Source organism: Hyla sarda, chromosome 10, assembly GCF_029499605.1.
Source record: "Hyla sarda isolate aHylSar1 chromosome 10, aHylSar1.hap1, whole genome shotgun sequence".
Taxonomy (NCBI): domain Eukaryota; kingdom Metazoa; phylum Chordata; class Amphibia; order Anura; family Hylidae; genus Hyla; species Hyla sarda.
In genome coordinates this window covers 103711575-103848153 of record NC_079198.1, presented here as the reverse complement: position 1 = coordinate 103848153, position 136579 = coordinate 103711575, and the positions used below count along the sequence as shown (strand labels likewise).

Here is a 136579-nt window from a genome sequence, read left to right as displayed (position 1 = left end):
CTAAAGGGGTTATCCAGCCTTGATTCAGACAATAGTGTAGTACGGAGGCTGCGGCACTCTCTTGAATGCCTTCGTCCTCTCGAACAGATGATCGATCCAATATGGATGCCCTTTTTTGAGGATTAGCCATCTGTTTTATAAGGCTAGATAATACCTTTTAAAGGGGTACTCCACTGGAAAATATATATATTTTTAAATCAACTGGTGCCAGAAAGTTAAACAGTTTTGTAAATTGCTTCTATTTAAAAAATCTTAATGCTTCCAGTACTTATCAGCTGCTGTATATTCCACAGGATTTGAATTTCCTTTGTCTGACCACAGTGCTCTCTGCTGACACCTCTGTCCATGTAAGGAACTGTCCATAGCAGGATAGGTTTTCTATGGTGAATTGCTCCTGCTCTGGACAGTTCCTAAAATGAACAGAGGTGTCAGCAGAGAGCAATGTGATCAGACAGAAAGGAAATTAAAAAAGAAAAGAAACTTCCTGTGGATCATAACAGCAGCTGATAAGTACTGGAAGGATTAAGATTTTTTTTTAATAGAAGTAATTTACAAATCTGTTTAACTTTCTGGCTACAGTTGATTTAGAAAAAAATATATACAAAAAAACTGTTTTCCAGTGGAGTACCCCTTTAAATATGAATGCTAGGTATCCTTTTCTGTAAGGTTGTTAAATTCCGGGTGGAAACAAATACTGGCGGAATCTCCGCAGTGCGGTTGGGCCCTAAAAGTACAGGGCAACTACTACATTGCTTATACTTATAGGTGACTTTTTTCAGGTGGACACACTCCAGAACTTACAATTGAAATTGTCCTATAAGAAGAACAGATAAAGGGACTGGTGTAAAGTAATACAGAATTATTACTATTCATGGTGACCAATCAGATCCTGCCTTTAATTATAGGGTGGTCACTTATACTGTAGATATTTTGACTCTGATTGGTTGCCCGGGCTCCTCCATTGTTCTTATTTGCACTAGTTTGTATTAATAATCTTTAGCGTTTTATGTGTCACATTATTGTCCTTATGAATTACAATTTGTTTATCGCCAAAGCTTTAACAGAACCCTAATGTCCAAACTGTGATTAATGGCTGTATGATGTAATGGGATATATATGCAGACATTTTTATACAATCTGTATGTTTTTAATAAAATTGCTGTTGTATTGCATGAGTTATATTGTCTGTATTTGTATCATCCAAAAATACTTTTGTCTAATATAATTATTTTTTTTCCTTATTAGTTCATTTATAAGTGTACCTGTCAAAATATGTTTTTTTTCCCCTTATTAGTTAATTTATTAGTATACCGGTCAATATCAGATATCCTGTGTGTGTGTATACGTGGGGAATAGCATTATTTCTGGCCACTATATTACCAGTTTTATCTCTGATTCAGCACCCTGATCTTCTGGATACAGCCTAGTCTCCATGATGTCCCTACAGCAGCACAGAAGGGATATTCCAGATCCCCGATCTCATCCCAGGACCGTCCCCTAGAATAAATACTAAGTAAACAATTAATTGCTGGGACGGGCCAGTGACCCTATAAAGGTACTCAGCACCCAAACCTCATTGTGTTTTTTTCCAGTCTGCCATGTCACAGGATCGTCCGTTCCACAGGACTAGCCTTGCGGGGTCCTGGCTACATTGGTCTAGCCTTTGCGGGGTCTCTGCCCTCTATCTACGTGGTATGTATGTAATGATACCGGTGCGGGGGCCCGGTTATGTCTAAACTTACTGTGCTGTTATCCGGAGCGGGGTCCGGTGTATATCTTGTATCTGCCTATCTGGTGCGGGGTCCCAGTGTATGGCTTATTGTTATGTTAAGGCCGGTGCGGGGTCCCGGTGTATTGTATTTTTCCTGGTGAGCCACAGTGGGGTCCGGCATGTTCAGGAAAGACGCTTTGTGCCGTCCTTGCTGGTGCGCAGTCCCGGCATAAGATTCGCCTACTTCTTCTTATTATTGTGCAGATAGTTGCCAGCAGCTTACGTACCTCCGCGGCCTCGTAGCTTGCTTCTATTACTGTGCGCCATGGTGTCTGTTCGGTGCTTACCTCTTCTGTCCTCACGCTTGCCGGCCAGGCTGCTCTCCGTCTGAAAGCATGGGCCATGCGCGCGGCCTCCAGCTGTTGTTGTAGTAGCTGGGCGCGCTCCGGTTCTGATTACTGTCGATCACGGGGCCGGAGCGTTGTGATGTCAAGGCTCCGCCCCGTGTGATGTCGCGCTCCGCCCCCTCAATGCAAGCCTATGGGAGGGGGCGTGACAGCTGTATGGAGGGGGCGGACATCACAACTCTCCAGCCCCGTGATCGACAGTAATCAGACCTGGAGCGAACATGTTCCGGGGACTGATTTTAACGGGGTGCGGCGTGCAAGATCACGGGGGTCCCCAGCGGCGGGACCCTTGCAATCAGGCATCTTATCCCCTATCCTTTGGATAGGGGATAAGATGTCTAAGCGCCGGAGTACCCCTTTAAGCATACTAGGAAGCATAATGTATCTTCTGTTTCTGCTAGTTCTTCTAGTCCTGCCCATACTAGAAAAAGGAAAAGGAGAGCTGTGGTAGAAACCGTGTCCGGTTCCTCTGCTTCCAAATCTTCTTCTACAGGACCTTCAAGGAGGGAAAGAAGGAAGCATCATGAGAGGCAATTGTCTTCCTCTTCAGGGTCTTCCTCCTCTTCAGGTTCATCCACTGAGTCTGAGATTATTTCTGAAGATTTTTATCTCTTTAAGAAGGAGGCTGCAGAGGGATTAATAAAGAAAGTCAAGCGTTGTGTTGAGCCTGGCAGACATGAGCGTTCCAGCCAGAATAAAGTGCTTTTTATTTATTTTTTCAAAAGAAAGAAATCGAGGGTTCTTCCCGGCCAACATGTCCTTTAAAAGCATTATGGACAAAGAAAGGAAGATACCCGATAAACGCCTAGATCTTGGATCAAGATTTAGGATGATGTATAGGTTGGATCCTTCAGCTTCTGAATCCTGGGATCAGCCTGTAGACCCTGTGAAATATTATGATAAATAGCATTTTTCGATATTATGAATATATGTATCAAAGTTATGGTAACCAAGTGTTGAAATAACGTGTTCACCAGTTTTCAAAGGATATCATAGCTATAGATAGACAACATGACACACTATATACTATTTCAGTATATATGTAGCAGGAGAATAGTCACGTAGTCACGTCAAGACTTCAGAGAAGAACCATATATGTAAGGTTAGTAGTATCCAATCAGATAACAATCTGGCAATGACATAATGCATACACCCATGAGATATATATATATTCAGCCAACCCACTAGGAGGAGATATATACTTTTCATAAGCTATATACAGAGGCGGCTCTAGACTTTTTGAGGCCTTAGGCGAAAATAAATCTGAGGCCTCCCAAGCGCGATAAAAAGAAGAAAAAAAAAGTCAGGAGGCGATATTAAAATTAACTGTATGAATTGCATATTTTAAGGCAAACTTTAATATATATCATAACCTCGCTATTCACAGCTTATTAACGGCTGTATACTACAGAGGATTTTTTTTTCTTTTTGGATTTCTGTTCTGTCACGACCACTGTGCTCTCTGCTGACACCTATGTCCATTTTAGGAAATGTCCAGTGCAGCATATGTTTGCTATGGGGAATTTCTCCTGCTCTGGACAGTTCCTGACATAGACAGAGGTGTCATTAGAGAGCACTGTGGTCATGACAGAAGAGAAATCCAAAAAGAAAAGAATTTCCTCTGTAGTATACAGCTGCTAATAAGTACTGGAAGGATTAAGATTTTTTTTAATAGAAGTAATTTACAAATCTGTTTAAACTTTCTGGCACCGGTTGATTAAAAAAAAAAAAAAAAAATGCCATCATATAGTGAGCGGTGAAAGGCAGGTAAAAAATAATAACTGGTCCATTTATAAGCCACACACTTTACCTTTTTTGCCCCCTGCTTGGGTGAGGCTGAGGCCTCTTAGATTTATTAAAGAAATAGCACAGCAGCACAGAGTATTTCTGGAGGGAACTGTGGTGACTCAGACTGTCTGAAATACTTTGTGCTGCTGGGAAGCCTACTCCATCTTCTACCTGCCTTTCACCGCCCCCTACATGACGGCACAGTCAGAGATATAAGTTATTTTTCACATATAACTCATAAGTCAGACTGTGCCATCATGTAGGGAGCGGTGAGAGGCAGGTAGAAGATACATACAACTATACAATTTGGGTGTCGCGGGCAATTAAAACATTTTTTATTTAATGTGACAGGCAGCGGACAGCGGGCCCTTTTCCCGGCCGGGCCTTTGGATTATGGCCGAATGGACCGGCCGGTCAGTCTGCCCCTGGGCTGAACAATTAAAAATGTTGATCGGGAAAGGCTGCTGACATATTTTTAATGACAGCAGCCTGCAGCTCTCTAATTACACCAGGGGTCTCAAACCCAAATTATCTGGAGGTAGCAGCTGGGTGAGGCTGGGCCGCATGCGTCCCTTACATATAATGCCCCCATCATGCGCCCCTCATCATCCACCAGCAACCCCCCCCCCATTCCCCCTACCCCCGTGTGGTAATAGCACGAGCTGACGGATGATGGGGGTGCTATTTCTGTGGGTTTCCCACATTAGGTAGCATTGTAGTCCCCCCCCCCCCCCCCCCAGACTCGCACACACACACACAGAGACAGATAAACAGAGACAGACAGACACCCACACATGCACACACACATAGACACACTTACCTGTCCTGCGCTGCGCTTCTCCTTTCCGCCGGCGGCCTGACGAGTGACGTCACTGACGTCCTCCTGTGCGGGTCTGCGGAGGGACGTCACATGCGCAACGTCCCTTATCAGACTCGGGCCGGCCAACCGGAGACTGGGAGGAGGAGGGCGGGGGTAAGTGAAGCCTTCCGGCATTTAGCACTGCTTGTCTGAAGCAGGGCTAAAATCTTTCAATTTTGCACCTAAAAATCCATATGATGACTTAATTTTTGTGCCAACAATTCTACTTTATAATGACATCAGTCATTTTACCCAAAAATCTACGGCGAAACAGAAAAAAAAAATGATTGTGCGACAAAATTGAAGAAAAAACCCCATTTTGTAACTTTTGATGGCTTCTGTTTCTACACAGTATATTCTTTGGTAAAAATGACACCTTATCTTTATTCTGTAGGTCCATACGATTAAAATGATACCCTACTTATATAGGTTTGATTTTGTCGTACTTCTGGAAAAAATCATAACTACATGCAGGAAAATTTATACATTTAAAATTGTTATCTTCTGACCCCTATAACTTTTTTTTATTTTACTGCGTATGGGGCGGTATGAGGGCTCATTTTGTTGCGCCGTGATCTGAAGTTTTTAGCGGTACCATTTATGTATTGATCAGACTTTTTGATCATTTTTTCATGATATAAAAATTGGCCAAAAATACGCTATTTTGGACTTTGTAATTTTTTTGTGTGTACTCCATTGACCGTGCGGTTTAATTAACTATATATTTTTATAATTCAGACATTTCCAAACGCGGCAATAAAACTTATTTTTACTTACACACTTTTTTTTTTATGGGAAAAGGGGGGTGATTCAAACTTTTATTAGGGAAGGGGTTAAATGATCTTTATTAACTTTTTGTTTTTTGATGTGTTATAGTCCCCTCTAGTGGCTATAATACTGAACTAACTGATCTTTTACATTGATCAATGGTATCTCCTAGGATAACATTGATCGATGATTCTGCTGCCTGACTGCTCATGCCTGGATCTCAGGTACTGAGCAGTCATTCAGCGATCGGCGAGGCAGGTAAGGACCCTCCTTGTGTCTGCCAGCTGTTCGGGATGCCGCAATTTCGCCGCGGCGGTCCTGAACAGCCCACTGAGCTAACTGGCAGTACTTTCACTTTAGACGCGGCGATCAACTTTGAACGCCGCGTCTAATGGGTTAATAGCTCGCTGCACCGCAATCAGTGCCGCGCGCTAATAGCCATGTGTCCCGGCCGAGCCCGACCCGCTATGAAGCGGGGCCATGCATTGTAGAAAGGGAGCGGACTCAGGACGTACAGGTATGCCCTGAGTCCTTAAGTGGTTAAAAGGTCTTCAAGATGGATACAGCACATTTCAAGATGTAGTACTAAGGAAGAAATCCCAGCTGGTGAGACAAATTTATGGACATGCCTACATAACCTTCTTTCATAATTTACTTATGCTAAGGACTGTCTTTACATGAAGATTTCTTGTTTTATGTACTGTCTGCCATGATGTCAAGAAGATTACACTAAATGTCTGTTTTTTTTCATACAAATAAGAACTCACTTTCTCTGGGTTATATTTTAGCGTTCCGGTTATATTTACCAGACCCTGCGGTGGCAAAATTATCCCAAAAATCTTTTTTTTTTTCCAGCAGACTAATCGGCCCTTTTAAGGCAGACTAATCAGCCCTTCTATGGATAGAAAGGCTGACACTTTTCTCAAGAGAACCCACATTAATCTGGCCTCCCTCAGCTAGGCAGCACTATCATCTGTACCTGTGTCCAGGGCTCTTAGGCAATGGCTAAGTAATCTGTCTCAAGACATACAGTCTGGAGTATCCAGGCAAGATTTTACTCGACAGCTGACATCTCTTAAATCCACAGCTGATTATCTGTGTAACTTTTCTCTCAATGTGCTCAAGGTGGCGGCAAAAACTATGGCAGTAGCAAATTCTACTCGTCGTTCTCTATGGTTGTACACTGCCCTTTGAACCTGGCAAACTGATTGGGAAGTGACTGGTTAAGGTTCTGAAGCAAAATGAGAAAGATAAAGAACTCTTGTTCCTTCAGCCCTTTCAGAAAGCATTCAGAAGCTTTTGAACTCAGAAGAACAGAGGGGGTGGTGGCAGAAGCCAGTTTCAAGAGAAGGAGAAAAAATACCAGCCAAATATCAGGACAAATGTAAAAAGAAGCACTCCAGTCCTGCCAATCCCAAAACTGAATTCTGATGCCAGGTGCAAAGGTCCGGTTGGGGCAAGATTGTTGAGATTTTTTTCCAGAATCGCAGATGGTAACCGCCGATCCCTGGGTTCTACATATTATTCGAGAAGGATATGGCCTAGAGTTTCTGCATCAGCCAAGAAGCTGCTTTCTTCTCGATTAAGATCGAGATCACAGACTTCGGCCGTTCCTGGCAGAATTTATTTAAAAGGGGTCTCTAGAACCAGTACCCCTCAAGGAAGAATTTTTAGTAGTTTACTCACATCTTTCCCATCCCCAAGCCGGACCAGAAGTGGCGTCTTATTATAGATCCGAGATACATCAACGGGTATTTGAAGAAGATCCCATTCAAGAGGGACAATATAAGATCACTGTACAGCATTGTTAGACCTGAAGATTTGATGGTGTGTCTCGACTTGAAAGATGCCTACCTCCATGTTCCCATCATGAAGGAAGACAGGTAGTTTTTGCGAGTGGCTGTACAAGGGAAACATCAGATCCACCATTATTAATTCAGAGATCTTCTGTTTGGATTATCTCCCGCCCCCCGGGATCTTTACAGAACTAGTCATTGTCCTAGTGGTAGCACTTAGTCTCCAAGAAATAAAGGTTGTGCCATACTTGGACGATTGGCAGATCATAGCCAGTGATGTGGACACCTTGAGAATCCATCTTCAAGTTTGTCTTCAGCTGCTACAAAAAGTTGGGTTCCTAGTGAATTTCCAGAAGTCCAAGCTGGTTCCTACTGCTCGTCTCCAATTTCTGGGACTCCTTGTGGATCTTCAAAAGATGGAGATTTACTTGCCGGAAGAAAAGATTGTACGCATAAAAGACAAGATCAGCAGGCTTCAGGGTTCACCAAAGATCTCAATCAGAGAGGCCATGAGTATCCTAGGGTTGTTAATAGCCACTATAGAGGCAGTTCCATGGGCAAAGGACCATTTCAGGAGTTTCCAACACGAGATTCTGAAACCTTGGAACAAGAAGTTGGCCTCTCTAAACTATTTCACGACGGTGTCTTCAATTGTCCGCCGAGATCTGTTATGGTGGACAATCGGTTTAAATCTGGATCAAGGGAAAAAGTTTGTCAGCGATCAAGTAATCATCACTATGGATACTTCTGCCACAGACTGGGGTGCCCATCTCAAGGAATACTGGATCCAAGGTTCCTGGTCGTCAGAGAGGAGATCAAAATCCTCCAATTTTCGGGAGTTAAAAGCCATCCAGCTAGCCCTGCTGCACTTTGAGTCCTTTGTCTTCAGGAAATCTGTTCTGCTGCAAACCAACAGGGGCCTATTTATATAAACAAGCAGGGGGCACTCTGTGTTCTACCCTAGAAAATTTGTGTGCCCAGATCATGTCCTGGGCAGAACAAGTGGTGACAGACCTGAAGGCCATCCACATCAAGGGAGTTTTGAGCAGTCAAGCAGATCTTCTAAGTCGTCAAACTCTGCTCTCCTACGAATGGTCCTTCAACATGAAGTATCTCAGGCCATTGTTTGTCGAATGGGGGTTTCCGCAAATAGACTTGATGGCAACCAAAGAGAACCGCAGGTTTAAGAAATTCGGATCCCTGAATGTGTGGGAGCAGCCGGAAGTCCTGGACGCTTTCTCCATCCCTTGGGACAAGAGGTTTGTCTACTTGTTTCCTCCACTGCCTGTCCTACCCAGGGTCCTGAGCAAGATCCTGAGGGAAGAACCTACAATCCTCCTAATAACCCTGTTCTGGCCACACAGAGTGTGGTTCCTTGTTGTCCTACAACTGGCAGAAGGGAGATTCTTCAAATTTCCAGCAGCGCCGGATCTTCTGCTCCAGAAGGAATTTCTACATCCTCAACCAGCCAGACTACTCCTAACTGCCTGGTTTCTGAAAGGGAAAGATTGATTGGCCTAGGATTATCCAACGAGGTTGTCAATACACTGTTATCCTCCAGAAGGCCGTCTACAAACTTTGTATACTCAAGGATGTGGAAGAAGTTCCTGAGCTGGCTGACTCAGTCTAAGCTTGAGTTTTTAGTAGAAGCCATTCTAAAGTTTCTCTAAGAAGGGTATAATAAAGGACTTAAAGCTAATACCCTAAGAGTGCACATGACTGCAATTAATGCTATGTCAGATGAGAAATTTGCTAATCACCTAATTATTTCCAGATTTTTTTAAGGCATTAAAGGGGTTCTCCGGTGCTTAGACATCTTATCCCCTATCCAAAGGATAGGGGATAAGATGCCTGATCGCGGGAGTCCCGCCACTGGGGACCCCCGTGATCTTGCACGCGGCACCCAGTTTGTAATCAGTCTGATTACCGGCGACCACAGGGCCGGCGGAGTGTGACGTCACGCTCCGCCCCTCAATGCAAGCCTAAGGGAGGGGGCGTGATAGCTGTCACGCCCCCTCCGATAGGCTTGCCTTGAGGGGCAGAGCGTGACGTCACACGGAGGCGGAGGCGTGACGTCACACGCCGCCGGCCCTGTGGTCGCCGGTAATCAGACCCGGAGCAAACACGCTCCGGGGACTGATTACAAATGGGGTGCCGCGTGCAAGATCATGGGGGTCCCCAGCGGCAGGACTCCCGCGATCAGGCATCTTATCCCCTATCCTTTGGATAGGGGATAAGATGTCTAAGCACTGGAGTACCCCTTTAAAGAAATTGAGACCAGTCGTATGACCTCCAGTGGCTTCATGGGATTTAACTAAATGTCCTAAATGCCCTCACGGAAGCTCCATTTGAACCCATTGTGGAAGTTAATTTAAAGTGGCTATCCATGAAACTTCTCTTTCTCATTGCAGTCACCTCAGCTAAAAGAGGAGAGTTGCAAGCACTCTCCTCCAGGGAACCATTTCTCAAGATTCTTCCGGAAACTGTAAGGCTCAGAACTGTTCCTTAATTTTTACCCAAAGTATCATCTGCGGTAAATATTAATACTTTATTATTTCTCTCCTTCTGACAGGGGGTGGGGGAGGGGGTAACTATGTGCCAGATTATTAATTTGTCTATTGTATTCTTTTGTGTGTGAAATTTGTAATAATAATAAAAATCTATTTAAAATAAAAAAAATATTAAGACTTTTTCTTCCGGTTTTCTTTCCCAATCCGGTATCAGAACAGAAAACGTTTAATCGCTTGGATGTTAAACGTGCTCTGTCTTGTTATTTAGACCGTGTCCAACAGTTTTGTAAAGAACAAAATCTGTTTATTCTTCCAGCAGGAGCCAGAATGGGCTACAAGGCTTCTAAAGACACACTTGCCGGATGGATCTGCTCTACCATAGTGGAAGCTTACCAGAAATACGGAAAGGAACCACCTAATTTCTTGAGAGCCCATTCAACGAGATCCGCATCCACTTCATGGAAATTTCCTTGTTGGAAATTTGCAACGCTGCTTCTTGGTCTTCATCTACTTTCGCCAGGCATTGCAGACTGGATTTTCAAACCCAGCCTTTAGCACCGGAGTGTTGTCTGCTGTTGGCAAGAGTTAACCCCCCTTTTGTTATCTATGTTAGATCTCTTCTGTGCTGCTATAGGGACGATGAGGAAAGTCGGTATTTGCTTACTGTAATTCTTCTTTCCTCGAGTCCCGAAGGCTCCCAATAAAGTTGTGTTTGGCATTATTTCGGTCTATTTTATTACACAATGAGGTTCGGGTGCGGAGTACCTTTATAGGGCCACTGGCCTGTCCCAGCAATCGGGGATCTGGAATACCCCTTCTGTGCTGCCTTCGGGACACAGGGAAAGAATAATTACGGTAAGTCAATACCGACTATACACTGCACACACAGAAGATAGGATCCTGCCCTCCTATGTCTCTGAAGCACACCCTCAGAAGCATGGAGGACATTATAGAGCAGTGTAGCGTGAAAATCTAGCACTGAGGTAAGATATAACACATGAGCATTCTGCAGCTTTATGTCTCTGCAACCACTGCCCCCCTCCTCTCTTAATAGACCTCAATGGGCAGCATGTAACCTTATACCTTGAGCTGATCTGCCTGGAGCTGATGAAGGGGGGGGGGGGAGGAGGTCAGGAGTTGGATAAGTGAAGAAAGAGGTATTTTTCTCTGATAAGAAATACTAAAAAGTGTCTTATAGTTGCTTGTAGGAATGGATTTAGCAATGTCTGTTGTCATAGGCGTGCGCACGGGGTGTGCCCAGGCACACCCTAATCAAGCCCTGGGAGGCATCCAAGGCCACCATGAGAAGCCTGCAGAGGACCCCCCCGTCACATTCGGGACATCCCTGTGTCCCGAAAGATCTTTTCGGGACACAAGGATGTCCCGGTTACCTTTCTACAGCGGCCCCCGTTGTTAACTTTCAAAACACAGGGGCCGCCGGGAAGTAGCGCACGCAGGGACATCATTGACGTCCCGTGCGTGCGCCCATAGCAACAGAGGAGTGGAGATTCAAGGAAGAGGATGCGCGCGCCGGCCGGAATGGTAAGTGACCAACACAAGCTGGTGTGGGGGAAACTATGTGGGGGAAACTATACTGCACCTAATGTGGGGGAAACTATACTGCACCTAATGTGGGGAGCTATACTGCACCTAATGTGGGGGAACTATACTGCACCAAATGTGGGGGAACTATACTGCACCAAATGTGGGGGAACTATACTGCACCTAATGTGGGGGAACTATACTGCACCTAATGTGGGGAAACTGTGCTGCACCTAATGTGGAAAGATATACTGCACCTAATGTGGGGAACTATACTGCACCTAATGTGGGGAAACTGTGCTGCACCTAATGTGGAAAGATATACTGCACCTAATGTGGGGAACTATACTGCACCTAATGTGGGGGAACTGTACAGCACCTAATGTGGGGAGCTATACTGCACCTAATGTGGGGGAGCTATACTGCACCTAATGTTGGGGAACTGTACTGCACCTAATGTTGGGGAACTGTACTGCACCTAATGTGGGGAAACTATACTGCATCTAATGTGGGGAAACTATACTGCACATAATGTGGGGAACTGTACTACACCTAATGTGGGGGAATTGTACTGCACTTAATGTGGGGGAACTGTACTGGTGCAGTACAGTTCCCCCACATTAGGTGCAGTACAGTTCCCCCGCATTAGGTGTAGTACAGTTCCCCCACATTAGGTGGCACCTAATGAACTGAACTGCACCTAATGTGGGGGAACTGTACTGCCAACCTAATGTGGGGGAACTGTACTGCCAACCTAATGTGGGGGAACTGTACTGCTAACCTAATGTGGGGGAACTGTACTGCCAACCTAATGTGGGGGAACTGTACTGCACCTAATGTTGGGGAACTGTACTGCACCTAATGTGGGGAAACTATACTGCACCTAATGTGGGGAAACTATACTGCACCTAATGTGGGGAACTGTACTACACCTAATGTGGGGGAATTGTACTGCACTTAATGTGGGGGAACTGTACTGGTGCAGTACAGTTCCCCCACATTAGGTGCAGTACAGTTCCCCCGCATTAGGTGTAGTACAGTTCCCCTTCATTAGGTGTAGTACAGTTCCCCCACATTAGGTGGCACCTAATGAACTGAACTGCACCTAATGTGGGGGAACTGTACTGCCAACCTAATGTGGGGGAACTGTACTGCCAACCTAATGTGGGGGAACTGTACTGCTAACCTAATGTGGGGGAACTGTACTGCCAACCTAATGTGGGGGAACTGTACTGCCAACCTAATGTGCGGGGACTTATACTGCCAACCTAATGTGGTGGGACTATACTGCACCTAATGTGGCGGGACTATACTGCACCTAATGTGGGGGAACTATACTAACTGTGTGTATGTGTGCATATATATATATATATATATATATATATATATATATATATATATATATATATGCATGCACGCGGCGTGAGTTTGTGCTTTAGTGTGCACACCCTAATGCAATAGGCTGCGCACGCCTATGTCTGTTGTAAGGTTAGTGACTATCAACCAACTAACATGACTTTTTACTATAGTTAAAAAGGGTGTTATGGCTACTTTTTATAACCTAGTTCAAAATATCTGCTTGCAGTCACTTTATAGGAAATTGATTCAGCTGTTTGTCAGGTCACTTGTCTCTATTGATCAATGCCTTCAGCTGTTGCAAAACTACAACTCACAGCATGCCCGGACAGCCTTTGGCTGTCCGGGCATGCTGGGAGTTGCAGTTTTGCAACCACTTAAGGCGATCTGGTTGGGATAAACTGCTATAGATCTCAAGTGCTGTGAAAAACATGTCTTTTTATACTGTTAATACACTGCAGGGGAGATTTTTTAAACTGTTCCCGTCATAATTTTTGCTTTAAAAAGGCACGTTGTTGCGCATTTTTTTGTAATTTGCGCATTTATTTTGCGCCTTTTGGTATATGCCATTTAAGCAAAAATGTGAGAAGCTGAATTCCATTTTGACTTAGGCCGTGGAAGATATTTACTATATGCGTCTTTTTAATTTAGGCGCAACAATTTGGTGCATATCCTTCAAAGAATGCGCAGATCTAGACCATGGGTGGAAGCAACCTTTCCAAAACATCGCCAAAACCATCATACACAGTTTAGTGCATTGATATGCTGGAATTACCCTAGGTTTGTGTGTGGGTGTTTTTTTTTTATTTACATTATCTCTATTTTTTTTCCCATTAAACTAATTAACATTTTTAACAAAATTTATGATGTACAGATATACATGTTCAAATTTGGAAATTAAACAATAAACTTACAAATGAGCCCAGACTGTTCATATTTTAACTTGAATATCATTTAATATTGTCCCATTCTTGCATTTCCTATTTTACTGTAATGTGTATTTTAGATTTTTTTACTCTTGCTTGGTTGTTTAAAAATTCAAAAAAGGGTTTATATTCTCTGTTAGAGATGAGCGAACTTACAGTAAATTTGATTCGTCACGAACTTCTCGGCTCGGCAGTTGATGGCTTTTCCTGCATAAATTAGTTCAGCTTTCCGGTGCTCCGGTGGGCTGGAAAAGGTGGATACAGTCCTAGGAGACTCTTTCCTAGGACTGTATCCACCTTTTCCAGCCCACCGGAGCACCTGAAAGCTGAACTAATTTATGCAGGAAAAGTCATCAACTGCCGAGCCGAGAAGTTCGTGACTAATCAAATTTACTGTAAGTTCGTTCATCTCTATAAGCAAAGTTCATTAACCCCTTTTACTCTTTAAATGTGCTATTTAACCTTTGTAAAATACAAAGTCAATTTTTAAATTAGATACCGATTCAATTTTTGTTTTACCGCATAGAAAAATGACCAAAATAACATACAGAAAGGTTAGCTAAACAACATAGTTGATTGCGTATACAAGTCAAATGAATATATTTGTCAATTTATTAATTTGGTTGACTTTAGCTTCCCTTACTCAATTTTTAATAATCATGTAAAAATGCAAATCGAAAGTAAAAATGTTTTGTTTTATTTAAAATAGAAAATTGTTCAAAAGTTTGATTTTATTTAACATTTAAACAAATATTGTTAAAATAAAACAACCAAATAATAGGGATTTAGAATTATAAAATAATTAATTTATCTCGAAGAGTAATGTGCAAAGCTGTTTGCTCCGTCGAAGCTGACTGTGTCACTGTGCAAGACAAACTGGTTTTGGTGGATTCCTGCGCGTCCCGAGGGTTAAAAAAAAAAAAAAAAAAAAAAGTGCGCAATATTTATCAAGTCCGTGCGCCTTTTTGATACATTTTGAGCAAGGATGTCAAAAACAATGCAGAAAAAAGGTCAGAAAAAGTGGCTTCTCAAAGACAATATTGATAAATCTCCCCCTGTAAGTCCAGTATGTTCCCACAGCCCATTGTGTATAGGAGCAGCTATTGGGAAACACAAGCGGCGGAACCTGCTGTATGCAATAGCGACTGTAGCAATTGTAAAATCCTCCTTCATACGCCGCTCCCTTATGATGATGTGCGGTCAGGTTCTGCATAACATTTCCTTCTTCTTGAATGTTCTTCCTCATTTTATTGTTATTCCTCTTTACACTCCCTCAATTAGGGAAATGGGGCAATATCTATCACTTCCCTGTATTAAGTTGTTGTACAGCGATCCCCACCGGAGGTATATTACAATCCAATCATCTAAGTAGTTTATAGCTCAGGACACCTCTGACCCCTCCTTTTGCTGCTCTGAAGACCCTAAAAAAGGGAGCAGGTAGTGTCCAGACTACACATGGTTTGTTAGTAATCAGTAACCATGAAGGTACATGAGTCTGCATAGGAACTGTATACATAAAATCGTCCATTTTCCTTTCATGAAAACATAACTCCAGTCACGCTCTGGTGACATTTATTTAAAGGGGAACTCAGGTACTTAATGTATCCCCTGTTCACAGAATTGGGGATACATTCCTGATGATGGGGGGGATTTGGTCTGATCACTGGGACTTCTGCGATCTCCTACTGGCGCCCCAGCTCTCCCCATGCAACCACCGCTCTGTGCACAAAGTTGTGTTGACCCCCACATGGGGCAGTTTCCCACCCCACCCCACCCCCTCCATGGGAGAGCCGGAGATACAGCACTCATATCTTGGGGTCTTCCATAGAGATGCATGGAGGGGGCATGTAGACCACGGCTCCGTGCATGGGGAGAGCTGGTGTGCCCGGCGCGAGATAGAGGGGAGTCCCAGCGGTCAGACACTTACCCCCTATTCTTTGAATAGGGGGTAAGTTGTTAAAAGGAGTATTGCAGTGAAATATAACTTATTCTCTATACAAAGAATATGGTATAAGGTATACATTGGAGGGGGGTCTGATCACTGGGACCCCCTGCAATCTCCTGAACGGGGCCCTGGCCATCTTCCAGAAGCAGCCGTTCTGCCCCCCACAGAAAGCTGCGGCCGACACCCCCCCCCTCCATGTGTCTCTATGGGATACATGGAGGGGTCGTGTTGGCAGCCGCTCCGTGCGTGGGTCGGCACCCCCCCTTCCAGCAGGCTGACAGGGCCCCATTCAGGAGGTCCCAGTGGTCGGACCCCCCACAAACTATACCTTATCCTCAATCTTTTGGATAGGGGATAAGTTATGTTTCACTACAGAACTCCTTTAAAAGGAAATCTCCATTATTAAAAAACTTATCCCCTATCCTAAGGATAGTGGATACAGTAAAGGTAAAGATTTGGGGGGGGGGGGGGGTCCGACCACTGGGACCTCCTGAATGGGGCTCTGGCAGCTACTGGAAGGGGGTGTGCTGACCCACCCCCGTGATTTCCCATACGGGACCCTGCGGGAAGGGAGCGTGTCGACCACCGCAGGAAGCAGCGGCTGACACACCCCCTCAATACAACTCTATGGGAATCTCCTGCTCTGCCATAGCCCTGTATTGAGGGGGTGTGTCAACACGCGCTATCTGGCCGGAGAGACAGGGCCCCTTACTGGAGATCGTGGGGGGTTCCTAGCGGTCTGACCCCCCCCCACCATATGAAACTTATCCCCAATCCTTAGGATTGGGGATACATTTTTCAATACTGGACTACTCCTTTTAAGGTCCGGAATCCCCCTTTAAATCTTCACTGCACCTTTGCAGCTGGAAACTACAGCAGTCAGAATACGGATTTGGTGAAAGGATATCCTATGCCAGTCTGTGGGACTTTCGCCAAACCCGTATCCCGATCGCTGTAGTCTCGGCCGAGCCTTATGCTACAAAATGTACCAGCAAACATTTAAAGGGGTATTCCAGGCAAAAACTTTTTTTTGTATATCAACTGGCTCCGGAAAGTTAAACAGATTTGTAAATTACTTCTATTAAAAAACCTTAATCCTTCCAATAGTTATTAGCTTCTGAAGTTTTCTGTCTAACTGCTCAATGATGATGTCACGTCCCGGGAGCTGTGCATGATGGGAGAATATCCCCATAGGAGCTGGACAGCTCCCGGGACGTGAGTCATCAGAAAGCAGTTGGACAGAAAACAGCAACTCAACTTCAGAAGCTAATAACTACTGGAAGGATTAAGATTTTTTAATAGAAGTAATTTACAAATCTCTTTAAACTTTCCGGAGCCAGTTGATCTATAAAAAAAAAAGTTTTTGCCTGGATATCCCCTTTAAACAGATATTCAGCCGCCAGAGCGTCACTGGAGTTGCGCTTTAAAGGGTCAAATGTGCCATATTTTGCTGCTGCGTATTTTCCTACCCACCGAAGTCAATGGGAAGCAAAATCAGCCGCATATTTTGTGACACATTGACTTCAATGGGTAGGAAAATACGCAGCAAAACACAACACGTGTGACCCTACCCGGTGGCTACTTGAAAAGCTAAATTTACTTATTGAATTAAGAAGCCCTGAAGTGGTCAAAATCAGAAAATCTATTCTACATTATACAAAGGTCTTTATCGGAAATGTATCAATGTTGGTGTGGGTGACTTTCTACAGGTCACACACACCTATAATTTGCGCCTTAATAAGAGTTTCTGAACAGACTTGTTTCTAGCTGTTGCAAAACTACAACACCCAGCATGCCCGGACAGCCATAGGCTGTCCGGGCATGCTGGGAGTTGTAGTTTTGCAACAGCTGGAGGAACCCTGGTTGGGAAACACTCACCTAAATGTAAAAAGGTACTTTCCTCAAAAGCACTTACAATTACAGCATATTTTAAAGCGCTATTTATTTATTTTTTTGTGCAATATAAGTTTTTACAAAATTTGCACCTAACTATTTTTTATCTAAAACTTTGTATGAACTCGGAATTCCGGAACTGGTATCTCTCCTGGGCCATAATTGGTCTTTTTCACTTGACACTGTAGTTGGACCCATGGATAAAAGGTTTTCAATCATTCTAAATAGAATCTACAAGAGAAATTGCGCAGCAAAAAAACTTCACAAATTTATGCAAATAGGATATGGAAGAATACAATAGATTCCATTGCAGACAGAACTGGTTCGGGAACAAAGAGGAACAAACAAAAATGAACATTGCAACAAGTAAAACTGTAGATTGTGTCAAATGCTACAAAACATAAGAAAAGAATAAGTAAAACAGCTGCAGGATTCGATCCGTGGGAAAACCTTGTCACAGAATTTACAACATTAATGACTGTAGGTCAGTGGCCTCCAAACTGTGAGCCTCCAGTTGTTGCAAAACTACAACTCCCAGTATGTATGTATATATATATATATATATATATATATATATATATATATATATATACATATATACACACACACACACATATACATACACTGGGAGTTGGAAGTTTTGCATATTATATATATATATATATATATATATATATATATATATATATATATACACACACATATACACACACACAGGGTGGGCCATTTATATGGATACACCATAATAAAATGGGAATGGTTGGTGATATTAACTTCCTGTTTGTGGCACATTAGTATATGTGAGGGGGGGAAACTTTACAAAATGGGTGGTGACCATGGGGGCCATTTTGAATCCAACTTTTGTTTTTTCAATAGGAAGAGGGTCATGTGACACATCAAACTCATTGGGAATTTCACAAGAAAAACAATGATGTGCTTGGTTTTAATGTAACTTTATTCTTTCATGAGTTATTTACAAGTTTCTGACCACTTATAAAATGTGTTCAATGTGCTGCCCATTGTGTTGGATTGACAATGTAACCCTCTTCTCCCACTCTTCACACACTGATAGCAACACCGCAGGAGGAATGCTAGCACAGGCTTCCAGTATCCGTATACACTGCTATATACTACTATATACACCGCAGGAGAAATGCTAGCACAGGCTTCCAGTATCCGTATACACTGCTATATACTACTATATACACCGCAGGAGAAATGCTAGCACAGGCTTCCAGTATCTGTATACACTGCTATATACTACTATATACACCGCAGGGGAAATGCTAGCACAGGCTTCCAGTATCCGTATACACTGCTATATACTACTATATACACCGCAGGAGAAATGCTAGCACAGGCTTCCAGTATCCATATACACTGCTATATACTACTATATACACCGCAGGAGAAATGCTAGCACAGGCTTCCAGTATCCGTATACACTGCTATATACTACTATATACACCGCAGGAGAAATTCTAGCACAGGCTTCCAGTATTCGTAGTTTCAGGTGCTGCACATCTCGTATCTTCACAACATAGACAATTGCCTTCAGATGACCCCAAAGATAAAAGTCTAAGGGGGTCAGATCGGGAGACCTTGGGGGCCATTCAACTGGCCCACGACGACCAATCCACTTTCCAGGAAACAGGTCCGAGCATTCCTAGATGAACAAACACCCATAATGTGGTGGTCACCATCTTGCTATGGGTGTCAGGTCCGAACATTCCTAGATGAACAGTTTCCGGGAAAGTGGATTGGTCGTCGTGGGCCAGTTGAATGTTTTTTCAGTTTTTTCCTCCTTACCTTTTAAAAATCATAACCCTTTCAGTTTTGCACCTAAGAATCCATATGATGGCTTATTGTTCTACTTTGTAATGACATCAGTCATTTTACCCAAAAATCTACACCGAAACGGAAAAAAAATAATTGTGCAACAAAATTTAAGAAAAAACACCATTTTGTAAATTTTGGGGGCTTCCGTTTCTACGCAGTAAATTTTTTTGGTAAAAATGACACCTTATCTTTATTCTGTAGGTCCATACGATTAAAATGATACCCTACTTATATAGGTTTGATTTTGTCATACTTTTGGAAAAAAATCATAACTCTGTAGGGACTCATTAGGGATATAGGTTGAACATGATGGACTCTGGTCTTTTTTCAACCTTATAAACTATATTACTACATGCACGAAAATTAATACATTTAAAATGGTCATCTTCTGACCCCCATAACTTTATTTTTCCGTGTACAGGGCGGTATGAGTGCTAATTTTTTGCACCATGATCTGAAGTTTTTATCGGTACCATTTTTGTATTGATCAGACTTTTTGATCACTTTTTATTCCTTTTTTTTATGGTATGAAAAGTGACCAAAAATACTCTATTTTGGACTTTGGAATTCCATGACCGTGCGGTTTAATTTACGATATATTTTTATAGTTTGGACATTTACACATGTGGCGATACCATATATGTTTATTTTTATTATGGTTATATATTTTTTTATGGAATTTGGGAAAAGGGGGGTGATTTAAACTTTTAATAAGGAAGGAGTTTGTGTGTGTGTGTTTTTAAACTTTTTTACATTTTTTTTTTTTCTTTCAAATTTTAGTCCCCTTATGGGACTTTTAGGAGGAATTATTTGATTCCTCATACAGATCAATGGGATTACATACAATCCCATTGATCTGTGTTCTCTGTCATTCTGAGCACCGGAGCCCCCGCAGCAGAAGAGGTAAGCCCTCAGGCTACCTCAGCAGTGGATCGCCCTCCTGCGATCGCGCTGCGGGGGGGGGGGGGGGGTTTGGGATCATTACGATCCACCCCACTGGACCACCAGGGTCAGGATACAGGCATCTTTAGGTGCCGCTGTCAACTTTGGGGTTAATAGCTGGCCGCGGCGATCACCGCATGTATGCTATTAACGCCGGCCCCCAGCTACAGGAATCCGCTGGGGGCCGTCCGGTATGACGCAGGATCGAGTCGAGGACGAGCATAGATGTCCATGGTTGTTATCAGGTTAAATGAACTGGTTCCAGAAAGTTAAACAGATTTGTAAATTACTTCTATAAAAAAATATTTATCCTTCCAGTACTTATTAGCATCTGTATGCTACAGAGGAAATTCTTTGCTTTTTGAATTTTTTTTTTTGTCTTGTCCACAATGCTCTCTGCTGACACCTCTGTCCGTATCAGGAACTGTCCAGAGCAGCATATGTTTGCTATTGCTCTGGACAGTTCCTGAAACTTGCATCTGGTGTCAGCACTGAGAGCACTGTGGACAAGACAAAAAACAAATTAAAAAAGAAAATAATTTCCTCTGTAGCATACAGCTACTAATAAGTACTGGAAGGATAAAGATTTTTTAATAGAAGTAGTTTACAAATCTGTAAAACTTTCTGGATCCAGTTTATTTTATTTTATTTTTAAGTTCTTCACTGGAGTACACATGGATTAGCTTGACTATGAAAAAAGAAAAAAACTGCATTGTATCCATCTGAAAAATGAGCAAGATGATGTAGATTAAGAGAGTTTTCAACAAAATGAATGGTTGAATTTCAACTGTGGATTTTGTAGATTCTACTGCAGAAACGGTATTAAAGGGGTACTCCGGTGGAAAACTTTTTTTTTTTTTTTTTTTTAATCAACTGGTGCAAGAACAGATTTGTAAATTACTTCTATTAACACAGTGCTCTCTGCTGACATCGCTGTCCATTTTAGGAACTGTCCAGAGCAGCATATGTTTGCTATGGGGATTTTCTCCTACTCTGGACAGTTCTTATAATGGACAGAGATGTCAGCAGAAAGCACTGTGATCACGATTCAGCAGAGAGCTCTGTGTTCCAAAAAGAAAACCCATTTCCTCAGTAGGATTCAGCAGCTAATAAGTACTGGAAGGATTAAGATTTTTTAATAGAAGTAATTTACAAATCTGTTTAACTTTCTGGAGCCAGTTGATTTAAAAAAAAATATATATAATTAATTAATTTAAAAAAAAAGTTTTCCACTGGAGTTTCCCTTTAAATGAGAGCAGCCCTGAAATCTGCATGTATTATTCTTCATTATACTGTGTTGTATCTGTGGCAAATATTCAGTGCAAAATGTGTATATGTGAGCACAGCAAAATATACTTTACCTTCCTTAGTGGATTCAGAAGGAGAGAGAGTATAAAAGATAAAACTAAGTAACCGTACAGAGTTGTCAGAGTATCTGTTGCAGAGTTGGGTGATGAAAAAGTCTATTTGATCATTTATAAGTACAAAAATTATAATATAAATGCACTAGATAGAAATCGGCTACACGTACCCTCCATTTTCTGCACAATGCTTAAAGGAGAACTTCGGGAAAAATGTACATTACCCCCAGGAGAGAGCCGGGTCCTGTCCTGGAGATGGCAGGGGGTCCCAGCGGGCAGCTACTTATCCCCAATCCTTCCTGCTGAATCCGCTTGGAAATACATGGAGGCAGCAGAATGTTCGCCCAGATTTCTTTCCGCCCAGTGAATGGGCCATAGGGGGCTTCCACACAGGACAGACATTATGTAAACCGCAGTAAATTTGCACTAAATAATGCAGACATGGAGATTCGAAATCTGTTTTCATGTGTATTTTTTCCTGCTGCATGTAAAAGAGATTTCTTGGGCTACGTTCACACAACGGAATTTCCCAAGCTCGGAAATTCCACTGCAGGAATATAACCTCCGTCTGAATGGGTTTTCTGTTGACCATTCCTGCTTAGGAAAATTTCTAGATTCCGGCCCTGCCAATAGAACGAACATGGCCATTTAATGGAAACCTCTGCAGACTGCATTGGCATAGGCGGTGATTATGCTTTCCTAGCGTCCGATGCACTTTGAATACCCACGGGCATATTCTATAGTGTGGACGTAACTTTAAAGACTCATTCACAAAGCTGGTAATAGGATAGGCTACACATTGTTCACATGCAAATCTGCAGCATATCCATCCAGTGTGAAAACACTCTTAAAAAGGAGGACTCGAGTGGCACAGGACAATAAATACTTTATTTGTGAAGCAGGGACAACGCGTTTCAGCATCCACTGATGCCTTCCTCAGGTCCAATTACAGTTCCCAGTTCTAGTAGTTGCTAAGTTCTGGGTTGCTGGAGTGGAGTCCTGTGTGTGCAGCCTTGCAGTCTCAAGACGGCAAGGCTGCACACACAGGACTCCATTCCAGCAACCCAGAACTTAGCAACTACTAGAACTGGGAACTGTAATTGGACCTGAGGAAGGCATCAGTGGATGCCGAAACACGTTGTCCCTGCTTCACCAATAAAGTATTTATTGTCCTGTGCCACTCGAGTACTCCTTTGCTGACTACACAGTGGGCAGCGCCTCACCAAAACCGTTTTTTTCCATTTTATTTTATTCCGCCACAAAAACTGGACACCATTTTGGTAATCCAGTACCGGTAAGAGAGCATCAGCCTATCACCCCGAAGCGCAGCACAGCTCAACTACTTTACAAGGTTGGTATATCACCCAGGTGTGGTGTAGGGTACACACTGGTTAGTATACCTCATCAGGGAGCGCCCCCTGTTTTCTACCAAGCAACTCTTAAAAAGGGGTATTCAAGCCCCTAATAAAAGTACCCCCTTTTCACAGGATATGGGATTCATGCCTGACCTCTGGGTCCTCTCAAGTTCTCTATAACAGGGACCTGACTCTCCTTGCTAAATGGAACAGCGGGTACATGCTTCAAATCCTTGTGTGTGGGAATACCAGAGTACAATGTTCAGGTGTCTCCGCTGCTTCCATAGACAATTAATCAAGCGTGTGCTGACCCCCACTCCATTTAACACAGAAAAATTAACACAAATAAACTTTATATAATTTAGATAATACCATTTTATATGTATATTTTCAATATACATTGGTGTAGATTTTTGGGTAAAAAGATGCTTTCCATGCATAGAAACATAGAATGTGTCGGCAGATAAGAACTAGAGATGAGCAAACTTACAGTAAATTTGATTCGTCACAAACTTCTCGGCTCGGCAGTTACAGACTTTATCCTGCATAAATTAGTTCAGCTTTCAGGTTCTCCCGTGGGCTGGAAAAGGTGGATACAATCCTAGGAGAGTCTTTCCTAGGACTGTATCCACCTTTTCCAGCCCACAGGAGCACCGGAAAGCTGAACTAATTTATGCAGGATAAGTCATCAACTGCCGAGCCGAGAAGTTCGTGAGGAATGGAATTTACTGTAAGTTCGCTCATCTCTAATAAGAACCATTTGGCCCATCTAGTCTGCCCAATAATCTGAATCCTATCAATAAACTAGGATTCAGCTATTGGTTCCAAATGGACCATTGTTTGTTGAAACCATCGTATGTTGAGGGATCCGTGCAATGTAAAGTATAGGACAGTGGTCTACAACCTACGGACCTCCAGATGTTGCAAAACTACAACACCCAGCATGCCCGGACAGCCAACGGCTGTCCGGGCATGCTGGGAGTTGTAGTTTTGCAACATCTGGAAGTCCGCAGGTTGAAGACCACTGGTATAGGAAGTTATACTCACGTGTCCCCGCCGCTCCGGACCGTCACCACTCGTCACCGCTGCCCTGGATGTCGCCTTCCATCTCTGTCACCACGTCCCCGGGGTGTCCCTGATTCTCCAGTGAGGCCTCTGCTTCCCCGGCATCCTCGCTCTCCGTCACCGCCATCACGTCGCTACATACGCCGCTCCTATTGGATGACGGGACGGCGTGCGCAGCGATGTGATGATGACGATGGAGAGCGCCGACGATGCAGGGGACCCCAAAGAGGACGCGCCGGAGCCCCGAGGACAGGTAAGTGATCGTCAGCGGACCACACGGGGCACCGTAAACGGCTATCCGGTGGCAGCTGAAGCAGTCTGCGCTGCCGGATAGCCGTTTATGCGATGGCCCCGACATACAAAAGCATCGTATGTTGATGCTGCCTTCAACATGCGATGGCCTCTGAGAGGCCATCGTATGTTGAAATGATCGTAGGGGGTCACTATATATTACAAATATACATATGTTATAATCTACATTATATAAGAAGTTTCTCCTAATGACAGGTACACTTTAAACTTCTGCCAGGAGACGGAGCCAGCAACATCCAGTACGTAATCTAAGGGGGGAATTTATCAGGGTTATTTGCAGTGTATTTCGCTTTGAACTGTTGGGGGGGGGGGTTGTAAGATGTATGTACAATATGTAAATCACAGATTCCACAAAATAGGCTCCGAAGATGTAAGAACAAATATATTTTTTATAGTATTTTTTCTGGTATGGGACAATTAATTATAAAATGTAAACAACTCTACATAACCACATGACCGCCGGCCTCCATAGTGTATACGGTGCAGGCCACAAGTGGTTATCTCATTTATTGTTTGAAGTTTCATTAATAAGAAACACAAATATAAACTTCTTTCTTAAAATCTTAAGAGAGAATGATAGTTTAGATAAATAAAGGAAGCTGGTTGTTGATTTTAACCAGTACTTGGTAGCTGGTGGCTTTAAAAAAAAAAAAAAGAAAAAAAAAAAAGCAGAAAAAAGAAAAAGCACTTTTGTCTGGTTTGGTCTATTATAGTCCATGACCGGGGCAGGTAATAGAAGAAAAAAAAAAAAAGATCAGAGTCATTGGAAAGCGGTGCGGCCCAGGGTTTGAGTCTCTGAGATCCGGCCATCACTAGTACTCCTCTTCCTCGTCACCTGTGAAATGGTTCTGTTTCTTTCGGACGTTCCAATGTAAACACTCGGCCAGGCTGTCAAACCAGTCATTCACCGGGTCTCGGAAACAGATGGAAGGGACTGGGTAACAAGAGGTAGTGATGCTGATACTGCAACAACAAAAAGGTAGGTAAGATGGTGTTTAGCAACAAGATAAAAAAAAGAAGAGGAGATTATCAGCACCAAACCCCATGCACTATGCCTGCAGAAGCTTGTCTGTACAGTACAGCTAGAATGGATATCAAAACTGTAATCTACATACACACTGCTTCCCACAGGTCCCCTACATGTGACCGCTGCAGATAATTGTCGGACGTAAGGCTGCATTCACACTGCGGTTGGAGCGTACGGCTGCCGGATCCGGCTGGGGGAGGGGAAAACCGTATGCTCCCGTACTCCAGCTGGACCGGTGCCAAACTCCACTGACTTTAATGAGCCGGCTGGAGTCAAATATTGACTTCGGTTGGTTCATTTTTGCCCCATTTCCAGTTTTGTGACCGGATCTAAAACCCTCGTTTACTGCGGTTTTAGGTCCGGTCACAAAACCAGATACGGACCAGAAACGAGTCGACCGGAGTCTCTGTTTAACTCCGGTTGGCTCATTAAAGTCAATGGAGTTTGGCGCCGGTCCGGCTGGGGTACGAGAGCGCATGGTTTTCCCCTCCCCCAGCCGGATCCGGCAGCCGTACGCTCCAACAGCAGTGTGAATGCAGCCTAACAGTGACTGACTGACTGCTGCGGTCACATGTTTGCATCCAGGGGGCTCAGGTAGAGAGGTATCTGCTGCTCCTGTTTCAAAGCTTTCCAGATCCTGACAGTTTTTGTACTTTCTGGTCTATGTGACTGCCACAGTAGGTCATCTCGGAATTGTGTTGCTAAGTAAAAGCATGTCAGAGGTATTACCATTTAAAAAGACAGGACAGATTTAAAAAATTGGGCCCGGTCATTAAGGGGTTAAAATAAAAATGTATAATCTTCTAGAGATACACATTGCAGGGAAAACCACAGCAGAGGACCTTTATTACAACAGGGATTTCCAGTTTATTTACTTGTTATAATAAAATATATATATATTAGGGATCGACCGATTATCGGTATGGCCGATATTATCGGCCGATAATCACGATTTTGGGCATTATCGGTATCGGCAATTATCTTGCCGATAAGCCGATAATGCCCCGCCCCCCGCACCGCCCCCACCGCACCGCGACCGCCACCCCCTCGACCCACCGCACCGCGTCGCACCCCCCACCGTGATGCTAGGCGGTATACCGGAATGGATTTTTTCCCATACCGCTATACCGGTCGGGCCCCTCCCCCACCCTCCGAGTCAATAAAAAAAAATTAAACTTACCCGTATTGGGGGTGGTCCAGGCCATCCATCCTTCCTGTAGTGTCCGGGGGCGTTCCGGGTGGAGGGTGGTCCGGGCTGTCCTTCTTCTCCCACGGTCTTCTTCTCCACTCCGGGCAGGCTCCGGCCTAGTACGCTGCATAGACGCCGCTACGCCGTGACGTCAGGTGCGTTGCTGCGCACGGGCGTCACTGCGCAGCAACGTCTATGCAGCGTACTAGGCCGGAGCCTGCCCGGAGTGGAGAAGATGACCGCCGGAGAAGAAGGACAGCCCGGACCGGACCACCCTCCACCCGGAACGCCCCCGGACACTACAGGAACGATGGATGGATGGCCCGGAGCACCCTGGCAGGTAGGGGGAGCGAAGCGGGCGGCGGCGGCGGTCTATGGCCCCACAAAAGCCACTGCAGATCATTGATTTAAAGCGCCTGCTTTAAATCAATGATCTGCAGCGGTGTCGCAGGGGGTTAAATAGCCGATAACTTATACCGGAATATCGGTATAAGTTATCGGCTATCTGCCCTAACCTCCACCGATTATCGGTATCGTTATCGTCCCTAAAAAAACTATATCGGTCGATCCCTAATATATATATATATATATATATATATATATATATATATATATATAATTTTCATACATGTAGTTTTCAGTTTTGTCTTTTAGGATCCATACAAGGATTTCCCAACCAGTGTGTCTCCAGCTGTTGCAATAATAAAACTCCCAGCATGCCCGGACACCATACTGGTTTGGGCAACACCATGTGCTGCTTTACCCCCTTACCTGTCGCCATGGCAGATCTCCTGTCTCTTCCTCCCATCAAACGAGACCCAAGCTGTGTTTCTTGCATCAGGAGAAAGCATTATCTGCGGGGGGAGACAAAACCAAAATATATGCAACTCATAAGAAAAACTACAGTAAAAGAAGCATTCTGGATGCAGCTGCGCTGGCATATAACAAATGTAAAAAACCCTGAAAACACTGGACCTTTGTATATTGAAAATTCACATATCATAATTAAAATGAGTGTTCCCAACTTTCTCTTAGGTCCCCCAATTCCTGGTCCCTGCATCCAGGTAGACATGGATAGATGTGCATTCAGACATTTAAAGGGGTACTCAACTCCCCAGCATTCAAAACATTTAGTTCCGAACGCTGGGAGCGGGCTTCGGGGGTTGCCCCACCCCCTTAATGTAAGTGTATGGGAGAGGGGGGGGGGGGTCGGCCGCTGGGGAGTGGAGTACCCCTTTAAATGGACTGTCATTAAAAAAAATTTACGTATATGATACAGCAGATAAAATAAATAAAATTTGTAATTTACTCCCTGTAAAAATAATTGCTATGGGCAACTCAAACTTTTCCTCTGGACAGGTTTTGATAAATCTCCCCAAATGTATTTTTATGTCACTTTCACTGCCTTATAAATCTGACCACTAGGGGGTCTCCCTTCTGGTCCAGACTGCATTCTGTCAGCTCCAAAGCACAGACTTTGGTCTCCTGGCAGGAGACCAAACTCAGGAAGTGCGGTCTGGCCATAGGCAGTGAATAGCGTTCACTCTCCCTGCTTCATACACAGGCAAAAATTATTTTAATGACAATATTGCTTTATTGTCTACACATGACCTGTGTCTTATGAACATTTTCACCTCTAGAGGGAGCAATTCCTATAACAATTCCACATTAGCACATATGCAGTGCCCTGGTTTACCAGTGTATGTGTAATGAGTAAAACGTGTGTATATATAATATATCACACTACATTTCAAGTCTACATTGCTTAAAAAGCAGTTGTCTTGCCTGCATGTCATCAATGCCCAAATCGCTGAAGGTCTGACCATGGCGGCCTATATCAATTACCGGAATAGATCCAGCATGAGAAAAGTGCACATAAAAGAGTATTCACAAAAAGCAGACAAAGTGTTCGGCACAGCTATCAGTCCTTGCTGACCTGTTCACACCTGGCGTTGGTGTGGAAATTCGTGCTGACCCCGGGTGCTCAGCCTGGACAGGGTGCAAATCCAAAACATCAAGAAAAATTAAAGGAGTACTCCGGTGAAAAACTATTTTTTTTTTTTTTTTTTTTATGAACTGGTGGCAGCAAGTTAAACAGACTTGTAAATTACTTCTATTAAAAAATCTTAATCCTTCCAGTACTTATTAGCTGCTGAATACTACAGAGAAAATTATTTTCTCTTGGGAACACAGTGTTCTCTGCTGACATCACGACCACAGTGCTCTCTGCTGACATCTCTGTCCATTTTAGGAACTGTCCAGAGCAGCATATGTTTGCTATGGGGATTTTCTCCTACTCTGGACAGTTCTTAAAATGGACAGAGGTGTCAGCAGAGAGTACTGTGCTCATGATGTCAGCAGAGAGCACTGTGCTCGTGATTCAGCGGAGAGCTCTGTGTTTCCAAAAGAAAATAATTTCCTCTGTAGTATTCAGCAGCTAATAAGTACTGGAAGGATTAATATTTTTTAATAGAAGTAATTTACAAGTCTGTTTAACTTTCTGACACCAGTTGATTTAAAGTTTTTCACCAGAGTACCCCTTTAAATGGAAGGCGGCACTCACCGGGTTTGTAGCAGCAAACCTTCTTTATTTCATTCATAAATGGTGCAGTGTCAGGCATTAAAATCAGGGAAACAGGAACGCCGGATCCCCCAGCGGAGTCGTGATGTCACAATACTCCGGACCCGTAGTTGTGAGGCTTCAGACTCTGAGCCTCCGGTGATGGCGTGCAGCTCACACAGGTGGGTGCTGCATGAGAGATTATGGGGGGTCCCCAGCGGCGGGACCCCCGCGATTAGACATCTTATCCTCTACCCTTTGGATAGGGTATAAGAGGTCTTAGGGCCGGAGTACCCCTTTTAGGTCAGTGGAGCAATGACTTTACTAGTTAGTAGCTTTGTGTGAACAAAATTTTAAGTAGTTTTTGAGAAGTTTTTAAAAAGATTATTTTTTTTTTCATTATTGACCTAATAACTCAAACTTTCTCTATGCAAAAAGAAAAAGTATTCATTTTTTATAACTAATATCTAAAATGGCACAAAATTCATAAACTTTTACTTACGAATAAATCTTATTTCAAACAGAAAAAAATAATAATAAATAATCATTATAATAATAAATAATAAAAAATATTATAATAAATAATAATTATAATAATAAATAATAATTATTATAATAAATAAATATATATATATCTTCGTTTTAAGAAAATATTCTTCATTGTTTTGGGTTATAAGATTTGTAAATCACCGCCGCCTATGGCAGTTCTCCAAGATTAATTCTTATTGGATTAAGCCTCCACCCCAAACTAGAGCATTTCAGCTTGAACCAGCTTGATTTGCTGGCATTACTCCGTATGGCATTTAGTGTGAATGGATTAATAACAAATACACACTGTAATGAAGAGTAGATGGGAACCTGCCCAAAGAAACTCACAACAAGCTACGGAAAGAGGCAATACTATGTATATTGGAGGGACCTACCTTTAACTCCACCCCAGCAGGAACTACGATTGGTCGGAAGGACAGAGAATGGGGACAGATTGGGGTGATCATAATGGCTGGTACATTTGGATGGATCATGGAGGCTCCAGCTGCAGCTGCATAGGCCGTACTGCCAGTTGGGGTGGACACAATGACTCCTGGGTGGGAGGAATAAAGTCTTGGGTTAATATACAGTATATAAAGTTTATTACATAAAATCTTCAACCTTAGATTAACATAAGGAGGAATCAATCAATTATTTTGCTGAAAGGCTTGTAGTAATCCCCAGAGGGCAGCGCAGGGGGAAACCACCTAATGACTAACGGTTCAGGCAGCATGAAAGTGACGACAAGTTTATTTATGACCAGACCAGTATAGGGAAGAGAGCAACACGTTTATACTAGAGGGAGACAGCTACCCTGTGTGTATGGCTGACTTGGGTAAATAGCCATCATTAGAAGTATTACCATCTCCTTGAACTGTAGTGATGAGATGTCCATCTAGGAAGATGTCTAGGTTGGATAGATAAGAAGAAGGTCCTCTGTCTACCACCACTTCATTCAGGACCTGCAATACCAAGGAAAGACAAGTTTAAAAAAAAAAAAAACATTTTAATATGGCAACAGCAAAAAAAAATAACTAAAAAATAAATAAATATATTTTTTTTAATAAATATATAGTGATCCCTCAACATACAATAGTATTGAAACCAGACTCAACATGCAATGCTACAGACAGTCCAGATCTGTGAAACGTGTCACAATTGGAGGAACTGACCAATCAGAATGGGCATTTTACTTGTAAATAACCTGTATTACTGAAGTGCATGCACTGACTGGCTGTCTGGTAGCGCCCCCTACAGTACAGGGAGGAACTACAAGTTCTGTACTACTCCTTACCTGTGCCAGGGTTAGTTGCTCCTTTGGACACCAAGTAAGGGGGGCTCCATTTGGGACACTGTGTGTACTGTATAGGACCCTGAAGAAGCTCCTGTCCTTTACATAAACCATTGTTTCCCAACCAGGGTGCCTCCAGCTGTTGCAAAACTACAACTCCCAGCATGCCCGGACAGCCAACGGCTGTCCGGGCATGCTGGGAGTTGTAGTTTTGCAACAGCTGGAGGCACCCTGGTTGGGAAACACTGACATATAAAGTAAGAAAAAGCTACTGGGAGCTGTAATCACTGTCTATGTAAGGACTTGCTTTATCTATATTAGTCATCTATTTATTTTTCTTTAATCCTCACTTTTTCCTATTTTTGGATGACATTTCGGGGGCTTCAGAACCAATTATCAGGTTTCCATAGAGTTAAGGTCTCAACATACAATGGTCGTCCTGGAACCAATTAATATTGTAACTTGAGGGACCACTATATTAATATATATATATATATATATATATATATATTTTTTTTTTTTATAATAAATAATATTTATAAATAATAAAAAATATTTATAAATAATTAATAAATAATATTAATAATAAATAATATGTATTCATAATAATAATAAAGAATATATATAAGCAGTGATACTGTAGTAACAATATATTATGAACAAAACTACGTCAATTACATTTTGAGATTCCATGAATTCTTTAAACAAAAAGGTAGAGATATCTACAATTACCACAGCAAAGGCAAAAAGCACTGATTCTCCCAGCAGAGAGAGTTATAAAAGAAAAGGTTATAAAGATGCATTACAGGTAAAATCTACTACACGGTGATCATGAACACGACCATCATCCTCAGGATAGACCATCAACAGGCCGGATCCAAGCACACACTATATGCAATTCTATTCTCTGCTGCCAAGCTGAGTGCTATAGAGAATTCCCAGAAGTCCCACAGACTTGCAATATAAATCTATAGGACTTTCAGCAATTCCGTATGGATGGAGTTTCCAGAAGTCTGTGCTTGGATTCTGCTCAAATGATAGGTACCCTTTAAAGGGGTTATCCAGGAAAAAAACATTTTTTTTATATAGATCAACTGGCTCCAGAAAGTTAAACAGATTTGTAAATTACTTCTATTAAAAAAAACTTAATCCTTTCAGTACTTATGAGCTTCTGAAGTTAAGGTTGTTCTTTTCTGCCTAAGTGATCTCTGATGACACGTGTCTCGGGAAATGCCCAGTTTAGAAGAGGTTTGCTACGGGGATTTGCTTCTAAACTGGGCGTTTCCCGAGACACGTGTCATCAGAGAGCACTTAGGCAGAAAAGAACAATCTTAACTTCAGAAGCTCATAAGTACTGAAAGGATTAAGATGTTTTAATAGAAGTAATTTACAAATCTGTTTAACTTTCTGAAGCCAGTTCATATATATATATATATATATATATATATATATATATATATAAAAAAGTTTTTTCCTGGAATACCCCTTTAAGTAACTACTGCTAAAATAGCCCACCTGATACTTTGTTTGCTTGACATGTTCCTTCTCTTGCTGGTTGACAATGAGACCGTTCTCTTCCATTCCATTCTGTACTATGGTCTTTTTCTCTCTGTGCTCCTTGTGCACCTTCACTTTTAGCCTGCTGCGGAGGACAAGTGCCGCATTACCTGCCCAAAGGCAAGTTTATATTAGATTTTACATTTAGTAACCAAACCAATCACTTTATATTTTAATATATAAATATGTATTTTCTTTGTTGGGCACACATGTTCTGGTTCCCCTGCATCAATCAAGTGAGCTGTCTCTACGCTTTCAGATGTTACGTTGTTCGTAGCAGGACGGCCATAAAGAGTGGGCGCTGCACCTAATAAACAGGGGGTCCCACCCAGGATAAGCTCCCTCTGTTAGGGAAGTCATCCAGAACATAAGATGTGCCCCACTGGAGGTATCATGGTAACATATGAGACTCCATGATGTAAAATTAAATCTAATTAGCAGTAATTGGCACGGATTTCTTTAAGAAGAGCAGACTGGCAGAGGCTTCTTTTTACCCTCTTGTGCTCAGACAAAGGGACATGCCACTTGTGCCCACCCCATTCAGTGGACGGTTCAGACAAAGGGACATGCCACTTGTGCCCACCCCATTCAGCGCGCATTCACTGGACGGTTCAGACACAAAGGCGATACAAGAAATTCACTTGCTGCTGAAGAGCTCTGTTGCCCGGGGTTTGACCTCAGCCATGTTCTTACCTTCTATAACCTGAGTGACTTGAGTCTGGAAGTTGTCAAAGCTAAAGGGGGTGAGAAACCCCAGTGATCCCAAGTGGAAAGCCATGACGGGAGGGACACTGTCCTATAGGAGAGAAAACAAAACATGGAAACCCCTTTAGAAATATGTGCGAGCAAACATTGAAGGACCAGGGATACAACTGAGAGGTCACTGACTAAATGAACAGATCAGAGATTCCTAGACAAACCTCAGAATAAAACAAGAGGGATAGATGTGGTATCCACTCCTTAAAGGGGTACTCCGGTGAAAAGCAATTATCCCCTATTGGAAGGATAGGAGATAAGATGTCTGATCGCGGGGGTCCACGCCGCTGGGGACCCCCTACGATCTCAGGCATGGCACCCCGGTCATCTGTGCATGCAGTGAACTCCGCTTCGTGCTGAATGACTGGCGACTACAGCCACCACGCCCCCTCCCATAGACATGAATGGAGGGGGCATTGTGTGATGTCACAAACACAGAAGCTCCAAGCTTCCGTGTTCCAGACGCCACCGCTGCCGGCCCAGTGGCGGGACCCCCGCGATCAGACATCTTATCCCCTATCCTTTGGATAGGGTATAAGATGTTTTTTGCTGGAGTACCCCTTTAAGAACACGTCTTTAAACATCAAAGCTCCTATGCCGTATTCTTTCAACTGAGAAAATTAAAAGTCAAATTTTCTCCTCCCCTCTTGTGGACCGCACCCCTTATATCTTGGCCTGTGTCTGTATTGCTGCATGTGAATGCAATAGCAGGCAAAATCCACAGACATGAGGGGCACTGTTTGTAGGAATAAAGCAGTCTCCTGAGCATTGCATACACATTAATGTTTGGCTTAGCTGAGCGTTATCTGTGCTCTGAATGGATAAAGAAGAGGTAAGCAGACTCCAGCCACACATCTGGTGCCGGTTTTCTCCCCAAAAAACAAAAAAAGGCCGGGCGGTTAAAAAAAATCAACCCCCAACACTCCCCCCAGAAATGGATATCAAGCTATGGTCTACGGGGAAGGAGGGGGTTAAGTTCATCCTTGAGGGTATCATGCGGGGGCCTTATAAGCCAAGCAATGCTCCACTGGGGGGGGAAAAAATTTGCAAACTAGCGCTACTCCTGGAGGGTGATAAGTCTGCTCTATGGTGCCACCTATTGGAAACAGCAGTCCTGCAATTCAATGGTTAAAAGTGGACCTCTCCCTGAAGACTTACCCAGACGGTATGTTCACACGGTAGGAAAAAGTGCAGCGGAAAACGCGGGGGCGAGCATTCAACATTTTTAAAAGTTCCACCGGGCGCTAGGACCGCTGGGAAATGCGCCGTCTCCTAGATGGCAATGAATTTCCAAGCAAAATCCACAGAAAGAATAGACCTATCTATTCATTGGCCCTCATTTACTATTGCAAACCCGACATGTTTCGTCAGGTTGTGCGTCAGGTTGTGCGCCAGATTCTGTCGCATTGCACCAGAAATTGTGTCTGCGCCAGAATTTGCGCCACAATTGAAAAAAAAAACCCTGACTAGCTCTCCATTTTGGTAAGAAAACCCGAAAAAGGGGCATGGCCGTTTGGGGGGGGGGGCGTGGTCACCGAAAAGGGGCGTTTTCCCGACATTGTCACAAAAATCCAACATATTTACTAAGGTTTTCACAGAAAATGTGGTGGATTTGAGCTGAGGAAAACCAGACAGATCAGAGCATGTGTAAAAAAAAAAAAGGAAAAAGTAGGGAAAGTAGAAAATGTAGAGAAACCTTAGTAAATACCATGGAAAATAAATTGTAGGGAATTAAAACCCACAAAGAAACCTACACAACACTCTTAGTAAATCAGGGCCATTCTGCGGATGCCGGAATCAGGATTTCCGTGGAAATTTCCACCATGTGTACAGTGAAGGAGAATCCCACTGAAATCAATGGGACTTTGCTTTAGCAGAATATCCGTGCGGAATATTCCCCCTAATGAAAATATGCCCCTAGTGCAGTATTATCCAGCCAGTGTGCCTCCAGATGTTGCAAAACTACAACTCCCAACATGCCCGGACAGCCAACGGCTGTCCGGGCATGTTGGGAGTTGTAGTTTTGCAACATCTGGGAGACCCACAGTTTGGGGCCCACTGACATAGGATATAAGTGGGGTCTACATTTGGGGTTTTGAACCTTTTGTTTGTTTTTATATAAGGAGGTATGCTAACAGCATCCCTGTTAAACCAAACCTACTGGGTGGAGGTCCCATTACAAGAACCATAATAGTTGATCACGTTTTGTACAGACAATTAAAACACGTGGCCAGAACTGACCTGGAAAAGTGAGGATGCGTACAGCAAGGTCCCATCTCCTCCGAGGCAAATGATGAAGTCAATCTGGTTGGATATGTCATCAAAATCTGGTAAATGATTAAACGTTCAGATGAGTATTCAGGAAGTCCCTCTGATTCTTTATTATATCAGGGAAGTATATAGCAGAAATGAAGAGCTGGGTGTGGAGGTATATACAATGCACAAAATAGGAGTGTTCTCCGGGGCCTCCACTATGAACCAGTCTAACAAGACATCTGTTTGCCAAATAGAGTAAGAGAGACCAAACCCAAAGAATCACAGCCCAATGTACAGTGCAACTTACACCCTCCTTACAAATATCACTCGTCCGGGGACTCATGAAGTTGTATATATCCCGTTATCTTTCTAGACCCCAGGGATTGTCCACTACAAGTAAAAAGCGTCTGCTGTTCCCCCATAACAGAGCCATGTTTGTCAAGAGGCAGTGTCTTCCATTACAGCTCATTTCCCATTCAAGTTAATGCAGCAGAACTGCAATACCAGACACAGTCCATGGACTGGTGTGGCACTATTTTGGAAGAACAGCAGACCCTTTTTTTCTACCATATACCCCATTTAACCAAAAAGCAAAGTGGACTCATGTTAAGGTTTTTTTTTTTCGTTGTTGTTGTTTCATACTAGTTATGGTGCAAAAACACTTTCTCCATAGGTGTTTATTAAAAATGTTGCTTTGTTTTATTTATGGAGTTTATACTCAGGTCAGTGCCTGTCCATTCTTTATTGGATTGCTATACAGTGACCCACCCGACATACGATAATTTCAACATGCGATGGTCTCTCAGAGGCCATAACATGTTGAAGGCAGCATCAACATACGATGCTTTTGTATGTCGGGGCCATCGCATAAACGGCTATCCGGCAACGCTGACTGCTTTAGCTGCCACCGGATAGCCATTTACGGTGCCCCGTGTGGTCCGCTGACGATCACTTACCTGTCCTCGGGGCTCCGGAGCGTCCTCTTCGGGATCTCCTCCATAGTCGGCGCTCTCCATCGTCGTCATCACGTCGCCGCGCACGCCGTCCCGTCATCCAATAGGAGTGGCGTGCATAGTGACGTGATGACGGAAACGTGAGAGCGACGATCCCGGGCAGCAGAGACGTTTTGGAGCATCGGGGACACCCGTGGTGACAGCGATGGAGGGCGACATCCAGGACAGCGGTGACGGTCCGGAGCGGCAGGGACAGGTGAGTACAACTTCCTATTCTTTACATTGCACGGATCCCTCAACATACGATGGTTTCAACAAACGATAGTTCATTTGGAACGGATTACCATCGTATGTTGAGGGACCACTGTACTTTTATTATACATGGTGTGGAGAGATGCTGGAGCTTTTATTGTCCTAAGGTGTCGGCTGCTGTTCACTGACTTTCACCATATACCCAATTCAGTTGTTTTCTTGTTGAGGTTTTTATACATTCTACTGTGTTCGGTCCATGCAGTCCTGCCTCTCCGGCACATAATCTGATTGTCTGCCATTGTCTTTATATTGAGGTGTGACTTTATCCATGTGCGGAAACTGCTCATGTTTATACATTGAGTGTATGGCTGATGGTTGTTATTTTTTCAATAAAACAAATTAAAAAAAAATAAAAAAATGTTGCTTAGTTTCTTTTCTCCGTCATGTAGGTTTTCACATATAGTTAAAGGAGAGCTGCAGTGTAAGACACTTATCCCCTATACGTAGGATGGGGGATAAGTGTCTGATCGCAGGGGTCTGAACGCTGGGACCTCACGGGATCTCTTGTACGGGGCACTGGCTCTGCTGCAGCCCTCACGTGCAGGAGTCGCCCCAGTGGTCGGACCCTCCCGCGATCAGACACAACCCCTATCTTGCAGATAGGAGATACGTTTCTAACACTGCAGATCTCCTTTAAGCAAAAAATAAAAGCAGCTCAGCTCACCACCCAGTGTGAACATGTTTCCAACTGTAGACGGAGTCCAAGGGGAGGGGATCATCCCTTACAAACAGTGAATAAGAAAGAAAGGGCATCCAGCTCTACCACAAGGTAAGTAATTCACCTAATCTGAATTGTATACCTTGTGGAAGAGCTGGACGCCCTTTCCTTCCTATTCATTCCACATGTAGTGCAAGCTGATGTGTCCTATTCCCAGTAAACTCCCTCAGAGAAGCTGCCTGATTGCTTGGACTCCAACCCTCATTTCTCCTCACCTGAACAATATTCCGCAGAAGAGAAACTAAGCTAATTTTTTAATAAAGACCTATATAGGATTTTTTGTTTTGTTTTGCACATTAATAAAATAATTATTGTAAGTATAAATAAGAAAAGCAGCAATCAAAGTTCACAGCCGTAAAGCACCGTCCGGGTGGGCAGTACTTTTCTACAATCATAGTGGACATTTTTTGAATCACTAAACAGGTGCACGTAAACCATGTTGGAAATACTATTGTAAACTGGAGCAGCAGGTTCTATTACATTATATTTAGGCTCCATCATCATCTCTAAACAAAGCATTATCAAAGTCTATACTAGAGATTGACTTTTGGAGACCAATTGCTATGGCTGCGGGATTTTTAGATTATCCGTTTTAACTCGTCATAGCCCGTTATTAATATCGTACCTTATTGGTGACTGGAGAAGAAAAACGGTACATGCCATATTTTTCTCCGTTATTATTAACTGGTTATGACGGGTTAAAACAGATCACGTAAAAATCCCATAGACTTTAATGAGATTTTGTAATGCCCGTTTAATGGCTGTTTTTTAAGGGTTTACATAACAGAACGTTATAACAGCTCTTTAAAACAGAAGAGCTTTATAGTGTGAAAGCAGCCTATGACATCAGGTCTAGTCGACACCGCATTCCAATGTCTAAAATATGGATATGGGGTTGTGCAAGTTGCAGATAGGTGCATTATATATTAGAATCTACTCAGCCAATATTATTCTATATGATAAAAGGCTATGAGCTCATGTATGTTGCAGATGCTTTCAGGGGACCGCAGAGATTTTTAAAGAACACATAAAAAAATAGGCAGGATCCCTTCCCCTTATAATCTCCTCCTTTATCTTCTTTGAAAAATAAATCAAGAACCTTTCTATATGTAATTTGGAGATCGTTCTCCCTCCTTCCCACTTTTACAATCCTGTGTCTGGCTATAAGGAAACAGGCTGCAGAAGGAGCCTCCCCCCACTGCTTTGTCTGCAATAGAAGACACAATGTTAATCCCTGCCCACAAGGCCAAGCCCCGCCCCCTTAACCCACTGTCAGCTAGAAAAGAAGAGCTTAATCCATGAGCTCCCTGTAGGATTTCTACAGGACAGTTTGTTTTAGGAACATAAAGTACAGTAACCCCCTGACATGCGATGGCCCCGACATATGATCAAATCGACATACGATGGCCTCTCAGAGGCCATCGCATGTCGATGTCAGCATCGACATACGATGCTTTTATATGTCGGGGCCATCGCATTAAGTGCTATACGACAGCGCAAAATGCTTAAGCCGCTGTCGGATAGCAGTTTAAGCATCCCGTTCAGGTTCTCTTACCTATCCCCGCTGCTCCGGGTCCACTTCGCGATCCTCCAGCGTCTTCTGCATCTTCTCCGGGGTCCGGGCCTCGCTTTCCGGCATCGTTATTATATCCTGCGCATGCCGTGCCGATGCAGCAACGTAATAACGTCACCAGAAAGCGAGGCCCGGACACCGGAGAAGATGCGAAAGAAGCCAGAGGATCCCGAAGAAGACGCCGGAGCAGCGGGACAGCATCGGGAGCGGTGAGGATGCGGTCCGGAGCGGCGAGGACAGGTGAGTATTAAATGCACTTTTTACATTGAACGAATCCCTCAACATACGATGGATTCGACAAACGATGGGTCGTTTGGAACGAATTACCATCGTATGTTGAGGGACCACTGTATTGCTGTACACGGACCAACATTGTGGGCAGTATGGTGGCTCAGTGGTTAACACTGTTGACTTGCAGCACTGGGGTCCTAGGTTTAAATCCCATCACGGACAACATGCAATGAGTTTGTATGTTCTCCCTGTGTTCATGTGGGGGTACTCTGGTTTCCTCACACTCTCTGATAGGTGAATTTAGATTGTGTCCCACCAATAGGGACAGAGACCAATTTGCACATTGCTGCGGAATCTACGTGCGCAGTATAAAAAATGATGTATCTGCAGTTTACCTGTATCATTCATTTCTACATTCTGTGCTCTTTTAAAACACAAACTCCCAAACAAGTGCTGTAAATTAAGGCTGGAAATTCACCATTCCAAGATGTGATTCAGTGTTGCAACGGTAACGTGGGTCGGTTCATAGCAGCCACATAAATACATAACCGGATTTCACACAGATCAGGAGATTTGGCAGAGTTTAGTCAACATTCAAGCCAGATATTTATACAGCAACAAGTAAACAGATCTGCAGGTGAATACCTTCTCTAAAGGTGCAAAACTTCTTTTTGACTGGTCCAAAATTGTCATCATTCATGATGGCTGGGTCCTCCAGGACCTTCTTCTCCACATAAACTATCATATTTTTCTCCTAAAAAAAAAAAAGAAGAAAAAAGAAGCAGGAGTTAAAACTGAGCACAGAAACAGACCCTACGGGGCTATATGAGACCTTCACAGACTGGTATTTGCTTAGTGTGAATAGAGGCACAAATATTTGTCTAGCAATTCCAAGAAAATCATCCCCCTGGCTGCAAATATGCCCTTGTACTGTCTAAAAAGTACTACTGCAATAGTACCACCCCCACCAACTGAGAAAAATGCAAAGGGATAGGTATACTTCCTAAAACTACTTTTGACCTGCATACGTCAGATTGGAAAACACTTGTGTGGGTCAAAACATAGAAAAAAATATAAACATAAGTGGAATATAAAGAATATACAACATAAAGAATTCTATGCCATATTATATATATATATATATATATATATATATATATATATATATATATATATAATATATATATATATATAATATATATATATAATATATATATATAATATATATATATATATATATAATATATATATATATATAATATATATATATAATATATATATATATTATATATATATATAAATATATATATATTATATATATATATTATATATATATATATTATATATATAAATATATATATAATATATATATATTATATATATATATATATATATATATATATATATATATATATATATTACACACACACACACCTACACCATTTTTTTTATAGAATGTATTCCTTTATCTTAAATATATATATATTTATTTTATTTTTTTTACACCATGTCCTCCGCGACCACAGTTGCTATTTGTGAAGTGACTTTCTGCTCTAGCTTATAAACCCTGCGGAGAGCAACCTGAGCTGAGCAACAGACTAAGTTAAATTACAGGTTGTATTTCCCTGAAATTTTTCTAGAAAATGAAGTATTTCTCACAGAAAAGGATTGCAGTAACACATGTTTTGCTATACACATGTTTATTCCCTTTGTGTGTATTGGAACTAAACCAAAAAAGGAGGAAGAAAAGCAGATTGGACATAATGTCACCAAACTCCAAAAATGGGCTGGACAAAATGATTGGCACCCTTTCAAAATTGTGGAAAAAGAAGATTGTTTCAAGCATGTGATGCTCCTTTAAACTCACCTGGGGCAAGTAACAGGTGTGGGCAATATAAAAATCACACCTGAAAGCAGATAAAAAGGAGAGAAGTTCACTTATTCTTTGCAGTGTGTGTCTGTGTGTGCCACACTAAGCATGGACAACAGAAAGAGAAGAAGAGAACTGTCTGAGGACTTGAGAACCAAAATTGTGGAAAAATATCAACAATCTCAAGGTTACAAGTCCATCTCCAAAGATCTAGATTTGCCTTTGTCCACAGTGTGCAACATTATCAAGAAGTTTGCAACCCATGGCACTGTAGCCAATCTCCCTGGGTGTGGAAGGAAGAGAAAAATTGATGAAAGGTGTCAACTCAGGATAGTCCGGATGGTGGATAAGCAGCCCCAAACAAGTTCCAAATATATTCAAGCTGTCCTGCAGGCTCAGGGAGCATCAGTGTCAGCGCTAACTATCCGTTGACATTTAAATGAAATGAAATGCTATGGCAGGAGACCCAGGAGGACCCCACTGCTTACACAGAGACATAAAAAGGCAAGACTACATTTTGCCAAAATGAACTTGAGTAAGCCAAAATCCTTCTGGGAAGATGTCTTGTGGACAGATGAGACCAAGACAGACAGCTTTTTGGTAAAGCACATCATTCTACTGTTTACTGAAAACGGAATGAGGCCTACAAAGAAAAGAACACAGTACCTACAGTGAAATATGGTGGAGGATCAACAATGTTTTGGGGCTGTCTTGCTGCCTCTGGCACTGGGGGCCTTTAATGTGTACAAGACATCATGAAATCTGAGGATTACCAACGGATTTTGGGTCGCACTGTACAGCCCAGTGTCAGAAAGCTGGGTTTGCATCCGAGATCTTGGGTCTTCCAGCAGGACAATGACTCCAAACATACGTCAAAAAGCCCCCAGAAATGGATGGCAACAAAGCGCTGGAGAGTCCTGAAGTGGCAGCAATGAGTCCAGATCTAAATCCCATTGATCACCTGTGGAGAGATCTTAAAATTGCTGTTGGGAAAAGGCGCCTTCCAATAAGAGAGACCTGGAGCAGTTTGCAAAGGAAGAGTGGTCCAACATTCCGGCTGAGAGGTGTAAGAAGCTTATTGATGGTTATAGGAAGCGACTGATTTCAGTAATTTTTTTCCCAAAGGGTGTGCAACCAAATATTAAGTTATGGGTGCCAATCATTTTGTCCAGCCCATTTTTGGAGTTAGGTGTGACATTATGTCCAATCTGCTTTTTTTCCTCCCTTTTTTGGTTTAGTTCCAATACACACAAAGGGAATAAACATGTGTATAGCATAACAGGTGGTACTGCAATCCTTTTCTGTGAGAAATACTTCATTTTCTTAAAACATTTCAGGGGTGCCAACATTTACGGCCATGATTGTACAACTCCCAGCATGCCCAGACGGCCAACGGCTGTCTGGGCAGGCTGGGAGTTGTAGTTTTGCAACAGCTGGAGGCACCCTGGTTGGGAAACACTGTTGTAGGTGCTATGTGCAATGACAACCCTCCAGCATCAGTCCCCACTTACCTCCATAAGGAACACACACAGCTCCTTGAAGGGCTGCAGCAGACTGGCATCTCTGACCTTCTTGATCACCAGCACACTTTTAGGCGGCTTGTTCCATGTTAGTAGCTGACTTGCAGGGTCCTGGATATGCCTAAAAATTCAAAATATAGAAAGAAAGGACAATTAGAAATTTGTGAAATATCCCACACTACAAAACCTTTACCATTTGCTTCTCCAGAACCTGCTCAGTAAGACTACGACACATATACCAACACTCCAAGGAACCGAACACTGTAGAAAATTCCATTGTAAGTGGCAAAGCACCTGGAGTGGTCACCGCACAAGGACGTCACTAGTCTTAAGAAGAGGTCGGAGCACTTTGCAGACAGGTAGATGGCAAACATGTTGGTCGGGTAAGTAGTGGCAAAGCCTCGGCACAATATGTGGTCTGCAGTATTGTAGATCTGCTCAGAAGATTACTTTTTCCTAGACACGAGGAGGATATTAGAATGGAAAGGAGCTGCTAATGCAACCGGCAAAAGTGATGTGTGTCTAGGGGCTCATATCGAATCCGTAAAGTGGTCCGTTCACTGGATGACTCCGGGAACCAATCAGGAACAACATGATAATACTGTCGAAATTTAAGACATCAACGTAAAGGCGATGAGGGGTGACGAAGAACCAGAATATGGGATGAGCACTTACCCTTAATGACCTGGAAAGGAGGAGATGTCCTTATTGTGCACTAGATGACATCCAGTAATGGTCGCTCATAGATACTGTCTCTACAGGTATTGTAAATCAGCACTGCCATGGAGTCTGACTGCTAGGACCATCACAGTCCCTAGGAAAAATGGGGCTGCAAAGCCAGGTAAGTGCAACACCCCTTTTGGACTTTGCGCTTTACTCACATCACCGATCTACATTCCGGGGGAGATTTATCAAAACCTGTGCAGAGGAAAAGTTGCCCAGTTGCCCATAGCAACCAATCAGATCGCTTCTTTCATTTCGCAGAGGCCTTGTTAAGAATGAAAGAAGCGATCTGATTGGTTGCTATGGGCAACTGGGCAACTTTTCCTCTGGACGGGTTTTGATAAATCTCCCCCATCTATGTTTTCTAGGAGAGCTGAACAGAAACGAAGGGGCAGCCGTATGAAGGGGTTAAGCCGTACCCCGGACCCCCCCCACCAGTCAAAATGTCTGACATGTCGTTTTTTTTTGTTTTTTTTTACTAATATAATCCATCAGTCCAATTAGGATTTTTCTACCTTTTTTTATTACAGAAGTTTCGGAACCTGGACAGGAAAACGCAGCAGGAGACAGTTTCCTATTTGGTGTCTGGACCAATTCGGCGCCTACAATGACACCCCTTGAAAAACAATGGGATCAGTGCTAGCATCAGGTAAGCTGAGCCCGGATCTGGGGTCTAAAAGTACGAAGACCCCCCTTACATTCTGCTAGGATAGGATCATTTAAAATCGGTGGTCTCCGAACAGTAGACCTCCAGAGGTTGCAAAACTACAACTACCAGCGTGCCTGGACAGCCAACGGCTGTCCGGGCACGCTGGTAGTTGTAGTTTTGCAACATCTGGAGGTCTACGTTTTGGAGATCTTGGATCTACATGTTACGCAAGCTATAAACATAACATCGTCAATTCGAGCTATATCTGCCAAAAAGTCGGCCATTTTTGTCAGGTATGTTTGTCCCCAATAGGACGACAAGCTTAGATCAGTACTCTGCAACTAGAGATGAGCGAACTTACAGTAAATTCGATTCGTCACAAACTTCTCGGCTCGGCAGTTGATGACTTTTCCTGCATAAATTAGTTCAGCTTTCCAGTGCTCCGGTGGGCTGGAAAAGGTGGATACAGTCCTAGGAAAGAGTCTCCTAGGACTGTATCCACCTTTTCCAGCCCACCAAAGCTGAACTAATTTATGCAGGATAAATCCTCAACTGCCGAGCCGAGAAGTTTGTGACGAATCGAATTTACTGTAAGTTCGCTCATCTCTATCTGCAACCTTGGGGCTCTCCAGCTGTTGTAAAACTGCAACTCCCATCATGACATAACAGCTGTGGGCATGTTGGGAGTCATAGTTCCACAACAGCTGGAGAGCCACAGGTGGCAGAACACTGGACTAGATCATTAGGACAACAGCAGCATTAAAGGGGTACTCCGGTGGAAAACACTTTTTTTTTTTTTTTTTAAATCAACTGGTGCCAGAAAGTTAAACAGATTTGTAAATTACTTCTGTTAGAAAATCTTTATCCTTCCAGTACTTATTAGCAGCTGTATGCTACAGAGGAAATTCTTTTTTAAATTTATTTTTTGTCTTGTCCACAGTGCTCTCTGCTGACACCTCTGTCCGTGTCAGGAACTGTCCAGAGCAGCATAGGCTTGCTATGGGGATTTTCTCCTGCTGTGGACAGTTCCCGACACGGACAGAGGTGTCAGAAGAGAGCACTGTGAACAAGACAAAAAAAATTCAAAAAGAATTTCCTCTGTAGCATACAGCTGCTAAAAAGTACTGGAAGGGTAAAGATTTTTTAATAGAAGTAATTTACAAATCTGTTTACCTTTTTGGCACCAGTTGATTGAAAAAAAATAAAAATAAATAAAAAAATTAAAGTTTTCCACCGGAGTACCCCTTTAAAAGTAACGTCCCCATATCATTGTACGTGAAGCATCACAATACAGTTGAGCTATAATCTTACTGCTGTGTCATGCCTGTACAGAATCTTTTATTGTACTCTAGTATTTGGCTTCCTTGTTGGTTTATGGCCGCTATGACTTCACATCTACAAATACATGCCATCGCCGGTATATACACAATCTCTGCTATCTCTCAAGGTCCATGGCAAAAATTAGCTAAATGTTAAAGGGGTATTCCAGGAAAAAAAAAATAATAATTATATCAACTGGCTCCAGAATGTTAAACAGATTTGTAAATTACTTCTATTAAAAAAATCTTAATCCTTCCAATAATTATCAGCTGCTGAAGTTGAGTTGTTCTTTTCTGTCTGGCAACAGTGTTCTCTGCTGACATCTCTGCTTGTCTCGGGAACTGCACAGAGTAGAAGAGGTTTGCTATGGGTATTTGCTTCTACTCTGGACAGGACCCGAGACAGCTGTCATCAGAGAGCACTTAGACAGAAAAGAACAACTCAACTGCAGCAGCTCATAAGTACTGAAAGGATTAAGATTTTTTAATAGAAGTAATTTACAAATCTGTTTATCTTTCTGGAGGCAGTTGATATATATAAAAAAATTTTTTTTTACCTGGATAACCCCTTTAACAAAATTGACTGGCGTATGGTTAAAGTGTACCTTTCGTCAACAAAAACGTTTTATATAAGGTAGATAATATCATTATATGTGTATTTGTAATATACAATGGTTAAAAATTGTGTATATTTTTGGGTGAAAAAAATGCTGTCCCTGCAGCTATTGTCTGTGTGTCTCTCTGAGGAGACCAAATACAGGAAGTGAGGGCGAGACAAGCAGGGATCTGTGCAGACTCCTGGCTTGTCAATCATCCTGATGTATGAGCCAGGAACATGTTATAGAGCCTCAGTGCACACTATCCTGCTTTTTCTTAGTGCACAGAACCCTGCTTGTCCACCCTCACTTCCTGTATTTGGACTCCTCAGAGAGACACACAGGCAATAGCTGCAGGGACAAAAATATACATATCTTTTTAACCAATGTATATTACATATTATATAATGTAGATAATACAATTTTATATATAAGTTTTTGTTGACAACAGGTACACTATAAGGTGTAGGTGTCATTTCCAAATACTTCTAAAGTTTTGTTTGGTGAGGGTCTGGGTGCCAAGACCCCTACTGTTTGCCAAAACAAAGGGGCAGCCGTGTCAAGCAGAGTTCTGTGGCTGTAATCGGGTGTGTTTGGTTCTTGAAGGGGGTCAGCATGTAACATAGTAACATAGTTCATAAGGTTGAAAAAAGACCAGAGTCCATCAAGTTCAACCTGTATCCCTAATGAGTCCCTACTGAGTTTATCCAGAGGAAGGAAAAAAAAAACTCATACAAGAGGTAAAAATTCCTTCCCGACTCAAAATATGGCATCAGAATAGATCTCTGGATCAACCTTCTGTCCCTATAGATCTAGAATCCATAACCTGTAATGTTATTATTCTCCAAAAATGCATCCAGACCCCTTTTAAATTCTTTTACAGAGTTCACCATGATCACTGCTCTTACAGTAAAGAACCCCCATCTGTGCTGGTGTAGAAACCTTCTTTCCTCTAGATGTAGAGGATGCCCCCTTGTTATAGATACAGTCCTGGGTATAAATAGATAATGGGAGAGATCTCTGTACTGTCACCTGATATATTTATACATAGTTATTAGGTCTCCTCTAAGCCTTCTTTTTTCTAAACTAAATAACCCTAATTCTGATAATCTTTCTGGGTACTGTAGTCCTCCCATTCCCCGTATTACTCTGGTTGCCCGTCTTTGAACCCTCCCCAGCTCCACTATATCTTTCTTATACACTGGTGCCCAGTACTGTACACAGTATTCCATGTGTGGTCTGACTAGTGATTTATACAGCGGTAGAATTATTTCCTTGTTGTGGGCATCTATGCCCCTATTGATGGACCCCATGATTTTATTTGCCTTGGCAGCAGCTGCCCCACACTGGTCACTACAGGTAAATATACTGTTAACTAAGACTCCCAAGTCCTTTTCCACATCAGTCGTCCCAAGTGTTCTCCCATTTAATACATAATCCCAGCCCGGATTTTTCCTCCCCATGTGCATTACCTTACATTTATCAGTGTTGAACCTCATCTGCCACTTCCCAGCCCAGACCTCCAACCTATCCAGATCCATTTGTAACAGTGCACTGTCCTCTATAGTGTTATCTACTATGAACAGTGCACTGTCCTCTATAGTGTTGACCGCTTTACAGAGTTTAGTATCAACTGCAAAGATTCCTACTTTACTATTCAACCTCTCTACAAGGTCATTAATAAATAAATTAAATATAACAGGACCCAAGACTGACCCCTGTGGTCCCACTAGTAACAGTCACCCAATCAGAATAAGTACCATTAATAACCAGCCTCTGTTTCCTATCACTGAGCCAGGAGTGCAGCAGGCTTCACGTTGCATGAAAAATTTGCACTGAAGATAAATTTGCCCCCTTAAGGCACATTCACACAGCAGAATATCCGCCTTGAAAGGTTCTGGGCGGACATTCTGTTTGTGCAGTTGGCAACACATCAGTTAGCGCTGGGACCATCTCCGTAGACGGCAATGCATGTTCGAGAGGATTCAGCTAAAAGAATAAACATGGAGGAGAGGAGCCAATCACAGCCACAAGGGTCACAGTATTCAGCTGGGCACTTTTGCCCAGTCATTCCAGCAATCATTATGGGGTTTGCCACCTGGATTTCCACTGTTTGAAACTTTAGATACATTTTAAAGGGGAACTTCATTGCTACACATCTTATCCCCTACACAAAGGATCGGGGTTAAGATGTCCGAACGCGGGGGTCCGGCCGCTGGGACCCTACAATCTCTGTGCAGACTAGCGAATAAAATGTCTAGAAACAGAGTACCCCTTTAAGGGTAGGGTCACATATGCCACATTTTGCTGCCCATTGAATTTAAACCTCTGTTCACACTACATTTGAGGGGTCTGTGTTGGTGTTTGCAGTGTTAAACTATTCCAACCTACTTTGCAGGCATGTCTATAGGACAGTGTTTCCCAACCAGGGTGCCTCCAGCTGTTGCAAAACTACATCTCCCAGCATGGCCAGACAGACTTTGGCTGTCCGGGCATGCTGGGAGTTGTAGTTTTGCAACAGCTGGAGGCACCCTGGTTAGGAAACACTGTCCTGTAGGATATAACAACAGGACTAATGTAGATCAAAAGAGGAACAGGTTAAGCTGGCGTGAGCATCAATACTTTTTAATTCACTATATTGTGAATATACCTAGTTGACCATGCTTTTCAATATAGGGGGTTAAAAGTGTGAACAGTGCTTAATAAAGCTGTTCTTTATAGATCTGAGTGCTGGGAAATCTCACCACATTACCAGACAGCTCTGCCATTCAGGGCACCGGGAAAGCTGGCAGACAATCCATAATGCTTGTTACTCAGCTTTCCCAGTGTAATAGAGGCCTGTTCTGGATATGACATTAAGTATCATTGTCACGGATATTGTTGGTGTAAGACAAAAGGCAGATATGAAGGAGACCTGTATACATAGGATTAAACAGCTGCACTTCATGTCAGCACCAGCAGCGGCTCAGTGTCAGGAGCAGACGCAGAAGCACGCCGCAGTATGGTTGTGATACAACAAACAACTGATATAGAGAGATTTCCAATACAATTTTCTTCAGTAATGGTCTGCCGCCTGCTGCTTCCCAGCTGCTGAAGGAGATCTACCACCTGCTGCTTCCCAGCTGCTGAAGGAGATCTACCGCTTGCACACCTATAACAGTACATGCACTAACATCCATATAATCTGCTCTATACTACAGGAAACTATATAAAGAGTCTTGGGGAGAACATTCTGCAGTTTGCCTGCTGCCCTGCACCCCTGACCCCCAGGGGACCCTATCCTTCATTTCCTTATTTCCCTCACAATGTTAATGTATTTTTTTGTCCTGCAAAAAAAGCTTCTTTGAAATGAATGGTTGTTACCTTGTATGACATATACATACAGAAGTTTACCGCATTTTGGTTAAGCGAAATTATCAATAGGATTCCTAACCAGTACGGTAATTGAAATGTCTTAGACGGACTAGAATAAACTTATATTTTTGAGTAGAGATATGTTTGGCATAAGTTGTGTAATGTCATATAAAACAGGACAGTAACAAGAAAATAAAGATTATGGTGACACACACAAGTTTACACACAAATGTTAGGATCCGTTCACACTATGGTACAAGCTTCCTGCCAACGGCTGTTTGGGCATGCTGGGAGTTGTAGTATTTCAACAGCTGGAGGCACACTGGCATCTACAAAATAGTATTCCCACCCACTATGTTTTCCCTTGCCTGACCACTAAGCTTAATAATTAAATAATATATAATGATGATGATAAAATAATAATAATTAATAATAAATAAATATTTCTATAAAAAATAAAAATAAACACACACACACACACACACACACACACCATTGATAAATTGCCCCCCTAAATCTCAGACTTTTAGGAAAGAAAAAACTTTATAGAACAAACTGAAATTCCCTTGCTGACCCAGTGGAGTGAGAGCAGCTTATAACTCTGCACACACCTGTAGGGCTCTCTCCTCACCCTTACCCTGTAAATCTCAAGTCCTATAATAATCCCATCATAAAAATACTTTAAATTAAGTTACAAAAATATATATAAGTTGTTGTGACCCCAAGGAATCTTCTATCAATAAATAAATCATAGTACACAATGCAAACCATTACATACGCTCAGCTCTGCTACATCTGCAGAACAGAAGGGTGCACCACCGCTGTGTAATGGGACGAGCTGCTCAGAACCGGCTCTTCTGTGCATAAACACACACAATCCCAACAACGTTCTGTCCCGGCAGCGTGCACATCCAGACATGGCAGATAAAACAGCACAATCCACACCAAAAGCAGAGAGCGTAAAACAAAAAATAAATAAATAAAAATAAATAAATCTCATGACGAATCTATGAGAAGAATAGAGAGGAAAAAAAAACACTGAACGGCAAACAACACATACACACAAAAGTATACAAACATTGCTGCCCATCCCTTTTCAGTAGTAGAAATTCTGGTGAAATCAGATGTTCTCTAACAACTGCAGAATAAGCAGAGCCGAGGCAGCGGGGACACATGCTTGGAAAGCTGCCCTGGTATCTGTGTATTCCGTTTCAATTCAACAAAGTTTGCTCACATTTTGTACTTATTCATGCTGATAAAGCACAACCACCCCCACCGTACCCTGAGGCGCAACAGAGGGGGGCGCGGAATGGAGATACTGACCACTGGGAGGTATGCCGGGGAAGGTTTCGAGGCTTCGTGTTGTCAAAAATCTTCATGGTGCCTTGCATAAATCACAGAAGGGGTCGATCTAGAAGCTCCCGGTGATGATGTTATTGGCAGGACGACATCGTAGAAGAGATCGGAATGGATGAATAATAATAGAGAAGCAGGATGGGGGGGGGGTTAGACGTCTTGACGTCTTTTCTGTGCCGATGTCAATTACAGATCAAGTCATTTCTAAGACGGAACTCGATGCGGTCTTCTATCTCGGGGGGCTTAAGTGAAACCAGCTTTCACGTGTTGCTAAATGGTTGCAGCACAGGCAAAGTTTGCTGGGTCTTCTCCGTCCAGAGTTCTGCCATTCCACTTACAAGGCAAGGGATGGGAGGGGGGTATAGGCTGCTCCTTGTGCAAAAAAAATTATTCCTTGGAGAAGTCAATGAGTCTCTGCTCAAAGGTACAAAGTGGCTTCTCACGAAAGCTCAGCAAGTTTATAGGAGGAGGTAGTCAGACAATGCAGGAGGAGGGAGGGGGAGGCGGGAAGGTTTCAGGAGGGCTTGTCCAGGTATTAGAATGGCAGGCAGCCACGGCACGGCCTCTTAAGACATGCTGACATGATTACATAATGCTGATCCTGCCCCATCGGAGGAGGACGGCTTTTTCGATCAGGTGGAGGGGAGGAGATGTACTCACTGTATAAACACATCCTCACTTCCTGGTGTCATCTGTCCGATCAGCCATGGTAATATGAACTCCGTCCTCCATCCCTCACACCTGTAAGGCCTCCTCCGAAGCAACCTGTAACCTATTTCAGGTTAGTTCTGGAGAACTACAACTCCCAGCATATGCTTACAAGCTAGTGAGTCGCAGGCTGCAGGGAACATGCATGTATTTTTCCCATTCATGTTCAGGACCTTGGCAGATGAGCTTACAATCATCTTAAAAGGGGTACTCCCCTGGAAAACTTTTTTTTTTTTCAGTCAACTGGTGCCAGAAAGTTAAACAGATTTGTAAATTACTTAACAAATCTTAAAGGGGTTATCCAGAATTTATATATATAATAATTATAAATTATAAATTATAAATTATAATAATATATAATATATATATATATATATATAAATATATATATATATATATATATATATATATATATATATATATATATATATAAATATATATATATATATATATATATATATATAATAATAAATATATATATATATATAATAATAATAAATATATATATATATATAATAATAATAAATATATATATATATATATATAATAATAATAAATATATATATATATATATATATATATATAATAATAATAAATATATATATATATAATAATATATATAATAATAATAAATATATATATATAATAATATATATATAATAATATATATATATTAATATATATATATATATATATATATATAATAATATATATATAATAATATATATATATAATAATATATATATAATAATATATATATAATAATATATATATATAATAATATATATATAATAATAATATATATATATATATATATATATATATATATATATATAATAATATATATATAATAATATATATATATATAATAATATAATAATATATATATATATATATATATATATATATATATATATATATATATATATATATATATATATAATAATATCTCTCTCTCTCTCTCTCTCTCTCTCTCAACTGGCTCCAGAAAGTTAAACAGATTTGTAAATTACTTCTATTAAAAAATCTTAATCCTTTAAGTACTTATGAGCTTCTGAAGTTAAGGTTGTCCTCTCTGGTGACACCTGTCTCGGGAAACGCCCAGTTTAGAAGCAAATTCCCATAGCAAACCTCTTCTAAAATGGGCGTTTCCCGAGACAGGTGTCATCAGCGAGCACTTAGACCGAAAAGAACAACCTTAACTTCAGAAGCTCATAAGTACTGAAAGGATTAAGATTGGTTAATAGAAGTAATTTACAAATCTGTTTAACTTTCTGGAGCCAGTTGATATATATAAAAAAGTTTTTTCCTGGAATACCCCTTTAATCCTTCCAGTACTTATCAACTGCTGTATAGTCCACAGGAAGTTCTTTTCTTTTTGAATTTCCTTTCAGTCTGACCACAGTGCTCTCTGCTGACACCTCTGTCCATGTCAGGAACTGTCTAGAGTAGGAGCAAATGCCCATAGAAACTAGACCTATCATGCTCTGAACAGTTCCTGAGATGGACAGAGGTGTCAGCAGAGAGCACTGTGGTCAGACAGAAAGGAAATTCAAGAAGAAAAGAACTTCCTGTGGATCATACAGCAGCTGATAAGTACTGGAAGGATTAAGATTTTTTAACAGAAGTAATTTACAAATCTGTGTAACTTTCTGGCACCATTTGATTTATTTAAAAAAAAATAATAATAATAATAATTAATAATAATAATAATTTCCAGTGGAGTACCCCTTTAAGCATAGATGTTTGGAGACCAGCTACAGGGGTGACATCAACTTCTCTTTATTGGAAGTTACTATAAGTCTATGTTCACATGTTGCAATTTCATCACACTACAGCCTAGGCCTCCAGATGTTGCAAAACTACAACTCCCAGCATGCCCGGACAGCCAACGGCTGTCCGGGCATGCTGGGAGTTGAAGTTTTGCAACATCTGGAGGTGTACAGTTTGGAGTCTACTGTACTAAAGTAAAATGTAAAAATGCATTTTGTTTTATATTTAAAAAAAAAAAATATTAGATATATATATATATTTTTTTTTTATTGCTTAAGCAGAAACACAATGTCACAAGCAGTAAACACTGCCTTAGACTGGGTTCATTACATCATTTGTTTTTGTATTTTTATTTTTTTATTCTTTTTAAAAACTTTTTTTTTTTTTTTTTTTTTGGGGGGGGGGGGGGGGGGGGGCATGCATTTATTTTTTTACCACATATTGCTGCAATTTTGCAACGCGCTACTGGCAACCGGTTTTAAAATCTGTCTAGACTACATCGCCAATATCCGTATTGCGAAACGGCAGCTATCTGCTGTAAAAATGCATGCGGCTTTTACAAATGCTAAAAAAATTAAATAAAAAAATAAAAAAGTTAATTAAAATTAAAAAAAAATAAAGTAAGTAATTGGGATACAAATAGAAGTAAAGGAGAAGCTTTCTAGAAGATCCCATTGTTGGGCGTCATGATTCCCACACGTCATTTCTATACTGGTATAACTGAGGATTTTCCCACTGGAATTCCAGGAATGTATGATGTGCGGAAGGAACCATATATTTTACTGAGATCATCATTATGGCGCAATTCTGGATACTTTCATGAGGTTAATCAAAGACACAAGTCCCTCCTGTTTGACCAGTTATACTGCTGTGTTGGTCCAGAAGAAGGCAAAACAGCCCTTTTGATGCAAGGGACAATCTCCACATATTAAAGGGGTACTCCGGTGGAATATATATATATATATATATATATATATATATATATATATATATATATATATTTATTTTTTTTTTAAATCAACTGTTGCCAGAAAGTTAAACAGATTTGTAAATTACTTCTATTAAAAAAATCTTTACCCTTCCAGTACTTTTTAGCAGATGTATGCTTCATAGGAAATTCTTTTCTTTTAGCATTTTTTTTCTGTCTTGTCCACAGTGCTCCCTGCTGACACCTCTGTCCGTGTCAGGAACTGTCCAGAGCAGGAGAAAATCCCCATTGCAAACCTATGCTGCTCTGGACAGTTCCTGATACGGGCATCAGGTGTCAGCAGAGAGCACTGTGGACAAGACAAAAAAGAAATTCAAAAAGAAAAGAATTTCCTCTGTAGCATAAAGCTGCTAAAAAGTACTGGAAGGGTAAAGATTTTTAAATAGAAGTCACTTATAAGTCTGTTTAACTTTCTGGAACCAGTTGATTTAAAAAAAACCAAAAAAAAAAATTAATAAAAAACATTTTCCACCAGAGTACCCCTTTAATGAGGTTATTTAAAAAAAAAATCCTATTAGAGACTGTAATATGGTGGCCGGCCTAAAAGCCCGTCTGTCTCCAGCATCCACCTCAGTTTGTAATACTGTTGTTCAGGAAAGTTTCATGTAGAAGAAATCAATAAATCTCTATAGTCTCACAGCTCTTACAGTAAATAATCCCCTTCCTGGATGATGTAGAAACCTTGTACAGGGGCAATAGTTCCCCCCAAATTATATGGAAATTCAGGAGACGTCATATTCAGTCCACCATATGTTGATGGTGGACTGAAAATAACAAAAAAAATCCAAAAGAAACAAACAAAGATAAAACGACACATACTTACCTACCTCAGTCCTGGCAGCCTCAGCTACTTCCTTCTTCTGAGACAAGTTCTCGCTCAGCCAATCATTGAGGGAGGCTGGACGCAGCTGCACTTAGTGATTGGTTGAGAAGACCTTCACTGCAGAGAGCTCTTCTTGGAAGGAGCCATAGCCGGGGAGGTACCTGATCACATTACAGAGGAAGCCTCAGAGGAGCAAGGTATAAAAGTATGTATTTTTTCTTCTTTTAGGCCGTCTCCAGAAACATATGTTTTTTTTTGTTTGTTTTTTAAAGACCACCTATTATTAAAAGCATGGTATAATAGAGACTGTGCAAACTAAGTAGAAGAAATTAGATACATAATCTGGCATAAAATATAAAAAACAACAACTATATAGACAAATCTAGTGTCCACCAGATGCACTCACCCATCAAAGAAAAATGCACGAGCAGAGGCACCATTGGCCCTGAAATGCGTTGGATAAAAGTGCTTCATGGTTGGAGTGCAAATGTTTACCTGGACAGACTCTTACAGGGGATTTTATACATCAGCTTTGGTTAACAGGGCAGATCGGAGGCACCTTAACAGGTAAAGACACCATAAAAGGCCGAGGACAGGAGCATAGCCAAAAATGACACACCCCTTGTAAGGAAGTGTAAAACATGCCGGCACATCCAGGAAGTAATGCCTCTGGTATTCCGTAATCGCTGAAAAGATTTTATAATATTTGATGTGCGTTAAAATAAGGTCTAAAATAAGCCCATTACCCAGATTATGGGTGGTTACAGGATTACATCATGGCTATTGACACATCACCGCTCATGTTAAAACAAAAAAAGTGCGTCACTGCGAGAAGCTGGGAAAACTATACCGCCAATACATCCACTGTGTAACCTGGACATAAAACTATAAACCTGCCCAATAGTACAGATGCTTTATACACCAAATAAGGCAAATGGATGGATTTCTTTTGCAGGTCATTCCCAGTCGAAAAATAATCTTAAAAAGGGGTTATCCAGGAATAGAAAAACAGAGCTAATTTCTTTCAAAAACAGCTCCACGTCTGTCCCCAGGTTGTGTGTGGTATTACAACTTGGCTCCATTTACTTCAATGGAACTGAGCTGCAGAACCACACCCAACCTGGAGACCAAAGGGAGCTGTTTTTGAAAGAAATTAGCTCTGTTTTTGTATTCCTGGATAACCCCCTTAAAAAGAGGTCTTGCGATCTGGACCAAGGTGTCCCAACCAGTGTGCCTCCAGCTGTTGCAAAACTATCACTCTTAGCATGTCCAGACAGCTGTCCAGGCATGCTGGGAGTTGTAGTCTTGCAACAGCTGGAGGCACCCTTGTTGGAAACACTGATCTTGACAATTATGGCACATCCATGTCTGATAGTTGATTGCTGCCAATGGAGATGGAGCTCACATCTGTCAGACATTTATGACTTACCCTGTGGATAGTCCATAAACGTCCAGATAGGAATACCCCTTTAAATAAACAAAATAATAATGTGTCTTACATATTTGCAACATGAAGGGCGAAATAAAGTATAGTTAGTCCCTAAAATTAAGTTCTACTTTTCCCTGTATATTTAAAAAAATATATAAATTACCGGTAATTAATAATAAAAAAAAAATATATATATAATAAATAATACATAATATAATAATAAATATTAATATAAAAATAATACATTTGGAATTTAGCTATGAGAATAAGGCCACATCTATACACACCAGGCCTAGAGGAGTGATCTACAGACTGTAACCTCTTTCTCTCTCCATTACTGGGGTTTCCCCTCTACTGTCTTACCCAGTGGTCTCCAAACTGTGGACCTCCAGATGTTGAAAAAGCTACAACTCCCATCATGCTGGGAGTTGTAGTTTTGCAACATCTGGAGGTCCACAGTTTGGAGACCACTGGCCTTACCTATAAAATAAAAAAATCAATTTAGTTATATTTATTTATTTATTTTATTTTTTTCAGTTTAAATTTAAAATAATTAACTTGTGATTCCAGATATCATGGCTCAGTGAAAATCTATGCTCTAAAGACCCCCGGTGTGTACTTTGGACATGGAATTATTTGTTGCCTTGTAAAATAAGTGGGAATTGATAGAAGTCACTTAATTTTATTTATTTATTTATTTTTTTTTAAACTACGTGTAAAGTTTCAAGTGTCCAGCAGGGGGCAATGGCGGTAACAGTATATAAAACAAGAGTAACCAGAGCAATAGACAGCATATCATGTTCTATATCAGCATTTCACAACCAGGGTGACTCCAGCTGTTGCAAAAAATAATAATAATAATAATAATAATACAAATCAATAAAAAGGAAAGGGGTCTTTTGCTTTAGACAACCTCTTTTTAACATGAAAGTCAATAGATGATAAGCTGGTCACAGGGTGTCTGCTTGTGGTATTTCTGGTGATCAGCTGGAATTTGGGGAGGAACTAAGCCTGAAGTGTTTAGCTCCTCTGCAGTGCCTCTACTGGTAAAAAGAAGCATTACATGGCTGTCAAGGAAATTAACCCCTTAAGGACCGTGGCTTTTTCCGTTTTTTCATTTTCAATTTTTCCTCCTTAACTTTAAAAAATCATAACTCTAAAATTTTAACCTAAAATTCTATATGATGGCTTATTTTTTGCGTCATGAATTCTACTTTGTAATGACAGTTATTTTACCCAAAAATCTACGGTGAAACGGAAAAAAAAAAATCAATGTTCGACAAAATTGATGAAATAAAACGCTATTTTGTAAGTTTTGGGGGCTTCCATTTTTTACGGCAAAAATGACACCTTATCTTTATTCTGTAGGTCCATACGGTTAAAATGATACCCTACTTATATAGGTTTGATTTTGTATTACTTCAGAAAAAAATCATGACTACATGCAGGAAAATGTATACGTTTAAAATGGACATCTTCTGACCCCTATAATTTTTATTTTTCTGTGTTCAGGGCGCTATGAGGGCTCATTTTTTGCGCCGTCATCTGAAATTTTTAGCGGTACCATTTTTGTTCTGATCAGACTTTTTGATCACTTTTTATTCACTTTTTTGTGGTATACAAAGTGATCAAAAATGCGCTATTTTGGACTTTGGAATTTATTTGCGCCTACGCCATTGAACGTGCGGTTTAAAAAGCGGTATATTTTTATAACTCGGACATTTCCGCACGCGGCAATACCACATGTTTATTTTTATTTACACTGTTTTTTTTTATTTTTTATTCTTGGAAATGCCGGGGGATTCAAACTTTTATTAGGGGAATGGATAATTGAAAGGGTTAATGATTTTTTTACACTTCTTATGCAGTATTATAGCTCCTATAGGGGGGGCTATAACATTGCATTAACTGATCTTTTACACCGATTGATCCATTCCTATGGCGATGGATCAATCAGTGTTTTCGGCGATTGAATGCTCAAGCCTGGATCTCAGGCTTGAAGAATTCATTCGGCGATCGGACAGCGCAGGAGAAGGTAAGAAGACCTCCTCCTGTGCTACAGCTGTTCGGGATGCCGAACATTATGACGCGGCGATCCCAAACAGCTCCCTGAGCTAGCCGGGCACTTTCACTTTCGTTTTTAGCCGCGCGGCTCAGCTTTGAGCGCACGGCTAAAGGGTTAATAGCGCGCGGCACCGCGATCGGTGCCGTGCGCTATTAGCGGTGGGTCCCGGCTTCACTATGACGCTGGGCCCGCCGCGATATGATGCGTTATATCGCAGGACCGGGACTCATGACGTACGTGTACGTCATGGGTCCTTAAGGGGTTAATGTGCTGTCCGTGTTATGTATGGATGGACATAATGTTGTGTTGTGTAGGTTTCTTTGTGGGTTTGTATTCCCTACAATTTATTTTCCACGGTATTTACTAAGGTTTCCCTACATTTTTTTTTTTTTTTACACATGCTCTGACCTGTAGGGTTTTCCTCAGCTCAAATCCACCACGTTTTCTGTGGAAACCTTAGTAAATATGTTGGGTTTTTGTGGAAAGGTCGGGAACACGCCCCTTTTCGGATACCACGCCCCTTCCCCTGGTGGCCACACCCCTTTTTGGGGGTTCTCTTAGCAAAATGGAGAGCTAGTCGGGGTTTTTTCAATTCTGGTGCAAAATCTGGTGCAGACAGAATTTTTGGCACAATGCGACAGAATCTGGCGCACAACCAAACAAAACATGTCGGGTTTGCAATAGTAAATGAGGGGCAATAAGCCCACAAAAGCCGGAGGGGCCATTGGTAGTCTCTCTACTCACTAATAGACTAGGGTAGAGCTTCTTAAACTGGTCATGTTTGGCGACACATCCCTCGCCAGACCAGTGCATTTATCATGCTGCTCAACCTACCACACGACATGATACCAATACAAGCATTACCAATGTGGTTGCTATGGGCAACTTTTCCTCAGCACAGGTTTTGATAAATCTCCCCCAAATGCAACATAATGTGTCTGCAACAAAAACCGGTGCCTAAAATCCATATTCGATTAATTTGTCACCGCAGCTTAAAAGTCACATGTGAGTTTGCCAGCACTCACCTCAATGTAAATTGAGCCAATATGTAATGGAACAAAGTCACACGACAAGTTTAAAGGGGTACTCCGCTGCTCAGCGTTTGAAACAAAGTGTTCCGAATGCTGGAACCGGCAGCTAGTGATGTCATAGCCCCGCCCCCTCATGATGTCACGCCCCGCCCCCTCAATGCAAGTCTATGGGAAGGGGCGTGACAGCCGTCACGCCCCTTCGCATAGACTTGCATTGAGGGGGCGGGGTGTGATGTCATTAGGGAGTGGGGCTATCACATTGCGAGCTCCCGATGCCGGCTCCAGCGTTCGGAATAGTTTGTTCCATACACTGAGCAGCGGAGTACCCCTTTAAGTTAAATCACACATTCGGTTATGTGACTTCGATGTAATGTGCTGTCGTGTCTAACACAGGGATACGCCTGGTCACTGTGTGTCAGCATTTTCTTCTCTTGTAATGAGCTTTGCGTCTGTGACATTATCAGGATACGTTTTCTGAATGATCGCAAAGTAAAGAATTGACACACAATGGGGGGATCTGTGGTTGGTGTGCAGAATTTTATTACTTGAAAATATTTTTGCGCAGATTTACTACAGTGTCCAGCTGGTGTAGGAATGAGTGTGAGCTTTTCAACCCTTTTTCTGCACTATCCATGGGCTTCCTGTCATTTACATAAATGAAATGATGTGCACAACATGTTGCACAGCAACTGGGAACTTGCACAGCAGGCTTCACATTGCGCAAAAGTCTGCGACTTGGGAGCTTCTTATTTATTTCTTTACAAGTCAAAGGTTAAGATGTGAGATTTAGACTTTACCAGCACTATATCCAGATTCCTAATACCTTGTAAAATGTTGGGATTTAGCCTTTACCAGCACTATATCCCGTTTGCTAATATCCTGTAAAATGTTGGTAGTCTTTACCAGCACTATATCCAGATTGTTAATATCTTGTAAAACTGAGGGATTTAGCCTTTACTACCACTATATCCAGATTGCTAATATCTTGTAAAATTTTGTGATTTAACCTTTACCAACACTATATCCAGATTGCTAATATCTTGTAAAATTGAGGGATTTAGCCTTTACTAGCACTATATCCAGATTGTTAATATCTTGTAAAATTGAGGGATTTAGCCTTTACCAACACTATATCCAGATTGCTAATATCTTGTAAAATGTTGGGATTTAGCCTTTACCAGTACTATATCCAGATTGTTAATATCTTGTAAAATTGAGGGATTTAGCCTTTACTAGCACTATATCCAGATTGCTAATATCTTGTAAAATTTTGTGATTTAGCCTTTACCAACACTATATCCAGATTGCTAATATCTTGTAAAATGTTGTGATTTAGCCTTTACCAACACTATATCCAGATTGCTAATATCTTGTAAAATGTTGTGATTTAGCCTTTACCAACACTATATCCAGATTGCTAATATCTTGTAAAATGTTGGGATTTAGCCTTTACCAGTACTATATCCAGATTGCTAATATCTTGTAAAATGTTGGAATTTAGCCATTACCAGTACTATATCCAGATTGCTAATATCTTGTAAAATGTTGGGATTTAGCCTTTACCAGTACTATATCCAGATTGCTAATATCTTGTAAAATGTTGGGATTTAGCCATTACCAGTACTATATCCAGATTGCTAATATCTTGTAAAATGTTGGGATTTAGCCATTACAAGTACTATATCCAGATTGCTAATATCTTGTAAAATGTTGGGATTTAGCCTTTACCAGTACTATATCCAGATTGTTAAATATCTTGTAACATTTTTGGAATTTTCTTCACTATGTGCTGGTACATTTGGTACGCAAATGAACAGCACCTAATAAGACTGTGGTGAGAGGATAACTAAAAAAGGTCCTGATTAAAGGGTAAAGGGGTACTCCGGTGGAATTTTTTTTTTTTTTTAATTAAATCAACTGTTGCCATAAAGTTAAACAGATTTGTAAATTACTTCTATTAAAAAAATCTTAATCCTTCCAGTACTTAGCTGCTGTGTACTACAGAGAAAGTTTATTTTTGAATTTCTTTTCTGTCTGACCACAGTGCTCTCTGCTGACACCTGTGTCCATGTCAGGAACTGTCCATAGCAGGAGCAAATCCCCATAGAAAACCTATCCTGCTCTGGACAAGTTCCTGACATGGACAGAGGTGTCAGCAGAGAGTACAGTGGACAGACAGAAAAGAAATTCAAAAAGAAAAAAGAACTTCCTCTGGAGTATACAGCAGCTGATAAGTACTGGAAGGATTAAAAAATTTTAATAGAAGTAATTTACTTCTACAGTTGATTTTAAAAAGTACACCTTTAAAGCCTTCATACCCCTAGCTGTTTCTTATGGTGGAGGCAGAAGCTTTGAAGTATTGCTTTGATTAGAAAGGAATCCAGAAACCTCATCTTTGTATCTTGCAGCGTCCAGTGTCCCTGGCTGTACACAGCATTGGCCTCCTGAACCACGTTTCCAAACACACGGCGGGATTACTTACTACTGTAGGGGATTACAGAGGAAGCAGGAGCTCCTCGTCTGCTCGGCAGCCTGACAACACTGGATTTCTGATGAGTAAGAGGGTAACAGATAATAGTAAACCAACAAGGACAGGATTAGTCAGTGAACAAAAGACCCAAACGCAGGGTAAAAGGCTCTATTTCTAGTGCCGGTATTGTATATACACAGTTTATTATCTCCAGCTCAAAGCATTTTATACACAACAGGGATTTCTGCACTGCGTGACTACGATATACAGAATTATAGCACGAGCCAAGGCGTGTAAAATAAACCTTCAAAAACATACAAAAGCTGAGAACCAGTGTCGACTGGATGCTTTGTATGTACTATATAATGCCCTGGCCTCCAAACTGTGGACCTCCAGATGTTGCAAAACTACAACTCCCAGCATGCCCGGACAGCCAAAGGCTGTCCGGGCATGTTGTGAGTTGTAGTTTGGCAACATCTGGAGGTCCACAGTTTGGAGACCACTGATATAATGCAATAACTAATCTAGGGAATCTACAGTGCCTCTGCAGTCAAGGGATGGTATTGCAGTTCCGATCCATTTATGTGAATAGGGATAAACTGCAATACCAGACAGTCGATGAATAGGAGTGGCACTGTTTTAGGAATTGATGATGTATTTTTAATTTATTTATTTATTTTAATTTCTGAGGTTGAATTGTGCTTTAAAATTTCCCTTTAGCATCAAAACAACAAGGAAAAGTGCTGCAAGTGATGGGTCAGGTGAAACTGACGTTTAGCAGACGAGAAGGTCGCATGTTTTCTTCAGATGCAGCAGGGTTTAAAAGAGGTTATCCAGGAAAAACTTATATATCTCAACTGGCTCCAGAAAGTTAAACAGATTTGTAAATTACTTCTATTAAAAAATCTTAATCCTTTCAGTACTTATGAGCTGCTGAAGTTGAGTTGTTCTTTTCTGTCTAAGTGCTCTCTGATGACACCTATCTCCGGAACTGTCCAGAGTAGAAGCAAATCCCCATAGCAAACCTCTTCTACTCTGTGCAGTTCCCGAGACAAGCAGAGATGTCAGCAGAGAGCACTGTTGCCAGACAGAAAAGAACAACAACTTCAGCAGCTGATAATTATTGGAAGGATTAAGATTTTTTTTAATAGAAGTCATTTACAAATCTGTTTAACTTTCTGGAGCCAGTTGATATATATATATATATAAAAAAAAAGTTTTGCCCTGGAATAGCCCTTTAAGGAGTACTACATTTTGCCTACAGAACCTCTCCATAGATGAGGATGTATAACCTCAGAAAAAGCTTAAAAAGGGGTTAAAAAACTCATGGCCTATCCCAAGGATTGGCCATCAGTATCTGTTCGATAGGGGTCGACACCTGGAGCAGGAAGCAGGTAGTGCCATATACCACATAGTGGCCATGCTGGGTCATTGCAGCTCAGCTTCCACAACAGTTTTGCAAAATATATTCAGAGCTGTCTGCATTTGGATGCGTTCGCCGTCTGTGGCCATGACGGCTCTAGCCAACAGCTGATTGGTGGTGGTGCCAGGGCACGTTCCCACTTGGTGTATACGCAGAGTGTATATGGAAAATCTGCAGCAGCGGGAAATACGCTGCATTCCCTCGCTCACCATACATACAAGGCTTTCCGGTGGCAACCCTATGTGTGCAGTGAGTTTTGGAGGCGGGGCCATGTAACTGACACGCAGCTCCGCCTCCAAAACTGACTGCACACATAGGGCTGCCGCCAGAAAGCCTTGTATGTATGGTGAGCGAGGGATATGCAGCGTATTTCCCGATGCGGCTGCAGATTTTCCATATACACTCTGCGTATACACCAAGTGGGAACGTGCCCTTAAAAAGGTGTATTCACACGTACAGGATCCTGCGCAGATTTGATGCGCCGGATTTTCTGTTGCAGATTTTAATGTTAACTAAATGAGCGAGCACAGCTTCTAATCTGCAGTTACAATTCAGATACTATACAGATACTATACGTGTGAATAGACCCTTAGGGCACGTTGACAGGTGCGTATTTGTGCTGCAGATCTTGCTAACCCATTGACTTTATTGGGCAGCAAAATCTGGAGAAGAAAATCTGCAGCAGAACTGCGGCAAAAAACATCTCACTGCAGGAGACAGCTGCAGTATGGTCACTGGAGCCAGTCTTCTGCATTAAAGGGGTACTCTGCCCCTTGACATCTTATCCCCTATCCAAAGGATAGGGGATAAGATGTCCGATCGCCGCGGTCCCGCTGCTGGGGACCCCTGGGATCCCCGCTATCATTACAGCACAGAGCGAGTTCGCTCTGCACGTAATGATGGGCGGTACAGGGGCCGGAGCATAGTTACATCACGGCTCCGCCCCTCGTGATGTCACGGCCCGCCCCTTTCAATACAAGTCTATGCGTGGTGGTCGTCACACCACTCCCATAGACTTGCATTAAGGGGACGGGCCGTGATGTCATGAGGGGCGGCGCCGTGATGTAACTATGCTCCGGCCCCTGTACCGCCCATCATTACGCACAGAGCGAACTCGCTCTGTGCTGTAATGATAGCGCGGTGCCGCAGCAGGGATCCCGGGGGTCCTCAGCAGCGGGACCGCGGCGATCTGACATCTTATCCCCTATCCTTTGGATAGGGGATAAGATGTCAAGGGGCGGAATACCCCTTTAAGCATCGCTCTAAGGCCGGTTTCACACTAAAGAATCTCTGAGATCCAAGTGCGGGCAGCACCAACGGAATCAGTTGGTGCTAGGACTGCACAGACATTGCATTTCCCTTAGACGGCAATGTATTCGGAGCAGAGATCCACTGGAACATTGAACAAGTTTAATGTTCTGGCAGAATTTTTCGAGGTGATTTTCTGGAGTGCAATGTGCAGCGGAATCCCATTGCCAGCTGCAAAAGAATTTCTGAGCGGAATTTCAAAACTGAATTCCGTGCAGAAATTCCGTAGGGTGAAGCCAGCCTTAGGCTCTTCTTACAGACTTGCCAAACTCGTGACAGGTTTGCATGACAGAAGTTTTTCTAAATGACAGTAATGCTTTAAAGGGGTACTCCGGTGGAAAAAATTTTTACTTTCTGGCACCAGTTCATAAAACAAATTTGTAAAATTACAAAAATGGAAAGGATTGGTGCAGCTCACAACTAACTACTATCCGAGGTAAACCGGGCAAACACCTATACCCAAGGTGGATTAAGTAATTCTGGAATTGTATGAAAAAAAATAGCCCAAACCTCAAGGAAAGTAGAGTACTAAATATACTTTTAGAATCATATATCTCTAAGACCGTGCTTCAAAAAAAAAAATAATAATTTTTGTATTTTGTTTGATAAAATGACATATATAGTGCACAAATTTCGCACACACGGCCCTTGCGGGAGGAATAGATTAATTTGCATACAACATACAAAGTAATGTAAAATCAATAGTATTCATAAAATATTAATAACATTTCAGCCATAGGGAGTAGTGGATTGTGCTGCTTGTTTAGCTTTCTGATAGTCCGGAATATATTCAGTCTATATAATATAATGGTGGTATGATATTGGTTCAATGTCCATATAGGTTATTGAAATGGTATCTTGAAATATAGTTTTACTTGTTACCCGTTCCTGATGCTGACTCCTACGCTGTAGTGTTTGTGCCCGTGCAAAGCTCCGGCTTGTCTGTGTGCGCTGGAAAGCGCTGAGTGCGGAACATCGTTAGTAATCAGCATTCATTCACACTGGTCAATGGAAACCGCATATACACAGTGAATATGACATATACATTGAAGTATATACGGTATGTAATTTTACTTCACTGTGTATGCTGACATAGCTACTGAAGAAGGGGTTGAGTGCTAATTGCCTGAGCACCCTGAAACGCGTTTAGCCAGATACCTCCAAAGAGACACATCGGAAGCCATAGTGGTTTGCTAGCCACTGAGAGCCCGGAATTTGTGTTTTATCACCTTTTCCAATCACTTGCTATCCATCTACCAACTTGCCGTTCCCAAGATCCATCTACTTAGAGATCCACTTGCCGCGCTCTCTCGCCCTCCCGCTGTCACGGCCGCTCCTGCTATCCATCTACCGCTGATACCTTCTCCCTGCTGACGTCAGACGCCGCCACGAGGACTTACCACTGTGCGACATCCATCGAGTCCAGCGTGGCTTGGACCAGCCGCACTCAGCGCTTGCCAGCGCACATAGACAAGCCGGAGCTTTGCACGGGCACAATCACTACAGCGTAGGAGTCAGCATCAGGAACGGGTAACAAGTAAAACTATATTTCATGAGTACCATTTCAATATTATATATGGACATTGAACCAATATCATACCACCATTATATTATATAGACTGAATATATTCCCAACTATCAGAAGGCTAAACAAGCAGCACAATCCACTACTCCCTATGGCTGAGATTTTATTAATATTTTATGAATACTATATTGATTTTACATTACTTTGTATGTTATATGCAAATCAATCTAGGGCCCTGTGTGGGGAATTTGTGCACTATATATGTCATTTTATCAAACAAAATAAAAAACAAACATTCTTAGAGATATAGGCTTCTAAAAGTATATTTAGTACTCTACTTTACTCTACTCTACCTTGAGATTTGTAAATGACTTCTATTAAAAAAATCTTTATCCTTCCAGTACTTTATAGCAGCTTTATGCTCTCGAGGAAATTCTTTGCTTTTTGAATTTCTTTTTTGTCTTGTCCACAGTGCTCTCTACTGACACCTGATGCCCGTATCAGTAACTGTCAAGAGCAGGAGAACTCTTAGCAAATCCTCATAGCAAACCTATGCTACTCTGGACAGTTCCTATGAGGATTTTCTCCTGCTCTTGACAGTTCCGGATACGGGCATCAGGTGTCAGCAGAGAGCACTGTGGACAAGACATAAAAGAAATTCAAAAAGAAAAGAATTTCCTCGAGAGCATACAGTTGCTAAAAAGTACTGGAAGGATAAAGATTTTTTAATAGAAGTCATTTACAAATCTGTATAACTTTCTGGCATCAGTTGATTAAAAATAAAAAATTCCACCGGAGTACCCATTTAAGTGTTTATATAGAGCAGGGTTTCCCAACCAGGGTGGCAGTGTTTCCCAACAAGGGTGCCTCCAGCTGTTTTCCAACCAGGGGGCCTCCAGCTGTTGCAAAACTGCAACTCCCTGCATGCCCGGACAGCCAAAGTCTGTCCGGGCATGCTGGGAGTTGCAGTTTTGCAACAGCTGGAGGCACCCTGGTTGGGAAACACTGTTATAGAGAAATGATATTAAAAAAAAATAAATGTCTCTTATACGGGTGGTAAGCGGCCTATGACCCCAACCCTTGTCTGAAGGTCCTTATTACTCTGTCCGTCCCTGCTATAAAATGTTATCCAAATGATAAGAACCTATTATAGTGTTTGCTTTAAAATCAAAAGTTCACTTTTCGCTCCCCTGTTTACCTGGTACAACAAAACCTGCAGAGTCAATATTGTCATGGCGTTCACATACGGTGTGAGTCACAGGACAAGGGATACCAGGTATACAAGGGATACCAAGTGCAGCACCCTGAGCCTACGGATCCCTGTATTTACTGTACAGAGACAATTACAATAGCTCCACCCAACTTGTCCTGCCCTGACACCAAACAGACTGGTTACTGAAATACACCATGAAAGAACAAAAAAAAAGAGGAGAGCGAGGGATCAGCAGCTCCACAGTGGACATGGTTTATATAAATTATAAGTAAACGGCTTAAATAATAACTATGAATAGGCTACGCTGAGCTACAAAAGGACCCTGAATCAACTGGAACGACTGCAGGATCAGACTACACAGTTGTTTTTAAGTCCGATACCATAGAAATGCATTGATTTAGAAAGTCTATTTATACTGTTGCTTTATTTAACAATTTAGATAACTCAGATCCTAGCCTTTTAACCCCTTAGTTTGTCAAAAATAACTTTGAAATCTATGTGGATAGAGGAAAGAGGTTACTTCCATCAGCACCCCCATGAGCTGGCTGTATGGTGCCGATGATTTTCCATGGCAGCCGAGGATCTGAGTCGAGTGTAAGTCTAAAACATGGCAATGGCAACGTCCACCAGGCTACCTGTCACTTTCATGTGGTTAAGCATAATACACTGAAATACAGAGGTTTTGGGGGTAGCAAAAAAAAAATTATGGTGGAAGCAAGATTTCTGGCTCTCACAGACCTGTAACTTCTTCTTTAAGAGTCTCCTCTGTCCTCCACTCGTTACCTGTATTAATGGCTCCTGTTTGAACTTGTTATCAGTATAAAAGACACCTGTCCACAACCTCAAACAGTCACACTCCAAACTCCACTATGGCCAAGACCAAAGAGCTGTCAAAGGACACCAGAAACAAAATTGTAGACCTGCACCAGGCTGGGAAGACTGAATCTGCAATAGGCAAGCAGCTTGGTGTGAAGAAATCAAGTGTGGGAGCAATTATTAGAAAATGGAAGACATACAAGACCACTGATAATCTCCCTCGATCTGGGGCTCCACGCAAGATCTCACCCCGTGGTGTCAAAATGATCACAAGAACAGTGAGCCAAAATCCCAGAACAACACGGCGACCTTGTGAATGACCTGCAGAGAGCTGGGACCAAAGTAACAAAGGCAACCATCAGTAACACACTATGCCGCCAGGGACTCAAATCATGCAGTGCCATATGTGTCCCCCTGCTTAAGCCAGTACATGTCCGGGCCCATCTGAAGTTTGCTAGAGAGCATTTGGATGATCCAGAAGAGTATTGAGAGAATGTCATATGGTCAGATTAATCCAAAGTCGAACTTTTTGGTAAAAACTCAACTAGTCGTGTTTGGTGGAGAAAGAATGCTGAGTTGCATCCAAAGAACACCTTACCTACTGTGAAGCACGGGGGTGGAAACATCATGCTTTGGAGCAGTTCTTCAGCAAAGGGCCCAAGACAACTGATCCGTGTAAAGGAAAGAATGAATGTATTGTGAGAATGAGTGAAAACCTCCTTCCATCAGCAAGGGCATTGAAGATGAAACGTGGCTGGGTCTTTCAGCATGACAATGATCCCAAACACACCACCCGGGCAACGAAGGAGTGGCTTAGTAAGAAGCATTTCAAGGTCCTGGAGTGGCCTAGCCAGTCTCCAGATCTCAACCCCATAGAAAACCTTTGGAGGGAATTGAAAGTCCGTGTTGCCCAGCGACAGCCCCAAAACATTACTGCTCTAGAGATCTGCATAGGGGAATGGGACAAAATACCAGCAACAGTGTGTGAAGACTTACAGAAAACATTTGACCTCTGTCATTGCCAACAATGGGTATATAACAAAGTATTGAGATGAACTTTTACTATGGACCAAATACTTATTTTCCACCATAATTTGCAAATAAATTATTAAAAAATCAGACAATGTGATTTTATGGATTTTTCTCTCTCTCATAGTTGACTTATCCCTATGATGAAAATTACAGGCCTCTTTTTAAGTGGGAGAACTTGCACAATTGGTGGCTGACTAAATACTTTTTTGCCCCATTGTAAATAAAGATGCAGCAGCACTCTGTCAAAAAAATGGAGGCTCTTAGCACACTTTTTGATCAAAATGTGTCCCCCCCATCAACCATGTGGAGGTGGCCTCACTTCGGATAGGACCCTAACATGCTCATTCTACTCACCTCTGCTGGGCATATAGCCTCCATTCTTTGACCAAGAGTCCTGCTGTAACCTTCTTTTTGTATATTTTTTATTCGTCACAGCAGCATGCACCTGTGTATTAGGTAGTTGTGCCGACTATTTATCTTTTTTTTTGTTAGAAAAGTTATCAATTGTTAAACTGATAGTGGATCCTGCATGTTACCCAGTTATAGGCCATATGCCCAGCAGAGGTGAGTAGTGTAAGTGTTTTAGGGTCCCATTCAAAGTGAGGCCACCTCCGTGTGATGGATGGGGGATACATTTTGATCAAAAAGTGCGCTAAGAGCCTCCATTTTTTCACCAACAGCTGCTGCAACCTTTTTTTTTTGTGTATTGAGGTGGGAATATACCTTATTCCTCCTACCTTTATTTCAACAAGATGAATAAAATACCAGTACTCATTATGGAGTACGTCCATATCCCCTAATCAGCGGGATAGGGCATAAGTGTCTGATTCCAGTGGTTGGATCCCCTCAGACACTCATTACCTCTCCTGTAGACAGGTTAGAAAACCCTATTCAAGCCCCATTTCTCTACGGATAAAAAAAAAAATGTCCCCACAGCAGCAAAAAAAATCCAACCTTATTAGGGTCCAGATCTGAAACCAGTTATAGTGAAGTTGAAATAAAGACAGGAAAAAAATAAATAAAGAAAATGAACATTTAAAGGGAGTATTGAGCTGTTCTTGTGGACTACTACTCACATGATCCCTTTTGGATTCTGCAGCATACAGGCCTTTGGTCCGAACGTGGTTACTGGGCATGGTCCATGCATGGATCTTGTTCTCCTGCATAAAAAAAAGAGGACAGAAAAGTTTAAATAAAAAAAAAGTCAAAAAGATAGATGAAAGTTTTTCACAACAGGACATGGCATAATCTGCGTTGTAATAGCAGACACCGCCCACTGACAAAAGTGGCATTGTGGGCACTATATAAGAAATCTGACTTTTTTTACTTCTTGTTTGTAATTTCCCAACACTCACTGAAAACCTGCATGGAAATGGGCAGATTTGCTGCAGGCTGCTGGTAATTTGCATGCAAAAAAAAAAAAAAAAAAATGCGCTCCCCACTTCTCCAGACAACTCCACAGGGGGACAGGTGGCCATTAAGGGAGTACACAAAACTCTTTTGGCAACGGTCAGATGTATGTTATTTAAAGGGCACTAAATGCAATGAAAATTAAAAATGATGTATAACTCCCCTGGTTTGGTGCCGCCATTCCGGAGATATACAAATGTATTCGCCTCCATTGATAATATGTCAATCCCACATTTTGCGCAATGAATGTGGGACCTGGCATACCAATCCTTCCTTCCATATGCCTGCCCACATCGTGCTCCCATGGGTGAAAGCGGTCTCATGAATATTTATAAGGTGGGCGGGCATATGAGAGCAGAGGGGAAGGAGGTAGGGATGCTGGGTATGCAGGGTCCTGCCTCCATTGTGTAAAGCCAGCGATTAACATATCAGCAACAATGGTTAATGCACTGTATATCTCAGGAATGGCGGCAATGATCTGGGTGAGTAAAACATGATTTTAATCTGGTTCGCCCGCACTATAACCCTGTGTATTGGGTTTAGTGTAGGCGTATTGGGTTTAGTGTAGGCGTATTGGGTTTAGTGTAGGCGTATTGGGTTTAGTGTAGGCGTACTGGGTTTAGTGTAGGCGTACTGGGTTTAGTGTAGGCGTACTGGGTTTAGTGTAGGCGTACTGGCTGTCATTTTCTCTTTAAAATGGACACTGTCAGATTCAAACATTTTTACGTGTTGTACATCTTGGCAAAACATAAACCTTTCTAATATACTTCATTCTTTTTTCTTCTCTTGCTGTTCTAAGTGAGAAGTGATTTGTTATAAAGGCTGCATTCACACTAGGTTTCGTTTATAAGGCGGCCAGATCCGGCTGGGGGATGGGAAAATCGGGAACTCCTGTATCCCAGCCGGACCCGGCTCCCATCTCATTTACTTGAATGAGCCGACCGGAGTCAGATAGTGACTCCGGTCGGCTCATTTTTTGCCCCGTATACGCTTTTCTGGCCAGACTGAAAACCGTGGTATGCTGGGATACGGGAGCGCCCGGTTTTCCCATCTCCCAGCCGGATCCAGTCCCTGTACGGACAAAACGTAGTGTGAATGCAGCCTTACTGGGTTTACATGCCAATATATGCTTGTGTATTTACACTACAATCTACCTACTTATCTATGCGCCAAGATAATTAGGTGAGGACCCTGATTGTTTAAATCTGATTATGATAATTTTTTATTTTTTTCTACTTTGTTGATTGATGTTCTTTGTCTGGATATGGTCTTACCAGGCTTATACCACTTCGGGTCATGAAGCAGATGGAAAAAAAATAAAAAAATAAATGTTCATGGTTGTTTATGCTTTTATTTTGAAAATGTTTTATTAATCAAAAATGTATCAAAAAAATATGTTAAAAATAAAATATATAAAAGAATATATAAAATAATAATATACAGGGCTCAGAAGGGAAGGAGCGACATCGGGCTTTTGAAGAGAGAATTTTGCTGAAAAGGTTTTTGGGGGGCATGTCGCATTTAGGAAGCCCCCATGGTGCCAGAACAGAGAAGAAAAAAATAAAACACATGGTACACTATTTGGGAAACTACACCCATTAAGGAACCTAACAATGGGTATAGTGAGCCCACAGGGGTTTGACAAACTTTTGTTGAAGTAGGACGTGAAAAAAATTGATTTTCTTCACTAAAATGCTAATGTTACCCCAAATTTTTCATTTTCACAAGGGGTAATAGGAGAAAAAGCCTTCCAAAATTTGTAACCCCATTTCTTAGGAGAATGGAAATACCCCATATGTGGATGTAAAATGCTCAGCGGGCGCACTACAGGGCTCAGAAGAGAAGGAGCCACATTGAGCTTTTGTAGAATTTGGTTGGAACTGAAGTTGGGGGCCATGTGCATTTACAAAGCCCACCGTGGTGCCAGAACTGTGGACCCCCCCAACATGTGACACCATTTTAAAAAACTACACCCCTCAAGGAATGTAATAAGGGGTGCAGTGAGCATTTACACCCCAACGGCGTTTGACCGATTTTTCATTTTCACGGACCACATTTCCCAAAATATTTTAGACACCTGTGGGGTGTAAATGCTCAGTGCAACCCCTTTATTACATTCCTTGAGGGGTGTAGTTTCCAAAATGGGGTCTCATGTGGGCGGTTTTTACCAATTCACCAATTTACCGTGTATACTCAAGTATAAGCCGACCCGAATATAAGCAGAGGCCCCTAATTTTACCACAAAAACCCAGGATAAAAAAAATAAATAAATAAATAAACCGTTATTGACTCGACTATAAGCCTAGGGCGGGAAATACATCACCCCCCCCCTTCATCATCACCGCCTGTCAATCCCTTCATCAGTGGTCTTCAACCTGCGGACCTCCAGATGTTGCAAAACTACAACTCCCAGCATGCCCGGACAGCCATCAGCTGTCCAGACATGCTGGGAGTTGTGGTTTTGAAACCTCTGGAGGTCCGCAGGTTGAAGACCACTGCAGCCTTAATCATCATACAGGCCACCCCCCCCCCCCCTCTTGTTTTGTACTCATCTTCCCTCGGCGGGAAGTTAGGGTGAGCTGGTCCGGGCCATCTATGCTGCAGGTGGGGATAGTTAGTCGTTGCGGGCTGTCCATTTTCACCGGGGGGGGGCCTCTTCTCCGCGCCTGCCCCGGACTACTGACGTTGCCTTGACGACTACGCACAGGGACGTTGCGCCCTGTGCGTCGTCGTCAAGGCAACGTCACTAGTCCGGGGCAGGCCCGAAGCGCGGAGAAGAGGGGCCCCCCCCCCCCCCCGAGCTGATATGGACAGCCCGCAACGACTAACCATCCCCACCGGATGGTTCCTGCAGCATAGATGGCCCGGACCAGTTCACAATAACTTCCTGACGAAGGCTGCAGTGGCCGCATGCTGGGAGTTGTAGGTTTGCAATCTCTGGAGGTCCGCAGGTAGAAGACCACTGAGAAGGGATTGACAGGCGGAGAGTTCACTCGAGTCTAAGCCGAGGTGGGCGTTTTCAGCACAAAAAAAATCGTGCTCAAAAACTTGGGTTATACTCGAATATATACGGTGGGCCTTAAATGTACATGGTGTTTCTCCCTCCTGAGCCCTGTAGTGCGCCCGCTGAGCACTTTACGTCCACATATAGGGTATTTGGGTACTCGGAAGAAATTGTGTTACAAATTTTGCGGGGCAAGGGTAATTGGTGCTGTCTGGGATAGCACCAATCACCCTTATTTCAGGGGTCATCGGGTGATTCGCCCGGTCTCAGGACCCTCTAGGCGATATGCCAGGGTGGCTGCTGTTAGATAACAGCAGCAATACCGGCCCGATCATCGCGTCCGGAGATGTGGAGATCCAGGATAGCAGTGCCGTGAATGCCCTAAGCACCTCTTAGCAGCGCCATACATTTATGGCGCAGGACCTTAAGTGGTTAAGCAAAACCATGGTTACAAGAGTATGATACCTTTACAGAGAGAGGTTACAGTTCATCTATAGAAAACTCATGTTCTTACTGATAAAGACTCTTAACAGCATATCAAGTTACCTGTTTCTTTAAAAACCTTTGACCTGTCCTAAAGACACGTGAGAAGTTTTGATTGGTCTATGTCAGAGTGTATATAACCAAACCAAATACTAAATTGCTAAGAGAAAATCACGGATAACCAAGACAATGACAGACTTACATTTTAAGTTTGTCTCACTTCATTCTTTTTTGCGATCAGTCGGGGTCCAGGCACTTAGACCCCGACTATGAAAACTTTTGACCTGTCTATAAAACATTTGAATTTTTTTTTTTTTTAAGTGAGTGTTCATTTAAGGTTTTACAAAATGGACAAAGAAAGAAATACATTTTTGTCTAATAAGGGGGAGGAATGTGCTATATGAAATATTAAAGAGTAACGTCCTATTATACACAGACAGACAGCACTGCACGAGGTGCGCGGGCTGGTAAACATTACAATAGACTGCAGTGCTGGAGAAGGAGTGACACCAGGATTGCAAAGTCATGCTTACTCAAAACCCAACACACAACCCCGCCATTAACCACTTAAGGCTGGGTTCCAGCAACACAAGCAACATATTACAACAAGCAGTGTAGGCGGAACAGGAGACCACAAACATTAGGTAAATGTATGTGCAATGGATGGGAAAACATTCACAATGCTGCAAGACATAGGGAAGCAAAAAGGAGTTTACATGCTGCACTATAAACAAATAAACAAATAAATAAATCTCCATTGGAACCCAAGTGTATGCAACATAATGCTTATTTCTGTAGCATTCCCTAAAAGTATATCAAATCTCATTCACTTACTTTTAGTGCAAATTTTCCGAAACTGTACAAACATTCAGCATAGTGTTGGGCGCGAATATTCGCATTTCGAATTTTTATAGCAAATTCGGGAATATTGCAAATATATTCGCTATAAATTTCGAAATGACGAATATTCACTTTTTTCCACATATTTGCATATTCCTTCTTTTCGCTTGTGGGCCAATTAGAATGATGCAAATACACTTGTCAGAGGTTATCAACAACATCCCTAGCAACCAATAGTAAAGTTGCCCACCCCCTCACTGTTTTCTTCCTCGAATACGTGAATATTCACGTATGAGAATATTCGCATATGCGAATATAACGAATACGCGAAATTTGCGAATGTAGGACAAATATTCGTCTATATATTCGCGAAATATCGCAAATTCGAATATGGGCAATGCCGCTCATCACTAATTCAACAGCATTGAACCTACCCTAAAGGGCACGAGATAGATGCAAAGCCATATGCAGAATCTGGGGATATTGCGAGTAGAGATGAGCGAACTTACAGTAAATTCGATTCGTCACGAACTTCTCGGCTTGGCAGTTGATGACTTATCCTGCATAAATGAGTTCAGCTTTCAGGTGCTCCGGTGGGCTGGAAAAGGTGGATACAGTCCTAGGAGACTCTTTCCTAGGACTGTATCCACCTTTTCCAGCCCACGGGAGCACCTGAAAGCTGAACTAATTTATACAGGATAAGTCATCAACTGCCGAGCCGAGAAGTTCGTGACAAATCGAATTTACTGTAAGTTTGCTCATCTCTAATTGCGAGTTCAGCCAGTCTTATGAAATGGATGGGCGGGACAATAGGAGAATCCACAGCATCTTAGTGAACCAATAAAGGCTGGTACAGGGATCGCCCAGTGAGCTGAATCAGTGGTTGGGGTTCACTGGATTCTCAATATTCTGATAGATGGGAAACCCAGAGGTGGCAACAGGAAAGGCCATAAATGCCCAAACCCTTTAAAGGAGTACTCCGGTGGAAATTGTAGATTCACGACAGTTGGAGATCCACAGTTTGGAGACCACTGATGTAGAAGCTTTGTGTGTGGGAAAGCTACTATCCTATTTATTTTTATTTCCAATGGAAAAAAATATATTTTTTTTTTTTTAAATCAACTGGTGCCAGAAAGTTAAACAGATTTGTAAATGACTTCTATTAAAAAATCTTTACCCTTCCAGTACTTTTTAGCAGCTTTATGCTACAGAGGAAATTATTTTCTTTTTGAATTTCTTTTTTTTGTCTTGTCCACAGTGCTCTCTGCTGACACCTCTGTCCGTGTCAGGAATTTTCCAGAGCAGGAGAAAATCCCCATTGCAAACCTATGCTGCTCTGGACAGTTCCTGACACGGACAGAGGTGTCAGCAGAGAGCACTGTGGAGAAGACAAAAAAAAGAGATTCAAAAAGAAAAAAGCATTTCCACTGTAGCATACAGCTGCTAAAAAGTACTGGAAGGGTAAAGATTTTTTTTTTTAATAGAAGTAATTTACAAATCTGTTTAACTTTCTGGCACCAGTTGATTTAAAAAAAATATGTTTTCCACCGGTGTACCCCTTAAAACAAATAAAAAACTAAAATAGGATAGTAGCTTTCCCACACATTAAGCTTCTACATCAGTGGTCTCCAAACTGTGGATCTCCAGCTGTCGCAAAACTACAACTCCTAGCATGCCCGGACAGCCGTTGGCTGTCCGGGCATGCTGGGAGTTGTAGTTTTGCAACAGCTGGAGGTCCACAGTTTGGAGATGACTGCTCCACACTTTTTATTATGCCACTGTTATTAAGCAGTGTTCACACCTCGGAATTTCTGGGCGGAATTCTGCACAATAATTCCTCTGTAGCAGAGTCCCATCGAATTCAACAGGATTCTGTTGCACTGTGCACACGCCCATTCTTTCTGCGGATGCCGCAGTCCTAGCGCCAGCATGTTATGCCCGTGCCCGTAGTCTCCGGAATGTCCGCACAGAGATTTTGCGTGCGGTCATTCTGAAGTGTGAACATAGCCTTAGATATAGGGCATCTCTATAAATGTATTATCTGGCAACGGGCTTCCAATCCTTCTATCTGTACTTTTTATAAAGAGACACAGTGTAAGCTTATGAGTGGTATCATACCCCAGCCTTATTGCACTCAATCGGGGAGATTTATCAAAACCTGTGGATGCCCATAGCAACCAATCAGATCGCTTCTTTCATTCTTATCAAGGCCTGTGAAAAATGAAAGAAGCGATCTGATTGGTTGCTATGGGCAACTGGTCAACTTTGCCTCTCCACAGGTTTTGATAAATCTCCCACATAATCTGTCCATACCTTCTCACTGTTGGAGGTGCCACCCAGTGATGGGTACTCTTTAAAATATTTTTTGGACCTGCCCCTTGGTTACATCCTACTAGCTATTGGATAGATGTGGGCTCTTTGTTGGAGTTTCTTTCTGCCTTTCCATCCACTTAGAACCTGTGTTTTATCTACTTAGAATATTCCTCCTAAAGGAACGAGAAAATGATCTGCCAAATTTATCCTCACACTCCGCACACCCGGGGCAAGCGGGGCTCCGGACACCCGGGGCAAGCGGGGCTCCGGACACCCGGGGCAAGCGGGGCTCCGGACACCCGGGGCAAGCGGGGCTCCGGACACCCGCGGCAAGCGGGGCTCCGGACACCCGCGGCAAGCGGGGCTCCGCACACCCGCGGCAAGCGGGGCTCCGCACACCCGCGGCAAGCGGGGCTCCGCACACCCGCGGCAAGCGGGGCTCCGCACACCCGCGGCAAGCGGGGCTCCGCACACCCGCGGCAAGCGGGGCTCCGCACACCCAGGGCAAGCGGGGCTCCGCACACCCAGGGCAAGCGGGGCTCCGCACACCCAGGGCAAGCGGGGCTCCGCACACCCAGGGCAAGCGGGGCTCCGCACACCCAGGGCAAGCGGGGCTCCGCACACCCAGGGCAAGCGGGGCTCCGCACACCCAGGGCAAGCGGGGCTCCGCACACCCAGGGCAAGCGGGGCTCCGGACACCCAGGGCAAGCGGGGCTCCGGACACCCAGGGCAAGCGGGGCTCCGGACACCCAGGGCAAGCGGGGCTCCGGACACCCAGGGCAAGCGGGGCTCCGGACACCGAGGACAAGCTGGGCTCCGTACACCGAGGACAAGCAGGGTTCCGTACACTGAGGACAAGCAGGGCTCTGTGCATTGAGGCTCTGTGACATGCTCCCGGCTCACACAGCAGGATGATTAACAAGCCAGGAGCCTGCACAGTTGTATTTGGTCTACTCAGACACACAGGCAATACCTGCAGGGACAGCATTTTTCACCCAAAAATAGAGATATATTTTTTAACCAATGTATATTACAAATATACATATAATGGTATTATCTACATTATATAAAAAGATTTTGCTAACAACAGGTACACTTTAATGGCTACTTAAATGAGATTAATGCTCTGACACATTCAGGGTCCGTTTGGCTCCTATTTTTTTTTTTGTGCCGAATGGACCCAGAATGGGTCGGAGCAAAAGTGGCACCACAGAGTTTTGACTGATACCATTGACTTGAATGGGGTTCTTAGGGTGTCCTGTATTTTGAGTTGAGTGGAAAAAAAAAAAAAATAGAACCCAGTTTTTTGTTTTCGCTCAACTCCTGTCCTTTTCGATGGACTGACCAGCACAATGGCAGTGTGAACGAGCCCTCAGATATTTCTCAGGGCAGCTTGCCCCTTATCCCATCCTTCCTTTGTTTTCTTTCCTTTTGTGTCCTCCTTTGTTTTGTCTTCCTCCAATGCCTTAACATTCCATGTTGATGTTTTTGATTTTTACAATACTAATTCTCCAAGCTTCCATTACCTTTCCTGATAGTGTCCCCCCCCCCAAGACCAGAAAGTTGTTGTTGCTATTTACAACAGGCAAGTATTCTTGTTATGGTGCATTTGTTTCTTTTTCTTTTTTTGCCTTATTCATGACAAGTACGTTCACACATATATAATCTGCTGCAAAAAAAAAAGCCAAAGCAGATTATGTACATGGGAACGTATCCTTGTTGTTTTGTTTTTAATTTACTTTATTGATATCTTGGAAATTTTTATATACATTGTATATTTTCTACCGTATCCATTTTTTTTCCTTTCTTCAAATATGGGACCAATACAAGTTGCTTTGCAGCCTATAATGTCTACTGAACCTGCTGCTGTCATCCGGAACAATCCAGAGGTGGCATCTGCATGCATTTCTGTGCACACAAAATAAACAGGGAGGGAGCGTTTAGCACATCCAGGGAGGGCGCCATCCATGAGACAGCAACAGAGAACAGCAATTTCTTAAGCCAAGAGACTGTAATAATATACAGGTTTTCTCTTCTTATAAAGGATCTGCATTGCCCAGTGTATTGTGGCCAAACATCTCTATCCTGGGTGATGTATACAGCAATGAATTCCCCTTAGAGTCTCTGAACCAGTGTGCCTCCAGCTGTTGCAAAAGTACAACTCGCAGCATACCCACACCGCCTTTGTAGTTTTGCAACAGCTGGAGGCACACTGGTCGGGAAACCCTGCCTTAGGCTGGGTTCACACCACGTTTTGTTAAATACGGTTCCAGTATACGGCTGGGAGGGGGGGCGGGGCTTAATCAGGCATAAACGTGGTCGACCGCGTTTTTGCCTACGGTCGGGAAACCGCATACGGACGAAAACGAAGCTGACCGGAGGCTGCGGCTCACTCCGGTCGGCTCATAGACATGCATTAAATACGGTTCCCGACTACGGCTGAGTGCGGGCGCCACGATTAAGCCCCGCCCCCCTCCTCCCAGCCGTATACGGGAACCCTATTTAACAAAACGTGGTGTGAACCCAGCCTTAGAGGCACTGAATGGAGTTTTTTTTTTTTTGGATTCACCCAGATTTGTCATAGGTAAAATTTCCCTTTTCCATTTTTAGGGTGCGTTCACACCTGGCATATACACAGCGTATTTTACTCTGCGCAAAATTTATGACAGCAGCGGGAAATACGCTGCGTATTCCTCGCTCACTATACACACAGGGCTTTCCGGCGGCAGCCCTGTGTGTGTAGTGAGTTTTGGAGGCGGGGTTGTGTGCTGCGGTGACTGTGACGCACGGCTCCGCCTCAAACTCACTACACACATAGGGCTCCCGCCGGAAAGCCTTGTGTGTATAGTGAGCAAGGAATACGCAGCATATTTCCCGCTGCTGCCGTAAATTTTGCGCAGCGTGAAGTACGCTGCGTATACGCCAGGTGGGAATGCACCCTTAACAGTAGATCCAAGTGAACAGAAGTTTTATCTTTGGGATCTCTGTGCGTCACCTGGTTCTTTCCTTGGGTGCCAGCCAATGGAGGACATGGGATAAACCCTACTGTATGATCAGAATCTGAGTGCTATATGTCCCAGGTCTCCATTCATTCTTTATAAGCTGGAGCTGCCATCAATCAGGTTACCGTCCCAGTCATTATTAATAGAGATGAGCGAACTTACAGTAAATTCGATTCGTCACGAACTTCTCAGCTCAGCAGTTGATGACTTATCCTGCATAAATTAGTTCAGCTTTCAGGTGCTCCGGTGGGCTGGAAAAGGTGGATACAGTCGTAGGAATGAGTCTCCTAGGACTGTATCCACCTTTTTCAGCCCACCGGAGCACCTGAACTCATTTATGCAGGATAAGTCATCAACTGCCGAGCCGAGAAGTTCGTGACGAATCGAATTTACTGTAAGTTCACTCATCTCTAATTATTACTGAGTAACATTGTGGCTGGACATGAAACACTTATAAGATACAGAGATAACATATTAAAAAGAAGAAACAATAAAACAGCTTATCAAGTTGGCTTTGTAGCCAGCCTTTAGGTGTATCAGTGGGGGAGCTAGGGGACAACTTATAGGACTATTAATACACCTACAGGTCTGTACCCACTTATTTATAACAAATCTATCATTCACCCTGTGTTTCCCATATTCATATGCATAAGTATGCAATGATGCCATTAACAGGCTGTAAAGGTTAAGTAGATCCTTCTATGACATAGTTTCCCAACCAGGGTGCCTCCAGCTGTTGCAAAACTACAACTCCCAGCATGCCCGGACAGCCGTTGGTTGTCCGGGCATGCTGGGAGTTGTAGTTCTGCAACAGCTGGAGGCATCCTGCTTGGGAATCACTCTTCTATGTTCAACAACATTTTTAATAACTTACCTTCAGAAGTTACATTGAGCGCACATTACTATTATGTAGGTTTTAAGAGGAATTATGTAACTTTTAAACGCACTAGTCTGGAATAACAAATGGATAAACAATGCAATCTAATTGTTTAGCCTGGGAGAACTGCAGATAAAAACTATCAAATGAAATTATTAACATTTGCCAGCAAGGGAGCGCAACAATTTGTTTTTTTGGACATCAAACAATGAAAAAATATCACGTATCAGAATGTTACCACTGAGCCAAGAAGGACATAGAAAAAGACATTCCTGGGGGACAGCACGGAGCATTCTTTCTACCAGAAGAATTATCGAAAAAACGTAAAATTAAAAAAAATGGCTGCTTTTGTTTTGTTTCAGAAACACCACACTTTTCCACAGGTTGTCTCTGATATTAAAACTCAACTCTACTAAAGTGAATAGGGCTGAGTTGCAATACCAGATACAACCTGTGGGCGGGTAAGGCGCCATTTCTGGAAGAAAGCAGGCATGTTTTTGTAACTCTAGGCAACCCCTTTAATGAACGTTCTTAAAAGGGGCCTGCAGGAATACAAGGAATGAATTAATGGAATTAAAGTGCACATGTCATTCTGAAAACGGTCGATCAGCAGAGCAAGGGGAGGAGGGAACTGTGTTGGCGCTCCTCTCCCCATTTTGTGTCTATGTGAACAGGACGGTCCTATAGGTCATGTGATAGAGTTGGTAGAGAATGTATTCAGGGTGCACTTCTCCCGGCTTATTCTAATGATCAGTTGTATCTAAATATTCTAGGACATATCACATTTTTTTGTTTCTTAATGGAAGGTATCCTTCAAGAAAAGCAGAACCTTCACAGCAGGGCTTGCGTCCGCTAACATGGTGGACAGGTCAGGTGGACTGGTGGCATCTCTCTGGGCCCCTGGTGGTTGGACCCTAGTCAATCATAATGTTTAGGCATATCCTAGTGATAAGCCATAAAATTACACAATGGGATTTAGGTTCCATCCCTTAGCTACCAAAATCATTGGGACCCCAATATCCTGTGTTGGCCTCTGAAAAGGAAGTCCTGTGTAGTCAATTAATGTAAGCCAATGCTTTTCAGTTCCATCTTAGACCCTGCTGCCAGTTTACTAGGCCAACGGAGGTCAAGGCATCAACCCACTTGGCCACCAGGAACCAGCCAATCAGGTATCAGATGCAAGCCCATTTGGTCATCTGAAACCCAAGAGCCAGGCCATTAAGGACCAGGGCACCAGCCAACCAGGAACCCAAGGACAAGCCCACCCATCAGGCACCCCAATAGCCAGTCCACAAGGGATGTGACAACATTTTACACCGATAAACACATGTTGTGAAAACAGTAAAAAAAACAAAAAAAAAAAAGTTTTCACACTTGCCGCTAGATTTGTCCCACACACCTGAATTCCTTGGTGCTTCCCGGTCCCGGAGACGCAGATAAACTGCGTGATTTTGTTCTTCCTCGAATGGGTTTCCCTCGGTTGATTTCCTCCTCACAATCACAGGCCGCAAAAAAAAGTTCTTCTACGTTCACACTCTTTTCTTTGCCGCACACCTTGTTCTGGGATCGATCCATAGTGCAAATGAGAATGCCTCACTCAAAGACAGTGAAAATGCCTTGAAGAGAAAGAAATAATACAGATTATATTGTAATACTGCTATATTGGGGGGAAAAAAGAACAAATAATAGTGCATGTCCTTTGTATTAGCCAATCTATTATTATTATTATTATGGTATCAGGTGCCAAGTAAGGGACACCTGAGACCTGAAGTCACTGTACACATCCCCCGCCCAGCTGAGAGCGAGACACACCAAGACTCCACGGGAAGAGACAACTATAGCAATACCTGCCGTGCAAACAACCTAGTAATCCAAGCAGAGTAATACTGCGCATTTCAAGAACAGAGGAAACTCCACCCGGCTTCCTCTCAACTAGTATAGGTTAATACCAGGAACGCAAAAAGGTCTGTGGATTACACAAACAGGATAAAGTGTCGTGCGGAGAATGGAGAAAAATACAGGTTGTTACATTGTGGCAAATAATATTGCAGAATATATTGGTCTGAGAGAAGCAGAACATGAGATTACAGCATATGCCCACAATGTGTTTAAAGCTTTTATGTCCTGTCTGAAAACAAAAAAAAGCTGGAAGTGTCATAGTAAGGCCATGTTCACATGAAGGAATTTCTGAAAAAAAGTCTGCGGAAAGATCCTGTTCGGACACTCCACTGCAGCAGAGTCCCATAGATTTAAAGGGGTACTCCCGTGGAAAAAAAAATTTCTTTTTTTTTTTAAATCAACTGGTGCCAGAAAGTTAAACAGATTTGTAAATTACTTCTATTAAAAAAATCTTAATCCTTCCAGTACTTTATAGGGGCTGTATACTAAAGAGGAAATGCTTTTCTTTTTGGATTTCTCCTGTCACAGCCACAGTGCTCTCTGCTGACCTCTGCTGTCCATTTTAGGAACTGTCCAGAGCAGCGTATGTTTGCTATGGGGATTTTCTCCTGCTCTGGACAGTTCCTAAAATGGACAGCAGAGGTCAGCAGAGAGCACTGTGGCTGTGACAGAAGAAAACCAAAAAGAAAAGCATTTCCTCTGTAGCTTACAGCTGCTAATAAGTACTGGAAGGATTAAAGATTTTTTAATAGAAGTAATTTACAAATCTGTTTAACTTTCTGGCTCCATTTGAATAAAAAAAAAAAAATGGGAGTACACCTTTAAAGGGGTACTCCGCTGCTTAGCGTTTGGAACAAACTGTTCCGAGCCCTGGAGCTCGTGACGCCATAGCCCCGCCCCTCATGACGTCACACCCCTCAATGCAAGTCTATGGGAGGGGGCGTGACAGCCGTCACGCCCCCTCCCATAGACTTGCATTGAGGGGCGTGACATCATGAGGGGCGGGGCTATGGCGTCACGAGCTCCTGGCACCGGCTCCAGGGTTCAGAACAGTTTGTTCCAAACGCTGAGCAGCGGAGTACCCCTTTAATCCCGATTGGCCATCCAATTTCTGCACGGAAATACATTGTCATCTACGAAGATTTAACAATTATTGAAACTATACTCCCTGATATTAATCGTTTTCAAGCCCTGATCAACAGGGAATCTTACTGGATTTTTATGTTTAACACACCGGCCCCGGAAGGGCTTAATGCGGTTATAGAACGGACTACTGTTTGATCTAATATTATAATCATATTTTTAAATGTTTTTTTTTATGTCTTTTTTGTTTATTTTTTTTTTTGTAAAATGTGTGAAATGTTGATGTAATTTCCGGTCATGTGATTGGAATTGTGGGTATTTAATCTGAGCATTAAGCGATTTTTGTCATGCCTGAAGAAGAAACCGGTTCGGTTTCGCAACGCGTAGCATGTGTTAATAAAATACGTTTTTATTATCACTTCTGGATCACCTTACTGGCAGCGCCTACCATCCTCCGTGAAAGGTGGAGTGGTATTGGAATGTACGAAGACGGCACAGTTCTTGTGCCAACGGAACATGCAAATTTACAGAATGTCCATCTGTGATTTCCAGGCAGAGATTCCGCAAATTTTCCATTGTGTGAACATAGCCTAAAGAGTCTACTTTTTAAGATCACGTCATTTCACAATTTGCACAAATTTCTTAATAGATGTTTATGTTATAGATCGAAATCTCCTGCAGAGTCATAGTGTTATAGGGTATGTGTCATTACAAAATGAACTATTGTTCAAATCAGGTTTTTATGTTAAACATATTTTTTAATAACTTTTTTTATGGGGGGGGAAGGTTTATTTATTTTTTACATTTTTTTTTTTCTATTTTCACCACTAAGTCTTATTATAACTAAGCTCAGACTACCTGTTCTGTCTGTGATGATAAGAAGGATTCTGCTTGAAAGTGAACTGTACCGCATAAAAGTGACACCAGTAAATAGAGAACATAAGTGATGAGGTTAAAATAGAGGATGTTTAGAGCTTAGCCTCCCACTCCCTGTGGAATAACCTCTTCAAAGGGTTGCAGAGTATGCCCAGTAACATTTCCCATGTGAATGATACAGCTTCTGTCTGGTGTTGCTTCCAAATGTTAAAAAAAAAAAAAAAATTATAATAATGTACAAAAAATAAATAATTAAATAAAAAAAATAAAAAATAAAGTTTTAGGCAACACATTCCCTTCATTTCAATTGTCTTAACACATTTTATTTGAACTGTTTAAAAGAAAAAAGGGTACAGCCAACGTACAATCATAAGAAAAACCTGTGATAAAAGCATACAGAAGAGAGTCTTTGGCTTTCCGGGCATGCTGGGAGTTGTAGTGTCACAACAGCTGGAGGCACACAGCCAATTTAGACGAGCAAGGTGTAATTCTGCATTTGTCCTGTGGAGGCTCTGTAGGAAACAAACACTTGCTGGTGGGTTTCCTGGATAATCTACAGTTGATTGCTAGGGGTACTTACAGCAACCAGTCAGTAGTTGTTAGGAAGATCTACTGGCAAGAAGGGGACTGTCAAAAGTGTACAGCCCCTTAACATTTGACATCATTCCCAAGACTGTTGAATTAGATCAAAAGAAGCCCACCCCATGTGTCTGGGGCTGCTGAGCTGGAGCTATAATTATAGATTCCCTATAAAACAAAATGCAGCCTGTTTGTCATATAAATATGCTAGAAAGCAGAGTGAAGCAAAACAGCCAAGACCAGCACAATCTACGAACATTCTTCAGTACATTCATGTTCATTCTGTTTTATAATGAAAGGAAGTGATTATTTTTCATCCAGTGTTACAATAAGCCATTTGTTATCCAGGAACCCACTCGGTGAAGCCCCCACCCCTCAAATGACCAGCAGCTGTTCGCTTTCTGGATTCGGGACTGCACAGTCCAAGCTACGAGACTGCTAGAAGTCTGAACACTGCCGAAACTTTATTACAGTAGTAAGTAGGGGAGAAAAAAAAAAAAAAAGACAGATGTGGCGCTAATATAGTGCCGGTTATCCGTGGATAACGGATGGTTCGTAGAGAGATAAGAGCCTGCTCACCTTTAAGTGTTGCGCTAATTTCAGGCGCAACACTGATGTAAGCATTGAGTAGGTGTCTTTCCGCAGGTATGCCGGGAGCAGCTGGCCGTCGGTCCCGCCGGAGACAGTGGATAAGATAATGTAGCAGATGTGGGAGGTAGGAATCCCGGCAAGGGTTTCCTAAATCTTCCCGTGGGCAACGACTTCGGCGCTGCAGCGCTACACCGGCGGGGTCAAACAGAAGTCAGTGAGGGTGCAGAGAATAGTGATAGCTTTTTATTGTATAATCATAAAAAGGACCGGTGCTTAGTTGGACAACACGTTTCGGAGGGGCTCCCTCCTTCGTCAGGTCCACGTGCGGACCTGACGAAGGAGAGAGCCCCTCCGAAACGCGTTGTCCAATTAAGCACTAATCCTTTTTATGATTATACAATAAAAAGCTATCCCTATTCTCAGGTCCGCGTGCGGACCTGACGAAGGAGAGAGCCCCTCCAAAACGCATTGTCCAACTAAGCACTAATCCTTTTTATGATTATACAATAAAAAGCTATCACTATTCTCTGCACCCTCTCCGACTGCTGTTTGACCCCGCCGGTGCAGCACTAAAGTAGTCACCCATGGGAAGGTTTAGGAAACCTGTGCCAGGATTCCTACCTCCCACATCTGCTACAGAAACTTTATTACAGGTCTTTGTAAGGCTATGTTCACACTGCGTCATTTTTGCAGAATGTTCGTGGCAGATGTTTCCACTGCAGAAATTCCGCCATGCGAGTTTGGATGAGGGTGAGATATGGACCTTAAGATTTATTACAGCCATGTTAGACTGGCCTATAGTAAAGGAAACCAATAAGAGGTGTTCTCACCTCTTATACTCTGTCCCCTCTACAGACCAGCGACTACAGGGCAACAGGAGAAATTAATCAGCATTAATTTATATACACACTTAAAAGAGGTACGCCACTACTTTAAAACGTACCCACTTTCTCCAGAAAGAAGCCCTGTGCTTGGTATCTCAAACACTATCTCCTATAGAGAATGTATAGTGCACCGGCCAACACGCCGCTCCATGCACAGGGAGAGCCAGGGCCCCGTTCTGCGGATCACAGGGGTGGGCCCTCTGGAATCGGACACATCTCCTATTCTGCAGATAGGTGATAAGTTTTAAAGTAGTGGAGTAACCCTTTAACCCTGTCTAAGGTTTTTAAAAACTTTACCTTTCTTACTTTTAGGGGATTTGAACACACAATTGCTTATACAATCCCCAACAATACTACTGTATTGCAATCTGACTGCTCTTTTAGTAGGGTGTGCCAGAAGCGCTAAAGCCTAGGTGCAATTCATACCCAGATATCATGTCTTCTGGGGAAAGCCACCCGCTGTCTTACCAACTTGGTACTGCGGCATCTAGGTGGTTAAACAGTTGTGATTACAGTTACCTCCTATCCAGGCCAGCTGTAGGAAAATAGAGAAGGAAAAAGAAACAAAAAAAACACTGGCACCCATTGTGTATGGAGCAGGATTAGGGGTACATTTCATACATGTTTTTGTACACAAGGACATCTTCGGGGGATCCCTCGCTCTCTGTACAAGAGGCTCTCATTCTCTAGAGCTTGAGTTGTTTTACTGCATTAAAGGGGTACTCCACTGCCCCAACGTCCGAAACATTTTTTTTTCCCCGAAAGCTAGATGCGGGCTGTGGGGGTCGTGACATCACGGCCACCCCACCTCGTGACATTACACCACGCCCCCTCAATGCAAGTCTATGGGAGGGGGCGTGGCAGCTGCCACGGCCCCTCCCATAGACTTGCATTGAGGGGGCGTGGTGTGACGTCACAAGGGGGCGTGGCTATGACAGAACAAAATGTTCCAGACGCTGGGGCAGTGGAGTACCCCTTTAAATACAGTGGTCCCTCAAGTTACAATATTAATTGGTTCCAGAATGACCATTGTATGTTGAGACCATTGTATATTGAGACCATTACTCTATGGAAACCTGGTAATTGGTTCTGAAGCCCCAAAGTGTCATCCAAAAATAGGAAAAAGTGAGGATTAAAGAAAAATAAGTAGATAACTAATACAGATAAAGCAAATCCTTACATATAAAAGTAAGAAAGATCTGCTGGGAGCTGTAAATCACTGTCTATGTCAGTGTTTCCCAACCAGGGTGTGTCCAGCTATTGCAAAACTACAACTCCCAGCATGCCCGGACAGCCGTTGGCTGTACGGGCATGCTGGGAGTTGTAGTTTTGCAACAGCTGGAGACACCCTGGTTGGGAAACAATAGTTTATGTAGAGGACAGGAGCTTCTTCAGGGTCCTATACAGTACACACAGTGTCCCAAATGGAGCCACCCTTACTTGGTTTACAAAGGAGCAGCTAACCCCGGCACAGGTAAGGAGTAGTACAGAAAATGTAGTTCCTCCCTGTACTGTAGGGGGCGCTACCAGACAGCCAGTCAGTGCATGCACTTCAGTAATACAGGTGGTGATTTACCAGTAAAATGCCCATTCTGATTGGTCAGTTCCTCCAGTTGTGACAGGTATCACAGATCTGGACTGTCCGTAACATTGTATGTTGAGTCTGGTTTCAAGTTACAATGGTCCAGAAAAGACCATTGTATGTTGAAACTATTGTATGATGAGGCCATTGTAAGTTGAGGGATCACTGTACTACATTTCCCCAGCTATTTACCCTAGGTTAGAGGTCCCTAAACCAGGTACCACATACTACCTGGCATAAGGTACACATACATGAGCTGGCAGAACCCCAGGCTGGAATCACATAGGAATGGAGGATCAGTCTGTCCTTTTTTCTTCTTGAAGAATTCAATTGCAGACGACAGCAAAAAAAAAATCAAATAAAAAATAATTTGCATGTGCGATTCCAGCCTGTCATGGGGCATGAGGATTCCAAGTCTCATTCAGAGAGTAGGCAGCAGCACTATAAAGGTTGGGCACCTTGTACCTACTTAACCGGTTTCCGTAGAAATATATAAAACCGTGCTATTCTGGGCTTGGCTATTGTACAGCGGGATGAGTTTACATATAGGGAGTTTGCAAACAATTTGGTCAATTCAGCCCATCTCTAGTAATTATTGTTCAAGACAAAGTGATGCAAAGTGATTGTCAGCTGAAACCTCAACATTAAAAAGCTATTTCCCCTCCTCAGCATAGGCGATTACTGAGGGTCTAACCAATGGGGTCCCCACCAATGATGACAGTGAAGGCAAATTGTCCCCTGAGTGAATCTGGCAATGGAGTAAATGCTCAGCCCCAACTCCATTACCCGTCTATGAGACTTTCAAAACATTGTCCGACTTCTACACTCAGCAATGGACAGAAGCCCCATAGAAAATGAATGGAGCAGTGGCCAAAAATATTGCTGCTCCAATCACTCTGGGACAAACTACCTCTGTTCTCATGATTGGTGGAGGTCCCAATGGTTGATCCCACACGGATCAGTTAGTTATTCCCTATCTGTGGATATCAGTGATCAGTGACGTCACCTCCGTCCTGTTAGGTTTCCCGCGCGCTATGTATATTTAAATCCCCTCACTCCTATGACCCTCCCCCCCCAGACCTGACGAAGCAAGGGGATCCTTGCGAAACGAGTTGTCTCTGTACCCGTTTTTATTTTATACCTACCAATAAACCTGTTTGGTTTTACTACTGCTGTTCCTGTGCATAATTGACAAGACAGCCTCCTGCTAGCGCCGCTGTGCGATCCTCACCAAGGAAAGGTACATACCTCTCCATTACTTCTATCTGTGGATATGGAATAAGCTATAAGATAAGGATAACCCCATTTATCCCAGAAAGCAGTGATCACTGAGAAAAAACAGCTCCTTCCTTATTCCTAGACATAAGGGATGATTGAAAGGATCGGTTGCATATAAATAACATTTAAGTGAGCACCAAGAAAAAGTGGTAATGGGCTGGGTGAACAAAAACCAACAAAAATAAATAGTGGGGGATTCTGTCACCATGTATCATTGCACACACAAAAACAGAATTATCTTAAAATTTCCTAATTTTTCTTGCTAAGAAGAAACAACAGCCACTTCCACTAAATGCGTTTACAAAACCTTCCAACACAATTGCCACAAACCACAGTTCCACATAGTCAGAGATTTCCCATTATATAGGAACTATAGCAACATGTGCCCAAAAGAGGAAGTTCCGTAATTCTAACTATGGTCCTTCATACCTAAGCTCTATGTAAATAACATCATTTACAAAAGGTTTGCCCACTTGGCACCAGAGATGTCACTTACCATATGATACATTCATGGTCATGTATAAAGTTGATGTTCTCATCTATTTTCATATTGCTCCATAAACTATAAAAACATGGCTTTGCCAACTCTTCAGCCCACAGTTCCAATGTGTACAACAGGGAACAGAGTAGCTAGATCATTGATATGCCAAAAGATATTTGGCTAAAGTGAAGTATGGGGGAAATTTAGCATTATGGTGTATTTTTACGTTTGGCATATAGAAGTGAGCTGCATCTTAAAGGCACCAATGAAGTCTTCAAAAAGTTGATGGTTGGATTTCTGTGCTACTCAAAATGTTTGTAAATTTTTGCACAAAATAAAAGAAATGTGACTTTTCAGTCCTGTGACAGATGTCCCAGTGAAGCTCTGAGAATGTGCCTCAGTCCAGGGCCCCAGTAGAGATATGCCACAGTGCCTCAGCCCAGGGCCCCAGTAGAGAAATGCCACAGTGCCTCAGCCCAGGGCCCCAGTAGAGATATGCCACAGTGCCTCAGCCCAGGGCCCCAGTAGAGATATGCCACAGTGCCTCAGCCCAGGGCCCCAGTAGAGATATCCCACCGTGCCTCAGCCCAGGGCCCCAGTAGAGATATGCCACCGTGCCTCAGCCCAGGGTTCCAGTAGAGATATGCCACAGTGCCTCAGCCCAGGGTTCCAGTAGAGATATGCCACAGTGCCTCAGCCCAGGGCCCCAGTAGAGATATGCCACCGTGCCTCAGCCCAGGGCCCCAGTAGAGATATACCACAGTGCCTCAGCCCAGGGCCCCAGTAGAGATATGCCACAGTGCCTCAGCCCAGGGCCCCAGTAGAGATATGCCACAGTGCCTCAGCCCAGGGCCCCAGTAGAGATATGCCACAGTGCCTCAGCCCAGGGCCCCAGTAGAGATATGCCACCGTGCCTCAGCCCAGGGTTCCAGTAGAGAAATGCCACAGTGCCTCAGCCCAGGGCTCCAGTAGAGATATGCCACAGTGCCTCAGCCCAGGGCCCCAGTAGAGATATACCACAGTGCCTCAGCCCAGGGCCCCAGTAGAGATATACCACAGTGCCTCAGCCCAGGACCCCAGTAGAGATATGCCACAGTGCCTCAGCCCAGGGCCCCAGTAGAGATATGCCACCGTGCCTCAGCCCAGGGCCCCAGTAGAGATATGCCACAGTGCCTCAGCCCAGGGCCCCAGTAGAGATATGCCACAGTGCCTCAGCCCAGGGCCCCAGTAGAGATATGCCACAGTGCCTCAGCCCAGGGCCCAAGTAGAGAAATGCCACAGTGCCTCAGCCCAGGGCCCCAGTAGAGATATACCACAGTGCCTCAGCCCAGGGCCCCAGTAGAGATATGCCACCGTGCCTCAGCCCAGGGCCCCAGTAGAGAAATGCCACAGTGCCTCAGCCCAGGGCTCCAGTAGAGATATGCCACAGTGCCTCAGCCCAGGGCTCCAGTAGAGATATGCCACAGTGCCTCAGCCCAGGGCTCCAGTAGAGATATACCACCGTGCCTCAGCCCAGGGCCCCAGTAGAGATATGCCACAGTGCCTCAGCCCAGGGCCCCAGTAGAGATATGCCACCGTGCCTCAGCCCAGGCCCCCAGTAGAGAAATGCCACAGTGCCTCAGCCCAGGGCCCCAGTAGAGAAATGCCACCGTGCCTCAGCCCAGGGCCCCAGTAGAGAAATGCCACCGTGCCTCAGCCCAGGGCCCCAGTAGAGATATGCCACAGTGCCTCAGCCCAGGGCCCCAGTAGAGATATACCACCGTGCCTCAGCCCAGGGCCCCAGTAGAGATATGCCACAGTGCCTCAGCCCAGGGCCCCAGTAGAGATATACCACCGTGTCTCAGTCCAGGGCTCCAGTACAGATATGCCACAGTGCCTCAGTCCAGGGCCCCAGTAGAGATATGCCACAGTGCCTGAGTCCAGGGCTCCAGTAGAGATATACCACCGTGCCTCAGCCCAGGGCCCCAGTAGAGATATGCCACAGTGCCTCAGCCCAGGGCCCCAGTAGAGATATGCCACAGTGCCTCAGCCCAGGGCCCCAGTAGAGATATGCCACAGTGCCTCAGTCCAGGGCCCAAGTAGAGAAATGCCACAGTGCCTCAGCCCAGGGCCCCAGTAGAGATATACCACAGTGCCTCAGCCCAGGGCCCCAGTAGAGATATACCACAGTGCCTCAGCCCAGGGCCCCAGTAGAGATATGCCACCGTGCCTCAGCCCAGGGCCCCAGTAGAGAAATGCCACAGTGCCTCAGCCCAGGGCTCCAGTAGAGATATGCCACAGTGCCTCAGCCCAGGGCCCCAGTAGAGATATGCCACAGTGCCTCAGCCCAGGGCCCCAGTAGAGAAATGCCACAGTGCCTCAGCCCAGGGCCCCAGTAGAGAAATGCCACAGTGCCTCAGCCCAGGGCCCCAGTAGAGATATACCACAGTGCCTCAGCCCAGGGCCCCAGTAGAGATATACCACAGTGCCTCAGCCCAGGGCCCCAGTAGAGATATGCCACCGTGCCTCAGCCCAGGGCCCCAGTAGAGAAATGCCACAGTGCCTCAGCCCAGGGCTCCAGTAGAGATATGCCACAGTTCCTCAGCCCAGGGCTCCAGTAGAGATATACCACCGTGCCTCAGCCCAGGGCCCCAGTAGAGATATGCCACAGTGCCTCAGCCCAGGGCCCCAGTAGAGATATACCACCGTGTCTCAGTCCAGGGCTCCAGTAGAGATATGCCACAGTGCCTCAGCCCAGGGCTCCAGTAGAGATATACCACAGTGCCTCAGCCCAGGGCCCCAGTAGAGATATGCCACCGTGCCTGAGTCCAGGGCTCCAGTAGAGATATGCCACAGTGCCTCAGCCCAGGGCCCCAGTAGAGATATGCCACCGTGCCTCAGCCCAGGCCCCCAGTAGAGAAATGCCACAGTGCCTCAGCCCAGGGCTCCAGTAGAGATATGCCACCGTGCCTGAGTCCAGGGCTCCAGTAGAGATATGCCACCGTGCCTGAGTCCAGGGCTCCAGTAGAGATATGCCACCGTGCCTCAGCCCAGGGCTCCAGTAGAGATATGCCACCGTGCCTCAGCCCAGGGCCCCAGTAGAGATATGCCACAGTGCCTAAGTCCAGGGCCCCAGTAGAGATATACCACAGTGCCTAAGTCCAGGGCCCCAGTAGAGATATACCACAGTGCCTCAGCCCAGGGCCCCAGTAGAGATATGCCACAGTGCCTCAGCCCAGGGCCCCAGTAGAGATATACCACCGTGTCTCAGTCCAGGGCCCCAGTAGAGATATACCACCGTGTCTCAGTCCAGGGCTCCAGTAGAGATATGCCACAGTGCCTCAGTCCAGGGCCCCAGTAGAGAAATGCCACAGTGCCTCAGCCCAGGGCCCCAGTAGAGATATACCACAGTGCCTCAGCCCAGGGCCCCAGTAGAGATATGCCACCGTGCCTCAGCCCAGGGCCCCAGTAGAGAAATGCCACAGTGCCTCAGCCCAGGGCCCCAGTAGAGATATGCCACAGTGCCTCAGCCCAGGGCTCCAGTAGAGATATGCCACAGTGCCTCAGCCCAGGGCCCCAGTAGAGATATGCCACCGTGCCTCAGCCCAGGGCCCCAGTAGAGATATGCCACAGTGCCTCAGCCCAGGGCTCCAGTAGAGATATGCCACCGTGCCTGAGTCCAGGGCTCCAGTAGAGATATGCCACCGTGCCTGAGTCCAGGGCTCCAGTAGAGATATGCCACCGTGCCTCAGCCCAGGGCTCCAGTAGAGATATGCCACCGTGCCTGAGTCCAGGGCCCCAGTAGAGATATGCCACAGTGCCTAAGTCCAGGGCCCCAGTAGAGATATACCACAGTGCCTCAGCCCAGGGCCCCAGTAGAGATATGCCACAGTGCCTCAGCCCAGGGCTCCAGTAGAGATATACCACCGTGCCTCAGCCCAGGGCCCCAGTAGAGATATGCCACCGTGCCTCAGCCCAGGGCCCCAGTAGAGATATGCCACAGTGCCTCAGCCCAGGGCCCCAGTAGAGATATGCCACCGTGCCTGAGTCCAGGGCTCCAGTAGAGATATGCCACCGTGCCTCAGCCCAGGGCCCCAGTAGAGATATGCCACAGTGCCTCAGCCCAGGGCTCCAGTAGAGATATGCCACCGTGCCTGAGTCCAGGGCTCCAGTAGAGATATGCCACCGTGCCTCACCCCAGGGCTCCAGTAGCGAAATGCCACAGTGCCTCAACCCAGGGCTCCAGTGGAGCCATGCCTCAGCTCAAAGCTTCAGTGGAGCCATGCCGCTGTGCCTCAAATAGAGCCATGCCCCATGCTTTGGTGCAGAATTCACACAAAGCCATGACTCAAACCAGAGCTCCAACAGAGCGATGCCACTGTGCCTTAATCCAGAGTTAAGAGCCAGGCCACCACACCTCAGTTCACAGATTAAGTAGAGGCATGCTGCTGTGTTTCAGCTCAAGAGTCCATGCTTCACATCCAGAACCAAAAGTAAAGTCATGCCTAGGCTCAGCTCCAAGTAGAGCCACGTCACAGAACCTAATCACAAAGCTCCACCACAACATTGCCATTACTCCTTGGCTCAGCTCTTCAGTACTGCCATGCCACTGCTCCTCAGATTAATGTCACTCCTGTCACAAACTGGTGCATCCTGTCACTGCCGTTGTAGACTATTATAAATATCCCTATTTATTCATTACCTCTCCAAAGGGGGAGCCAATAAATCATATGGAAATCCAGAAGGCAACAGTGGAATCTGCAAATATAACTTTATTGTACATGGACAGATTAAAGACTACTTTATAAAACCTATATACAAAAGGTATATAATGGCTCTTAAATTGTTTTCATAATGTTAACATGCAGAAGTTACCAGCTATAACTATCGTGTATATGACCATTTAGGTGTTCGACTGAGGAAGACAATACCTGGTAAACAAGATGAATCACTTCTGATTTCATAGAAACTAGGAAATCATTGCTGCAGACATAGAAACAAAATTATGTCTAAACCTGGAAGAATGAGGAAGGGCACAATAATAGTTCATCTACAGGGAAAAGAAAACACCCTGACAACATACAGGAACTGAGCCCTTTACTTGGTCACAAGCCTGAGGACCCATTTTAGGTCTACTATAGCTGTAGAAAGAGAACACGACCCTTATATCCATGGTTGTGGTGGCAGAGAGGCTGTGTACTTTGGTTCTCCCTCTCATGATTGTATAGGCCAATGGAAGTGCCTACACAATCATTGTGGGGCAACAGTAGGTCAAGGGGGCACCATATACCTGAAGCTCTGTACACATTATGTCAGGGTAAGTGAAGCGTTTCAATCCACCTGCCCAATATCTTGTTGTTACCCCTTGTGCCATCAGAACTCCACCGAGTCCTGGACTGCAAGTTCTCTGAAGACCCGTGTGGCATCTGGCACCAAGAAGTCAGCAGCAGATCCTATAAACATAAAACGTGTCAGAAGATAAGAATTTGGCCCATCTAGTGTGCCCAATATTCTGAATACTATGAATAGTCCCTAGCCCTATCTTATATGAAGGATAGCCTTATGCCCATTCCTATCTTATATGAAGGATAGCCTTATGCCCATTCCTATCTTATATGAAGGATAGCCTTATGCCCATTCCTATCTTATATGAAGGATAGCCTTATGCCCATTCCCATCTTACCGTATATACTTGAGTATAAGCCGAGTTTTTCAGCACGATTTTTCGTGCTTAAAACGCCCCCTCGGCTTGTACTCTAGTGAACTCTCCGCCTGTCAATCCCTTCTCAGTTTTCTTCAACCTGCGGACCTCCAGATGTTGCAAAACTACAACTACCAGCATGCTGGGAGTGGTTGTTTTGAAACCTCTGGAGGTCCGCAGGTTGAAGACCACTGCGGCCTTAGTCCTCATCCAGTCCCTCCCCCCTTTTTTTGTTTTGTACTCACCTCCCCTCGGCGGGGAGTTAGGGTGAGCTGGTCCAGGCCATCTATGCTGCAGGGACTGTCCGGTGGGGAGGGTAAGTCGTTGCAGGCTGTCCATTTTCACCAGGGGGGCCTCTTTTCCGCACTTCGGGCCCAGCCACGGACTAGTGACGTTGCCTTGACGACATCCCTGTGCGTCGTTGTCAAGGCAATGTCACTAGTCCGGGCCCAAAGTGCGGAGAAGAGGGCCCCCCGGTGAAAATGGACAGCCTGCAATGACTTACCCTCCCCACCGGACGGTCCCTGCAGCATAGATGTCCAGGACCAGCTCACCCTAACTTCCCGCCGAGGGGAGGGTAGTACAAAACAAAAAGGGGAGGGGGGCTGGATGATGACTAAGGCCACAGTAGTCTTCAACCTGCGGACCTCCAGAGGTTTCAAAACTACCACTCCCAGCATGCCCAGACAGCCGATGGGCATGCTGGAAGTTGTAGTTTTACAACATCTGGAGGTCCACAGGTTGAAAACCACTGATGAAGGGACTGACAGGCGGTGATGATGAAGGGGGGGGTGATGACGGGGGGGAGGGGGGGATGATGTATTTCCCACCCTAGGCTTATAGTCGAGTCAATAACTTTTCCTGGGTTTTTGGGGTGAAATTAGGGGCCTCGGCTTATATCCGGGTCGGCTTATACTCGAATATATACGGTATATGAAGGATAGCCTTACACTTATCCCATGCGTGCTTAAACTCCTTCACTGTATTTGCAGCGACCACTTCTACAAGAAGGCTATTCCATGCATCCACTACTCTCTCAGTAAAGTAATACTTTACTGTAATACCGTAGATAGATAAGGGATAAAAGTTTAACATTCACCTGACACCAAGAGACTAAGCTGTCTTTCACTGCTCCATGGTCCACTTCTGATTCTCACGTACTCCTAGTAGGAGCTTTCAGCTATAGACAGAGTCCAGAATAGGCATTCTGACCGATTTGCCTACATGCGGCCCAATACACAGCAAGCCACAATGCCCTGTGTGTTCTGACAACTTTATAATAACCAGCAGGAACTTTCCCGCAATTTGTTCTAGATAAGCTCCTATGCTGGATCGATCTAAATAAGCTAGCCTTCACCTTCAAGTATAGCAATGATCCTTGGGTGCCCATAACCCTGCTACCATTTGACAGAACGTCTTTTCATGGATGACTTTATGTAGTTACTACCACTGCATACTAGAAACCACTGTATACAGGGAACATCCTACTAGATCCACTGTTCACTTGCTGCTTTATATATCCTAATAGGAGTTGTTGCTCACCCAGATAAATCAAAGTGATGTATTTGTTCATTTACACAGCAGCTCACGTGACAAGGCCTAATATTAGAACAGCGACCTGGTGACTTGTTTCAGTAGTTTAGGCATGTTTGTTTCAGGGCCAAAAACTGCAAACAGACGCAGCTTTCTTCTGAAGAAGTGGTAAAAAAAAAAATGTATACAGAAAGTTAGAGCTGTAACAGGAACGAATCAAACTTGAAACGTGGGGATACTTTAATGTTAATCCAATTAAAGTTGTTTATCATTGACTCAATGGCTTTAACCCCTTAAGGACGCAGACAATTTTATTTTTACGTTTTCATTTTTTCCTCCTCACCTTCAAAAAATCATAACTCTTATATTTTCATCCACAGACTAGTATGAGGGCTTTTTACACGACCAGTTGTAATGCCATCACTCACTTTACCATAAAATGTATGGCGCAACCCAAAAAATACTATTTGTGTGGGGAAATTTAAAAGAAAACCGCAATTTTGCAAATTGTGGAAGGTTTCATTTTCAAGCCATACAATTTACGGTAAAATGACATGTGTTCTTCATTCTTTGGGTCAATACGATTAAAATGATACCCATGATAATATACTTTTGTATTACTGTTGCGCTTAAAAAAATAAATCGCAAACTGTTTAATCAAATTAGTATGTTTAAGATTCCCCTATTTTGAAGACCTATAACTTTTTCATTTTTCCGTATAACAGCGGTATGAGGGCTCATTTTTTGCGCTGTGATCTGTACTTTTTATTGATACCATATTTGCTTATATGAAACAATACTCTTTTTTTATAAAAATTTTGGAATAAAATGTTATCAAAAAGCAGCTATTTTGGACTTTTTTTTCCCGTTCACGCCGTTCACCGTACGGGATCATTAACATTTTATTTTAATAGTTGGAATATTTACGCATGCGGCAATACCAAATATGTATAATTTTTTTATTTATTTATTTATTTTTTTTTACACTTTTTGGGGATGAAATAGGGAAAATGGGACAATTTAAAATTTTATTTTTTACTTTTTTTTTAATTTTATTTTTACACTTTAATAGTCCCCATAGGTCCCCATTGCTAATACTGTTCAGTGCTATGTATAGGACATAGCACTGATCAGTATTATCGGTCATCTTCTGCTCCATCGCAGACCAGAGCAGAAGACCGCCGAAGCAAGGTGAGGGGATCTCTGGCCGCCATGCTGGATGATCACATCGCCGCGGCAGCGCTGCGGCCAAACCGATCATCCATTGAAAGTACCGCGATGCTGCAGATGCAGTGATCTGTATTGATCACGGCATCTGAGGGGTTAATGGCTGACATCTGCGCGATCGCGGATGTCCACCATTATGGGCGGGTCCCTGGCTGCTATCAGTAGCCGTGACCTGCCGCGGGACCTGGACCTGCCGCGATGCTCGCGGTTATGCATAGGACGTAAATGTATGTCCTAAGTACATTTAAGTCCTTCGTCGTTAAGGGGTTAATGGAGGCCATACATATTTAGAGCCATACGAGAGCCCATTTCTAACACATGCATGCTGAGCTTGACCAAGCGTGCTTTAGAGAAGGGAATAAACAGCTGCCAAATGCTGGCAGCTTATCGCCACTGAGAATAAAAGAATCAGTTCTTCTAATATCCAATAGCCTCATTTTTTTCCCCCTTAAAATCTGTCATTGAGGAAAGTGGGGCCACCTCAATACACACTAGATGGTCCCACTGAAGACAACAGGTTTGGCTGACATACAACTAAAGCGTATGGCCACCTTAAAGGGGTGCTCTGGGGAAGGATAAATAAAAATGACCCAAAGCCACCACAATACCTGTTCTGTGAACCCTGTAGTTATCCATGTGATCCTGTGGCCCCTATTGACTCCTGAATATTCTTTTTTCTTGCTTGGAGCCCAGTCTACAACTCCCAGCAGTCAGTGCAGCTCTCTGTAATGGCTGCCAAACAATTGCTTTTGCTATCTGTATGCATGTTGTTGTTGTAAACACTGTACATGTCTTTCCTTTTAAACTATCCTTCCCCCAGCAATAAATCATGATACACAGCAGGATCTACAGCAGGAAAAGAGCAGCGTTAAGTGCTGAGGCTTCTTTCTCTACTGGCATAATCCTCACACAGGGAGGGGAGGTGTGGCTGTGAAGCCAGAAATCACATTGTGTTTGTCTTTTAGGAGGGTGGGGGCTAGTCTCATTGAGGGGTTTGCACAAAGACAAGGAGGATCTGAGAATGACGTCTTTCTACCACTACCTGCATGTAAGTGACAGCTGAAAGAGGGGAAACTGCTCTATATAGCTAATGAATGAGATTTAGACAAATACATTGGTTGGGGAGAGGGAAAGAATGGGCTATGGGTTTAGTTTCCCAGAGTACCCCTCCTTTAAGGTAAGCTGCAACCAAACACATGTGATGGCGGATTCAGAGGAGAATAGAAAAAAAAAAAAAACAGACTTAATTTATTTCAAAGACAGTGCCCTGTCTGTCTCTACTGGGTGTGGAATTACAACTTGGCTCCATTTACTTCAATGGAACAGAGCTGCAGAACACCACCCAACATGGAGACAGACAGGGAGCGGTTTTTGAAAGAAATTACCTCTATTTTTTCATTTCTGGATAACCCCTTTAATCCGGTACTTATCAGCTGCTGTATGCTCCAGAGGAAGTTGTATAGTTCTTTTCAGTCTGACCACAGTGCTCTCTGCTGACACCTCTGTCCATATCAGGAACTGTCCAGAGCAGGAGAGGTTTGCTATGGTGATTTGCTCCCACTCTGGACAGTTCCTGACATGGACAGAGGTGTCAGCAGAGAGCACTGTGGTCAGACTGACAAGAACTACGCAACTCCCTCTGTAGCATACAGCAGCTGAAAAGTACTGGAAGGATTAAGATTTTAAATAAAAGTAATTTACAAATCTGTATAACTTTCTGGCACCAGTTGATTTGAAAACATTTGTTTTTCACTGGAGTACCCCTTTAAAAATGGGCATAGTCACCTTCAAAACTTTTGATGTCTGTACTTACCCGGTCGGGGTCTGAGAATTTAGACCACAATAGATAACTAGAACTCGCTGGGAAAGACAAACTTACAATGTAAGTCTATGGGATGGTCTCGATCAACTGCACTTTTCTACCCACTTGTAAGAACACGTGGCCGACCAATAAAAAGTCTCTAGGACACGTCAAAAGATTTTTTAAAGTGAGGGGTAGACTTTAATCGTGTGTTCACTGAATCCTTATCGTACGGGCTGCCTTATATAATCTGATGATACAACAGGCATGGTGGGGAGAGTTCACAGTCTTTGGATAAGGCTTATCACGAGACTAGTTTAAAGAGAACAGGTCAATGTGCTGCAGAACTATGGATCCCAGCACGAAAGAAAGTGACCACTAAAGTTATTCATACATTTGGACTTAGCAACTTGGCCTCTGACCATATAATGCTACTGTCAACATATACATTATGGCTATGGGGGAAGAAAACCCTCAAATGATCCCTATAGGAACACTCATGCCATGACCGCACTATTTAAACATTTCCTTGAAGAGATCACTAAGGGTGTGTTCAGACGTGGGAGGATTTCCTGCAGATACCGCTCTGCAAATACACAGTAAAATGGAGTTTTGACATCCACAACTAGAAGAGAATGGCTTCTATTAGGGCTGGGCGGTATACCGGTTCATACCGAATACGGAAATTTTTGTGCTGCACGATATGAATTTTAACCCATACCGCAATAGCCTTCCCCCTTGGCCCCTCCCCCTCGGGAATGAATGAGCCCAGTAGAGATGAGCGAACTTACAGTAAATTCGATTCGTCACAAACTTCTCGGCTCGGCAGTTGATGACTTTTCCTGCATAAAGTAGTTCAGCTTTCCGGTGCTCCGGTGGGCTGGAAAAGGTGGAAACAGTCCTAGGAGACTCTTTCCTAGGAATGTATCCACCTTTTCCAGCCGACTGGAGCACCTGAAAGCTGTACTAATTTACGCAGGATAAGGCATCAACTGCCGAGCCGAGAAGTTCGTGACGAATCGAATTTACTGTAAGTTCGCTCATCTCTAGAGCCCAGCGCTGCGCTGTCCCCACATCGGGGAACTAATCCTATGTGACCTGTGAGCGCTGTTCTGTCCCCCCAATTAATTATTAGCCCAGCGCTGTCCCCATCAGGGTACTACTCACATGTCACCCGCATGCGCTGCCCTCCTCGTCCTGTGTCTTGCGGCCGCTGCCGCTGACATTCTATACCAGTGGTCTCCAACCTGCGGACCTCCAGATGTTGCAAAACTACAACTCTCAGCATGCCCGGACAGCCGTTGGCTGTCCGGGCATGCTGGGTGTTGTAGTTTTGCAACATCTGGAGGTCCGCAGGTTGGAGACCATTGCTCTATACTGTGCGGTATCCCTATGCCCGGGCTGCAAAAAATAAACAAAATTTTTTTTTAACTCCCCTGCCGTTGGTCCGGTACTGGCCTCACTTGTTTCCTGAGGATGGGAACGTCGGACAGTCGTCAGCCTATCACCGGACGCAGCGATGTTCCACCTCGGCCGGTGATAGGCTGAGCCCACTGTCATGTAAGGAGCCAGCTTCTTACATGACAGTGGGCTCAGCCTATCACCAGCTGAGGCGGAACATCGCTGCGGCCGGTGATAGGCTGACGACTCTCCGACATTCCTGTCCTCAGCGTAAGGGTAACGTAGGTGCGTTAAAGTTTATTTTGTTTACCTTTTGCAACCCGGGCATAGGGTTACAGCACAGTATAGAGTGTCAGCACCAGCAGCCGCAACAGACAGGACGAGGAGGGCAGCGCATACGGGTGACATATGCGAGTAGTACCCCGATGGGGATGTGGGCTGATAATTAATATTGGGGGGCTAAGAAATACCGTTATATACCGTAGAACCGCCAAAAGTTTAAAAAATACCGCGATACACACATTTGGTCATACCGCCCAGCCCTAGTTTCTATCCCACACATGCCCTATCACACCATACGGCAAGGAGTTGCCATGACTCAGACAGGTTTATGGTGCACAAAAGATGATATTGTCAGCTCTACTACATCTGTATATAACTTAACAGTCCTATTAACCAGCTTCATTGTTGTTAACTGCAGAGATCAAACATATGGGGTCATGGTTCACACTTCCTGACAAGATGACGTCATTGTTGGTGATCCATGAACTGGAGCGCTCATCTTTAGAACTAAAAGGGCCTAGGACCCTTTTCTCCAAACATCAGTAGGAGTCCTACCTTCTGAGCCTCCACATACAATATCTTTTTACAGGTCTTAAAATGAACTTTTTTTTTTTAGGATCTACAACCAACATAAAGTTTGTTAGGCTGTCTCTAATTCTGTATTCAAAGTTAAAAGGGGTATTCCAGCTCTAGTGTTAAAGGGGTATTCCAGGCAAAAGCAAAAACACACACACACATATACATACATACATATACATTATATATATATATATATATATATATATATATATATATATATATATATATATATATATATATATATACACACACACACACACATACATATATATATATACATATACATATATATAATATAATATATATTATATATATCTATATCTCTCAACTGGCTCCAGAAAGTTAAACAGATTTGTAAATTACTTCTATTAAAAAATCTTAATCCTTTCAGTACTTATGAGCTTCTGAAGTTAAGGTTGTTCTTTTCTGTCTAAGTGCTCTCTGATGACACTTGTCTCGGGAAACGCCCAGTTTAGAAGAGGTTTGCTATGGGGATTTGCTTCTAAACTGGGCGTTTCCCGAGACAGTTGTTATCAGAGATCACTTAGGCAGAAAAGAACAACCTTAACTTCAGAAGCTCATAAGTACTGAAAGGATTAAGATTTTTTTAATAGAAGTAATTAACAAATCTGTTTAACTTTCTGGAGCCAGTTGATATATATATAAAAAAGTTTTTGCCTGGAATACCCCTTTAAAATGTATGTTACTGGACCCTGTAAAAGAAAAAGCTATATTTGCCTATCCCGGTTCCCCCAATGGAGCATCGCAGCTCCTGTTTGACTCCATCTGTACTCTCAATCTTCTGGCCTCCTCCTGCTTTCGTGACATGGGCTCGTTGCAGGACGTGCTGGCTCAGCCAATCACTGGTCACGGTGGTTTTCTTTCTCAAACAAACAGTGATTGGCTAAGCACTTGCACAGAAGCAGGAAAGAGACAGAAGATTGGGGGACAGGATGTAGGTGAACGGGAGCTGCGAGGCTCCAGCAGGGGACCACAGATGGAAAAGTTTATTTTTTTTCTATTTTTTCGGTTATCATTGGAATGCCCTTTTAAAAAGGAGTACTCCAGAGGAAAAAAAAACAAAGTTTACAAATCAACTGGGGACAAAAAGTTATACAGATTTGTAAATTTCAATCTTCATCCTTCCTGGACTTATCAGCTGCTGTATGCTCCAGAGTGGCGTAGTCTGACCACAGTGCTCTCTGCAGTCCTTATCAGGAACAGTCCAGAGTAGGAGAGGCTTGTTTTGGTATTTGCTCATGCTCCGGACAGTTACTGAAAGGAACTACACAACTTCCTCTGGAGCATACAGCAGCTGATAAATACTGGAAGGCTTAAAGGGGAACTCCGGTACATGAGTACTTATGCCGTATCTGCCCACGAGTTCCAGCCTGGAACCCCTGCTCTCTCCATGCCCGGAGTGACCTCTACTCATGCACAGATGACTGTCAACCAGAGCACGAAGCGACAGCTCACACTCCCCCTCCATGTATCTCTATGGGAGAGCCGGAGAGATACATGTCATGGTCGAGAGTAATCCTTGCACCGATTCAGACACTTATTTCCTATCAACAGGATTCTATGGATGGGGAATAAGCACTCGCGTACCAGAGTACCCCTTTAAGATTTTTAAATAGAAGTCATTTACAAATCTTAATAACTTTCTGGCACTAGTTGACTTGAAAAATTTTTTTTTCATCCAGTGTACCCCTTTATTGCCTCTTCTGCTTTCATAGCAACAATCTGGACAAAACCCCTCCAGTAAAAGGGGTACTCCGGTGGAAATTATTATTATTATTTATTTTTTAAATCAACTGGTGCCAGAAAGTTAAACCGATTTGTAAATTACTTCTATGAATAAATCTTAATCCTTCCAGTACTTATTAGCTGCTGAATACTACAGAGGAAATTCTTTTCTTTTTGGAACACAGAGCTCTCTGCTGACATCACGAGCACAGTGCTCTCTGCTGACATCTCTGTCCATTTTAGGAACTATCCAGAGCAGCATATGTTTTCTATGGGGATTTTCACCTACTCTGGACAGTTCTTATAATGGACAGAGATGTCAGCAGAGAGCACTGTGGTCATGATGTCAGCAGAGAGCTCTGTGTTCCAAAAAGAAAAGAATTTCCTCTGTAGTATTCAGCAGCTAATAAGTACTGGAAGGATTAAGATTTATTAATAGAAGTAATTTACAAATCTCTTTAACTTTCTGGCACCAGTTGATTAAAAAAATAAAAATAAAATAAAAAGTTTTCCACCGAAGTACCCCTTTAAGGAAATCAATGAGGTGCAACAACTCCGCCCCCAATGATGGGAGCATAAAATCCCCAAGCATCGTGTGCTGCAGCAGCAACAACTTCACAGCTATAGGTAATGATGACTAATAGGGGTAAATGCACACTAGAGGGATTTACAGTGGATTTTCAATGCGGAAATTCACACAGAAAATCTGCACCAGATTACAACTGCAGCAACGTTGGCGTGACTCTTAGGGTACGTTCAAACGAGCGGATTACCTGCGGAATTTCCGCAGCGTATTTGCTGCGGAAAAGCCGCAGTGGATTTTGCTACCATTGACTTCATTGGGTCAGCAGAAAATCCGCAATAGAGAGGCAGATTTTCAGATTTTCCTTTGGACCTATTGAAATCAATGGTAGGAAAAATCCGCTGGGGATTTTCCCCAGCAGATACGCTGCAGAAATTCCACCAGTGTGTACGTACCTTTAAAATTTCATGTAGACACAGACAAAGATTGGAACGGACACGTGTGGTGCAAATTTTATATCAATTAATATTGAAGAATTCCCCATTGGAATCAAAGGGAAAGGTAAAATCTGCACCAAATTAGCTTTTTCACACAGATTTCACTGCAGATCTGCTTTGCATTTTTTTTTCTGCACGCAATCCATCTAGTGTGCATTTACCCTAATTCTGACCCCATTATGGGAGGCGATTATGTTATTCATATATTTATTGCTATCAATAATCTTTGTAAAAATCTTCGCATTACCTTTCCAATGAAATATCTGCCGCCCATTTTAAGACACTCCATGCCGCGGGTCTGTAACGTTAGTCTCCTGTCAGTGAGCAGAACATTCCTGGTGTACTGTGGACTGACACCTTGGTCACAGTCCTGCGCGCTGTTAAAGGTTAACCAAGTCCTGATAGGACTGAAAGTAAACATGTCACCTAGTTTATTTTTTACCGATTAGAGCAGTGCTTTCCCAACCAGGGTGCCTCCAGGTGTTGCAAAACTACAACTCCCAGCATGCCCGGACAGCCTTCGGCTGTCCGGGCATGCTGGGAGTTGTAGTTTTGCAACACCTGGAGGCACCCTGGTTTGGGAAACACTGGAATAGTCAGAAACTGAAACATGCTCTCTTTTGTAATCTGTTTCTATATATTTTTTTTTTTTATGCATAATTATGGGGGCAGCCATCTTGTTTGATCATGATTATGGGGGCACCAATTGCTCGTCTTGGAAGCAGATAGAAGACAGATAATTAGGGGGCTGCTGAATAAGGCTGCTTTCACACTATAAAATTCATCCGTTTTAAAGATCCGTCTGATGTTCCGTCATAAAAACCCTGCAAATCGGCCATTAGAAAATCCCATTATGGTCTATGGGATTTTTACATTATCCGTCTTAATCCGTTATAGTCCGTTATTAATAACGGACGTTATTTTGTGACGGGAGAACGAACGGAATAGTGCATTATTTCTCCCGTTACCATCTTCCGTCACAAAATAACGTCCGTTATTAATGACGGACTATAACGGATTAAAGCGGATAATGTAAAAATCCCATAGACTATAATGGGATTTTCTAATGGCTGATTTGCAGGGTTTTCATGACGGAGCATCATGAATTTTATAGTGTGAAAGCAGCCTAACCTTTTAATGCTGTGCTATGGACTCCTTCACTGGCCATCTACAGACTTTTCAATACCAATATGTACCCGTGCACCCTGAATGCTAAAAAAAGTTATTCTACATCATTTGTGGTGCAGCCTCATGTTTACTCTCTCCACAATTCCATCCCATTAAAGGAGTAGTCCAGTGCTGAAAAACGTAGGGGATAAGTTTCAGATCGCAGGGGGGGGGGGGGGGGTTGTACCGCTGGGGTCCCCTGCGATCTCTTGTACGGAGCCCCGACAGCCCGCGGGAAGGGGGCGTGTTGACAGTCAGTTTGTCCTCTGGCGGCTTCTCTCAGCTACCTCTGGAGGCTACACTGGCAGCTATTGACTATAATGGCCAATAGGTCCTCAATCCAATTTGGACACTCCTCCACAGAAACTATGGGATTTCCCTTGGCATTGGACAGACTTCCAAGCAAAGGTTCAGTAGAAAAACGTTATTTCCCACAATAGAACGCATTTCGCAGCGACACACACTACTTCCTCAGGCCAGAAGGCCTGAGGAAGTCCAACGCCGAGTGGAATCCCATCATTTCTGTGGAGGAGTGCCAAAATTGGTTTGTCTATTTGTGGATGGGAAGTAGGGATCGACCGATATAGTTTTTTTAAGGCCGATACCGATACTCTGTGGAGGTTAGGGCCGATAGCCGATAACTTATACCAATATTCCGGTATAAGTTAACGGCTATTTATCCCCCCCAGCGACACCGCTGCAGATCATTGATTTAAAGCAGGCGTTTTAAATCAATGAACTGCCGCGGCTTTTGAAGGGCCAGAGACCGCCGCCGCTACCCACACCGTGACCTGCCTGTCCACCGCAGCCGCTGCCCCATTGCCTCCCCCATTCCCGGTTTTATAATTACCTCTTCCCGGGGTCCGCTCTACTTCTGGCTCCAGCGCCGTCCTCCTGAGCTGTCACTGTGTGCACTGACGGTGACGCCGTGAAGACGTCACTCGTCACTGCTCTGCGCAGCGCACAGTGTAACACAGGACGGCGCAGGAGCCAGAAACAGCGCGGACCCCAGGCCCCAGGAACAGGTAATTATAAAACTGGGGATGGGGGAGGCAATAGGGCAGCGGCGGTCTCTGGCCGGGGCTGTGCAGTGTGGGGGGTGCGAGGGACATTATCGGCAAGGTAATTGCCGATACCAATAACATCCAAAATCGTGAATATCGCCCGATAATAACCAGTCAAACTGATAATCGGTTGATCCCTAATGGGAAGGCTGCAGGGATACCCATTTCATACAGCCTGGACTTGGACTGCACAACCATCCTTGGAAGCGCATCAAGCGTTTTCTGTCGCTTGACAATATGACACCATGTGGATTGCCTTTTGCTTTTTTTTTTTTAATAGGTCCTTAGTGTCGGTGACGAGTTGATTCATTTCAAAGGGTTTCCAGTTTTGTTTAAGTTATATAAGTGTATTGACTATCTAAGGCAGTGTTTCCCAACCAGGGTGCCTCCAGATTTGGCAAAACTACAACTCCCAGCATGACTGGACAGCCTCTGGCTGTCCAGGCATGCTGGGAGTTGTAATTTTGCAATACCCTGGAGGCACCCTGGTTGGGAAGCACTGATCTAAGGGGTGTTCTGTGAGGAAAGACACTTTATGTACTATCCTGCGATCAGACACCCAATTCTCTGATTAGAGGAAAAGTATTTTAAGTTGGAATACCCCTTCAAGTTTCCAGGATTTGGAGAAACAGAAGATGCCCTTTTTCCAAAGTTCAGACCCCAAGCAACAGATTTATGGCACAGTTCCCTCCCATCTAGCAATACAAAGCATCTGCCAGTAGTCGCATAAGGCTAGGGCTATATGACAACTTTAGTCATATGACATTAAAGGGGTATTCCAGCATTTTTATTTGACTATGCTACAAGGGCTGTAAAGTTGGTGTAGGTCATAATAGTGTCTGTACCTGTGTGTGACTGTGGTCTCGTAATTCTACATTCTGTGATTTTTGCCTCAATATTTATTTTTAACAGCATACAAAATTAAAAAATTACTCTCGGGTTTTCCCAGGTTGCAGTGCGTCGAAACGTGACCTCACTAATCAGGTGTGCAAAGGGAGCCTGTCTGCTTCAATGGGTGGAGCGACCGCTGGATTGGAGAGAGATCATTTTGCAACAGCTGTAGGCAGCCTTGTTAGAAACCACAGGTCTTTTGAATGGAATGCAACTCATTTGTGTTTCAATGGGTGGGGTGGCTGATGTGTGGGAGGGAGGAAAGTGACCTCACACTTACAAACAAGGAACTATGGGATGTGTAGTTTGAGAACAAAATTCAACAGGAAATACCCAGTTCACAAAAAGCTAGCCACAGCGTTATGGTGGACTCACAACATAGCCATTTAGTCCCAAGACAAACGCAGATCCTTCCTAAGCATGTCCATTACTGTCTGGCAGGCAAGTACAAAAATCACCTTATGCTGGATAACCCCTTTAAAAGGGGTACTCCACTGGCCAACCTTTTGGCTGCGTTCGGAATATTTAGTTCCAAATGCTGTGAGTGCGCTGCGGGGGTCGGCCACGCCCCCTTGTATGAGTAGCTCCGGGCTTCCGAGACAGGGACGTGATGTCACGCCACGCCCCCTTCATTTATGTCTATGGGAGGGGGCATTGAGGCTGTTACGCCCCCTCCCATAGAAATGAATGGAGGGGGCGTGGTGTGACATCCCCGTCTCGGAAGCCAGGTGGTCTCCGAAACTTCAGACACAGCTACTCATACAATACGGGCTGCTGCAGGCAGATTGCGGGGGGGTCCCAGCGGCGGGCCCCCCGCGATTAGACATCTTATCCCTTATCCGTTCGATAGGGGATAAGATGTTTATGCCCAGAATACCCCTTTAATGTTCCAAATGCAGCCGGAAGGCTGGCCAGTGGAGTACCCCTTTACGATTGCAATGCCACATTGCAACATATTATGTAATGATTGTCAATGTGTCACCCAAAATCCAAGTTAATTAGTCTTTTTTTTGCTGCAGGTAACTTTATCAGCACTGACCTCAATGCACGCCTCATGCGACTGCAAACTTCTTCTGACTTCTCTACAATATGGGGGGAGATTTATCAAAACCTGTCCAGGGGAAACTTTGCTGAGTTGCCCATAGCAACCAATCAGATCGCTTCCTTCACTTTGCAGAGGCCTTGTGAAAAATGAAAGAAGCGATCTGACAGGTTTTGATAAATCTCCTACTTTGTCTATATTTTCTACAGAAAAATCCTGACTGTAGCAAAGTGGCAAGACAGCAAGTTGCGGACAATATTTTGGTCACACGACTAAGATGCAATTTGCTGATGTGCAGCCCAAGCCTAAAGTAGGTGGTAGGGTAGAGAGGAGATCACGCACTGCTGTTCACGCTTTTCTGTAATGCAACGTGTTTGCAGCTTCTTTTTCCTCCTCAGTTTCTCTTTTTAGTATTTTGTGGCTTTGCAGTCACATGAAAATTACATGTCCAGCTAACTGCTTCATGACTCCATTCCCGCAGACTGTCCACACAAGAAATATATATGATTTGTCAACCAGCAGCTGTCAGCTCCATTTGTTTTTCTACACGAAGGCATCTTTTCAATCATATGCAGATTTTCTGCAGAATTCATGTAGAATTTCCGCATGAATACACAGTGCATGTAAAAAAGTGGCTGTATTCATTCCGAAAGTTACATTTTGCACAGAATCTGCACAAAATTCTCACCAGATTTTCATTAAGCGGAGGAAAAAAAAAATATTCACTTCAATGGGTTTTGTGCAGATGGTTTGTACAGCACCATTCTTACCTCATTTCTGCCGGCTTTTATCACCCCAAAAAATGCTTTTGATCGCAGCCACACACACAGTCGGATAGGTGTGGCGCGAGGTACGTTATGCCCCGCCGCCACAACACCCACCCCTGTACATCAGCACTGGGACCGCTGTGTGATTGACACACAGGTCCCAGCGCATGCGCCCTTCAGCTCAGCTAACAAGCGACGCAGCGTATGGTATCCAGGCAAGCGCTCCCTCCCGCCGCCTACCACCTCAGTGCGCCTGTGCAATGCTAGAGGCAGAGCGCGCACGTCCTCTCTGCCTCTAGTAACGGGGACTGTCCTGCGCGCATTTGCAGGAGAGAAGAAAGAAGAAGCAAGAGGATAGCAGGCAAGGAGTACAGTACATAAATTATAAGAGGTGCATATCTGAATAAACTTGTTTTTGGCTCACACGTTGGCCGAGCTGAGGGGCGCATGTGCTGGGACCTGTGTGTCAATCACACAGCAGTCCCAGTGCGGACGTACAGGGGTGGGCGTTGTGGCGGCGGGGCATAGCGTACCTCACGCCACACCTATCCGACTTTGTGTGGCTGCGATCAAAAACATTTTTTTGGGGGGGGGTGATAAAAGCCGGCAGCAATAAGGTAAAAACGGTGCTGTACACACCATCTAAACAGTACAAAGGCTGGGTGTAGGTTATATAGCCCCAAGTTCATGACAGTTGCGCTTTAATGTTGTACTAGCTGTGCAACATATAACTAGGAAAATAATGAAAAACACGTGTTTGAAGGGGTTCTCCAACTGGTACCAGAAAGTTAAACAGATTTGTAAATTATGCAAAACAAATTTGGAGAGGCTCTTGTCACTCGAACGACCATGTGACCTGGGCTACCCAATTAAGACACCTATACCCAAGGTGACAAAATGAATAAATACAAATATAGAAGTAAATTGGTGCTCAAGGTCTTGAACAAATGGCAAAAATATAAGTAAATTTAATTTATTAATACTGGTATAGATAGATGGCAAACTAGTGGAGATAAGTGTCTCACATGGCCCTTGTGATAACACCACTCCAACTGTTACAATATAATAAAATAATGCATGATTGATTAATGTAAAAAATGCAATATAAAATATATGTTAAAAATGAGACCACTTCATAAATAGTTCAATAAAAATTAGATGTAAGAAAATTCAAGTTCATCTGAAATATGCAATTATCCTTTCTCTCCAAGATAATGCAATAGAAGTCAATTTCAGTCTGATATCAGTAACCAGTAGCAACCATCCAAAAACTATCAACCAGTTAGCAATGTGTTCCAATTAATCTCCACAAAATCCAATAGTTGGTAACCAATAGTAACCATGCACAGAGGCTAACCAGCCTGAATATTTTGGGTCAATATTCTTGGATGCAATAAGTCATTGATGTTCAAATAATTCTGCCAGCAGGATAGTAGCAAATTGGACAGATTTATACTGTGAGTGCTGCAATAGCAATGATATAATAGAACAGGATACATTGTATCTCACCGCTCCCGGGCACCGGTATGTTAGGTTCGCGTTGCGATCACCTCCGCGAGTCGGCCGAGTCTCCGGTGGTGTTTTCTCACGCTGCGAGAGATAGCCGGTGTTAAGCACACTGCGGGACAACATCGCGGAGGTGATCGCAACGCGAACCTAACATACCGGTGCCCGGGAGCGGTGAGATACAACGTATCCTGTTCTATTATATCATTGCTATTGCAGCACTCACAGTATAAATCTGTCCAATTTGCTACTATCCTGCTGGCAGAATTATTTGAACATCAATGACTTATTGCATCCAAGAATATTGACCCAAAATATTCAGGCTGGTTAGCCTCTGTGCATGGTTACTATTGGTTACCAACTATTGGATTTTGTGGAGATTAATTGGAACACATTGCTACCGGTAACTGGTTGATAGTTTTTGGATGGTTGCTACTGGTTACGGATATCAGACTGAAATTGACTTCTATTGCATTATCTTGGAGAGAAAGGATAATTGCATATTTCAGATGAACTTGAATTTTCTTACATCTAATTTTTATTGATGAACTATTTATGAAGTGGTCTCATTTTTAACATATTTTATATTGCATTCTTTACATTAATCAATCATGTATTATATTATATTGTAACAGTTGGAGTGGTGTTATCACAAGGGCCCTGTGAGACACTTATCTCCACTAGTTTGCCATATATCTATATCAGTATTAATAAATTTAATTTACTTATATTTTTGCCATTTGTTCATGACCTTGAGCCCCAAATTATTTCTTTAGATTTGTAAATTACTTCTATAAAAAAAAAATCTTAATCCTTCCAGTACTTATCAGCTGCTGCATGATCCACAGGAAGTTAATTTCTTTTTTCATTTCCTTTCTGTCTGACCTCAGAGCTCTCTGCTGACACCTCTGTCCATGTCAGGAACTGTCCAGAGCAGGATAGGTTTTCTATGGGGATTTGCTCCTACACTGGACAGTTCCTGACATGGACAGAGGTGTCAGTAGAGAGCACTGTGGTCAGACAGAAAGGAAATTCAAGAAGATAAGAACTTTCTGTGGATCATACAGTAGCTGATAAGTACTGGAAGGATTAAGATTTTTTTTTTAATTAAAGTAATTCACAAATCTGCTTAACTTTCTGGCACCACTTGAAAAAAATAATTTAAAAAAATGTATTCCAGTGGAGAACCTCTTTAAAACAACCACCTATAAAAAAAAACTGGAAAAAAATAAAATAAAAAAACTAAAAAAAAACTGGTCCTTACATTTTTCTGCTGGCAGTGAGATCCAAAATAAATTTGTCAAGCCCTGAGTTAGGGCATATTGTGATGTGAACTTCAGCCTAAGGCCTTACTCGCGATACTGCGAAAGAACCCAATAAAAATCCTCAATGATTCCAGATGCACAGCCAATATATTTTGCATATAGAAAAGGTGTCTGACATTTTAAAAATGTAATAAATGAACTTTGTAATAAAATTTTTAAAAAATAAAAAAGATGAGTAAAATCAATAGGCAAAATACGAGATTTATGAGCTTTGCCCCGTAACACTTACAGCAGTAGACACAGACTTTCCCCAGCTCCAGAGCTTTATAGTAGGGGAGATGACGGTATATACACATCTGTATTTATGGCATCAAACAATGTACAACAACATTGAAGGTAGGAAGAGATTAACATACCAGCGTCTAGAGGCAGGATCCCTGTGATGGAGCCTGTTCATCCACCAGTCTATCGTGATACCTGCCACTTCCTTGTTCCGCCCGGCACCGACTCTACAGAGAATGCTGGCCGGCTGGTTTTTCCCAGCTTGGAATAAAATCCATTAAGTAAGGAAATCTGCTTTGAAGTGTCGGCCAGACATGGGTTCTGGGCAGGAAATGTAGGAAACGTAGGCACAGAGCAGAATTCTATCTTAATGGAGAACTCCACAGCTGAGATTCCTTCTAACAGGACCAGATTTCCACTGACGTCAGCAGGATGGATTCAACCAATAGGATATAAGAAAATGATATAATACAATTCCCTCATAAAACACTATCATCTAAGTCAGTAAATGTATCAATACAATGATTCCGGAGCTGTCCAAAGAGGGACTCCCTCCTTAAAAAGGGAATGACCACTATTGACAACCCCTGGGTTCTGACAAGAAGACGATCACTCCTTACTCTTACTGCTGGGACCCACAGATCAGCCGAGATATATGGGAGAACCTGTTAAGTGTTTCATTCTTCTGCAGTGCCTCCACAGGGAAAAAGAAGAATTACACTGTAATTAGTTGCTTAAAAGGGGTACTACACTGGCCAGCATTCGGAAGTAAATGTTCCGAACGCTGCTTTCGCGCTGTCGGGGTCGACCACGCCCCTCTTGACATTACGTCCAAGCCCCCTAAATGCAAGTCTATGGGAGGGGGCGTGACGGTCGTCACGCCCCCTCCCATAGACTTGCATTGAGGGGGCGTGGCCGACCCCCACAGAACGAAAACAGCGTTCAGAACATTTACTTCCGAACGCTGGCCAATGGAGTACCCCTTTAATCTATACTGTGTTATGCTCAGGGGTGAAGTTAATAGTGGAACAAACCCCTTCAAGTGAGGCACTTTCAAAAGGTTTCCCTGTAGAGTATTGCTACCGGCCACCGATATGGGAGAGAACAGCAGCCACTTCATCTAAATGGATCTAAATTAAACACCCCTGTACAGTAGGTGGACGGGAGGCTGGGGGTCCCAGAGTTTGGACCCTTAGAAAATTCCAGCATATAATAGTCATAGGCCATAACATTAGTAGATGGAGATAGCCTTTTAACAAGTGAACTGGTTCTAATGTATAATCTATAGGTTTTATCTATTATTGGCTCACTTATGGAAGTCTACTAAGTCACTGATTCCCCAGAGACAGAAAATAAAATAAAATTACAGTAAGGCCTTTGACTTGTCCCCCTCACCAATGCGAATAGGGATACATCAAAAGAGAATGCTGACAGAGTCCATGGACTGGGTGCCCTTTGATATTCAGAATGGGGTCCTATGTGAAGGGCCCAGACCCCCATGGTGCTGGCCTAAGGTGTTCATAGGGGTATGTATCAAAAACCTAAGATGAGGCTGGTGTCAGGACAAGGGACCGATCAACAGTCAAATGCATAAACCAACTCTGGGCTGGATTCCAAATCACACAGAAGTAAAAATGTACGTCATGGAAACTCTTATTGTGACTCAGTATTGTGAACGGCCCCTAACATCATGACTGTATGGAGTCCAGATCTGGGCAGGCTCCTGATGAGACGGTGGATGATGTCCTCGGGGGTCAGGTGCAATTTCTCCTTTCAAACCTGGATCAAGACTTAAATGAGCTGCCGGACATTCTGTGGTGCTACTTGGCAATGATGGATGAACTGAAACATAACATCCCAGAGGTCCTTAGTTGGACTTAGTTCGAGAAAACGTGAAGTTCAGTCAATGGCATCAATCCCTTCATCACCCAGCAACAGCCTACACCCTGGAGCCACATGAGGCAAAACACTGACCTGCACCATTAGGAAACTAAGGCCCAAGGACCGACATCCATTACATTGACTGGTTGTGAGGATTTCATACTAGTATCTAACAGGGCTGTGGAGTCGGTAGATAAATGTCCCGACCCCAACTCCGGAGTTTTCTGTGCTTCCGACTCCTCTGTATAAATAAGTGAATGTATTATACATTCCTTGAAGGAAAGAAAGGCAACATACATGTCATTACCACAGGACTACTGGCTGGGAAGCCAACAGTCTACTGTATTGAACAGTTTGTGTGCTGATCTGCTGCTGAAGATAGGGCAGTGGGAGGATCCAGGAAGGGGCATTTATTATAAAACATGATATCCCTAGTAGAATCCCATAGTCAAGTTTAAAGAGGTACTCCGCCCCTAGACATCTTATCCCCTATCCAAAGGATAGGGGATAAGATGTCAGATCGCCGGGGTCCTGCTGCTGGGGACCCCCGGGATCGCCACTGCGGCACCGCGCTTTCATTACTACACAGAGAGATTTCGCTCTGTGCATAATGATGGGCTATACAGGGGATGGAGCAGTGTGACATCATGGCTCCGCCCCGCGTGACATCACAGCCCGCCCCCTTAATGCAAGTCTATGGCAGGTGGCGTGACGACCCCCACGCCCCTTCCCATAGACTTGTATTGAGGGGGCGGGCCGTGACATCATGAGGGGCAGGGCCGTAATGTAACGATGCTCCGGCCCCTGTATTGCACGGCTCCACCCCTCATGATGTCTAGGGGCGGAGTACCCCTTTAAGCTAACAATCGAGTTTACAAGTTTTTAGCAGCAGTTTTTCCAATGGTTTACAGCTTCAGTCTTGAACTATTGACCCTCCATTCCCTTCACTTATACAAGTGTCTAGTCCTGCAAAAAACATATTTACCGTATATACTCGAGTATAGGCCGAGTTTTTCAGCACGATTTTTCGTGCTGAAAAACACCCCCCTCGGCTTATACTCGAGTGAACTCCCCCACCCGCAGTGGTCTTCAACCTGCGGACCTCCAGAGGTTTCAAAACTACAACTCCCAGCAAGCCCGGGCAGCCATCGGCTGTCCGGGCTTGCTGGGAGTTGTAGTTTTGAAACCTCCGGAGGTCCGCAGGTTGAAGACCACTGCGGCCTTCAACATCATCCAGCCCCCTCTCACCCCCTTTAGTTCTGAGTACTCACCTCCGCTCGGCGCTGGTCCGGTCCTGCAGGACTGTCCGGTGAGGAGGTGGTCCGGGCTGCTATCTTCACCGGGGAGGCCTCTTCTAAGCGCTTCGGGCCCGGCCTCAGAATAGTCACGTTGCCGTGACAACGACGCATAGGTGCTTCTGCGTCATTGTCAAGGCAACGCCTCTATTCCTGGCCGGAAGCGCGGAGAAGAGGCGCCCCCGATGAAGATAGCAGCCCGGACCACCTCCTCACCGGACCACCTCCTCACCGGACAGTCCTGCAGGACCGGACCAGCGCCGAGCGGAGGTGAGTACTCAGAACTAAAGGGGGTGAGAGGGGGCTGGATGATGTTGAAGGCCGCAGTGGTCTTCAACCTGCGGACCTCCGGAGGTTTCAAAACTACAACTCCCAGCAAGCCCGGACAGCCGATGGCTGCCCGGGCTTGCTGGGAGTTGTAGTTTTGAAACCTCTGGAGGTCCGCAGGATGAAGACCACTGAGGGCGAATGATGAGAAGAGGGGGTGTGGGGGTGGGATGATAAGGGGATGATAAGGGAATGATGAAGGGGGGATGTGCGGGATGATAAGGGGGGGGATGTGCGGGATGATGACAAGGGGATGATGAAGGGGGGGGTGTGGGATGATAAGGGGATGATGAAGGGGGGATGTGCGGGATGATAAGGGGATGATGAAGGGGGGATGTGTGGGATGATAAGGGGATGATGAAGGGGGGATGTGTGGGATGATAAGGGGATGATGAAGGGGGGATGTGTGGGATGATAAGGGGATGATGAAGGGGGGGATGTGCGGGATGATGACAAGGGGATGATGAAGGGGGGGGGTGTGGGATGATAAGGGGATGATGAAGGGGGGATGTGCGGGATGATAAGGGGATGATGAAGGGGGGGATGTGTGGGATGATAAGGGGATGATGAAGGGGGGATGTGCGGGATGATAAGGGGGGGATGTGCGGGATGATAAGGGGATGATGAAGGGGGGATGTGTGGGATGATGACAAGGGGATGATGAAGGGGGGGATGTGTGGGATGATAAGGGGATGATGAAGGGGGATGTGTGGGATGATAAGGGGATGATGAAGGGGGATGTGTGGGATGATAAGAGGATGATGAAGGGGGGATGTGTGGGATGATGACAAGGGGATGATGATGAGGATGTTAATGACGGGTCTGGATGATGACAGGGGGGGATGAGGTATTTCCCACCCTAGGCTTATACTCGAGTCAATAACTTTTCCTGGGATTTTGGGTTGAAATTAGGGGTCTCGGCTTATACTCGGGTCGGCTTATACTCGAGTATATACGGTACTTAATCCCTTATCAGTGAGAGGCTAGGTTACCCATGGGTTCCCTGGAACAGCAGAACACAACACTATGGAAAGTATAAGTATTACCGCTCCTAATTGTGCATTGTGTGCCATATAGTGAAGCACATGAAAAGCATGCTTCTTCACGGTCACTTAACGTGTTCGCTTTGCGGTTACATGAGGCACTGCATGCATTGGTCTTTATTCTTATAGTAGAGAATTCATTAATTATAACTTTTTGTGAATTGGGACATTTAGACTTTTTTTTTTTTTATTCCAATCTAAATTTAGTAGGAGTCAGAGTCGTAGCATTGCCGACTCCAGGTACCCCAAATTTTGTCCGACTCGGACTCCGACTCCACAGCCCTGGTATCTAACTGCAGTAAGGGTATCACTGGCTATTACACAAAGGTCGGTGCAGTCCTTCAAGGATATGCATCCCCAGACCATCAATGACCCATCGTCAAACTGATTATGCCGGATGATGTTGCAGGCAGCGTAACATTCACCACATTGTCTCCAAACTATTTTACACCTATTACATGGGCCCAGTGTGAACCAGTTCTAATCTGTGAGAACACAGCACCAATGGTGGACCAACTGAGGTGTTCACAAGGTGCATAGGTCCCACTAGATGATGTCAGGCACTTATGCCACCCTTATGGAGAAACATGCACACAAGCTGGAGGTCATTTCTAGGGCTTTGACAGTGGTCTTCCTGTTCCTCCTCACAAAGAGGACTAGAAGCCGGTTCTGTTGCTGGGTTCATGGTCTTCTACATCCCAGCCCGATTATCATAGTATAACAGCCTGTGTCCTATTATCCGCTTTATGCTCTTGAGACTGTGCTGAAGACGCAGCAGACCTTCTTGCGATAGATGTTCCATCCTGATGGAGCTGGACAACCTGTGCAGTCTGAATGGGCTGTAGATACTTCCTTATGTTATTAGTAGCGACTAGGAGAAAAATGGAGAACCAGAGGAGAACAGGCCAGGATAGGGAGAGAGTAAGTATGTGGCCATGACACCAGGACATTCCTTTTTTGGTGGTCGTCTTGCTGTTCTCTTCAGTGAACCTGTTGTCACTTTCAATGGAATCAAAGCAAGTAAAACATATTCGCAATCACTTACATGTCCGAATTGCACAGCGTGATACCCCTGAGGTTTCCATTATTTTCTCGGGCAGTGTATTTACGCAACTACATTCAATGGCACACACAGCTGTCAGGACGCACTGACGTTCAAAGGGACGTTTAATCATAAAATGATTGATGTCAAACACAAAACGAGAACAATGTGACCGCTGCAAAAGTCAAAGAAAAAAATTAAACCAAGGCCGCTTATTTCCACTTCAGAGCTGAGCGCGATTCCACGGCCATCAAACCAATGGGTTACGCGACTTGCGCTTGGCTTAAAAACTAACGATTTGGAGCTTGGCAGAGCCCAAAAAGATAATGTTCGTACTTGCCAACATACCGTATATACTCGAGTATAAGCAGAGTTTTTCAGCACGATTTTTCGTGCTGAAAACGCCCCCCTCTGTTTATACTCGAGTGAACTCTCCGCCTGTCAATCCCTTCTCAGAGGTCTTCAACCTGCGGACCACCAGATGTTGCAAAACTACAACTCCCCTTTAGTTTTCTACTCACCTTCCCTCGGTGGGAAGGAAGGGTAAGCTGGTTCGGGCCATCTATGCTGCAGGGACCGTCTGGTGGGGAGGGTTAGTCGTTCCGGGCTGTCCATTTTCACCAGGGGGACCCTCTTCTCTGTGCCTGCCCTGGACTAGTGACGTTGCCTTGACAACGCACAGGGACGCGCATGAACGTCCTTGTGCGTCGTCAAGGCAACATTTCTAGTCCGGGGCAGGCCTGGAGCGCAGAGAAGAGGGCCCCCTGGTGAAAATGGACAGCCCGGAACGACTAACCCTCCCCACCGGACGGTCCCTGCTGCATAGATGGCCCGGACCAGCTAACCCTTCCTTCCCACCGAGGGGAGGAGAGTAGAAAACTAAAGGGGCCGTTGGCTGTCCGAGCATGCTGGGAGTTGTAGTTTTGCAACATCTGGAGGTCCGCAGGTTGAAGACCACTGATAAAGGGATTGACAGGCGGTGATGAAGGGGGGGGGATGATGACGGGGGTCTGGATGATGTATTTCCCGCCCCAGGCTTATAGTCGAGTCAATAACTTTTCCTGGGTTTTTGGGGTGAAATTAGGGGCCTCGGCTTATATTAGGGTCGGCTTATACTCGAGTATACGGTATAAGAAGAGATATTCATTCATGCAAGCATATATGATCTAAGACAGTGGTCTCCAAACTGTGGACCTTAACCGTTGCAAAACTACATGTCTGGACAGCCAATGCAATGGCTCGAACAGTAAAAACCGCAAGTGCAGATAAAATGTGAAATAAAACACTATAATATACACAGGCGCTTACTTTGTGTAGACGCATCATCACTGTGTGCACAGAGAGCAATTAGGAATTGCTGCCAGGGAAGTCACTAGGGATCAGATAGGAGGGTACAGCATTTTATTTATTGTACACCCGGCCAGCTTTTTTCCACACCAACACCCACCCAATTAAGTGCAGATTTCCATATAAATTTTCTTCAGCAAATCTGGCACATGTGAACACACCCCTAAGGGCTCATCCACACTATGGACATTCTTCTTGCAGCAGCCTCCCATTGATCTCAACATCTTCACTCTTATCAGAATCTGCCCGGAAAAGACCATTAGTCAATGGGACTTTGAGATTATGGAGTTCATTTCGGCGGCATATTCGGCACAAAATTAAAGCCAATTCCGTGAAACTTCCTCAGTGTGAACATACCCTAAGGGCCCATGCACACATTTTGAAGGTGCCACCAGAATTAATTGGCGCTATGACTGCGAAGATCAGTTCATTCTATTGAATTTCTGCTGCGGACATTCTGCAGTGTGCACAGAGCAGCAGAATCCTATTAAAAGCAATGGGAGGCTGCAGCACTGGCATCTCCGTCTCTGCACAAAAGGTTCTCATTCCTTCTACTGCGAGATTGAAGTGACAAGTTTGTCAGCGAAGAAGAGATTGGTGCTAGAGACCCAGGTAAGAAGCCTGTCCTGGGTGGCGGGATGGCCCACCCTAATCTAGGACATTTAGGAAGCATACTGCGCATCAACAACTATGGGTCACTGTGCTGTGAAAATGCTTTCAGGTTATTCAACCTACAGTCCGGCCAGGACTTGTGTCTGTATTACCAACCTTAGACTACATTAGGGCCATGAAACTCAAGGGGTCCATTACAAACACATCACGGTATATGCTGGAAGATCTTTGACAGTTTGCTAACATATTCCAGTGACATGTGCCAAAATAGTGAATTGAATAGGGTCTTCTAGGATCCTTTCATGCACCACCAGTCACTGAGATCCACATCCTATTCCTGTTACATTACATTGCGATGATATAGTAAACTCGTGTTTTGTGCTTAAAAAAAAATAAATAAATAATGTTATGTGTTATCCAAAAAAAAAAAAGAAAAAAGAAAAAGAAATAATACACAAATAGAAATAAAACGAGCAGACGCTTGCCTAAGGCTAGGTTCAGACTACGGAATTTCCGCTTTGAAATTGCAGACGGAAATTCCGCTTGCTAAAATGCATAGTGTAGTGAATGGGTTTCCATTCACAAGTTCCGCTCGACAAATTCCGAACAGAAAATCCGCAGAAATTTCCGCCTGAAGAAAGGGGTTGCTATTTCTTCAGGTGGAAATACTCTCGGAACACATTGCAGTCTATGGGAGACTGCAGTGTCCACACGGTCCTAGCGCCGACTGATTCAGTCAGCGCTGGCCGCATTGGAATCTCCGGGCGGAAATTTTCTGCCCGGAGATTCCATAGTCTGAACCTAGCCTAAGTCTCCTTAACACTTTGGCAAAAAGTCCAAAACTTGGAACCCACTTTAAAAGAAAGGCTTCTCCACAGTGATGTTACATCATGGGATCTGGGGCACCCAATACAAAAGCTGAGCTCCACTAGTCAGGAGAGAAACGACGGCCTGGGCTATGGGATACGGACGAGTCTCAGGACTGGAGTTACACGAATGTGATCAGGATGCTGAATATAATCATTAATGTTTCCATTCACTGCCTGCAAGCAAAGGTCTACTGTTTCCATTCACTGCCTGCAACAAGAGTTGAAACTTGACGTATAAAAAAAAAAAGCTGCTAGTTTTCAGGATGCATTGAAAAATTGGCATCTCCTATGTGCCATTAAAGCAGTGGCCTCCAAACTGTGGACCTCCAGCTGTTGCAAAACTACAATTCTTAGCATTCCCGGTCAGCCAACGGGAATGCTAAGAATTGTAGTTTTGCAACAGCTGGAGGTCCACAGTTTGGAGACCGGTGGGAAAAAAGATAACTAGCTAACCGATGGGGGTCCAACTATGTTGCCCCCGCAATCTTGTATTCACCACCCACCTGTTTGAGCGGCATGCTGCGGTGCCAGCTCACAAAGAGCCGGGTGGCGACCACGGGGCCGGAGTATCGTGACATGATGACTCCGCCCCCGCGGGACGTCACCCCCAACTATGCAAGTCTATGGGATGGGGCGTGATGTCACACTGGGGCGGAGTCGTCATGTCACCATACTCCGGCCCCATGTACAAGATTGCGGGGGTCCCCAGCGGCAGGCCTATATCCTTTGAATAGGGGATAAGATGTCTCAGGGCCGGAGTACCCCTGTAAATGAAACAAAGCGAACAAAAAGTCCCAACTACAGATTGGCCGCAAAAAATGACCCTCATACATCCCCGTATAAGGAGAAATAAAAAAAAGCTATAGGGGTCAGAATAGGAGAAAATGTCCCCCGCATGTGTATCCTGTGATGTCACGCATATATAATTAATTATGTAAAGTACCATGGCCGGTATTTATTTTTTTGGGCGACCCCAGGGGCAGCACATTACAAAGTTGCGCCTTCATGCGATTTGTACACAATGATAAAGTACCAATGAGAGGTTGTGAGTCACGTGACTGTAGTGGTCACCTGATGTTTGTTACTGGGGGGTCTTGTCTACATGAACCCCCACCGCTTGTCACACTCAGTGCCCCCCAATACGTGTCTGGTATAATACCCATAGAGAAGAATGCCCCTCTTATAGGTTACCCCTCTGCCAGGGCCCCCTCAGCCCAATGCCTGGCACAGGCCGGCAGCAGCTGGTATACGTGGACATGTGACTTACAGGCTGTGCCCAGCTGGCAGGGTGGACGTCGTCTACATCACGGCCTCCTCTTCCTCAGGTGCCGTCTGCCCGGGTGTTTAGGCTACGTAGCTCCCATGGCGGCTTCTCCGGAGCCTGAACCCCCCACCCGCCGCTCCACAACGGGCCCCGAACGAACGGGAGATGCAGGACAGGAGAGGGTTAAAGGAGCTCACGTGATCTGAGCGGAAAGGGCGGGCTTACTGTCAGTGCGGCTCAATGGAGGGAAAAGCTTGAGGAGACAAGCAGGGAGGATGTGATGCTCTGCAGTAGAGGGGCTGATGGAGGATGTGATGCTCTGCAGTAGAGGGGCTGATGGAGGATGTGATGCTCTGCAGTAGAGGGGCTGATGGAGGATGTGATGCTCTGCAGTAGAGGGGCTGATGGAGGATGTGATGCTCTGCAGTAGAGGGGCTGATGGAGGATGTGATGCTCTGCAGTAGAGGGGCTGATGGAGGATGTGATGCTCTGCAGTAGAGGGGCTGATGGAGGATGTGATGCTCTGCAGTAGAGGGACTGATGGAGGAGTGATGCTCTGCAGTAGAGGGTCTGATGGAGGATGTGATGCTCTGCAGTAGAGGGGCTGATGGAGGATGTGATGCTCTGCAGTAGAGGGTCTGATGGAGGATGTGATGCTCTGCAGTAGAGGGACTGATGGAGGAGTGATGCTCTGCAGTAGAGGGGCTGATGGAGGAGTGATGCTCTGCAGTAGAGGGACTGATGGAGGATGTGATGCTCTGCAGTAGAGGGGCTGATGGAGGATGTGATGCTCTGCAGTAGAGGGGCTGATGGAGGATGTGATGCTCTGCAGTAGAGGGGCTGATGGAGGATGTGATGCTCTGCAGTAGAGGGGCTGATGGAGGATGTGATGCTCTGCAGTAGAGGGGCTGATGGAGGATGTGATGCTCTGCAGTAGAGGGGCTGATGGAGGATGTGATGCTCTGCAGTAGAGGGACTGATGGAGGAGTGATGCTCTGCAGTAGAGGGTCTGATGGAGGATGTGATGCTCTGCAGTAGAGGGGCTGATGGAGGATGTGATGCTCTGCAGTAGAGGGACTGATGGAGGAGTGATGCTCTGCAGTAGAGGGGCTGATGGAGGAGTGATGCTCTGCAGTAGAGGGACTGATGGAGGATGTGATGCTCTGCAGTAGAGGGGCTGATGGAGGATGTGATGCTCTGCAGTAGAGGGGCTGATGGAGGATGTGATGCTCTGCAGTAGAGGGGCTGATGGAGGATGTGATGCTCTGCAGTAGAGGGGCTGATGGAGGATGTGATGCTCTGCAGTAGAGGGGCTGATGGAGGATGTGATGCTCTGCAGTAGAGGGGCTGATGGAGGATGTGATGCTCTGCAGTAGAGGGGCTGATGGAGGATGTGATGCTCTGCAGTAGAGGGGCTGATGGAGGATGTGATGCTCTGCAGTAGAGGGACTGATGGAGGAGTGATGCTCTGCAGTAGAGGGTCTGATGGAGGATGTGATGCTCTGCAGTAGAGGGGCTGATGGAGGATGTGATGCTCTGCAGTAGAGGGGCTGATGGAGGATGTGATGCTCTGCAGTAGAGGGACTGATGGAGGAGTGATGCTCTGCAGTAGAGGGGCTGATGGAGGAGTGATGCTCTGCAGTAGAGGGACTGATGGAGGATGTGATGCTCTGCAGTAGAGGGGCTGATGGAGGATGTGATGCTCTGCAGTAGAGGGGCTGATGGAGGATGTGATGCTCTGCAGTAGAGGGGCTGATGGAGGATGTGATGCTCTGCAGTAGAGGGGCTGATGGAGGATGTGATGCTCTGCAGTAGAGGGGCTGATGGAGGATGTGATGCTCTGCAGTAGAGGGGCTGATGGAGGATGTGATGCTCTGCAGTAGAGGGGCTGATGGAGGATGTGATGCTCTGCAGTAGAGGGGCTGATGGAGGATGTGATGCTCTGCAGTAGAGGGGCTGATGGAGGATGTGATGCTCTGCAGTAGAGGGGCTGATGGAGGATGTGATGCTCTGCAGTAGAGGGGCTGATGGAGGATGTGATGCTCTGCAGTAGAGGGGCTGATGGAGGATGTGATGCTCTGCAGTAGAGGGGCTGATGGAGGATGTGATGCTCTGCAGTAGAGGGGCTGATGGAGGATGTGATGCTCTGCAGTAGAGGGGCTGATGGAGGTGTGATGCTCTGCAGTAGAGGGGCTGATGGAGGATGTGATGCTCTGCAGTAGAGGGGCTGATGGAGGATGTGATGCTCTGCAGTAGAGGGGCTGATGGAGGATGTGATGCTCTGCAGTAGAGGGGCTGATGGAGGATGTGATGCTCTGCAGTAGAGGGGCTGATGGAGGATGTGATGCTCTGCAGTAGAGGGGCTGATGGAGGATGTGATGCTCTGCAGTAGAGGGGCTGATGGAGGATGTGATGCTCTGCAGTAGAGGGGCTGATGGAGGATGTGATGCTCTGCAGTAGAGGGGCTGATGGAGGATGTGATGCTCTGCAGTAGAGGGACTGATGGAGGAGTGATGCTCTGCAGTAGAGGGGCTGATGGAGGATGTGATGCTCTGCAGTAGAGGGGCTGATGGAGGAGTGATGCTCTGCAGTAGAGGGGCTGATGGAGGAGTGATGCTCTGCAGTAGAGGGGCTGATGGAGGATGTGATGCTCTGCAGTAGAGGGGCTGATGGAGGATGTGATGCTCTGCAGTAGAGGGGCTGATGGAGGATGTGATGCTCTGCAGTAGAGGGGCTGATGGAGGATGTGATGCTCTGCAGTAAAGGGGCTGATGGAGGAGTGATGCTCTGCAGTAGAGGGGCTGATGGAGGTGTGATGCTCTGCAGTAGAGGGGCTGATGGAGGATGTGATGCTCTGCAGTAGAGGGGCTGATGGAGGATGTGATGCTCTGCAGTAGAGGGGCTGATGGAGGATGTGATGCTCTGCAGTAGAGGGGCTGATGGAGGATGTGATGCTCTGCAGTAGAGGGACTGATGGAGGAGTGATGCTCTGCAGTAGAGGGGCTGATGGAGGATGTGATGCTCTGCAGTAGAGGGGCTGATGGAGGAGTGATGCTCTGCAGTAGAGGGGCTGATGGAGGAGTGATGCTCTGCAGTAGAGGGGCTGATGGAGGATGTGATGCTCTGCAGTAGAGGGGCTGATGGAGGATGTGATGCTCTGCAGTAGAGGGGCTGATGGAGGATGTGATGCTCTGCAGTAGAGGGGCTGATGGAGGATGTGATGCTCTGCAGTAGAGGGGCTGATGGAGGATGTGATGCTCTGCAGTAGAGGGGCTGATGGAAGATGTGATGCTCTGCAGTAGAGGGGCTGATGGAGTAGTGATGCTCTGCAGTAGAGGGGCTGATGGAGTAGTGATGCTCTGCAGTAGAGGGGCTGATGGAGGTGTGATGCTCTGCAGTAGAGGGGCTGATGGAGGATGTGATGCTCTGCAGTAGAGGGTCTGATGGAGGATGTGATGCTCTGCAGTAGAGGGTCTGATGGAGGTGTGATGCTCTGCAGTAGAGGGTCTGATGGAGGTGTGATGCTCTGCAGTAGAGGGTCTGATGGAGGTGTGATGCTCTGCAGTAGAGGGGCTGATGGAGGAGTGATGCTCTGCAGTAGAGGGGCTGATGGAGGATGTGATGCTCTGCAGTAGAGGGGCTGATGGAGGAGTGATGCTCTGCAGTAGAGGGGCTGATGGAGGTGTGATGCTCTGCAGTAGAGGGGCTGATGGAGGATGTGATGCTCTGCAGTAGAGGGGCTGATGGAGGATGTGATGCTCTGCAGTAGAGGGGCTGATGGAGGATGTGATGCTCTGCAGTAGAGGGGCTGATGGAGGATGTGATGCTCTGCAGTAGAGGGGCTGATGGAGGATGTGATGCTCTGCAGTAAAGGGGCTGATGGAAGATGTGATGCTCTGTAGTAAAGGGGCTGATGGAGGAGTGATGCTCTGCAGTAGAGGGGCTGATGGAGGAGTGATGCTCTGCAGTAGAGGGGCTGATGGAGGTGTGATGCTCTGCAGTAGAGGGGCTGATGGAGGTGTGATGCTCTGTAGTAGAGGGGCTGATGGAGGATGTGATGCTCTGCAGTAGAGGGGCTGATGGAGGATGTGATGCTCTGCAGTGTATGTGTACTGTGTGCGGCAGAGCTGTGTGTGTGTGTACTGTGTGCGGCAGAGCTGTGTGTGTGTGTACTGTGTGCGGCAGAGCTGTGTGTGTGTGTACTGTGCGGCAGAGCTGTGTGTGTGTGTACTGTGTGCGGCAGAGCTGTGTGTGTGTGTGTACTGTGTGCGGCAGAGCTGTGTGTGTGTGTACTGTGCGGCAGAGCTGTGTGTGTGTGTACTGTGTGCGGCAGAGCTGTGTGTATACTGTGTGCGGCAGAGCTGTGTGTGTGTGTGTGTACTGTGTGCGGCAGACCTGTGTGTGTGTGTACTGTGTGCGGCAGAGCTGTGTGTATGTGTACTGTGTGCGGCAGAGCTGTGTGTGTGTACTGTGTGCGGCAGAGCTGTGTGTGTGTGTACTGTGTGCGGCAGAGCTGTGTGTTTGTGTACTGTGTGCGGCAGAGCTGTGTGTATGTGTACTGTGTGCGGCAGAGCTGTGTGTGTGTACTGTGTGCGGCAGAGCTGTGTGTGTGTGTACTGTGTGCGGCAGAGCTGTGTGTGTGTACTGTGTGCGGCAGAGCTGTATGTATGTGTGCTGTGTGTATGTGTACTGTGTGCGGCAGAGCTGTGTGTGTGTACTGTGTGCGGCAGAGCTGTGTGTATGTGTACTGTGTGCGGCAGAGCTGTGTGTGTGTGTACTGTGTGCGGCAGAGCTGTGTGTGTGTGTACTGTGTGCGGCAGAGCTGTGTGTATGTGTACTGTGTGCGGCAGAGCTGTGTGTGTGTGTACTGTGTGCGGCAGAGCTGTGTGTGTGTGTACTGTGTGCGGCAGAGCTGTGTGTGTGTGTGTGTGTGTGTACTGTGTGCGGCAGACCTGTGTGTGTGTGTACTGTGTGCGGCAGAGCTGTGTGTATGTGTACTGTGTGCGGCAGAGCTGTGTGTGTGTGTACTGTGTGCGGCAGAGCTGTGTGTATGTGTACTGTGTGCGGCAGAGCTGTGTGTGTGTACTGTGTGCGGCAGAGCTGTGTGTGTGTGTACTGTGTGCGGCAGAGCTGTGTGTTTGTGTACTGTGTGCGGCAGAGCTGTGTGTATGTGTACTGTGTGCGGCAGAGCTGTGTGTGTGTGTACTGTGTGCGGCAGAGCTGTGTGTGTGTACTGTGTGCGGCAGAGCTGTATGTATGTGTGCTGTGTGTATGTGTACTGTGTGCGGCAGAGCTGTGTGTGTGTACTGTGTGCGGCAGAGCTGTGTGTATGTGTACTGTGTGCGGCAGAGCTGTGTGTGTGTGTACTGTGCGGCAGAGCTGTGTGTGTGTGTACTGTGTGCGGCAGAGCTGTGTGTGTGTGTACTGTGTGCGGCAGAGCTGTGTGTGTGTGTACTGTGTGCGGCAGAGCTGTGTGTGTGTGTGTACTGTGTGCGGCAGAGCTGTGTGTATACTGTGTGCGGCAGAGCTGTGTGTGTGTGTGTGTGTACTGTGTGCGGCAGAGCTGTGTGTATACTGTGTGCGGCAGAGCTGTGTGTGTGTGTGTGTGTACTGTGTGCGGCAGAGCTGTGTGTGTGTGTACTGTGTGCGGCAGAGCTGTGTGTGTGTGTGTACTGTGCGGCAGAGCTGTGTGTGTGTGTACTGTGTGCGGCAGAGCTGTGTGTGTGTGTACTGTGTGCGGCAGAGCTGTGTGTGTGTGTACTGTGTGCGGCAGAGCTGTGTGTATGTGTACTGTGTGCGGCAGAGCTGTGTGTGTGTACTGTGTGCGGCAGAGCTGTGTGTGTGTGTACTGTGTGCGGCAGAGCTGTGTGTTTGTGTACTGTGTGCGGCAGAGCTGTGTGTATGTGTACTGTGTGCGGCAGAGCTGTGTGTGTGTGTACTGTGTGCGGCAGAGCTGTGTGTGTGTACTGTGTGCGGCAGAGCTGTATGTATGTGTGCTGTGTGTATGTGTACTGTGTGCGGCAGAGCTGTGTGTGTGTACTGTGTGCGGCAGAGCTGTGTGTATGTGTACTGTGTGCGGCAGAGCTGTGTGTGTGTGTACTGTGTGCGGCAGAGCTGTGTGTGTGTGTACTGTGTGCGGCAGAGCTGTGTGTGTGTACTGTGTGCGGCAGAGCTGTATGTATGTGTGCTGTGTGTATGTGTACTGTGTGCGGCAGAGCTGTGTGTGTGTACTGTGTGCGGCAGAGCTGTGTGTATGTGTACTGTGTGCGGCAGAGCTGTGTGTGTGTGTACTGTGTGCGGCAGAGCTGTGTGTGTGTACTGTGTGCGGCAGAGCTGTATGTATGTGTGCTGTGTGTATGTGTACTGTGTGCGGCAGAGCTGTGTGTGTGTACTGTGTGCGGCAGAGCTGTGTGTATGTGTACTGTGTGCGGCAGAGCTGTGTGTGTGTGTACTGTGTGCGGCAGAGCTGTGTGTGTGTGTACTGTGTGCGGCAGAGCTGTGTGTATGTGTACTGTGTGCGGCAGAGCTGTGTGTGTGTGTACTGTGTGCGGCAGAGCTGTGTGTGTGTGTACTGTGTGCGGCAGAGCTGTGTGTGTGTGTGTGTGTGTGTACTGTGTGCGGCAGACCTGTGTGTGTGTGTACTGTGTGCGGCAGAGCTGTGTGTATGTGTACTGTGTGCGGCAGAGCTGTGTGTGTGTGTACTGTGTGCGGCAGAGCTGTGTGTATGTGTACTGTGTGCGGCAGAGCTGTGTGTGTGTACTGTGTGCGGCAGAGCTGTGTGTGTGTGTACTGTGTGCGGCAGAGCTGTGTGTTTGTGTACTGTGTGCGGCAGAGCTGTGTGTATGTGTACTGTGTGCGGCAGAGCTGTGTGTGTGTGTACTGTGTGCGGCAGAGCTGTGTGTGTGTACTGTGTGCGGCAGAGCTGTGTGTATGTGTACTGTGTGCGGCAGAGCTGTGTGTGTGTGTACTGTGTGCGGCAGAGCTGTGTGTGTGTGTACTGTGTGCGGCAGAGCTGTGTGTGTGTGTACTGTGTGCGGCAGAGCTGTGTGTATGTATGTGTACTGTGCGGCAGAGCTGTGTGTGTGTGTACTGTGTGCGGCAGAGCTGTGTGTATACTGTGTGCGGCAGAGCTGTGTGTGTGTGTGTGTGTACTGTGTGCGGCAGAGCTGTGTGTATACTGTGTGCGGCAGAGCTGTGTGTGTGTGTGTGTGTACTGTGTGCGGCAGAGCTGTGTGTGTGTGTACTGTGTGCGGCAGAGCTGTGTGTGTGTGTACTGTGTGCGGCAGAGCTGTGTGTGTGTGTGTACTGTGCGGCAGAGCTGTGTGTGTGTGTACTGTGTGCGGCAGAGCTGTGTGTGTGTGTACTGTGTGCGGCAGAGCTGTGTGTGTGTGTACTGTGTGCGGCAGAGCTGTGTGTATGTGTACTGTGTGCGGCAGAGCTGTGTGTGTGTGTACTGTGTGCGGCAGAGCTGTGTGTGTGTGTACTGTGTGCGGCAGAGCTGTGTGTGTGTGTGTGTGTGTGTACTGTGTGCGGCAGACCTGTGTGTGTGTGTACTGTGTGCGGCAGAGCTGTGTGTATGTGTACTGTGTGCGGCAGAGCTGTGTGTGTGTGTACTGTGTGCGGCAGAGCTGTGTGTATGTGTACTGTGTGCGGCAGAGCTGTGTGTGTGTACTGTGTGCGGCAGAGCTGTGTGTGTGTGTACTGTGTGCGGCAGAGCTGTGTGTTTGTGTACTGTGTGCGGCAGAGCTGTGTGTATGTGTACTGTGTGCGGCAGAGCTGTGTGTGTGTGTACTGTGTGCGGCAGAGCTGTGTGTGTGTACTGTGTGCGGCAGAGCTGTGTGTATGTGTACTGTGTGCGGCAGAGCTGTGTGTGTGTGTACTGTGTGCGGCAGAGCTGTGTGTATGTGTACTGTGTGCGGCAGAGCTGTGTGTGTGTGTACTGTGTGCGGCAGAGCTGTGTGTGTGTACTGTGTGCGGCAGAGCTGTATGTATGTGTGCTGTGTGTATGTGTACTGTGTGCGGCAGAGCTGTGTGTGTGTACTGTGTGCGGCAGAGCTGTGTGTGTGTGTACTGTGTGCGGCAGAGCTGTGTGTGTGTGTACTGTGTGCGGCAGAGCTGTGTGTATGTGTACTGTGTGCGGCAGAGCTGTGTGTGTGTGTACTGTGTGCGGCAGAGCTGTGTGTGTGTGTGTACTGTGTGCGGCAGAGCTGTGTGTGTGTGTGTGTGTGTACTGTGTGCGGCAGAGCCTGTGTGTGTGTGTACTGTGTGCGGCAGAGCTGTGTGTATGTGTACTGTGTGCGGCAGAGCTGTGTGTGTGTGTACTGTGTGCGGCAGAGCTGTGTGTATGTGTACTGTGTGCGGCAGAGCTGTGTGTGTGTACTGTGTGCGGCAGAGCTGTGTGTGTGTGTACTGTGTGCGGCAGAGCTGTGTGTTTGTGTACTGTGTGCGGCAGAGCTGTGTGTATGTGTACTGTGTGCGGCAGAGCTGTGTGTGTGTGTACTGTGTGCGGCAGAGCTGTGTGTGTGTACTGTGTGCGGCAGAGCTGTATGTATGTGTGCTGTGTGTATGTGTACTGTGTGCGGCAGAGCTGTGTGTGTGTACTGTGTGCGGCAGAGCTGTGTGTATGTGTACTGTGTGCGGCAGAGCTGTGTGTGTGTGTACTGTGTGCGGCAGAGCTGTGTGTGTGTGTACTGTGTGCGGCAGAGCTGTGTGTGTGTGTACTGTGTGCGGCAGAGCTGTGTGTGTGTGTACTGTGTGCGGCAGAGCTGTGTGTATGTATGTGTACTGTGCGGCAGAGCTGTGTGTGTGTGTACTGTGTGCGGCAGAGCTGTGTGTATACTGTGTGCGGCAGAGCTGTGTGTGTGTGTGTGTGTACTGTGTGCGGCAGAGCTGTGTGTATACTGTGTGCGGCAGAGCTGTGTGTGTGTGTGTACTGTGTGCGGCAGAGCTGTGTGTGTGTGTACTGTGTGCGGCAGAGCTGTGTGTGTGTGTGTGTACTGTGCGGCAGAGCTGTGTGTGTGTGTACTGTGCGGCAGAGCTGTGTGTGTGTGTACTGTGTGCGGCAGAGCTGTGTGTGTGTGTACTGTGTGCGGCAGAGCTGTGTGTGTGTGTACTGTGTGCGGCAGAGCTGTGTGTATGTGTACTGTGTGCGGCAGAGCTGTGTGTGTGTACTGTGTGCGGCAGAGCTGTGTGTGTGTGTACTGTGTGCGGCAGAGCTGTGTGTTTGTGTACTGTGTGCGGCAGAGCTGTGTGTGTGTGTACTGTGTGCGGCAGAGCTGTGTGTGTGTGTACTGTGTGCGGCAGAGCTGTGTGTGTGTACTGTGTGCGGCAGAGCTGTATGTATGTGTGCTGTGTGTATGTGTACTGTGTGCGGCAGAGCTGTGTGTGTGTACTGTGTGCGGCAGAGCTGTGTGTATGTGTACTGTGTGCGGCAGAGCTGTGTGTGTGTGTACTGTGTGCGGCAGAGCTGTGTGTGTGTGTACTGTGTGCGGCAGAGCTGTGTGTGTGTACTGTGTGCGGCAGAGCTGTATGTATGTGTGCTGTGTGTATGTGTACTGTGTGCGGCAGAGCTGTGTGTATGTGTACTGTGTGCGGCAGAGCTGTGTGTGTGTGTACTGTGTGCGGCAGAGCTGTGTGTGTGTACTGTGTGCGGCAGAGCTGTATGTATGTGTGCTGTGTGTATGTGTACTGTGTGCGGCAGAGCTGTGTGTGTGTACTGTGTGCGGCAGAGCTGTGTGTATGTGTACTGTGTGCGGCAGAGCTGTGTGTGTGTGTACTGTGTGCGGCAGAGCTGTGTGTGTGTGTACTGTGTGCGGCAGAGCTGTGTGTATGTGTACTGTGTGCGGCAGAGCTGTGTGTGTGTGTACTGTGTGCGGCAGAGCTGTGTGTGTGTGAACTGTGTGCGGCAGAGCTGTGTGTGTGTGTGTACTGTGTGCGGCAGACCTGTGTGTGTGTGTACTGTGTGCGGCAGAGCTGTGTGTATGTGTACTGTGTGCGGCAGAGCTGTGTGTGTGTGTACTGTGTGCGGCAGAGCTGTGTGTATGTGTACTGTGTGCGGCAGAGCTGTGTGTGTGTACTGTGTGCGGCAGAGCTGTGTGTGTGTGTACTGTGTGCGGCAGAGCTGTGTGTTTGTGTACTGTGTGCGGCAGAGCTGTGTGTATGTGTACTGTGTGCGGCAGAGCTGTGTGTGTGTGTACTGTGTGCGGCAGAGCTGTGTGTGTGTACTGTGTGCGGCAGAGCTGTGTGTATGTGTACTGTGTGCGGCAGAGCTGTGTGTGTGTGTACTGTGTGCGGCAGAGCTGTGTGTGTGTGTACTGTGTGCGGCAGAGCTGTGTGTGTGTGTACTGTGTGCAGCAGAGCTGTGTGTGTGTGTACTGTGTGCGGCAGAGCTGTGTGTATGTATGTGTACTGTGCGGCAGAGCTGTGTGTGTGTGTACTGTGTGCGGCAGAGCTGTGTGTATACTGTGTGCGGCAGAGCTGTGTGTGTGTGTGTGTGTACTGTGTGCGGCAGAGCTGTGTGTATACTGTGTGCGGCAGAGCTGTGTGTGTGTGTGTGTGTACTGTGTGCGGCAGAGCTGTGTGTGTGTGTACTGTGTGCGGCAGAGCTGTGTGTGTGTGTACTGTGTGCGGCAGAGCTGTGTGTGTGTGTGTACTGTGCGGCAGAGCTGTGTGTGTGTGTACTGTGTGCGGCAGAGCTGTGTGTGTGTGTACTGTGTGCGGCAGAGCTGTGTGTGTGTGTACTGTGTGCGGCAGAGCTGTGTGTATGTGTACTGTGTGCGGCAGAGCTGTGTGTGTGTGTGTGTGTACTGTGTGCGGCAGAGCTGTGTGTATGTGTACTGTGTGCGGCAGACCTGTGTGTGTGTGTGTACTGTGTGCGGCAGAGCTGTGTGTGTGTGTACTGTGTGCGGCAGAGCTGTGTGTTTGTGTACTGTGTGCGGCAGAGCTGTGTGTATGTGTACTGTGTGCGGCAGAGCTGTGTGTGTGTGTACTGTGTGCGGCAGAGCTGTGTGTGTGTGTACTGTGTGCGGCAGAGCTGTGTGTGTGTGTACTGTGTGCGGCAGAGCTGTGTGTGTGTGTGTACTGTGTGCGGCAGAGCTGTGTGTGTGTACTGTGTGCGGCAGAGCTGTGTGTGTGTGTACTGTGTGCGGCAGAGCTGTGTGTATGTATGTGTACTGTGCGGCAGAGCTGTGTGTGTGTGTACTGTGTGCGGCAGAGCTGTGTGTATACTGTGTGCGGCAGAGCTGTGTGTGTGTGTGTGTGTACTGTGTGCGGCAGAGCTGTGTGTATACTGTGTGCGGCAGAGCTGTGTGTGTGTGTGTGTGTACTGTGTGCGGCAGAGCTGTGTGTGTGTGTACTGTGTGCGGCAGAGCTGTGTGTGTGTGTACTGTGTGCGGCAGAGCTGTGTGTGTGTGTGTGTGTACTGTGCGGCAGAGCTGTGTGTATGTGTACTGTGTGCGGCAGAGCTGTGTGTATACTGTGTGCGGCAGAGCTGTGTGTGTGTGTGTGTGTGTACTGTGTGCGGCAGAGCTGTGTGTATACTGTGTGCGGCAGAGCTGTGTGTGTGTACTGTGTGCGGCAGAGCTGTGTGTGTGTGTACTGTGTGCGGCAGAGCTGTGTGTGTGTGTACTGTGTGCGGCAGAGCTGTGTGTGTGTGTACTGTGTGCGGCAGAGCTGTGTGTGTGTGTACTGTGTGCGGCAGAGCTGTGTGTATGTGTACTGTGTGCGGCAGAGCTGTGTGTGTGTGTACTGTGTGCGGCAGAGCTGTGTGTGTGTGTACTGTGTGCGGCAGAGCTGTGTGTGTGTGTACTGTGTGCGGCAGAGCTGTGTGTGTGTGTGTACTGTGTGCGGCAGAGCTGTGTGTATGTGTACTGTGTGCGGCAGAGCTGTATGTATGTGTACTGTGTGCGGCAGAGCTGTGTGTGTGTGTACTGTGTGCGGCAGAGCTGTGTGTGTGTGTACTGTGTGCGGCAGAGCTGTGTGTGTGTGTGTACTGTGTGCGGCAGAGCTGTGTGTGTGTGTACTGTGTGCGGCAGAGCTGTATGTATGTGTACTGTGTGCGGCAGAGCTGTGTGTATGTGTACTGTGTGCGGCAGAGCTGTGTGTGTGTGTACTGTGTGCGGCAGAGCTGTGTGTGTGTGTACTGTGTGCGGCAGAGCTGTGTGTGTGTGTGTACTGTGTGCGGCAGAGCTGTATGTATGTGTACTGTGTGCGGCAGAGCTGTGTGTATATATATATATATATATATATATATATATGTGTGTATAATAACACAAAGTGATCCCTCAACTTACAATGGCCTCGCCATACAATATTTTCCACCTTCAATAGTCTTTTCTGGACCATTGTAACTTGAAATCAGACTCGACATACAATGTACAGACAGTCCAGATCTGGGAAACTTCAATGGCTGCAAGAACCGACCAATCAGAATGGACATTCACTGGTAAAACACCTGTATTACTCAAGTGCATACACTGACTGATGTCTGGTAGCGCCCCCTACAGTACAGGGAGGTATTACATGTTCTGTACTCTTTACCTGTACCAGGGTTAGCTGCCCCTTTGGACACCAGGTGAGGGTGACTCCATGTTACTTTTTTGGACACTGTACTGTACATAGTAAATGATGTATGGGAGGTTTAGCTCACTGAGCCTTTGTGCCTGCAGGTTCTAGACATAAATTCTCTTCTATACTCCAGTACTGAGCCTGAACTTGTGTGTGAGCCCTGCCAGAGAGCAGCACGGAGGAGTTTTTCTAAAGCAGTCTGTCTGTGGTATGGTGGACACCACGACTGCAGACACCAGATCCGCTAAGATGGCGGCTGGAGGTCTCCTTATCTGTCTCCTGCTGTCATCATGAAGTCTCCTTCTCTGGTCTGCCCTCCAGCAGAAGCAGATCGCAGATAACACTTATCTGGGCCATGCCTATCCATAGCACTGATCAGTATCTGCAATCTAAAGATTACAATAAATAGTCCCCTGTGAGAACTAAAAAAAGTGTAAAAGAAAAAAAAAGTTTTCATAATTGAGAATAAGCCCTTCCCCCAATAAAAAAAATAAATTCCCCTCTTTTCCTGTTTAAAAAAAAAGTAGAAAATAAAAATAAATCCACATACTTGGTATCGTAAAGTCCAAAACATACATATTTT

General features: G+C 44.7%; 1 protein-coding gene across 4 annotated transcripts; it reads right to left on the bottom strand.

Moving 5' to 3' along the window:
- Positions 1-24715: 24715 nt before the first annotated feature.
- On the bottom strand, positions 24716-123622 carry NADK (NAD kinase). 4 transcript variants are annotated; one of them, XM_056542732.1, is made up of 12 exons: positions 123436-123622; positions 82646-82862; positions 70394-70477; positions 42708-42837; positions 39972-40080; positions 35525-35610; positions 33221-33323; positions 32486-32637; positions 30542-30641; positions 30075-30232; positions 27363-27445; positions 24716-25338 (listed from the first exon to the last, which is right to left on the bottom strand). In XM_056542732.1, the coding sequence occupies exons 2-12, from the start codon at positions 82819-82821 to the stop codon at positions 25188-25190; spliced, it is 1332 nt and encodes a 443-aa protein (XP_056398707.1). In that variant the 5' UTR covers positions 82822-82862; positions 123436-123622; the 3' UTR covers positions 24716-25187. The 4 variants fall into 4 exon arrangements, with proteins under 4 accessions (XP_056398707.1, XP_056398708.1, XP_056398709.1 ...); XM_056542733.1 differs by lacking the exon at positions 123436-123622 and adding an exon at positions 83094-83111; XM_056542734.1 differs by lacking the exons at positions 70394-70477; positions 82646-82862; positions 123436-123622 and adding an exon at positions 50681-51153.
- Between the last annotated feature and the right edge of the window lie 12957 nt (positions 123623-136579).

What these genes read in the sequence shown, in the direction of transcription:
- NADK (XM_056542732.1), bottom strand. Translation starts at nt 82,821, where the DNA reads ATGGATCGATCCCAGAACAAGGTGTGCGGCAAAGAAAAGAGTGTGAAC. An exon ending in CAGAATCCAAAAGGGATCAT is followed by an intron (nt 42,838 to 70,393) that starts GTGAGTAGTAGT and finishes TTGAATTTTTAG; the next exon opens with GCATATCCAGGACCCTGCAA. An exon ending in ACGCATCCTCACTTTTCCAG is followed by an intron (nt 33,324 to 35,524) that starts GTCAGTTCTGGC and finishes TCTCTCCTATAG; the next exon opens with GACAGTGTCCCTCCCGTCAT.